The sequence below is a fragment of the Phodopus roborovskii genome, unplaced genomic scaffold (genome assembly GCF_943737965.1).
Source record: "Phodopus roborovskii unplaced genomic scaffold, PHOROB, whole genome shotgun sequence".
NCBI classification, from domain to species: Eukaryota; Metazoa; Chordata; class Mammalia; order Rodentia; family Cricetidae; genus Phodopus; species Phodopus roborovskii.
Window position 1 is genome coordinate 5,853,405 of NW_026126689.1, and position 141,612 is coordinate 5,995,016.

At 49.1% G+C, this 141,612-nt stretch overlaps 3 protein-coding genes, 1 non-coding gene and 1 pseudogene across 4 annotated transcripts; 4 read left to right on the forward strand and 1 right to left on the reverse strand.

The window, feature by feature from the left end:
- The first annotated feature begins 2,087 nt into the window (after positions 1–2,087).
- Dennd2a (DENN domain containing 2A) lies at positions 2,088–76,036 on the forward strand. Its single transcript, XM_051174631.1, has 20 exons — positions 2,088–2,244; positions 28,760–28,861; positions 31,546–32,625; positions 41,394–41,521; positions 43,208–43,329; positions 50,372–50,572; positions 51,466–51,559; positions 51,981–52,031; positions 52,956–53,143; positions 56,883–56,992; positions 57,623–57,692; positions 58,958–59,035; positions 59,736–59,876; positions 60,958–61,106; positions 70,447–70,624; positions 71,191–71,232; positions 71,725–71,842; positions 72,138–72,377; positions 73,602–73,688; positions 74,954–76,036. Exons 2-20 carry the CDS (start codon positions 28,788–28,790, stop codon positions 74,983–74,985), a joined length of 3,183 nt encoding a protein of 1,060 aa, XP_051030588.1. The 5' UTR covers positions 2,088–2,244; positions 28,760–28,787; the 3' UTR covers positions 74,986–76,036.
- A 2,365-nt stretch (positions 76,037–78,401) lies between these two features.
- LOC127214315 (phosphatidylinositol-glycan biosynthesis class X protein-like) lies at positions 78,402–82,616 on the forward strand (annotated as a pseudogene).
- Positions 82,617–100,075: 17,459 nt separating this feature from the next.
- On the forward strand, positions 100,076–100,200 carry LOC127214343 (small nucleolar RNA SNORA71). Its single transcript, XR_007833827.1, has one exon. It is a non-coding gene; the product is annotated as a small nucleolar RNA SNORA71 (small nucleolar RNA).
- Positions 100,201–102,256: 2,056 nt separating this feature from the next.
- Positions 102,257–123,619, forward strand: Mkrn1 (makorin ring finger protein 1). Its single transcript, XM_051174624.1, has 8 exons — positions 102,257–102,525; positions 110,229–110,357; positions 116,550–116,782; positions 117,597–117,820; positions 121,245–121,459; positions 122,175–122,285; positions 122,734–122,872; positions 123,177–123,619. The coding sequence occupies exons 1-8, from the start codon at positions 102,365–102,367 to the stop codon at positions 123,384–123,386; spliced, it is 1,422 nt and encodes a 473-aa protein (XP_051030581.1). The 5' UTR covers positions 102,257–102,364; the 3' UTR covers positions 123,387–123,619.
- A 9,144-nt stretch (positions 123,620–132,763) lies between these two features.
- Rab19 (RAB19, member RAS oncogene family) lies at positions 132,764–139,483 on the reverse strand. The gene is made up of 4 exons (XM_051174627.1): positions 139,387–139,483; positions 136,845–137,057; positions 135,718–135,901; positions 132,764–133,955 (listed from the first exon to the last, which is right to left on the reverse strand). Exons 2-4 carry the CDS (start codon positions 137,043–137,045, stop codon positions 133,687–133,689), a joined length of 654 nt encoding a protein of 217 aa, XP_051030584.1. The 5' UTR covers positions 137,046–137,057; positions 139,387–139,483; the 3' UTR covers positions 132,764–133,686.
- Positions 139,484–141,612: the final 2,129 nt, after the last annotated feature.

The following is a 141,612-nucleotide window of genomic DNA, read 5'->3' on the forward strand; positions in this document are numbered from 1 at the left end:
GCAGCCCCAGCCGAGCATCCTTGGAGCTAGATGCTCACCAGGGTTTGGGTGACTGCAAAAGTGCCATCAGCTGGGAAACCTGGGCACCAGCAGACACGAGTCCACACACAGGAAAAGGGGAGAGGACAGCGAGAGGATCTGGGTCATGGTGACAGAGCCACAGACCCTGCAATGGGAGCCACAGAAGTGGTCAGACTGGAATGGGAAGGCATTCCTCAAAATCTGACCCATGATAAAGTTGTGGCCAGGAGTGGTCAGAGGCCCGACTCATCAGCCCAGGCTTTGCCTTGTCCACCTAGGAAGTGACCAGCAATCCGGAAGCCACACACTCAAAGGCTCCTAGGCTCTTTTGTGCCTTGGGCTGGGGGAGGCAGCCAGCTGGGCTCTTGGCTCAGTTCCCGTTGAACTTTGCCAGTTTGCTGCTGCAGAGTACCCTGTGGCCCTGGAGTAATTAACCCTCAAGCAGCCAAGCCTTTGATCTTTATATTTAGAGAGTGAGAACTCAGAAGGATGCAAAAAAGCAATAATCTGAATACTAACGTTTAAAAACAAATGCCTGCGTTTGGCAATTGTCTATTCTGGAAGTCTACAGGGCTTCATTGCCACGGATCTGGCACGAGGAATTTAGGAAGGCCTCAACGATCTTATGCAATGAGCAAACCCCTCCGCCATGAAGGAGATGCAGCTTCTTTTCCTGTGACTTTAAGTAAGGCCCCGTTCTCTGGTATCCGACGTCCACCCCAGCCCCCAGTCTCCTGTGTTGGGGTTGTAGGGACGCCTGGCAGGGCCTTCCTCTTTATCTGGAGCACTATTTTTCTTCTAAGTATCCACTGTGTGGAGTTGTAAGAAGTCTGGGTCTGTAGCACCCCTCCCCCTTCCCACCCTCTCTCCCCCTACCCATACCCCACCTCAGCTTTAAGCCACTAGGCTCTCTCCAGAAACATAGGTCAACTCTTTTGGGCATCTCTAAGCTATTATAGACAAGAATGGTGTTTTTCCAGTGTAGAGATTGGCTGGCACCTACCCCGGCAGGACAAACTGCCACTGTCGGGCCTGAGGACTTATCTTTTGGCATTCCTCTGCTTGGACCCCATCGCCGCCTTCAGCATAATATTGAAATTCTGCCCCAGCCCTCTTGAATCCCTTTAGCCCTACACCTCCAACTTTACTTCCCCAAATACGGCGACGCGACTCCCCATAATCGTGCTCTTCCCTCCTCCCAGACTGCCTTCTCTGTCTCCTGTTTCCCACCTTTTACAACTGATTCAACTTCCAGGCCACCAAAGGCCCAGAGGACGTCACTGAGTGCCCCAGCCCGCGTTCCCGACTCCCTTGGAGCCCACGGCGTTTTCAAGCGAGCGGACTTCTTTCTAGAGATCCTACCGTGAAAGCCTCCTGCACGTGAGCTTGGATGGTGCCTTGGGTAAGCAGGACCAGTGGGCAGTAGAAAAGTCGCTTCTCGGGTCGCTTTTCCTGAGCAGCCTGCCTCCTGGCGGGCTTTGAACCCGTTCTGCACCCTTCTGTAGAGGGGCGGACCCGTGGATCCTTATGGCCCGCTCCTAAGGTGGCTGTGAGTTGCCTGGGGGGGATATGGACCCGTGGGTCCTGACAGCTTGTCTCATGACTGTCAGTTGCTTGGGGGCAAATGCGGAGCCCGATTTCGCCCGGGGCGCCCGGCAGCCTAGCAGCGCGCTGACCGACGAGAAACAAAGCTAAGGCGGGGAGCCTGGCTGCCGCTTCCGTGCGGTCCAAGCCCGCAGTTCGGCCCCTGGCTGAGCGCATCTCGAGAGTGGACGCCGGTCCGGGGAGAGGCGAACCCATGAGGCGATCTTCAGCACAGAAAAGGTTAAGCCTCCATCCCCCCACCCCCGAAAGGCTAGGGGGCGAGAGCGGCTCCCCTCGGCTGCGGGCCCTGGGAGAGTGGTTGCTGTGGCAACCGGCCGGGCGCCCGCCAGCTGCGGATTAGCTCACTGGAGCGGCGGGATGGGTCGGGAGGAGGGGGCGCGCGTCTCCGCAGACGGTCGCGGCGCAGCCCGAGGCGGAGGAAGGGGCCGCGCGCGCGGGCGGGCGGGCGGGCCGAGGCCGGAGGCGGCGGGGACCCCAGGGGCTCGCGGCGGCCGGGGGAGGCGGCGCGGACAAAGGCGCGCAGGGCTGCGGGCCACGGCGCCCCAGGCCCCCGCCGCCGCCGCCGCGGGCGTCCGCCAGATGCGCCCCGGAACGCGCGGAGCCGCCGCCTGCGGGGAGGTAGGACTGGGCGCCGGGGTGCGGGGCGAGCGGGCTCGGGCAAAGCCGGGGGGGTCCGCGCGGGGACGGCGATCCCGATCTCCCCCCGGGGCCCGGCTCACTTCAGGGCCGAAGAAAGTTGCTCCCGGCCGCCCGAGAGCCAGCGTGCGAGTGTGAGGGCGCGTCCGTGCGCCGGGGCGGGGGAGCGCGCGGCTGCATCGGGGTTTGCAGGGTCAGAAAGAGGGGGACGTGGAAGTTTACTTCCCCCCACCCCCACACACCTAAGGATGGAGTTAGGAGCCCGGGTGAGTCTCTAACGACGCAGGATTTAATCTTGGGTAGGAGATACGGAGTCAGACCCGGAGACGAGGCAGTGGTGAGGCTCCGGGACAGGAAGCTGGGGGAGGGGGTGTGCGCTCCTCGGCCCTGGTTTGAACTAGGGAAGTGCGGGGACCCTGACGTAACCAATTCGCGGAGGAAGAAGCAGACTGACTTGTGGCCCAGTGATCTTATGGCTTTGGGGGTTGTGACTTCAACTCCCCCAATGACAGGTAATTGCGGGGTGTGGTAATAGTGTAATAATACGCGTTTTACAGTAATTTGTTATGAAACACTTGCACGAGCTGTAGCCTTTCTTTCTCCTTCGGTATCAAACACGTGCAGAGTGGCACGGACTTGTTTAGAGGATGGCCCACGTAGGAGGGAAGTGGAGATTTTGAGAGGAAGCTGAGGGCAAACAGAATGTGACCCAGGCTGGCCTCAAACTTAGAATCCTCCCTCTTGCCTTACTTAGCTCTCTAAGCGCCGCTAGGCTCAGGGACTCTTTTTTTTTTTTTTTTTTTTTTTTTGAGATGGGGTCTGAGGTAGCTTAGACAGACCTTGAACTTGATTCTAAATTAATTTTTTAAAGATTTAATTTATTTTTGTGAGTGTTTGCCTGAATGTATATCTGTCTGCGCACATGGTGCCTTGGTCCCCATTCCCTGGGACTGGAGTTACAGGCCGTTGTGAGCTGCCATGTGAGTGCTGGGAGTCAAAGCCAGGTCCTCTGCAAGGACAGCCAGTGCTCTTAACGGCTGAGCCACGTCTCCAGCTCCTGAGTCTGCCTCCCAAACGCTGAAATTACAGGAGTATGGCACAAACCTTTGTGAGATGCTAGGGGTCAAATCTAGGGCTCCCAGCTCTCTGCCTGCTAAACTATGCCTCTGAGACAAACATGGCAAAATAATTAAAACCGTTCTTATTATATTTTTATGTATTGTGTATTGGTTGGAATAAGTTTTGCCATCTCACCTTGTGGGGCCCAGGGTGGAACCGAAGGACGTCAGGCTTGGCAGCAAACATCTTTACCTGCCCAGCCATCTTGCCATTCCTCAGAGACTCTGTGAGGTTAGGGTAATGAAGACACTGGCAGAGAGTCGTATGTCTGAATGCTCATTCTAGAAGATTTGCACCCTGCCTGGACACCAGAAACTACCATTCTGGTCTGACCTGGCTGTTCATGCTGCATGCTACAGAGTCAGGAGAATCCAGAGGGTCCCAGGTTCTGAGGGGATGCTTGTGGTGAGTCCTGGGAACCACTTCACCAAGGAAGAGCAGGGAAGATTGGGGCAGGGGGAGCATAGGAACAGTCATTGTGAGAGGAGAGAGGCAGGCATTGGGGAGAATCCAGCCTGGGTGCAGGATGGAGTCAGAAACCCCCCCCCCCCGCAACCGCGCGCGTGTGTGTGTGTGTGCGCGCGCGCTCGTGCGCGCGCCTGCCTGCCTGCCTGCCTGTCTGTCTGTCTGTCTGTCTCAGCAAGGCAGGGCAAAGTAAAATGTGGAATGAGGAGTTCCCTAAAGTAGGAGTGATGGGCCAGCTTTGTGTCTTAGAAAGCTCCTTCACTCTGACCTTGAGGACAGTAAGACCTAGGCTTTGCAGCCTGGGGGAGTGGTGAGGCTGGAGGGATGGGTGGAGTCTGCGGGTCAAGAGGTAGGAGCACAGGATGAGGTTTAAACTAAAACCAAACCCAGAGATGCTCATCAGGAGAACGCAAAAGGAAGAGAGGCATTTTGAACGGCCTGAATGGAGCAGATTACAACACTTGGACTATGAACTTGGCGTCCAGTTTTCTGGCAGCTTAGGGACAAACAAAAATGCACTAGATTGCATAGTTTTGGATGGGAGACAACAGAAAGCATACAAATGAACTTTCAGAACAAATTTTTTCCTGGAATTGAACTCAGCTGGGAGTTCATCGGGAGAACTTCACGAAAGGAGTAGGGAGTGACGGGGTGGGGGTGGGGATGTGGGGGAGGGGAAACAAAGTCTTCATTATGTAAATAGTGAGAAACAGTTAGGACCAGGGAGAGGGACAGAAGACGGGCTGTCCTCCTTCACTGCCCACCTCAGGTGCAGAGGAACAGTTTAGGTTTTGGTCAGCTGCAGGGTGAAGAGTCTTGGTTCAGTGCCACCAGAGGCAGGGGGCATCTGTAGGGACAAGACAGTGACGTCTTCGGAAGAAGTGGCATGTGCTTCTAGACTGTAGAGGACAGAGCGGCTGGCTGCCAGGCCACAAGCAGGAAGGTGGTACCTTAGCCTCTGTGTGTCGGTGTCTGGGCAGAGACCCTGGCCTAGAGAAGGTATCTCCGGCATCCAGAAATGCCATTCAGTGGCAAAACAGACTGAAGCCCGGGAGCAGCATTCCAGGCTTCCCTCCTGATTGTCACATCCCAGATCCCTCCACACCTGGGCCTTGATACTGAGTGCGAATCTAAAGGGGTGGGTGGTGGTCAGCAGACCTGAACTCTGCAGGGAGGTCTGAAGGGTGGGGGATTGTGTGCACAAGAAGTTCCAGAAAGAGTGAGCTGGGAAGGCCTCAGACTCCACCCAGGTTTCCCAGTGACCCTTCCCTCTCCTGCCTGCACAAGGCAGACACCCTACAGGAGGGATGGCTCGAGTTGCTGATGCACCCTGTAAACTTCATGGCAGGTCTCACCCACTGTAACTTAACACCGAGGAAGTGCGGGGCTCTGCCCTCCCTGTTAAGTCTCTCTCTCTCTCTTGTTTATCTTAAAATGCTATGTACGGTGTTTTGGCCGCTTGCGTGTCCATGTGTACCGGGTTAGTCACAGGCCAGAAGAGGGTTGGAGCTCCTGAAACTGGAGTTGCAGATGATTGTCGGTCACCACGTGGGAGCTGAGTCCTCTGGAGTAACAGTCAGTGCTTTTAACCCTTTCAACTGCTAAGCCGCCTTCCCATCTCCCTTATTTTTCTTTTATTATATATATTTTTAAGATTTATTTTACTGTATGTGTATGAGTGTTTTGCTTGTGTGTATGTGCGTATACTTTCTACACGTCCTATGCTCAGGGAGGGTCAGAAGGCTTCAGATTTCCTGGGACTGGAGTAAGGTGATTGGGAGTCAGAGTAGGTTCTGGGAATTGAACTTGGATCCTCTGTAAGAACAATAAGTGCTGGTAATAACTGGTGAACTCTCCAGTTTCTTTCTTTTAAAGGTGTGCGTGTATGTGTGAGTACAGGTACCTGTTGAGTCCAGAAGAGCCCATAGATCCCTGGAGTTGGAGTGATAGGAGATTGCGAGCTGCCTGACATCATGAGTGCTGGGAATGAGCCACTGCTAGCTCAGCACCTGCTCTTAGCTGCCCTAACATCTCTCCACCAGCCCCCCCCCCCCGAGTTTCTGTGCTTCTCTGATTGTGATTGTGAGACAGTTTTTCACCAGGTAGACTGGCCTTGCTCTTGTGATCCTCTACCTTAGCCTTTGGTGCTAGTGATTTTTCTATTGGCTGATAAAACACCATGACTAAGCCAGCTTATAGAAGAAAGACTCTAACCAAAGGGTTAGGGTCCATGATGGCAAAGCAGAGGTCACGGGCGGCTGGGGACAGCAGCTGTGGGTTGACATCTCAAACCGCAAGCAGGAGGCAGAAAGTGCTAACTCAAAATGGTGTGACACCTTTGACCCCTCAAGGCCCACCTCCAGTGACAAACTTACTACCTAAGGCAGGCAATACCTCCTAATCCTCCCCAAACCCAAACTGGGGACTGAGTATTCAAAGGCCTGAGACTTATGGGGATATCTCATTGAAACCACCACAGTCTTTCAAGGCCGAATTCCGGGTGCCTCAGATTTCTTAATATTTTAAACCTGTCTTGCATCTTGGAATGTAATTCTATTTAAAAGCCAGAGAGGGACATGGGGATTGTTATGTGATACTAGAGTCAAATACAGGGATTCATACATAGTAGGTAAGCACCCTGCCACTGAACTACGTTACTAAGCCTAGAGAGAGATTTTAAAAATAGTGGTTGTTCCCGTTCATCCTCTCACTAATTAAAAAACAAACAAACAAACAACAGTTCTGAGAATGACCCTGAGGAATATACGTGTGTGTGTGTGTGTGTGTGTGTGTGTGTGTAGGGGGGTTGCTGCTTGGTTTCGTTTGGGTTTTTTGGGGGGGTTGGGGAGGAAGTGGTCTCCAGATGATTTTTAAGGTTCAGGGTTGTAGTTTTCACCACCTTTGAGAGGGCTCCTTGCTGCAAAGCAGAGCAGATAAACCTTAGGTCCCCGAAAAGTCCCTGGGTGTATCACAGGTACCAAGTAGCCCAGGCTGACCCTGCTTGGGCCCATGAGTCCCACAGTCTCTGTGTAGCTCTTGATCTTGCTGCCTCCAGATCTTTCGTTTTTCACAGGGTCTCACTCTAGCTCTGGCTGTTCTAGAATTCACTCTGACCAGGTTGATCTCGAACTCATAGAGATCCGCCTGCCTCTGCCTCTGCCTCCCAAGTGCTGGGATTAAAGGTGTGCACCACCAACACCTGGCTTCTTTCTGCTCAAGATCTTTGCAGGTCCTTCTGTGTTGCTCTGATGGTTACCTTGCTCCGAACTAGGGTCAGGGTTCCTTTCCTGGTGCTCCCCTGTGCTGTGTTTCTTAGATGCTGGTGAAATGTTTCTCACAGGCTGACTGACGGCCACACACTTTCAGAACTGTGAGAGAGAGCTCACTGTTTCCTCAGCCTCCTCTCAGTCCCTCCGGGACACTAGAGACCCAGCCCTGGACCAGCCAAGAGCTTAGAGTGTTCGTGTGTGGGTGTTTTACCAGAACCTCTGGCCTCCTCACAATCCACAGGCTGCTCCAGGCTGTCTTGAAAGTCTTTCACAGGTCAGGAGCAGAGAGGCTGCTGGGCCTGTCTGCACTTTAGTAACAGGGGCAAGTGATCAGCTCAGCCCTTGTCTGTGATACACAGAAGCCAGCACTATCCGAGAAGCCACAATCGGCACACAGTCGGACAGACCTTTGTCCTGGTTTTCAAAGCAGAGGCTAATCGAGGCAAAAAGAGGGGAAAATCAGCTCAGTTTGCAGAGAACTTGGGCCCTGTATCACCTGGGTCAGAACCACTGCTTTGATGAGTTACAATCCTAACGGGAGAGACCTCCTTCTAACTGCTCAGTTTGGAAAAGCAAGCAATGGGTTTTTCCCTCCCCTCAGGACAGGATGGGGTGAATCATCCTTGCAGCAAGTTTAGGGAAGAGGCTTATTGCCCTTGGGGCTCCAAGACTTGGACAGGCGCCAAGCGGGGAGTAGGGTCAGGGTGGAGACTCATGACTGTGACTGTGACAACTCTTTCTGTGACTGCGGCTTACTTGGAAGACTCGACAGACCAGTTTAAGCACAGTGTCAGATTCATTTCCTTTAGTGTTCGCTTTCTTAGAATTTGTACTTTAATTTTTCACACACACACACACACACACACATGCTTTCATGTGAACTAAGAAAACTGTGCTTGGTATAAAACCTTTAAGCAATATATAAAAAGAATATGCAATATATAAAAAGTTTTCCTCAGAGAAGGTTGATGTTTGGTATAGAAACCAAATCCCCATAGATCCCTTTTTCTTTCTATACTGGAAATTGAAACTGAGGCCTTTGCATATATATATGGTAGGCATTCACTACACCACTGAGCTGTATCCAACTTTTTTTTTATTTTAATTTAAAAAAAATTTTTTTTAAAGCCATACCATAGTAGCACATGCCTTTAATCCCAGCACTCGGGAGGCAGAGGCAGGTAGATCTCTGAGTTCAAGGCTAGCTGGTCTACAGATGAGTTTGAGGACAGCCAGGGCTACACAGAGAAAACCTGTCTCCAAAACAAAACAGAGAGAGAGAAGAAAAAGATATACTTTATTTTTAGTTACATGCACGTGTGTCTGTCTCTGTATAGGTATGTAAGCGTAGGCACTAATGGAGGCCAGAGGCATTAGATCTCTCTAGAGCCGGAATTGCAGGTTGTTGTGAGCTGCCTGGCATGGATGTTAGGAACGGAACTCAGGTCCTCTGCAAAAGCGGTATATGCTCTAAATCCCTGAGCCATCTCTCCAGCTTCTATTTTAAGTTTTTATTGCATTTAGAGAACGTATTTGGGAATAATGTTTGTGCCCAGTACTGGCTCCTTGAAAATGAGGTTCTGATGATCTTTTTAAAATTATATATTACCTACTTTCCTACTCCACTTGTTCCCACACCAGCTCCGTGCTGAATTTATTATGTTTTTTTTTTTTTTTTTTATTAAAAATCAAAAGTTTGTGGTATGGCACATTCAGAGGCAATTTGTTATTGTGCAGTTAAGTATAAAAGGGCAGCATGTTAAAATTAAAGCTTCTAAGGAAAATGTAATGAATCGTTATATAACAAAGTATTTGAATTTTGTTTCTTGCTGTTGGTTTCACGTGAGTCAGTTCAGGATGGGTGTGGTAGTGTACCTCTAGATGCAGAGGCAGGAGGACTGTGAATTCCTTAAACCTGAGTTACATAGTAAGACCTCTGTAGAAAAACAGAAAACAAAACAAAAACCAAAAAAAATGAGTCACTAGGTATCCCTTTCTCTCCTTGTGCTTATTTGTTTATTATTGTTTTTACTTATTTTTATTTTGTTTATATTACTTTTGAAATAAGGTTTCATGTAGCCCAGGCTGGACTCTTAACTCACTATGTAGTTGAAGATTAGATTATAGAACGCTGTGCGTGCTGGCTTGTCAAACATTCCATCAACTGAGCTGCCCACTTCTCCCTCACCCCCTTCTTCTCAGAAGAGAAGATGCACTAAGTCGCGTTTGACTTAACAGGCATCCTCTGCAAATCCACTCTGGGGGACAGGTGGTGATGATATATAACCTAGACGGAGCTGGAGATGTGGCTCGGCTCCCGGGCACGGTTTGCCTAGCATGCCTAAGGTGTAATAGCTCACTAAAAGGGGCAGCCACACACCAGGGATGGATTGGAGGTAAGAATTGGGGGCCAAGCATGCCGGTGCACACCGTTAATGCCAGTCCTTGGGGGCCCAGAGGCAAGCAGATCTCAGGTGAACCGGGCTACTTAGTAAGACTTTTTTTCAGGGAAAAAGAAAGGTAGGCAGGTTAAAAGGAGGGTTTCTTCCTTTTTTAGGTTTTTGTTTTGTTTTGTTTTTCTTTTTGGTTTTTTCAGACAGGGTTTCTCTGTGTAGCTTTGTAGACCAGCTGCCTCACAGATCCGCCTGCCTCTGCCTCCCAAGTGCTGGGGTTAAAGGCGTGCGCCTCCAGCTCCTGCTATGTTGCCAAGGCTGGCCTCCAACTTGGGACCCTTCTGTCTCTAGCTCTTGAGTAGCTGAGACTGCTTGTGTAGAGTTTTCCATGGCGCAGGCAGAGCCTCGCCGGTTCTGTATACTGCACCTTATGGCTTTGCTGGCAAAGGCTGAAAGGCAGAAATGTGTCCCCCTGGCCTGGACAGGTGTGTTGGCTGAGCAGAATAATCTGGTATTATTCCCCTGCCTCCTGGACCTTCCTAGCCCTCTAGAGCAATGGCTCTTGACCTGTGGGGTAGCAACCCTTATGGCAAACCTCTATCTCCAAAAAACGTTTACATTATGATTCATAACAGTACCCAAATTGTAGTTATGAAGTAGCAACAGAAATAATTTTATGGCTGGGGGTCACCATAACTTGAGGAACTGTACGGGAGGGTCCCAGCATTAGGGGGTTGAGAACCACTCTGGTCTAGAGTTTCCCGGGAGAGAGGGCAGAGTGAATGACTTGCATTTTGCCTGTGAACTGGTTGTTCCTATCCAGTGAGTCAGAGGAGGTGGGTACTGTGCCTGCCCCTCCCCGTCCGCCGTGGGGAAGCAGGGCCTTATACGCCCCCCCCCCCAGGGAACTTGACCTTTCCGTCACCTTAGGTCCCCTCCTGTCCCTAGGAAAGGCAGGCAAATTTCTCCCAATGAGCCAAGCAGGAATGCCTGTGTGGGAGTGTGGTGCTAGCCAATGACAGCAACCTTCCTGGGACGGGTTGTTGACTTAGCTGGTGACAGGTGCTCTTGTGTAGTTCCTGGACAAGTGTGAGGTGGCAGCCTGAGACCCAGGACCTGCATCCCTTACAGAAGGAAGGCCGGCACTCTCTACACACGCTTGGTCAGAGATGGGGCATAAAGACAAGAGTCCAGAAGCAGCTGGTTGTCTGCTCTGGGCGTCGTTACCAGGGACTTTGTGTCTTGCTCTCTAGGGACAGAGCAATCCTCTACTTGTTTCTCTGGGCTAGAGGTGACATTTGCTCAGCCGGAAATGTAGTGGGTGAGCGTCTAACCAGAGAGACCCTTTGGCATCGTTTGGTGACCATCACCCTTTCCATCTGACCCATTTCATGGCCAGTGTTAGTGACAATCAGAAAACATTCACGAGCTCCCAGGACATCAAAGATATCTGTTTGCCTCCCAGCTGACCAAGGCATCCAGCATGATGGGAAAGTGGCAGAGAAGACAGAGCTGCTAAATGGCCCTCAAAACAACCAAGCTTCCACTCAAGCACTGCATGGGCAAAGCTCAGAGAGTCTCTTCTCCCAGGCCCCTGCCTCTAACCACAGGACCCCGTCTGTAACCACAGGACCCCGTCTCTAAACACAGGACCGCCGTCTCTAACCACAGGCCCCCGTCTCTAAACACAGGACCCCGTCTCTAACCACAGGACCCCTGCCTCTAACCACAGGACCCCCGTCTCTAAACACAGGACCCCCGTCTCTAACCACAGGCCCCCGTCTCTAAACACAGGACCCCGTCTCTAAACACAGGACCCCGTCTCTAAACACAGGACCCCGTCTCTAAACACAGGACCCCGTCTCTAACCACAGGCCCCCGTCTCTAACCACAGGCCCCCGTCTCTAACCACAGGACCCCGTCTATAACCATAGGACCCCCGTCTCTAAACACAGGACCCCGTCTCTAAACACAGGACCCCGTCTATAACCACAGGACCCCGTCTCTAACTACCAGGCCCCCGTCTGTAACCACAGGACCCCGTCTGTAACCATAGGACCCCCGTCTCTAAACACAGGCCCCCGTCTCTAAACACAGGACCCCGTCTCTAACCACAGGCCCCCGTCTCTAACCACAGGACCCCGTCTCTAACCACAGGACCCCGTCTCTAAACACAGGACCCCGTCTGTAACCACAGGACCCTGTCTGTAACCATAGGACCCCCGTCTCTGACCACAGGACAGCCAGCATGTGCGGCCTAGGACTGAACAAGAAGACTGAGGTCACCTCTAGCTACACAGGGAGCTTAGGGCCCAGGGTGCCAGTTCATTGGAGGGAAAGAGAAGCTGCTTTCTTCAAGATAGGGGAGGAAAGACCCTGCAAATGGAAGGGACACGCCCCCAAGATTCTCTCGCCAGAGCCCTGAACCTGGCTCTCACCCCTAACCATCTCTAAATACAGGGGCTAATTTCTCATTATCATGGTTGTTGATCCCTTCCTGGATCCTCACCCAGGAGGTTTCTGTGCACTTGACTGAGATACTGGTAATGCCTGTGTATGAATGAACAGTCACTCATCTAGAGCGACATGGGATGGCCAGCAAAGAAGGAAGTTTCCTTTAATGATTTACTTATTTTTATTTTATGTCCAGTTGTGAGCTGCCATGTGGGTGCTGGGAATTGAACCCGGGTCCTCTGGAAGATCAGCCAGTGCCCTTAACCGCTGAGCCATCTCTCCGGCCCCCAGAAAGCAGTTCTGATTGGCTGGTGCCCATTCCCCATCTTGGTCACATACTTTGAGCACTGCCTCCTCTCCTTGGATTCCATGCCCCCCTCACTGCAGTATTGTGCATGTATGATGGAGAGGGTCTTCCCTGTGCACAAGAGGTCAGAGAGCAGTTTTGTGGAGTTTTGTTTGCTTTTTTCCTTCGACCTTCTTGTAGATTCCAGGGATCAAACTGGGGTCTTCGGGCTTCCAGCACCTTACTTACTGAAATATCACCCTCTAATGAGCTTCTGAAAAGAAGGATCTTCGCTGATCACCCCCTCATTCAAAAAGTACGTATGTGTCCATCACAGTGGCCCAAGGCTGGCCTAGGAAACAGCAGCGACATAAAAACAAAGTTAAACAACCTCAGTCAGCAAGCTTGAGCCTGGAGTGAGTCCTAGCTTCTTGGGAGGCTAAGGCGGGAGAATCACACTCCCTAGCCTGGCGGCACAGGGACATGTTGCCTCAAAGTGGGGAGGGGTGGAGGGCTGCGGAGATGGCTGGTGAGTTAGGAGTGCTTGCTGCTCTCTCAGAGGACCTGCATTCAGTGCCCAGCCCCCACACCAAGGGCTCACAGCAGCCTTAGCTCTTCGCGGGGGACCCAAGCTCATGTTCACAGATAACACACAAGTTTACTCTTATTTTGGTTTTTGTTTTCCAAGACAGGGTTTCTCTGTAGCTTTGGTACCAGGGTGGCCTTGAACTGTCAGAGACCCCTCTACCTCTGCCTCCAGAGTGCTGGGATCAAAGGTCTGCGCCACAGTGGGCCTATACACACACTTTACAATAAAATATTTTATTTTAAAATATTTCTTTTTTAAAAAAAAAAAAAAAAGCCCAGCTGGGCAGTGGTGGTGCACGCCTTTAATCTAAGCACTCGGGAGGCAGAGACAGGAAGATCTCTGAGTTTGAGGCCAGCCTGGTCTAAAGAGTGAGTTTCAGGACAGCTGGAGCTACTCAGAGAAACCCTGTCTTGGGAAACAAAACAAAATAAAACCAGAGGCAGGCAGGCAGGCAGGCAGGCAGGCATGTCCAGCACCTAGATACAGCAGTGTGAGGAGCATCTGAGTTGAGGGAGAGGTTGTAAGAGCAGCCCCATGCTGATGACCTCGAAGACAGCTCATTCATGCCCTGGTCTCAGCTTGGGCCCTCCTTTCTGCCATGGCTCATTGCTGTACCTGCTCCGTATATTTCTCACTGATCAGCGTGTGCATAAGAGAACAGCTCTTCAAGTCTTGCTATCTCCAGATATTGGAGCCCATCTGTTATGGTTCCTTGTTTTGAGGCCAACTCTTGCTTTATTGCTAAGACTGGGCTCACACTCGGTTTCTGAGCGCTGGGATTACAGATATTTTCCATCGTGTCAGGCGGTAGTATGATTTCTATTGCTAATACACAGTACCATAGACCAAGCAAGTTATAAAGAAAGAGGTTTGTTTTGTCTTGGTTCTGGCCCAGGGTCGAAGGGCAATGTCTGTCAATGTCCTTTTTGTCAGAACCCTGCAGTGATAAAGACATCGATTAGGCCAGGCCAGGAGCAGGGGACACCTGGCCAAGCTGGCTTTAAGCTTACAGGCTGATAATAAGAGGTTTTTCATTTTGTGGTTCTGGGGTTTGAGCCCAAGGCCTCAAGCATGCTAGGTAGGCATTGTACCACGGCATCTCCGGTGGGACCCGGCTTTTGTAGTAGACCCACTTTCTAGACAGCTCGATGACCCAGCCTGTTAGTCATGTGAATAAATTTATTTGTTCATGAAACCAGAGGCCTGATCACCTGAGCCGTCCCTCATGGTCTAACCTATTAATCCCTCAGAATGGGGGCCAAACGTCACAGGCTTGGAGGGGAGCTATGTTGAGATCACACCGCGAACCTGGCTGTGGCGCTCACCCTACTCACGGCCCTCCTCTGAACTCCACTTTTGCTGGTATTCACCACTGTAACGATAAATTCAGCTCTTAACTAGACTCACTAGGACTTCTTGTTGCTGATGTTGTTGTTAACTGTATCTCTCACATTCCTGGGTCTGGCCTTTCGTTTGTTTTTTGGGACAAGGTTTCTCTGTGGCTGCCCTGGGACTGACTCCCTTGGTAGACCAGGCTGGTCTTGAACTCAGGGATCATTGCCTTTGCCTCTGCCTCCACAGAACTGGGATTAAAGGCGTGCGCCTCCAAAGCTTCCAGCTTGCCTTTTTTGTCTTGAATAAACAGTAACAGTTCTTTATTGCCTTGGTATTGTCTGCCATTAGGTCTCTTCTCTCTAGTTACAGAGTGAGTTCCAGACCATACCAATGCTGCGTTCTGACAGGTGTTTGAGTTTATTGGTCAGTTCCAAATCAGTTCATGCTGCCTCTGATTAGCTAAGAGAAATTGTAGGCAAAAGACCGTTTTCCGTATCTCAGAATGAAACTAGTGAAAATGAACATACTTGCAGGCAGCGTACCACTTTTGAGTACAGAACACCAGACAGAGATAGGAGACAGACAGAAAACAGACAAGGGCCTCAGCTCACAAGAAACTGGGAAGTAGCACTGGCTGGGGAGGTCAGGGCAGCAGACTCAGTGACCCAGGGTGACTTTAGGCTGAGACATCAGCAAGCCCTGGCTGTCTTGCTTCTACTACAGAAGGAAAGGACTCAGCCCTTGCAGTAACCCAAACTAACTTCCTTGGATTATGTTGTGGCTTCGGTCATTTGCTTCGGACATTTGGGAGTGTGGATGTGGGGGTCGGGGAGGGGTTTATGTAGTGCTGGGGATCGAACCCGGGGCCTTGTATATGCTAGGTAAGTGTTCATTGAACTACACCTCCCGCCCTGTCTGAGGGTACTGCAGAGTTTCGCAGCACTTGGGAACAACCCTCCCTCTCAATGAGTCGCCGGCCCAGTGCTTATCAGCCATCCGGGACCCTCTGCTTTTCCTGTTAGTATTACTTGTCTGGGTGAGGCTCGTTTTCATATCACAGCAGACATTTGTTGGCACTTTTCTCAGGATGTGCCCGGAACTGCGTGCTCTGCTCCACAGGTGCAGCCTCCCTCCCTCCCCAGGCCTCTCCAAGCAGCTGCTAACAACCAAGAGGGCGAGGCTTAGGGAACTAAGCCTGGATCCAGAACCATCCAAACCCTTTGCTTTAACCCTTGTGTTAGGCCACAGCTTCCACCCCTCCCTTCCCCAGAACCTTGGGAACAGCCAGGGGCGTGGCCTCGCCGGCTCTCTTGCGCTGGGCCTGTGGACAGCGTGGAAGATGACGTCTCTCTCTAAGATTGCTGCTGCCTTTTGTCCACATGTGCTGGCCGCGTGCCAAGCCTGGAAACTCTGCTCATGGAAAGAAGGAACAGAAGCCAGCAGAAAGGGTGGGAAGGAGGCCGAGGGGGAGGAAAGGAAGAGGGGGACAGGAAGGGGAGGGGGGAGGCAACAGCTGGAGCTGGGCGGCTGCCAGGAGGCAAGTGATGACCTCCAGGTGCATGCCACTCAAGCGGCTGCTCTGCTCTGCTCCATGGTGTGGCGCGAACATCCAGTCCTGGGAAGCACAGGCCCTGGGGCTCTCTGGGTGACCGCAGCCCGGGGCAGATGAACAGGGCGGCCCTTCCTGCTCTTTGTTACAGCTCAGTGAGGTCAGGAAAGCCTGGAGAGAGAAAGAAACCCCAACCAACAGTGGTGGCTGCCTCTGGGGAGTGTAGGAGGCTGCCCAGGCATGCGTCTGTCCCAGGGCATGGGCAGCGGGCAAGGCATTGCCTGCTGGCTGCCTTAGGAAGCCAGTTCCAAGCGAGTTAGCAAGCCCCTCTGCATCCAGGAGTGGAAGGCTCCAGCCCACCCCACCCCCAGACGTCTGGAATCATGAGTCTGACCACCTGTGTTCATGCAGGCTCGGCCGAAGTTCATGCCTCTGTAAAGGGGCAGTGGTAACGGGAGCCTGATGCGGTGGTGCACGCCTATAATCTCAGCACCTGAGGGGTAGAGAGAGGCAGGAGGTTCTAGAGCTCAGAGTCATCCAAGAGTTCAAGGTTGGCCTGGGTTCCACAGACCCCATCTCAAAACTGAGCAAGGGCCAGAGAGACAGCCATCACACCCCACTCACAAAGCTCACCGTCCATACTGCCTGGAAAGCAGTTAGTGCTCAAAGGGTGTGGTGGCTCACACCTGTAATCCTAGCACTCAGAAGGCAGAAGCAGGTGGATCTGTGAGTTCAAGGCCAGCCTGGTCTACATAAAGAGTTACAGGCCAGCCAAGGCTCCATAGTGAGACCCTATAGCCCTCCCCCACAAAAAAAAAACCCAAACAAATAGTAAGTTGTCAATCATTCTAGGTATCTGTTCATTATTGCAGCTTAGTTTGAGGTTAACATAAATATGGGGAGCCTTAGGTGTGTGTGTGTGTGTGTGTATATATATATGAAATATATAAATAAAACCAGTCATAAAAGAGCAAATATGAGGCATGTGTATTTAGTTGGTCAAGTGCACATAAGTTCGTAATCGCCATGAAAAGGAGGTGAAGGAGAAAGACTTTAGCTGCGGTTGACAAGAATGGGCTTTTTGGAAGCTGCCTTCCTGCCTGGCACCTTCTCTGGCGAGTTAGAGGATTTTTTTTTTATTTTATTTATGTTTCCCGTTTGTATTTTATGTATGAGTGCTCGGTCTGCATGTATGGATGGTTGTGAGCCACCATGTGGTTGCGGGGAATTGAACCCAGGTCCTCTGGAAGAGCTCCTTTCGTGCCTCTCTCTCCTGCTGGTGCCTACATTCTCTGCCTACATTCTCCATCCTTTTTCCTTTTTTTTCTTTTGAGACAGGGTTTCTCTGTGTAACCATTCTGGCTGTCCTGGAACTCGCTCTGTAGACCAGGCTGGCCTCCAACTCACAGAGATCCGCCTGCCTCTGCCTCCCGAGTGCTGGGACTAAAAGCCATGCGCCACCACCGTCTGGCTAATTCATTTCTTCTAACCTGCTAACACCAAGTCTCTTTTTTCCTTTCCAGTCAGAAAGTATAAATGCTCATTTTTATTTTGTACAAAATAAGGCAAAAAGCCAGGCGGTGGGGGCCATGCCGGGATTACAGGCTGCTCTGTCTGCCCGTCCGTCTGATTCAACGTCCTAATAACAAAGACCGTTGCTACTTTTTTAAATCAATTGCATTCTGTTTGTTTGCTCTGGGGTGTGAAGATCTGCCACAGCACACGTGTCAAGGTCAGAGGACAACCTGCAGGAGCTGATCTCTCTTTCCATCTCGAGGGTTCTGGATTTTTCCTTCCACCATGTGGGCCCTGGTGATCAAATTCAGGTGGTCAGGCTTGATGGGCAGGGCCTTCACTTGCTGAGCAGCTCCTTCAGATAAAATCCACGACCTTCAGAGCTTTCTGAAGAGGTAGAGCCTGTTTCTGGTAATGTGGAAAAAGAAAAACTGGAAACTAGAGCTTGGGGGAGAGGAAAGGCCCGGGGACATAGCTCAGTCAGCAGAGTGCTCGCCTACCACATGAGTGGCCCTAGATTTGATCCTTAGTACTACATAAAGTGCTCCTGGTGGTGGCAGCGGCCACCGTAGCGGTGCAGCTTGCCTGTAATACAAGCACTTGGAAGCCGAGTCGAGAAGATGAGAAGTTCAAGGTCATCCTTGGCCAAAAGTGAGTTCAGAGGCCAGGCTGTGGTACAGGAGACCTTGTCAGCAGAGGACAGATGGGCGTGTGTGTATGAGGGAGGGGGGGGGGAACAGAGAGAAGTGGGAGGGAGGGAGGGAGGGAGGGGCCGAGGGAGAGCGAGCTCCAACGAGAGCATACGATTCATGAGGAAACCCACAGCCCCTGAGCAGCTATTGAGTCATCTGGAGAAAGGGGTGGGGAGGAGGTGGGTGAGCGCGGATGAACTATGATAGTAGCTTTGGGTACTGCAGGGTCCCCAGCTCTGCCGTGCCGGCCAGGGAGACCCTGGGCTAGTGTTGTCTTTTCCAGACCTGACTTCCTGTCACCCCCCCCCCCCCGTGTGCGTGCTTGGGAGCGTCTCCCTGATGGCTTTTCCAGCTTGTTGTGTACCCACCCCCACCCCGTCCCTCTCTGAATTTCCTCACTAGACTGGGACTCTGTAGGAGCATAGTCATTTACAGGCTGGGTTCCCAGTGACCCTCGGGTCACGAGAGAGCTGCTGAAGCCAGCAGGAGGATGTGGCAGGCTGGGTCAGCCAGTGTGGGCGTACTCCCAGCAGGGTCCTGGGAGAAGGCTCGGCACTTCCTGGAGCCAAGTGACTCCATAAATAGAAGGATGGGAAAGGGGGGGAAGATGCGGGCACCCTCTCCCACCCGGCTGCTCTGTCTTCTTCGGGTCCTGACTCTAGCCTCTTGTGAGTGTTTTTCATTCATATGTGTCCCTGGGGGGTGGGGGTGGGGTGCAGTCTGCTGCCTCGTCATGTAGGCTCAAAAACAAGAGCTGGGGGAGTCAGGAGTGACTTTATTATCTGGTCATTTATCTGTGGTGGCCACTCAATAGACTCTCTTGGGATACACTCACTTTTTGGTTTGTTATTTTGGTTTGGTTTGTCTTGGCAGGGCGGGGTAGTGGGCTGCTGCTGGTGGTGGTGGTAGTGAGCCGGAATCTTCAGAAAGCCTTAGGTCTTTGCTACCTGGCCTACCAAGGCTACAGACATTCCCAGGACTCCAGTGTTGGGAGAAATCAACCTCACCGGGGGAAAGGGACTCCCTGAAAATGGTTTTCCTGAGTTAGTGCTGAAGGCAAGCAGGCCACAGCCAGTCTGCTCTGCAGCTTGGGTTTCTTTAGTAGCCTGTCTGCATCGAGAGCCATGTGAAGCAGGTTTCCCTTCAAGACTCCCCGCCTCTCCTTTTCACTTTGGAAAATAGGTTCCTCTCTTAGTACCCAATTAGCCCTGATGTGGCGTAGGGCAGGGGCAGTGAGTCTGTGGTCTAAATATTGCTGCCAGCAGCCTTGAGATCCATGGTTTAAGGCAGGGCGAGATCTAGAAGGTGATTGATTCCTTGCGAGGTAAGCTAGCGGTTCTTGTCCATGCTGTACCTACTACCTGTGAGTGGTTCCTCTAAGTGTAGCGGTTATGGTGCTTAACCATCGCGCTTCCTAGAATCCTAGTCCTAAAGTTCCCTCACTGAGTCCTTGCACATAAACAGTAAGGGAGGATTTGGGGGAGATACAGGTCTTCTAAGGCTTAGAGATGCTCTTCATCCTCTGAATGCCTCATCTGTGAACTAAAATCAACGTCCTGCTATGAGCAAGCAGTTCAGTGCTGGGCTTGGATTGAGGCTTGTTTTCTGACTTCCAGGCCAAAAACCAAAACAACAGCAACAACAACCACCCCCCCCCAAAAAAAAAAAAAAAAAAAAAAAAACGCTTTTCTGAGATGTAACTACCAAATAAAATAAATCCATCATTTAATAGATGTTCAATTTCATAGCTTTTTATTTGTTTGTATCCATTTGTTTCAACATCACAATTTGAGGACATTTTTTCACCCTGTAAATGAAACCTGTGTCCAGCACATCCCTTAGCCACCGAGCCTCCAGAAGCTCTAATCGACCTCTCGGCTGCTGCGTGTGAATGGACAGGCCTATACAACATGTGGGCTGTGAAAAAGACACGTTAAATTTTATTTTGTTTAATTGAATGGGTGTGTGTGTGTGTGTGCGCGCGCGCACGCGCCAGTGTGTAGGCAGTAAGGTTTTTCCTCCCGCCGCCGGTCTTGTCCCGCCACCACGCCAGCCCCAATTAACACACAGAGACTCTGTATTTGATATTATGCTGTTGGCCAGTTACTTGTTTCTTATAGGCTAGCTCTGTCTTAAGTATTAACCCATTTCTATGTATTTCCATGTGGTCTTACCAGCGAGAGGCGGCTGGTGGTTCTATTCTCTCCAGACTCTCCATCCTGACTCCTCCTTCCTACTTCCTCTTTCCTCCTTGTCTCCTAGTCCCTCCTATCTTCCTTTCCTATTGGCCAACAGTGCTTTATTCATTAACCGGTATTAGAAACATATTTACATAATGGCATCTCCCATCACCAGTGGGTACCTGTGGAGTCCAGACGTGCTGCATCACTCCAGGGCTAGAGGAGCAGGAGGTTGTGAGCCACCAAATGTGGGGGCTGGGAACCAATCTCCCATCCTTTTAAAGAGCAGTGCATGTCCTTAGCCATGACCCTGACCAGAGCCCACTCCAGACGCACACTTATTTTTATTTTATGTATTTGTGTCTGTGTGTGGGCATGTTCTTGTGGGTGCAGATACCCACACAAGCCAGAGACATTGATTCCCCTGGTGTTGGAGTTAGGTGGTTGTTAGCCACCCTACCTGGGTGCTGGAAACCAAATTCAGGGGATCCTCTGCAAGAACAGTATGCATTCTTAACTGCTGAACCCCAGTATGTAGAACTTTTGACCGAATTCAATTTAGTTAGCATGCTGTTTCTCAGGCTGTAGCGTGCATCTGAATGGCACTTCCTTTATGGCTGAGTAATATTCCATTATATGGATATACCACATTATTTAGCCATCCATTGGGTATTGGGTATTGTTTGTGTGATCTTTTTATTTATCTTTTGCTTTCTTGACGTTACACAGACTGCCATTCCGAACATTCCTATGGAATATATAAAGGCATAGGTTTTTATTTTTCAGTGCATGAGTTATTTATGTTATTAATTGTGTTTGTGCTTTGAGAAGTGCCTGTCAGGCTGTTAATTTACTCACCCTGATGGTCCCAGAAGGTCATGAATGGAAGCTATTTCCTGCTTGTTGCTCTTAGAAGCAGGTCAAGCTGCCTGAAGAGCCTGACCCCAGGGGTTCCTGTCACCAGGGGGTCCTGGCAGAGCCTGAGACTCTTGAATCTGGCCTTAAAGAGGTGATGACCCCATGTGGCTCTTGTTTTGGGTGTACATCGAGGCTTAAAGGGTGAAATGTGGAATGTGGACTGAGGAGAGCTGACAGGGTGCTCAGTCTTTTATTAAACATGGTGATTGATAATGGGCAACCTCTGACCCTTGACCTCATTTTTAAAGTGAGGCCAGTGGCTACGTCTCAAAGGGATGGATGCTTGGTCCGTCAGAGGCTACCATCAACCCCCAGGCTGTGTCTTTCTTGCCTGCTGCTGCTAGTTCCCTGGCTGAAAAAGACCTAAGTTATCCTCAGACGTTCCCCAGGGCTGAAGGAGCATCCAGTTCTGCAGAATTAAGCTTTTCTCTCCATCCTGGAGGTTGAAGCCAGGGCCTCATGAGTGCTAAGTGTGTGTGTGTTCTACCACCAACCCACAGCCCCAACCCCAGGGCGATTGCGATTGACCGCCGTTCAGTTGAGCTGCTCAAGTGCTCAGTAACACCTTAAAAAGTCTGCCTCGGTGTCGTCCCTGTTCAGGCAGCCACGCTGACTGACTAGGCTTCATGGGTGTGGCTTCTCCACGTGTAGGGGCTGAAATCTCACACACAGCAAACCTGTTCCTGTGACACCTCTCCTCTTTCCCTCTTCCACCCTGATGCCTGAGTCGTAGGTGCAGGGCTTGTGTTATAGATGGATCAGTTGGCACTGGGTTCTGCAGGTCACCCACAGGCATGGAGATCTCACTGGGCATCAGCCCTAGACAAGGAGACAGCTAAGCTAGTGCTCAACCCCAAGCCCCTCCTGTCTCTTTTGCTTTGTTTGTTTTTACTGTTTTCCTAGCTCTCCTTGCATTTGGGGTAATCTTTTTTTGGGGAGGGTGGGGGAGTTGAGACAGGGTTTTGGAGGCTGTCCTGGAACTAGCTCTTATAGACCAGGCTGGTCTGGAACTCACATAGATCCGCCTGCCTCTGCCTCCCTAATGCTGGGATTAAAGGCATTGAGCCACCACCACTCGGTGCATTTGGAGTAATCCTAACATGTTCAGTACCCACCTGGAAGGGCCTGATGGGAGGCAGCGGATATGATGGGGATGGAGTTGTTTCTAGATCTGGGTGTGCTGACTTCTGTAAAGTTGTGAACTTTTGTAAAGTTTTCTTTCACCATATTCATCATCACTGGGGCTTCTAGTGACTGGATAGCAACTGTGTTCTTGGAACCTCCAACAGAGCATTTCAACACACCTCTGTGTGTGTGTGTGTGTGTGTGTGTGTGTGTGTAAATATCATTATGTGAGTTCAGATGAGTGTTGGAGCCATAGGCTCAGATCCCTGGTAGAGCTGGAGTCACAGGTGGTTGTGAGCTGCCCATCATGGAAGCTGGGACCTGAACTTGAACTGAGCTGTTCTCTCCTGCCCCGCTCTCCTCCGCCCACGCCTCTGAGACAAGGCTTCATTGTGTAGCCCCAAACCCACAGAGGTCCTCCTGCCCCGACCTCCTGAGCACTGAGACTAAAGACTCCCAGCCCTTGTAATGAACAAGTGTTGCAAAGGAAGTATAAAGGATGAATGAGGTTAACAATAATAACTAGTAACATGGGGAAATAAAGTAGCAATGCAATAAAACAGGACAACATAGTAGTCATGGTAGTAATGACATGTGAACTCTCTCAAAATGCCTTGCTGTACCATACTGTGCCTTGTCATCACAAGAACAAGGGCTTGAACACAAGCTCTGTGATGTCATGACTGATGATATCTTGGCAGCCCATGTTCTACTCTACGACTCCGCAGGTACTGCCTGACCAAGGAATGATTCCTGTCTGGTGGGATGGTGGGACAGCGTGAGATTTCCTCACATACTCACAATACCACACATGTAGGATTTGCAGATCAGCTGTGTATGGTGGTGCTGGGAACCAAATCCAGGTCCTCCCGAAGAGCAACCAGTGCTCTTAACAGAGTCATCTCTGCAGCCCTGTATTTTGTGTGTGTGTGTGTGTGTGTGTGTGTGTGTGTGTGTGTGATTCATTTATTTATTTTATATGCACTGGTGTTTTGCTTGCATGTGTGTCTGTCTGTGTGAGGGTGTCAGATCCCCTGGAACTGGAGTTACAGACAGTTTTGAGCTTTCCCGTGGGTGCAGAGAATTGAACCTGGGTCCTCTGATAGAGCATCCGGTGCTCTTAACCACTGAGCCATCTCTCCAGCTCCCCTGTACTACTTTTTATTTAAAACAAAACAAAAAAGAAACAGAAGTTGGGGAGAGAGGAGAGAGCTCAGTGTGAGTCAGTTCCTGGCTACAATCCCCAGCACACACAAGGAGAAATCTGAATTAAGACTACGAAGTCGCCAGGGGAGGAGGTGCACGCCTTTAATCCCAGCACTCAGGAGACAGAGGCAGGAGGATCTCTGTGAGTTTGAGGCCAGCCTGGTCTACAGAACTAATTCGAGAACCATAGCTGTTACACAGAAAAACCCTGTTTCAAAAAACAAAAACAAAAAACAAACAAAACAAAGCACAAAGATTATGAAACCACATTTTAGCATATGGCATAGTTCATACTTTTTAAGTTCTGTTATTCACATGGAATCTTATGCAGCCCAGGTTAGCATCGAAGCCATCAGATAGCTGAGAAAATCCTGAACTTCCTGATTCTCCTACCTCTGCCTCACAAATTCTGGAATTGCCAGTGTCCAGTTCTGTAGCTTCTGCTTTAACTTTATGACCAACGGACACTGACTTCATCAGAGCCAACACTAGTAATTAGGGACATCACAACCCTTCCACACGCTGTAACTTGGTGCTGTTGTGCAAGGAGCCCGTGATGGCGGAGGCGATATCTGTGGAATGAAGCGTTTCCACGTCGCCAATGGAAGAGGAGAATGAAACGTGATTTCCAAATATTCTCACGAGAAAAATACCTTCCCATGTTCCTAAGGAGCCGCATCCGTCTCTCCCTAAGAGTGTTCTGCACATGTGAGCAAAACCCTCCCAGCACCGAGGAAACAGAACGTGTCATCTTGACCTGCCTTGTGGCTTCATCAGCCCAAATGTGGTCCAGTTTGCATTCCCAGGCTGAGCTAGTCACAGCTCCTAGGGGCTTTATCATGTGTCAGACCAACAGGTGTCCGTGAGTGAGCATTCATAGCCACGGGCAGTCTTGACGTGGCTCTGGTTGTACTCCTGACCTGAGAGGAGCCCTCAGTGTGGGGAACCGTGACCCTCCATTGCTGTAACAGGTACCTGAGAGAGTAAGTGTTTAAAGGGGAAAGGCTTGTTAATAAGATTTATTAAGAGGTTACAGTCCACAATCAGTGTCCTCTGATCTCTACATAAATGCTGTGCCACACACTCACACACACTAAGTAAATTTAATTTTTAAAACCATGTACATTTAATCCAGACAGATGTAGCTCTTTCTCCCCGAATATCTCCGAACCGTGGTTGTATTGGAAACTTTGATTTTTTTTTTTTTTTTTTTTTTTTTTTTTTTTTTTTGGAGACAGGTTTTCTCTGTGTAACAGCTCTGGCTGTCCTGGAACTCACTCATAGACCAGGCTGGCCTTGAACTCACAGAGATCCTCTTGCCTCGGTCTCCCCAGTGCTGGGGTTAATGGTGTGCACCACCACCACCCAGCTGTGCCCGGCCAGGAGGGAGCTGGGGTTGGGATTCCTCCATCTTTTTCCATATTTGAAAATATCGGATTGTAAGGAGACTTTTCTGTCCTGCCAGCCAGTTCCAAATATCCACACAGAGACTTCTTATTAAAAAAAATTGGCCAATAGCTTAGGCTTGCTTTGTAGCTAGCTCTTATAACTTAAACTAACCCATTTCTATTAATCCGTGTGCCACCCCAAGGCTCATTTACCTATCTGTGAACATCCCATGTCGCTTCTTCCAAGTCTGGCTTGCCACTCCTCCGACTCCGCCCTCCTTCCCAGCATTCTCTCTGCCCCGAAAATCCTGCCTAGCCATCAGCCAATCAACCAACTTTTTATTAACAGTGAAAGCACTGCACACATTTTCACAGTGTACAGAAGGATTATTCCACATATTGATAAATAATGAATATTAACACGTAATAGGTGTACTCTGCAAAGGTCTGGGAGTAACCACCAATCAAGTTACATAGATACTGTGCTGCAGAAATAATGTACCAGCTCAAGGCCAGGAGATGCACCTGCTTCCTACTGGATTCCCTTATTCCCACTTAACTAAGCACACGTTATTAATTATATTCTCAACTATCTTACCTTGTGAGTGTTTTACCTGCATGCATTTCTTTGCAACACCTTCATGCCTGACATCCGCAGAGGCCAGCAAGGTGTCAAGTCCCATGGAACTGGAGTTACAGATGGCCATAAGCCATTTTGTGGGTGTTGGGGATGCAAAGTGTGTCCCCTGGAAGAACAGCCAGGGTTCTTCTGCTGAGCCACAACTCCAGCTCCAGGTGGGACAGACAAATCTCACAACCACCTGTAATTCCACCCTCTGAAAACTGGATGCCTCCAGCATCCGAGGGCGTGCACACACACACACACACACACACACACACACACACACACACACAGTTTCAAAAAACAAAAATAGTAATAATGAAGTCCATCTGGTTAATAGGAAGTCCTGCCTTTATAGCAAACAGTTGGGGGAGGAAATGTGGTATTAATATTCTTTCATTATATTTCTTGGTCTGCAGTCTGAATGGCAAGACCAAATTGCCCATCGGGAAATGAGTCCTCAATTGTGTGAAAATCACCTAAATACTATTATTTACCATGTTATATTGGGAACCAGCCCACAGACAGTTGGTTTCGGTGCATCAGAGATGTGTCCCCAGGTTCACTGGAAGAGACTCCCAGTATACCATGGTTTGGGAAACAGGCTGTCTCCTAGACCTATAAAGTGGCAGTAAAGCTTATGTGTGCAAAGTACTCCCGAATAAGGCTAGGCTTGCCATTCATTAATTATTTTACTCTTTTAAGATTGATCTCTATAGCCGGGCTTTGGTGGCACACGCCTTTAGTCCCAGCACTCAGGAGGCAGAGGCAGGCGGATCTCTGTGAGTTCGAGGCCAGCCTGATCTACATAGTTAATTCCAGGACAGGCTCCAAAGCAATACAGAGAAACCCTATCTCAAAAAACAAAACAGCAAAAAAATAAAAACAAATAACGAACTATAGAAATGATCCCTGAAAGTATAGTCTTAAATAAAAACAAATAAAGGAAAGATTGATCTTTATGAGACCAGGAAGTGGTGATGCCCACCTTTTATCCCAGCACTCAGAAGGCAGAGACAGGAGGATCTCTGAGTTCAAGACCAGCCTGGGCTACAGAGTGAGTTCCAGGACAGCCAGAGAGAAACCCTGTCTTGTGGGGTGGGGGTGGGGGGGATTGATTGTTTTTATTTATGTGTTTGTGTGAGCACATGCCACTTGATTGCAGGTAACAGTGGAGGCCAGAGGCAGTGTCAGGCCCACAGAGCTGAAGTCACAGGTGGTTGTGAGCCTGCTGACATGGCTGTTTGGAGCTGCACTGGGTCACTAGGGGGATGATAAGTACTTTTAACCCCTGAGCCATCTCTCTAGCCTGAATTTAATTTTTTTTTCCTTTTTAATAATGTGTGTGGGTGTGTCACATGTGTCACAGCATGGCTGTAGAGGTCAGAGACAGGCTGTGTGAGTCACTTTCCTCTTACCATGTGTGTTCTGGCGATTGAACTAAAATTGTCAGGCTTGGCAGTGAGTACCTTTATCCACCGATACATCTAGCCAGCCTATTTTAATCATCAGGGGCCAGCAAAAACCAAATGAGAGCGGCATATTCCATACCCTGAACTGAGGCCCCGATGGATAGATGGGTGCTGCTGAATGTGGGTATCTTCTGTATCCGGTAACTCCCAGCCTCTGCTGCCCGTTCAAACTTACTCTTGGAATGTGGTGCCAGAATATGCCGCTAGCTGCTCCCTTGGAGCCTGGGATTTTAGTACAAGGAGTTACTACCTGATGGGAACTCAGTTCCCTTAGTGTGTTTGAGCATCCCCTAGAAGGGTGACGGTAGCTCTGCATCCTCAGGCGATGGGGAAGGCTCTCCTTTGAGTGGAGAGCTGCTGCAGGATGCTCCTCAAGGAAGGGGACAGAGCCTTACTCAACTTGGCGTCCCCTGGAGCATCCTGCACACAGCTTGGCACAAGCTGCCTGGCTCACATGGAAGAAGGTTGCATGGTGGGGGTGGGGGTTTGGTCTGTACAGAGCAGGGATGGCTGGGAGACGATTGGCTGCCCTCCCCTCCCCCAAGTCCATGAGGCCATCTGCCAGAAGAGGGCAGAAAGGCAGTGTCTGTGGGCCCAGCCACATGGAGAGGCTCCAAATGCTTCAGCTCTCACAGTGCTGTGAGAGGGACAATGAGTCCCTTCCTGTCCCTGAAAGGCCTTTGAGGGTCCCCTCCACCGTGGGATGGGTGGACCCAACTGCCTGGCTTCACTGGGGAACTGGGCCCAATTACACCACAGATTCACTCCATAAAGCACGGTGCTGGGTTGCTGTACAGTGTTAGCTAGGCTCTTGGGCAGCCAATGCTCCAGCCCTTCCCAAACACACCAAGTCTGAGGGCTCTGTATGTGCATGTATGTACATGTAGAGGTCAAAGGACAACTTTTAGGAGTTTGGTTTTTCCTTCTACCATGTGGGTTCTGGAGATTGAATTCAAGCACCTTTACCCCCTGAGCCATCTCACCTGACCATGCATGTCTTTCTCTTTATAATGTGTGGTCCATGGGTACTATATTTCACACAGTTTTTTTATGTTTTAATTAATTTATTTATTTATTGTCTTAGTCTATGTTCTAGTGCTGTAACACAGGGTTTCTTTCTTTCTTTCTTTCTTTCTTTTTTTTTTTTTTTTTTTTTTTTGGTTTCTCGATGTGGTGGGAGTTTCTCTGTGGCTTTGGAGCCTGTCCTGGAACTGGCTCTTGTAGACCAGGCTGGTCTCGAACTCACAGAGATCCTCCTGCCTCTGCCTCCCAAGTGCTGGGATTAAAGGGATGCACCACCACCACCTGGCTATGACCAACTCTTATAAAGGACAGCATTTGACTAGGGACTTGTTCACAGTTTCCGAGGCTTAGTTTGCAGTCATTATGGCGGCGGGGAGTAGTAGCTGAGGCCTTTACATCTGTATCCCCAGGCAGCAGCCTGAGAGACCCTGAGCCTGGCTTGGGCTTTTGAAACATTAGCCCACGCCCAGGGATACACCTCCTCCTACAAGGACCTGCCTCCTACTCCTTCCAAGCAGGTCACCAACTGGGAACTAAACCTATGAGCCTGCAGGGGTCATTCTCATTCAAAACACCACATTCATTCATGTCTTTGGCCCTTCCTTCCTGGTACCCAGTATATATACGCATGTCTTAAGAACGGAGCTTTCATTCTAAGACGTAGAATGCCCACACTGTTGCCCGGCAGGTTTATTAGAAAGGTTGGAACCTTGGAAGCCTGAGGAGAGCATAGGACGTCGTCCCCCTGGGGCGGGGCTTCTCAATGGGGTCTTCTTGCCACCTCCAGTTCTGGGCAGGGTCTCCTAAACAGAGTGGTGGAGTGGGGACCAGTTACCTGCTTCTTTCTGAGGCAAGTGGCCCATGTGACTTGCTGAGTATGTATCCCTGTCCCTCTAGGCCACCCGGAGCCTCCCTCGATGCTGACATGGTGGCCCTATGCAGGCAGGCCACAGGCAGCCACAGCTGGACTGGAACTCTGAGCTACGGATTGGCTGACAGGTAAGAGTCTCCCTTTGCATGCACCCTGAAAGTGTAGGGGACAAGCAACTTCTCAGTCCCCTTCCTTCCCCCCCAGTTCCCCAAGAATGTAGGAACTGAGGTCTCACCTCCTTGCTTACTCGAGGGGCTGTCACTTTCCGGAGCACCTCCTTGAACTGCCTTCATTTGAGACTCGAGGCGAAAGTGGCTGAGTGGGTCTGGATATTGCCGAATGAGCATTGTGAATCTCTCCGTTTTCACTGTCGTGGAGACAATTAAAATGTGTCACCATCTTTCACCCGTCTTGCTTGACCTCAGTGGAGTACAGCATGTTCTTCCGGAAAAACCAATCTCTCTTCCTCCGGTACTGTTCAGTCACTCCAGGTGTTTGGGATCTTAAATAAATACTGTGACGGTCACAGTTCCCATCAGTTGAGTGCCTTGAACTATATATATATTCATTTATTAAATGCATTATGTATTGACAACCTACCGTATTCCAGTAACAATAAACAAAGCCAATTTGACTTCTGTACTCAGAAAACTCCAGTCTAAAGAAGAGAGATAGTATTCCTTCTTTTAGAAGAGAAAAATAGAGGGCTGCGGATATAGCTCAGTGGTAGAGCCCACCCAGCGTGCTCAAATCCCTGGGTTCAGTCTCTACAGTGAGGGGAAAAAAGTAGTAAGGACTCAAGCCTCCGTCCTTCTGACTCCAAAGGCCATGCCTTTAATTTCCGTACTGCCCAGCGTTGTGTAGCGGCGTAGATGACTGAGTGGTTTGCACTCCCGTCCGTTATGAGAAGCGCATACTAATCAGGAAGGTCATGCCTCCACACCTCTGTCCATCTGTCCTCTGCGTCCATCTTGCCATGAGAAAAGAAACTAAGTTCTGTCTGTTCGGTTCCCAGGAAGATAGATAGCCATGGACTGTGATTCCTCCTAAAGTTCAAATTCATGCTACTGTCTTGAGGACAAGCAAAACCATGGTTTTTTTTTTTTTTTTTTTTTTTTTTCAGGGATGGAGAGGTAGCTCAGAGGTTGAGAGTTCTTAAGTCTCTTACAGAAGACTCGGGTTCAGCTCCTAGCACCCATATGGCAGCTCCCAACTGTCTGTAACAAGGGGCTGCTCCACTCTCTCCTGGCCTCTGTGGACACCAGGCATGCATGTGGTACACATACATACATGCAGGCAAGCACTCGTGCATAAAGTAAAAATGAAATAAATGCTATCTTTTCCCCTTTGTAAGCACTCTTGTGAACCCTAACTGTTGTTTTCAAAAGGCAGTTGTGCTTTGATAGCCATGGCAAGTGTGTTTGCGTTCTCACAAGTTTAAAATTTATACTCTGCAACCAGGAACAGCGGCATAATTTGTGAGCCAATGCCGTAACTAAGGTCTTTATATAAACAACTCTTAGTCTTGGAAGTGGAGAGTCATAGTCATTGGATAATGCAGCAGCTGACACTCATCCCTCGCTGTGACCTTAGCTGGAGTTTTTCAGTCGCTGTACACTCAGGGTTAGATCAGTTCAGAAGACGCATCCCTGCTAGCTTCAAGCCTACTTACTGAGCCCACCCACCTAACCACCATACCCAGCGTAATCTCTGCTGTGCAGGAACGGAAACACATATTCTCATTCAGTGTGCTTCACGTGTTTCCCTCCTAAAATCATATCTAGAGGCATGTAATCCCACACACAGCTATCTGCACTGGCAGAAAACCTTCCAGCCACCGAGGAGCCATTTGCCCCGTGGGTTGGTTTATAACTGCTTTAGCTGGCTTGGGGCAGCTGAGGGCCGGAGGTTTTCATTCCACTGGATTGAGTTCCAAAACCCCCGAGTGCCTGCTGGAGACTGAATTGGACAGTGCATTTCTAGGCCATGGATAAATCTAGATCTGTACGGGATTCACACATTCTCTCATGCAACAGGTACTTACTGCCTCCTGCTCTGCCAGGGTTGTTCTAGAAGCTGGGGAGCAGCGTAGACAGAACAACCCCTTTGTCACGGAGAGCCATTTCAATGGGGTTTGTGCTCCAGGGAGCACCTCAATTCTGGGCAGTTTGTTAAGCCCAGGGTTAGCAAAACTTTAAGGATTTGGCCGGGCCTTGGTGATACACAACTTCTTTAGTCCCAGTACTCCTGGGTGGACTTCTGAGGTTGAGGCCAGCCTGGTCTACAGAGCAGGAGATTGAGAGATAGCTGAATCAGTAAAGGACCTGCTGTGCAAGCCTAAGGCCCTGGGAACCAGTGTAAAAAGCTGGGCATAGCAGTTTATGACCCCAGCCCTGGGGGATAAAGAGAGAGGTGAATCCCAACGGCTCACTGACCAGGCAGTCCAGCCTAGTCAGTGTTCTAGGCCAGTAAGAAACCGTATCTCAAAAAGCACTTACTTATAAAAGTAAAATAAATCTTAAGAAAAAAAATAGCTTCAGAGGCCTGAGAGATGGCTCATCAGTTAAGAGTATCGGTTCCTCTTACAAAGGGCCTGGGCCAGTTCCCAGTACCCACATGGTGGGTCACAATCATCTATAACATACTTCTAAGAAATCTGATGCCCTCTTCTGACCTATGGGCACCAGGCACACATGGTTAACAGGCATACATTCAGGCAAACACCCATACACATAAAAACTCTAAATGATAAAATAAATGTGTTAAGACAGAAACATAAGGACCCCTCACCATGTATTTGTCTCTGGCACAGGGTCAAGGCAGAAGGTCCAAAGACTGGGCAAGCTCCTAGAAGGCAGCCACTTGGAAGGTCCATTTCTTTTCCAGAGACTAATCCAATACTGCCCGTGGGAAGGAGTCCCCCAAGGAGCCCCCATAACCTCATGCTCGAGGCAAGAGTGGACATGCTTGGCTCCAACATGACCATCAGTGGTCCAGCGGCAGACCTCGGTGCTAAAGAGGCCAGCAGGTCCTCAAAGAAGCAGCTCGGTAGTGTCCAGAACGCTGGACTATCTGCCCGAGCCCAGCCCCAGCCCCTCAGCATAAAGGACAAGATATCCAAGTGGGAAGGTAAGAAGGAGCCGCCTGCTCCTGAGCCCGCCAGACAAACAGATGGCCAAGAGAACTACTTGCCTCCCTGCGGGGTAGAGAGGAGGGGCAGCGAGGTCACCAGAACTAAGAACGGAATGAGGGTTGAAACAGAGAGCTTGGAAAATGCCGGCAGAAAGACAGCAAGATCTGTGTGTCAGGACACAGAACGGTGGCCAGGCCTGCGGCAGAATGATGGACAGCCAGAGCCTGGCCAGCACCGAGGTCTCGAGCTGAAATGCAGTGACCTGCGCTTTCAGGGCGACCATCTCTCCGTGCTGAAGCAGGTCAAGAGACTGGAGAAGGCCTTGAAGGATGGCTCTGCTGGCTTGGACCCCCAGTTGCCGGGGACTTGTTACTCCCCCCATTGTCTGCCCGAGAAACCAGAGGAGGACCAACCCACCCCCGCGAGCCATGGAGGTGGGGTCGCCTGGGCAGCTGGCCGGGGGTCCCACCACTTGGAGGGCAGCGAGCCAGGCCCCGAGGTTTCAGAGGAGTGGAAGGACCAGGAGAGTGTGTACAGGGGCTCCAGGAGGGGCCGCCCTAACCCTTCCGTCAACCCCCTTCCCAAGCCCCGCAGAACATTCAAACACGCTGCAGAAGGGGACATCCGCTTCAGAAAAGAGAGGAGAACCCTGCCGCCCCTGCCGGCGCCCCCGCCCCCGCCCCTGCCCTCCTCCCCTCCTCCCCCTGCTGTGAGTAGAAGACTGTGGACTGGGAGGCAGAGGCCCAGTGCCGACCACAGGTAGGTGCCCGCCACTCCGCTGTTGGCCTGTGTCCCTTTGCAACTGCCCCTTCCCAGCCCGGTGACAACGTCACGCTCACCCGAGGGCTCTCAGAGCCACTCAGATGTCCGTGATGTGAGGTGGCTGGCTGGTCCTCCAGGAGATGTGGTAACCTGAACGTTTTGCTTTTTGTTCTCACAAAAGAATGTTTACTTCTGATTATTTTCCTCTGGAGGCTGGCCCAGCGGGACAGGCCTGTAATTCCAACTCCTGGGAGTTAGAGGCAGGAGGCTCATAAATTCAGAGCCAGCCTGCGCAACAGCAAGTTCCAGGCTAGCTTGGGCAGCTTAGTGGGATCCTGTCTCACAACAAGGAAATTACCTTTCACGGTGTGATAAGGACTTGTCACCAAAGGTTAAGGGAAGACGTTTGGAAGTCAGCCGTTTCCTAGTTTACCTTTTTTTTTTTTTTTTCTTTCAGACTGTGTGCATGTCTGTCTGTCTGTCTGTCTGTCTGTCTGTCTGTCTGTCTGTCTATCAGAGTGGTGGAGGCCAGAGGCTGTATGTGTGTGTCTGTCTGTCTATCAGAGTGGTTGTGGAGATCAGAGCTCTGTGTGTGTGTGTGTGTGTGTGTGTGTGTGTGTGTGTGTGTGTCTGTGTCTGTCTGTCTGACTGTCCGTCTATCAGAGTGGTTGTGGAGGCCAAGGCTGACATCCATGTCTTCCTCGATTATTCTCCACTTTATTTATTGAGGCAGGCTGGAGAGATGGCTCAGCGGTTAGGAGCGCTGGCTGCTCTTCCAGAGGTCCTGGGTTCAATTCCCAGCACCCACTCAGTGGCTCACAATCATCCGTAATGAGATCCGGTGCCCTCTCCTTACTTACAGGGATGCAGGATGCAGGCAGAACACTGTATACAGAATAAATAAAATAAATACTTATTGAGGCAGGATATTTGCCTTTCACTGACCCAGCTTGGCTCAGGGTCCCCCAAGTCTGTGCTTCCAGAGAGCTGGAGCTACAGGAGGGCTACAGTGTCAACTGGCTTTTCTATAGGTTTTAGAGCAACAAATCCTCTCCCTGTCTCCCTCCCTTTCTTCCTCCCTCCCCTCCTCCATTTCCTTCTTTCTTATTCTTCCTTCCTCCCTCCCTCCTTCTCTGTCTCTTTGGAGACAGTATCTGTGTATATAGTCCTGGACCCCTCTCTGTAGAGCAGGCTGGCCTTGAACTCACAGATGCCTCTGCCTCCCAAATGCTGGGATCAAAGGCTCCACCACTCCCAGCTGTTTTTGTTGGTGGCGCTGAGACAAGGTCTTTGTAGGGGTCCCTGCAAGCTCTACAGCCAGCAGAGAAATGAACCTCAGAGGCAAGAAGGAAGTTCTGTTCAGCACGATGTAGCTGGTGTAGGTTCAAACTTCTAGAGTCTGATAGCAGGCCAGTTTATTTTAGACACATTTAGTAACAGTGCAGTTTGGGGAGGGGGATATAGTTCCTGGTAACAGTTATCTCAATCCCATGTACACAGTAAAGCTCAAGGCATGACTACATCAAAACTCTTTTGCGAAGTACGTGTAACCTCCACCATGAAGATGGTCCTGTGGCTTAAGAGCCCGGGATACGGTGTGGTCTCTGACCCACACAGCACAGAGGTCAGCAGGGGTGGGTTCTGTTGTCTGAGAAACGGTGCTCCAGATAAAGGTGTAGGGAGGGAGAGTCTGGGATGAACATTCCTGGGGATTTGGGTGAGGCCTGGCCCTAGAGATAACCAAGGACACCTGGTTATTAAGAGTGTCCAATCCCAGCCTCCTGGGTGGAAAACAGGTATACACATCCCTTGTGTTGGAGATACAAGCCCCAGAGCTTAACATTCCTGGTTTCCCTAGAGCTTGTCTGTGAGCACAATGACCGAGCCCTCTATGGGCTGTAGACCAAGCTGCCAAGGACTCACTCTGTAGCTCAGACTGACCTTGAACCTGCGGCAATCCTGCCTTAGCGTCCCAAGTGCTGAGATCACAGGTGTGAGCCACCATGTCTGACTTATTTTATCCCCACCCCACCCCCCCTTTTTTTTTTTTTTTTTTTTTTTTTTGCCTGCTAACTTTGCTTGGCATCTCCCACCTGGCCTTTGGCCACCCATCCTCAATCTACTGTTGCCCAAGGCCACCAGCAGCCTCCATCTTAGTAAATCCAATGGCCGATTTTCTCTGATTTTCTTAGACGACGTCTCTTGGTTGTTGTGTCACCCTATCTTGAAACATTCCTTCATTGGGCTTTGGGGCCAGGCACTTCCAGGTGAGGCCTCTTCTCCCGGCTGCTCTCAGATCTTTCCTTCTAGCATCCCAACCTGTTGTTGCTGTCCCGGCCAGGCTCAGACCCAGGGCTTCTGTCCTCTCCCTACCGTGTTCCCTGTTCCCTGATGGCCTCGTCCCTTCCTGTGCGTGTCACTCGAGAGTGTGTGGTTGAGCTTTCTCGGTCTCAGATACATGCGGCCATGCTCTGCCTGACCTCCATGTGGCTGTCACTCCAGCCACTGCTGTTTCCCCTCATAGCAACCCTGCGTTTTAAATGGCATCACCCTTTACTTAGCAGCTTAACCTCAAGAATTAGCCACTCTTTGATTTTCTGTGTTACATGCTCCTGGCTAACCCAGTGGCGAGTCCTTCCATCCATCGTGCTGTTAGAATTTGATCTGGAATCTGACCGTATTACCTTGGATACACCGCCCACCTCCCAGAATATTCCTCCTCCCTCAGTAACCAGAGGCAGTTTCCAGAAATTAAGTTGTGTCCTGTGCCCACTAAGTATCATTTCTCAGCTAGGGTGCTTTTGGTTCAGATAACTTAATTTTTTTTTTCTTTTCTCTTCCAAGAGGAAAACAGTTTGCATGTTCTAAAATGTGTGTATGTATTTGTGTGTGTGTGTGTGTGTTTTTTTTTAAGACAGGGTCTTTGTAATCCTGGCTGTTCTGGAGCTTACTATATAGACCAAACTCACAGAGATCCACCTGCTTCTGCCTCCCCCCAAGTACTAGGATTAAAGGTATGCACTACAGTGCTCAGACATATAATTATTCATATATGAAATTCTTGCATCTGTTTTTTAAATGTTCCCTCTATTTCTATATTTCACATACCCCAAATACATGTTTTAAATTAGGATTTTGTATATTTGTTTCTTCCTAAGTGACTTAATATTTTTGTTGCAATTTAAAAATTATTTTAATTCTGTGTGTGTGTAGATATGTGCATGGAAGTTGCCGTTGTCCTTGGGGGCCCGGGCATTGCACCCCCTGGAGCTGGAGTTACAGTCAGTTGTGAGCCATCCCGCATGGTTGGTTGTTAAGTAAACTCAGGTGCTCTGCAAGAATCTTTCTAGGCTGTTTTTGTTTACTTTTGGGTTTTGTTTATTTGTTTTTCTTTCCCCCAAAACATGGTCTCACTATGAATCTCTAGCTGTCCTAGAACTCCCTCTGTAGACCAGGCTGGCCTCGAACTCCCAGAGACCCCCCTGGCTCTGCCTCCCGAGTGCTGGGATTAAAGTTGCGTATGCATAATCTTTTTTTTCTGTCTTTTTGTTTTACATCCCGACGGCAGCCTCTCCCCATCACCCCCGGCCCTCCGTCTGTGTCTCAGCCTTAACTTTATTGGAGACACTTTCGGTCTAACCTGAGCTGTTCTTTCAGTATCCAGACAGCGTTTTACTATAGATAAAATTGTAAAGAGTTATGTATGTTTTTTAATGTTCACGAGTGTTTGCCTGCACGCACAGGTGCACCTCGCATATGCCTGTAGCCCACAGAGGCCAGAGGACGGTGTTGGATCCCCTGGAGCTGGAGTTACAGATGGCTGTGAACTGGGAACTGAACCCAGGTCATCTGGAAGAAGCAGCCACTGCTGCTGGACCATTTCTCCAGCTCCCTCATTCTTGATGGCTTGCTTTATTTATTTAAAGCAATTCTATATTTATTTAATATTATGTGTAGTGTTCTGTCTGCAGGCCAGAAGAGGGCACCCGGTCTCACCGTAGATGGTTGTGAGCCACACTGTGTTGCTGTTAGGTGGTTTGCTCACATTTATCTGCAGCGTATCTGTGTCTGCACAGATGTGCACAGGCATGGTACACACGTGCAAGTCAGAGGACAACTTGTAGGAAGGAGTTGCTTCCTTCCTTCCTTCCCTCCACCATGCAGATTCTGAGGCCCAGACCCCGGATGTTTAAAAAAAAAGCAGCAACAATCACCCATACCTGGGAGCCTGGCTTTTGGTTTTTTTCTGTTTTGGTTTGTTTTTTGTTTGTTTAGTCATGGTTTCCTTATATCCTGCACTGGAAACACTGGAAATGTTGACCATGCAGGGTCATCTCCTCCGTGGAGGAGGTGTGCATGTGTTTTCCACCCAGGAGGCTGGGATTGGACACTCTTAATAACCAGGTGTCCTTGGTTATCTCTAGGGCCAGGCCTCACCCAAATCCCCAGGAATGTTCATCCCAGACTCTCCCTCCCTACACCTTTATCTGGAGCACCGTTTCTCAGACAACAGAACCCACCCCTGCTGACCTCTGTGCTGTGTGGGTCAGAGACCACACCGTATCCCGGGCTCTTAAGCCACAGGACCATCTTCATGGTGGAGGTTACACGTACTTCACAAAAGAGTTTTGATGTAGTCATGCCTTGAGCTTTACTGTGTACATGGGATTGAGATAACTGTTACCAGGAAAAATTTCCCCCCAAAATTGTGCTGTACTTAAATATATCTATATAAACTGGCCCAGTGTCTTACTCTGCAAGTTTGAATCAGCACCAGCTCTGTCGTGCTGAACCAAGTTTCTTCTTGGATCAGTGTTCTGCTTGTAGGAACCCCACAATGTAGTCCTGGCTGTCCTGGAGCTCCCTGTATAGACAGACAGGGCTAATTTCAGACTGGGATCCTATGAGCCATTTGCCAGCCCCCTGTATTTGTTCTGTTGTTAATTTGTTTGTTTACATTCTTGTAATTTAAAATATATATGTATGGGCTGGAGAGATGGCTCAGCAGTTAAGAGCACTGGGTCCAAAGGACCCAGATTCAATTCCCAGCACCCACATGGCAGCTCACAACTGTCTACAACTCCATTTCCAGGGGATCCTACACCCTCACACAGATATACATGCAGGCCAAACACCAATGCACATAAAAATAAATTTTAAAAATTTGTGCATGGGTGTTTGCCTGCACGAATGTGTCTGTACCACATGCATGCCCAGTGCCCACAGAATTCAGAGAGGGGTTCAGATCCCCCGGGACTGGAGATACACAGGATTGTAACCTACCATGGCGGTGTTGGGAATTGAACTCAGGTCCTGTGGAAGGACCAGCCAGTGCTTCTAACCTGAGCCATCTCTCCAGCCTGGTTTTGTTAAGCCTGATGAGGGTGGCTGTGATAGAACTTGGGTCCTCCACAAGAGCAAGAGCTCTGAATTGCTGAGCTACCTACCTCAGCCTCCATCTCAATTCTAAGTCCTTTCCAACCCAGTGCCAAAGCCTGGCTGCCTTAATTACAGCCTCGTGGCGTCTCTGAGCCACACCCCTCCCTCGCCCCTCCCTGGGACAGGTTGGTTGTGGAAACAGGAATCTTCCGTCTATGTCATGGCTGGACAGACAGGTCAGCCTGATTTCCCTTTCTCCTTGCTACAGTCTGCTGTGTTCAGCCTCCTGGCACATTTTCTTTTCTTTTCTTTTATAAGCAGCTAAAATTACTTTGTTTCAGCCCAAAAGTGAAATGTTTCTTGGCTAGTTCAAATATGATCACATCAGCTGCGTTTTAACAATTCTGACTTCGGGGCTCTCCTTTTGTTTAAAATACTGCAATGGAGGTGATTAGGGCAAGACGTTCATTTTTTTTACAGTAGATAAGGAAAAATGGCTCACCCCTGCGTTTGGCAGACGTCCTGCCTTCTGAGCCAGGAGAGCGGAGCCAAGGCCGGAGAGAGAAATGAGGAGGGGGAGGGTTTGGGACAGTCGGGGGGCTGTAAAGGCTGCCTTTTCATTTTGTCAGTCATCAGCACACCCCAGCCAAGCCACACGGGGATGCTGATTCTTTCTCTTTTTTCCTTCCAGCTGCCTTTTTCTTGCGCCTCCTTCCTTACCTGCCTCCTTTGTTGCTCTAAAATCCCAAGAAATTAACTGCAAAGAGTCGGGCCCTGAGGAAATTCCAGAGATAAGCATCCTAGGTCACATGCGCTTGGCTAGGTGTGTTTTATGGCGTACACTTAATAACCTGGCAGGAATGCCTACAGGCTGCCCTGAAACAAAAGTGTTTCTTGTTTTAATGTAAGCATCTCGAATTCTCACAGATGCATGCTTCAAATATTTTAACTTGAATTTAGATTTCTACATTCGAGTTGCATGTGGTCATTCAGCAGTTTTTAAACCTTTATATAAAAAACAAATCATCCACGCACCGCTAAGTGATACGGGCTGATGCCCTCCTCACCACGCTGGGGCGGCCAGTTCCCCAGACAGTCTGACTGGGCAGGACCCTGGGCTATCATCCATTGTCATTTAAAGTTAACTCTGTAGCCTTGCTGCCCTGTGATGACAGCGTGGGTGCCGGCCTCTGAGGTAACTGAGTTACCATGTATAAGACATGAATTAGGTTAGGGACTTTGGGGGAGGGCTGGAGGGCTGGCTCAGTGGTTAAGAGCTCTGGCTGCTCTTCCAGGGGATCCAAGTTCAGTTCCCAGCACCCCTATCAGGGATTCACAACCACCTGTATCTCCAGCTCCAGGACGTTTACCAACTCTCCTGGCCTCCGCAGGCACCTGCACACACATAAAAGTAATCAAAGTAAATCTTTAAAAGTACTGTGTGAGTGTTAGGCCTGCGTGAATGTATGTGTATCCGGTGTGCCTGGTGCCCATGGATATCAGAAAGGGGCTTTGGAGCTCCCGGAACTGGATTTCACATGCTGTGACTACCATGAGAATGCTGGAGACCAAACCCAAGTCCTCTCCAAGAGCAACACAAGCCCCAGATAAATCTCTTAAAAAGAATGTCAAGCCGGGCTGGGTGGCACGTGCGTATAACCCCAGCACTTGGGAGGAAGAAACAGGTGGACCTCTCTGAGTTCAAGACCAGCCTGGTCTCCATCCTGTATTCCGGGACAGCCAGGACTATATAATGAGACCCCTTTCAAAAAGGGATGTCAGAGGAATGAATTAATTTGAGGTTCAGAGCAAAACTGCTTTGAGAAACGGGGCTTAACAGAGTGCCGTTCACGTCGCCAGTAGCTATGTTGGAAAACAACCTTGGTCCCATATTCTGAGACCCTTCGTTGTGTCTTACTGTCATTGGGAGGTGACAATTGGATCGCTTCTGCCTCTAGCAATTTAAGAGTTTCCGGTCTTATGTTTAAATCAGATGGATTTTTCTGCACGTAAGAGAGGCAGATACTCGATTTCCCTTGCGCCGTTTGTTTCCTACTTTGTTTGCTTGTTGTGATTTTCTATGACGTTTACTTCTCTGTGGGTGTGTGTGATGAGGGGTGGTCGGGTACCGTGATTCACGAATGGAGGGCAACTTGTAGGACTTCCTTCTCTTCTGCCTCATGGGTCTGGCAGATTGAACTCGGCTCGTCACGCTTGGTGGCAAGCGCCTCTCCCTGCTAAGCCATCTCGTGGGCTCTGATTTTTGTTTGTTTTTGTTTGTTGTTATTTGATTGTGGGGTTTTTGTTGTTTCTTTTGAGGCAGGATCTACAGCCCAGACTGGTCTGAAACTCACTGTAGCCTGAGTGGCCTTAGGACCATTGACAGAGTTCTCCTACCTCCAGAGTTCTAGATTATAAACATTAATCACCATGCCCAGCTTTTGTTTGCATTATTATTATTGTGTTGTACTTCTGTTTTGTTTTGTTTGTGCCTCTGGCTGGCCTGGAATTCACTATGAAGATCAGGCTGGCCTAGAACTCACCGAGATCTGCCTGCTTCTGTCTCTGGAATGCTTCGATTAAAGATGTGCACCACAATACTCAACTCCTAGCTTTGTCTCATTATGTGGACCAGGCTGATCTATAACTTGATATCATATCCTCTACCTTAGCCTCCCAAGGGCTGGCATTGCAGAAAGTTCATAACCTTAAAATGTAGTCTTTCTAAATGCTGTTTAGACTATCAGACCCTTTTATGTGTCAGGCTTCGAATGCAAAGCGTGCCTCGTGTGTTAGCATCTTGTTCCCATAATGTGGGGGAAAAAAAATCACAGCAGAGTTAAGGTGGGTCTTAAAGTGTGGGTGTCCAGCATAGCCGTTTGGATAATGCTTAACCCCATCCCAGCAAACCCCTAGATCATTCAAACTAGCACGGAAAAGAAGAGAGCTAGCCCCTGGGACTCGTGCCCTGAGGTACACAAACACCTTTAGTTGTTAGGACTCTGCACTGCAAATCACACCTCCACCCCATCACCTACCCTCAGAATGAGTGACAGCCTGGACTGGAAGTGGCACGTATTACCATCCCAGAGAAAGCAGCTAAGGCCTGAGTCCCAGACCAGACCCCATCTGCCGGAGCTCAGAGACTTGGTCCCTCTGTCCTGCCTGCCTGTGCCTCAACGGGCGGGCGGGCGCAGAAGAGGCTCACGGCTCCTCCTTTGGGGACGGGTCTCTGCTGCAGGCATTTGCCCTGGCTTACAGCTCTGCAGCTCTGGCCTGAGAGCTTCGGCCTGGCCCCTCAGCACTCTGACCTCTTCTGTGTTCAGAACCAGCCTTAACTGATTCAAGGTTGCCTTTTGTTTCCTTCCCCCCGGGGCGCAACCCAGAAAGTCCTACGAGTTTGAAGACTTGCTGCAGCCGTCTTCTGATAGCAGCAGGGCGGACTGGCACGCACAGACCAAGCTGGGACTCACGCGCACTTTATCGGAGGAGAACATCTACGAAGACATTCTGGGTAAGAGGCCAACATCTGCGTGGAGGGCTGCAAGTGAGTGTGACCCTGCCTGGGATGAAGAGAGTTGAAACACACAGGCGCGCACTTGGAGACAGATAGATATGCAGTTAATGTATGAGAAGGCAGGGGGTAGGCAGGCTGGGAGAGCTAGCTGAAGGACAGAGGAGCAGCTGGCGAGGAACAGCCGAGCCAGCAGCAGGGTGATCCAGCCAAGAAGCATGAAGCCTGCACCTCACGATCCAGGACAGAATCTTGGCCCTGCTAGTCGATAGTTTTGTGACTTTAGCTCGAGGCATAAGGGCTCGGGACTTGAGTTCTCTGTCTATGTAATGAGGACGATGGCTCTCTTGCAAGTTGCTTGAGGATAGGTGAGATTGTAGAAGACCGGTGCTGGAGTACTTGGAGAAGTCAGGGTGCTGGGGATGCTGACAAATGCGTGGTCGTCTCATATGAAGACCCAAGGGATACACATGTACCCTGGATCTTTAAGGGCCACTTAGGAGCTGCTTTACCTAGAAAACCCAGAGCTAGAGCTGCTTTGCCCAGAACTGGCGGGAATGAAAGAGAAATACCAGGCGGTTGTAGAGGGAAATACCACAAAAACACGAAAGCAAAACTTGCTTGGTATGGGCCGCCTCAGGAGAAGTGTGCCGAACAGGTGTCCTCTCAGCTGAAAAGCACTGACAACTGCTTTTGCATTTCGGGAATAGCGTGTACAGTATGTAAAGTCTCACACAGGCGGTATAAAACTGTGACATGCTAAATTCACTCATCACACTTCAACTGTTGTAAACACATAAACTTAGGATCATGAATGAAAAAGGTCAGGGTAACCTTAAAAGACAGAAAAGGAGCTGGTGAGCGTGAGGAGCCCACGTGAGGGGCAGACAGAAATGGTCCTGAAAGGAGGAAGCCCCAGTTAGAGCTCTGAGAGCCACAGAGCCAGGCTGGGCTCCCGCCCTTGTAAGGAGATAACCGGTGCTTTGGGGACTCTAACCCCACAGCTGACTTCTCCTTTCTTCTCCCAGGTGTCTTTGTTCTCGGCAAGGGTTTCCCGCTGACCCCTGCCGGCTGCCTCCAGCTCCCTGGGACCTGTGGCTTTCCTTGTAGAACCAGAGCCTGGGACCCGCAAGTCCCAGCAAAAATCCTGCTTATGTCCCATTTTTCATTTTCAGAGCCAGAAGTGACATCCAGTGGTTGCCTTAGGCCCGGGCTGTCCGCTCTCCTGCACTCACCTCTGAGGCAGGGCTCAGGCGCCCCAGAGCAGCAAGCCCTGAATCTGGGAAGGGAGTTTGTTTGAGCAGCTCTGAGGAGTTACCACCTAGTGAAAAGGCAGGGTCTGCTGCCATGAGGAAGGGGTGGCCAGTTGAACGACACACATCCAACAAACACTCACATGCAGGAGGCCAAGGTGGTGGCCCTAGCGTTCCCATAAGAAAAAGGTCAGGGCTAGACGACAAAGAGCACTGGCTGCTGTTGCCAAGGACCCTGGCTCAGTTCCCAGCTCCCACGCGGAGGCTCACAACCATGTGTAGCTCCTACTTGACACCCTCTTCTGGCCTTCTCATGCCAGGCATGGATAAAATGTGGAGGCAAAACACCATTCACATAAAATGGCTTTTTTAAAGAGAGAGAAGAAGAAGAAAACCCAAAGTGCTAACATTCCTGTTTTGCCATTGATCACAGATCCACCTATGAAGGAAAATCCTTATGAGGACATTGAGTTACACAGCCGCTGCCTAGGCAAGAAATGTGTCTTGACTTTCCCTGGACCGCCCACCTCTCCCATCCCGGACACTTCCACCAAGGTACCTGGGGCACTTTGGAGCTCCCCCCCCCCCCCGCCCTCCCGCGCATCCCTCTCTCTTGCTCAGCAGCCTGACTGGTCTCCTGCAACCAGCCCTCTCCGCAGAGCTCCCTACAGTACCTTTGGGTCTCTAGCTCGGGACCCTCTCCTAAGCTGGTCACTAAAGAGCAATGCCTTCAAACTGTCCAGAGCCAGGTGTAGTGGACCACACCTGCAGTCCCAACACCTGGGGGCCAGAGGCAGGAGGATTGCTGTTCAAAGTTCAGCCTGACTGACATAGTAAGTGCCAGAGTAGTCTGACTAAGAAATGGCAACCATAAACAAACAAACAGGTAAATAATGGCATCCTGATGAGATGTAAGACAAAAAGGCAGAGTGTTTATATAGGGTAATACCATCTGTGTACGCTTTTTTAAAGGTTTCTTTATTTGCTAGATGTGGTGGTATCAGGTTCATACTTTTATTTCCAGCCCTCAGGAGGCAGGTGAACCTTTGTAAATTTGAGGACAGCCTGATCTACGTAGTAAATTCCAGGCATCCAGAGCTACAATGAGACCCTTCTTTAAAAAACAAAAGAGCCCTTGGCGGCCACAAGAGGCCATCAGATCCCTGGAACTGGAGTGATGGGTGGTTGTGAGCCTCCGTGTGGGTGCTGAGAACTGAACCCACATACCCTGTGATAGCTCCTAATCACTGAGCGCTCTCTCCAGGCCCTGTGACTGTTTCTTAACTTAATATTTGTTTGTGCGTGTACAGAATATTTCTGTGAGGGAGCGAAAAATGAATAAGCGGATACCTCAGTGGTGATATTTCAGTATCTGAGTTCTCAGAGATTCTGGACTCCAAGATTTAATCCCCTTCGCAGATCCTTTGCAACCCTTCAGGGGGTCTAAAGGAAGACCAAATTTGAACTGCAGATGCCACTCAAATTCCATCGTCAGGCTTTGTTTCCAACAGAGAAACGCAGCTGTCTTCCTGTAGTCCTCCTGGCAGGGTCAGCATTTGCTGGAAGGTGGGGTAGGTCTTCACAGGGCATGCTTTCTACGCCTGAAATCAGACAGGACACACTGCCAGCCACAGATCTAGAAGGATCGGGGACATAGCCTGTTGTTAAGGGTGTGGCTTGTAGGCCCAGGTGAGCTGTCTCAGTATCTGCCTGAACTATCTTTCACGTGGAGGAGCCTGTTGTCATGAGGAACGCACGACAGCCAATAGTTAGCGGTTTCTACTTGCCTTGGACGCGTGTTTTGCGTTCTCGTTGGAATATGGATGTGTCCAGCATTTAGACGCTCCCTTCCCTAGAGTGAGTAGACTGTCTTAGAAAAACAAAATAACGGCTAGGGACACATATCAGTGGCGGAATGCACACAAGGCCCTGGTTCAGTCCCCATTACTGGAGAAGAAACTAGGCTCACACGTGTAACCCCAGCATTTGGGAGGCTGAGGCAAGAAGACCAGAGGTTCAAGGTCATCTTCACCTATATGATGAGTTGGAGGCTGTTCTAGAATATGTGGGACCCTGTGTCTCAAAAAGAGAGGTACACAGGGGGGAGGGGAAGCTCAGTCTATAAAATGTTTGTCATGCAAGAAAGAGGACTGAGTTCAACCCCTGGGACCCGTGTACAAAAGCAGGGAGTAGAGGGATGTGTTTATAATCCCAGCCGTGGAGAAGCCGCCTGATCTAGAGAGTTCTAGGCCAGTGAAAAACCCTGTCTCAAGAAGGAAGGAGGGAAGAAGGAAAAGAGGATGTCTAAGGAACAGCACCAGAAGTTGGCCTCTGGCCTGCACGCACATGTCTGAACACATGTGCGTGTGAACCCCCCAGGCACATACATAAAAAAGAAGGAGTCTACCTGGCTCTCCACTTCATGCAGGGAGTCACAGTCTTAGAAACAGTGGAAAGCATCTGCCCTGGACAGCTGTGCTCTGAGCAACCAGCTCCTCCCTTGTACCAGAAAATGAAGGCTGAGTAGCCGGACATGTCCCCTGCTAAGCTGGGCAGACCCGGAGCCTGTGCCGCGCCGCCGCAGCCAAACCAGGGTGGTAGTGATGCCGGTCGAGATTTTTGTCTGTGTGTGGTTGTCCTGGAGGGCACCGTGCACTGGCCAGTGCCCCTGACATTACAGGCTGTTGGGGCTCATGCAGCTTAACTGGGGCTCTGTGTCTTATGTTCCGAACTGTTCTCTCACATCTGGGTGTCTGGCCTGTGCCCCTGCTCTGAGGGACAGCTGCAGACCGACCGCCACCTCCTCCGGTTAGCTCATCAGCTATTCACTGAGCATCTTGCCGCATCTGGGCCGCATCTGCGGAATCAGAAGTAGCTGAGGCAGCCCCTCTGTGTCGAATTCCCCCGCTAGCCTCAGAAAGCTCCACGCCATCTTTGGGATGTTCATCTAATTAACTCCTGTCTGGTCCCAGTGGAAAGGGAGGGCAGTTGGACAAAGTCTCCTTTGAAAAGAACAGATGGGCAGCTGGAACAGATGCTGTGGTCTGTGAACCCAAAGTGATTGTGTGTGTGTGTGTGTGTGTGTGTGTGTGTGTGTGTGTGTGTGTGTGTGTGTGTTATAACCATACCTACTACTGCATGAGGAGTATGGCAGCAACTCAAGATCAATTGTGCATGGGTGTACTACATATGAGCACTGCACATGTGCACGGAAAGGTCTAAGACCGGCTGTGGGTGCGGGTGACTTCTCCACCTTAGTTAGTGAGTGAGAGTCTCCCTGAGTCTGGAGCTCTGCCGCCTGTTTGTGTGAGTGCTGGGATCCGAACTCCAGTCCTCACCCCTGCACAGCAAGCATTTTACCCACAGGGCCATCTCCCAGCCTCTGACGTTTGAGATGAGAGGTCTCACTCTGTAGCCCTGGCGGGCCTCAAACTGTAATTCTCCTGCACTGGCTTCCTGAATGCTGGGATCATACAGATGTGTGCTACTACAACCGTCAAGGACTGTTTGTGTCAGAGGAGGCTGTGCTAATCGGGGGCGGTCCTTTTCACCCAAGGGGGCTAATGATTTTGGCTTCAGGCCATGTTATCTCGGGGCTTCCTGCCACCTCCTTCCCATCAAGATGTCACACACCAGGACCCATCAGAGCCTCCTGCAACAACCGGTGAGACTTCGGACCAAGATCGCCCTTGTCTACTTCTCAGCCGCTACAGGTTTCCCTCAGTGCCCAGTGACTCCAGCGCCCCTGGGAGTAGAGGCTCTGCTGTGCTGACACAGCTTCTGGAAGGCGTCGTGGCACTGTGAGGCGCTACCGTCAACAGAAGAATCTGCTAGACAAGAGCCTAAAAACAATACCGCCTTTAAGGCCTGACAGAGGCTTCCCTTTCCTGCTGCAGTTAGGGTTTGGCAGCCTACCGCCAGTTGCTGGTCTTTATGAATGAAGTTGTATGAGATTTTTATGGACAAAGCTGTATGGCCCTGCCCAGTCCTTAGTACATGGTTGCGAAGCTGCGTCTGAGAGCTTCACTGCTCTTAGACTGCTGTACTGACCATCTGCCTTAGAAGATAAACACCACTAAGCCTGAGACCCTTGCTTTCAGAGCCCCAGCCAACAGACATCTTTACTGTGGTACCATTTCTCCCAGTAGCCTTGGGAGAAGGTGCCTGGGTAAAGGTGCCTGGTCAGGAGTTTGCTTCTTCCTACCGAGCCTCAGACTGCGCCGAACGCTTGAGAGGCTCGCCCCCCATGTCTACTGGCTTCCCTCTTGTCAAAGCCCGCTCCTCCCTGAAGCTCCCTGGACTGTTAGGTATGTGGGTGCTGGAGGACACAGCCAGCTGCCCTCTCCCGGATGCAGCCTGCACGCAGCTCCTGCCAGGTTCCTTGGGGTGCTATCTAGACTTGAGTACCCTACTTTGGTTACTTCCCTTCTCAGATGTAAGCAAACAATGGCCCGGTGTAAGTCTTGAATGAAAACAGATGCCTGCTGGTTGCCACCCATTATGTAGATCCGTGCCGAGAGCATTGGGGCAGTTTCCTTGGACTTCGCTGCAGGTGGAATTAGGCTAAGAAGCCTGTTTCTGTGCCAAGGCGATAAAGGTACCTACACTGTTCTCCGCCTGTTAGCTGTGCACTGTGGGAAGCTTCCCGTGCTGAGCAACTCCTTGTTCCTCGTAGAATTGTGATGAAAGGGATAACCGACCTCAGGGCAGATAGGAACCTCTCTGTTCCTGGGAATTTTGAAAAAGAAAAGGCTCTGAAATTGTAAATACATCCTAGTTGGAACTAAGGGCAACTGGGAAATTCAGTGGGACAAACTAGGCCTACTCTGTGAGTGTTTAAGATATGATAGATGTAGCTTTGTAAATTGACTGAGAAAGAAAGGCTCATTCATTAAATGGAATAGGGATAAGTGAGCTTGGAGGGAAACAATTTAGATTAGCATACTGTGAAATGAATTACTGATGGATTAATGAATAAGCTATGCTCAAAAACAAACCAAGGAAATCCAGACGAAAATAGAATACTATTTATTAAACATCTAACGAAGACACACACACATGCACACACACACACACACATGCACACACACACACATGCACACACACGCACGCACGCACACACACACACCATTTCTCCCAGTAGCCTGTGGAAGTCAGAACAGCCTGCATGAGTTGATTCTCTTCTTCTACCATGACTCAGGTCCTCAGACTTGTCAGTGAGTGTCTGCCACCTGCTGAGCCACCTCACCTCCCATCAGTTGTGCAAGCATCATATTCCCTAAGATCAAGGGGTGAATGCAGACGAGCTGCTGGGCAAAGCACACTTAAAGAAAGCTGATATGAGTGGTTAATGGTTCTGTCAACATGCCATGCCTCACCTTTTTTTTTTAATTTATGTACTATGTATACGGTGTTCTGCCTGCATGTATGTCTGCACACCAGCAGAGGGCAGAAGATCGCATTACAGATGGTTGTGAGCCACCATGTGGGTGCTGGGAACTGAACTCAGGACCTCTGGAAGAGCAGCCAATGCTCTTACCTCCAGCCCCTATGACTTGCTTTTCATGCATGGGCCAGCAGGATAGCTCAGTGAGTCCAAACACTTGCTGCACAAACCTGTCAAGCTGAGTTGGGTCCTCAGACCCCAGGAAAAGCTGTAGAGCTTGGAGGGAAGGAACTGATGTTTTCATGTGTGCAACAGCACACACGTCTGCGTACACATCATGCGCTCGCACACGTGAGAGTAAATAAGTAGGTGATTCCAAAATGCCAGATATGGCGGTGAGCATCTGTGTCCCAGCCCTGTTGTGGCTAGATGAGAGGCAGCGAGTCATCAGGAATTCCGCATATACAATACAAGAGAGGCCCAGCCTCAGAAACAAGGAGGGAGCTGAGTACTGAAAAACTGGCCTCTGGCCTCCGCATTCTTAAGTGACGTGCATTTACAATAAATAAATAATTGTTAAAAGTTGAAATATGAGAGAGAGGAAGATAGCTCAGCAGATACCAGCACTGGCTGCTCTTTCAGAGGACCTGGGTTCAATTCCCGCACCCACATGGCAGCTCACAGCTGTCCGTAACACCGGCTCCAAGGGACCCTACACCCTCTTCTGGCTTCTTGCACAAACATATACTCATAAAAATGGAAAGGGTCGGTATCGGCTCAGAACCCCAAGGCCAGGTTCTCAGCACAAAGGAGATTTATTTGCCACAGAGGGCAGGGATAAGGGGAAAAGATGAGATGGAGGGCCAGGGAGGAGGGGAAGGGGTATTCGTCCCTGAGTGGGACAGAGGACGGACGTCCTCTGGATAGGAGACAGATGTGGCGCATAGGCAAATGGCAGTTTATAAAGGTACAGGGGGAGCCCATGTTAGGAGGGGGTGTTTAATCCTAGCTGGGCATGTTAATTAGGTGACCCGAAGGGGGTTTGGATTGCTGGACTTCAATATACTTTGATGGCTGGACCGTGGTAGTCAGCCTCAGGGGGAGGAAGTGTTCAAATAAAGGAATAGTCCTTGATGGCTAGCTTTAGGGATGTCATCTAACAGTCCTTATAGCAAGGCGGAGGGAGTGGGGGTGAAGGGCAGGGCCTGCCAGAGCCGTGCTTGCCGTCAAAAATAAATAAATTAAAAAAAATAATAATAACAACATGTACCCGAAAGAACCATTCTACCAGCGCACTAACTTCTGTCCCTACAGCTGCACACGCTACTCCACTGTCTGGGCACTTCATAACTTACTTGCAGTGTTCTGCGATTATATGCCACGTCACAATATATGGCATTCACTGCAGAGTGTGACTTTCCATGTACAATATAATGTTAGCCAAGCATGTGTGTCTCAGCGAGGGGAATGCCCAGGCTGGACGCAGGGTCAGAGGGCGCGCGCGTTGCCGGTTTGTTACGGTTTGTCTTTATCACCTCATAATTTTTATTCTGGGGGGTACTGGAGATCAAACTTGGCATCTTGCATTGCTGGGCAAGTGCTCTAAGCTACATCCCCTGCAGACTGGTAAACTTTTAAGTAAGTTCTCTATTCACCTTATGATTTGGAAGAGGCTTGTTTAGAAATGAAATCCTGGATTAGGACTCTAGCCTGTCTGTGGAAGGCCCTAGACTCAAATGCCAATACTACAAATAAAAAAAGATACTGATGCGCAGAGGGATGAAACCTTCTGTAGAGCAGGCGCTTGGAAAGCCAGCCCCCCAGGGTCGCGGCCAGTTTAGTCCTGTAATTTACAAGGACGTGTGTCTTTTACCATCCAGCCTCATCTGTAAAGCCCGGTGGAGGCAGGTGGCTTCCTACCTGTGTGAGAGACATTGGATTAGATTTACATCCTCTGTCACATAAATTTCCCACAACTGGATGGTAGCACAGCATAGTTAATGTAGCAAACCCCAGGTACCCTGGGAGCCCAGCCCAGCCTGCCAGGCTCCCTGTCTCCCAGCCCAGCCTGCCAGGCTCCCTGTCTCCCAGCCTGCTCGCTTCCCTGTCTCCCAGCCTGCTCGCTTCCCGCTTCCCTGTCTGTCTCCGCACTGAGCTCTCCCACCTTTATGCTGTTATTTGGGCTTACGCCCTCTCTCCTTTCTCACACAGCAATCCTTGCCCAAGTCCGCGTTTTTCCGGCAAAATTCAGAGAGAAGAAACTTCAAACTGCTGGACACTAGGAAGCTGAGTCGAGATGGAACTGGGTCCCCAGTGAGGGCCAGCCCTCCTTCTACACCCAGCAGCCCGGATGACACTTTCTTTAACCTTGGAGACCTACAGAATGGCAGGAAGAAGAGAAAGATCCCCAGGGTAAAACATACTTCAGGGTTTGAGGTCTGGGAACTTCTCTGTAGAGGACGCTGAGGATAGTATGAAGTCCTCTGCTTCCTGTGTCACCGTGGGACAACGGCCACAGTGAAGCCAGTAGACTAGGACATGTGGGTCCATCATCTGTTATTATTGCAGTCCTGTGTCCTCCCCTTAGTTATTCCTCTCCCTGCCTCCTTAACTAACCTTTGATTCCAGTCTTTTCCTGCCTGTGTGTGCGTGTATGAGAGAGAGAGAGTGTGTGTGTGTGAGAGAGAGAGGCTGGGCACGAGTTTCACATCGGCCAGGAAAGCACTCCACCACTGAGATAGATCCCCAACTCTTCTTGAGACAGGGTCTTGCTAGGTTGCTCAGAGAAGTCATGTGGGTTGGGTGGTCGTAAGCCCTGCGACGTGGCCCATCCCAGAGCACTCAGGGGACCATGAGGCTCCATTACCAAGCCCCCTCTGCATAGTCCGTCCGCGCTATTCCCACCAGCTGGGGGCCGTTCAGACACCCTTCGGATGGTTCCCAGCAACGTGGCCCTGCCTGGGAATTATGTCTTCTGTCTTTTCCTTCTCTTGATTTGTTTTGCGAGTAAACAGCTCTCTCCTAAGCCACAGCACTGGAGTGAGAGCTGAATGACACTGAGAGCCAGGAAATTGTCCCCGAGCCTCCCAAGTGTCTCAGCCGGGTGCAGGACTCTTTAGACCCTAGCTGCTCCTGGGGCCAGCCAGCCGTGAGGACGGCCTCCTTCTGTGTGGTCAGAGGACAGGCGATGCAGCAGCGGGAAGTGTGTCCCCTGCCCGTTTCCCTGGACTTTGTCAGGCTAGGAGAGACGGGCCAGCCTGGGCAGCAGGGAGGGAGCTAACGCTGTCTTTTCTGCTGTCTGGCAGCTGGTGTTGAGGATCAATGCCATTTATGAGGCCCGCAGAGGAAAGAAGCGGATGAAGAGGCTCTCCCAGTCCACAGAGAGCAACTCAGGAAAAGGTCGGTACCTCTGTGCCCCACGACACTCTGAAGGCATCACCCTTCCCCCAGGGCACGTCTCGTCTTCTGTTTCTTGGTTCTCGGAGGAGGAAGCAAGTGGCTGCTTCTTGTGTGCCCTCGCTCTGGGGCGGTGGCACAAGCTCCAGCTTCCTCCCTCCGACTTGCCACTTCCATCAGCCAAGTCAGCTGAGGGCTGCACGCAGCTGGCTCTGGCAGCAGCCTTCCTGGCTCTTCTGGTGTGATCCGATAGAGGAATCCTTACCCAGAGTCAAAGTGGCTTGCTGACACATGGAGAGGAGCAGAATTTGACCGGCATATTTACACAGTTAACAAAACACCCCCTCTGGCCTGGAAATTTCGGGTCTGATTGCCCGCATTGGAGCTCACATCTGCCTCTCCCTTCCTTGTTCTTTTGCCCCAGTGACAGACGAGAACAGCGAGTCGGACAGTGATACTGAGGAGAAGCTGAAAGGTGAGGAGAGAAGGGTCCAGGGGGAAGCCATAGCCCTGGCGCCTCCCTGCTGTGGAGGGACGGACTTTGCCCTGCTCAGGCTTGCTTGGCAAGGCATGCACGTCTGGGAGGGCCACAGGGCCTAAAGTGTGAGCAGGGGTGGGCCAGCTGGGGATGGACAGTAGTGTGGCGGCTTGTTCGCGCGCCTCTGAGGATGCCAGGCGCCACACTTGAGAATGGCTGTGAGTTTCGAGTGATCGCCTTAAGATCTCCGAGCCTCCGGCTCCTCGATTGCCAGATGAAATAAGTGAAACAATTGGTCCCTGGAGATCTATCCAGTGGTCCAGGTCCAAGCCTTAGTGAGTTTTCTGAGACCTCTCAGACCCCGCTGGCCAACAGAGAGGGCAGCCCTGGGTTCTGATCCAGGTGACTGGTCCTCTTAGCGTCCCCCACCTAAATTACCGCTGACACCCTCTTACGACCTGGACCACCCCCAGAGTAAACAAGTCCACTCCCGCTGCAGAGAAGTGGCTGGGCCAGAAGTGGGAGTGAGTTCTTGAGGTAGCCAGGTTTCTGCCAGCATGTCACATGGGGTGTTTACAAAGCTCCGTGGTCTGGATTTTGTCACATCGCACAAACCGAAAGACGATGGAAGTGCGTGAGGGGAAATGTGCAAGTCCCCACCCTGAAGACAGATGGAGGGGAAGCCTTGTGGAGCTTCCGACTTGAGGCTTAATGGCGAAGCCCCAGCCGGTCCTGAGCCCTGCGAGTGACACATGCCCCTTCCTTGAGTTTGGTGAGAGGCCCAAAGAAAGGGTTTCCTACTAGTTTTCTAGACGTGGAAAGACTCCGGGGACCACGCTAGGAATTACATAATGTGCGAGCACCGAGCAGCCCCACGTTGGCAAATGAGTCATGTCAGGCCTGTGGCTTCTTCCCCCACAGCTCACAGCCGGCGCCTGGTCAATGTGAAGTCTCGCCTCAAGCAGGCCCCTCGGTACTCATCGCTTGACCGGGACCTCATTGAGTACCAGGAGAGGCAGCTCTTCGAGTACTTTGTGGTCGTGTCTCTGCACAAGAAGCAGGCAGGGGCTGCCTATGTGCCAGAACTCACCCAGCAGTTTCCTCTGAAGGTAGGGGGGGACTGGTCCCCACGGGTTGCCTGGGGACCAGCACATCCTGGCTATCAGCTTGGATTCAGGGAGGTGAGACAGTCTGGGAAAGACTTTGGTCTAGAACCTTCTAAGTGAGCCCTAAGGAGTATCTGCCACATTGGGAAATTAAAAAAAAAAAAAAAAAGGCAAAAATACTCGAAGGTATGGTGGCATAGTCTTTAAGCCCAGCACTCGAGCACTCGAGAGGTAGACACAGAGGCAGGTGGATCTGTGTGTTGGAGGCCAATCTGGTCTACGTAGTGAGACCCTGTCTTAAAGCAAAACAAAAAGGAAAAAACAAACTTCTTCCAGGGCTGTGGACATAGCTTAGCCGGTAGAGCTCTAGACTCGCATGGAGCCCTGAGTTTGGTCCCTGATCCCACGTGCATTACAGGGTTAGTGCACACCTGTGATCTCAGCACTTGAGAGGTAGAGAAAAAGGGTCAGAAGTTCAAGGTCATCTTCAAGGGCACACAGTGAGTTCAAGTCAGGCCTGGGACACAGGATACCCTATCTCAAAACAACAACAACAAAAACCCTTTCAGAGACTAGAGAGATGCTGTGGCAGTTAAAAACACTGGCTGCTCTTCCAAAGGCCCTGAATTCAATTCCCAGCAACCACATGGCAGGCTCACAACCATCCATAATGAGATCTGGAGCCCTCTGCTGGCCTGCAGGAGTACATGCAGGCAGAACACTATACACAAGGGACCTAAAATAAAGGGCTGTTAATAAAGCCTGCTGTGGCGTGGCCGGTGACACTGAAGTTACTCTTAGGCTTTGAAATATGTACTAAATAGTCTACTGTATTCGAATTCAGTCCAAACAGAATTTACATTCAGTCATTCAAGTTATTTCTGCTTGGCCCCAAGTGATTATAAGATAAATAGAATGGGTTTCCTGTCCTTTAGGAAGGCATACCAGGAGTGTGCTAAACGAGTTTTTACATGCACAAAGGCTGTCAGGAAGTAGGCTCTGACAGCCATACACACCAGGGTCCCAGAAAAAGGGGGGCTCATCTTGACTCATGCTGGGCTCCTGTGGCAACCACCCCGTGCAGGACCCTTCCAAGGCCTGTCTGCCTGTGTCCTTTCCCAGCCAGCCTTCTTTAACCATAGTGGGCTAACACAGTGGCCCGGTGCTAACACAGGCACACACGCTCCCCCCCCCCCCAGGCACCTCCTCCTCCGCCTTCGATTGCCATGCCGGTAAGAAAGAGACACTCTCTTGAAAACCCCCACTGCATGGGGTCTGGATGTCTGGATTTGGGGGTCTTTCCTGGTCGAGGGCCCAGTAGGCACCAAGGCCTGAAGGACTGGCTGTCTTGTCATTCCTCGCTGCCCTCAGTGCCTGGCACATGGGTGTGCACACTGTAACACTTAAGTGGCGTTCCGGGAACAAAGGTGTTAAATCATGAAGTCATCAGAAGTGATGAATGCTGCTTGCCATCTCCAACCAGGGGGCCTTTGGGCTCAGATGCCTTTTCCTAGGAGAGAGTTAGAAGTCACCATAGAAAATGGAGCTAACTCAGAAAGATCTAAACAAAGCAAAGCCACCCATGATCTCCGCAGCTAGCATGCCGTTGTTTTGGCCCTCCAGTCTTTACTCATACTGGATTTCCCTGTGTCTCTGTACTACAGCCGTTGTGATGGATTTGTGTCGTGGCCCATGCACAGCCTTGTAAGCATGTTATCTTAAAACAGATTTAATACAAATTCTGAAGTATCTTTTATGAAGTTCTCTGATGCCCCAGTATGCGGGGAATCCTTCTCTGCTTATGTGATCCCTCTGGTGGAAATGTATATTGCCACTGACATTTCTTATGTATATTGGTTTTATTTTGTTCATTCTGGACCTTCTTTTGTTCTGAGATAGGGTTTTATATATAGCCACAACTTGGCCTTATTTATTTAGATTTTTGATAATTTTGTTTTGTTTTCTGAATGTGTGCTTGCATGAACACACGTTTTGAAACAGGGACTCCCCATTTTGTCCTGGCTGATCTGGAACTCACTGTGTAGACCAGGCTGGCCTCAAAGTCACAGAAATCCTCCTGCCTCTGCCTGTCCAGTGCTGGGATTAAAGGCATATACCACTGTGCCCAGGCTTTTTATAAGCTTTTAAATAATGGGGTTTTGTTGTTTGTTTTTTGTTTTGTTTTTTAAGATTTATTTATTTATTTATTATGTATACAGTGTTCTGTCTGCATGTATCCCCCAGAAGAAGGCTCCAGATCTCATTACATATGGTTGTGAGCCACCATATGGTTGCTGGGAATTGAACTCAGGACCTCTGGAAGAGCAGCTAGTGTTCTTAACCTCTGAGCCATCTCTCCAGCCCTAAATAATAGGTTTAATCTCACATTCCAATGATTACTGTATTCAAGGTTGGCAGACCACATTTCACACTAATAATATCCCATTATTAGTGTTGCTCACACCTGTAATTCTAGCACTTATGACTGAGGCAGGAGAATCTTTGCAAACCTGAAGCCAGCTTGAACTACATAGACCCTGTCTCAAAAAAGTAAAACAAGAAAAAAAACTTAAAAAACAAAACAAAAACAAAAACAAAACAAAAAAAAAAAAACCAAGGATCTGAATGGTTAAAAGCACTTGCTGCTCTTCTAGAGGACCTTCATTCAGTCCTTGCCACCCACATCAGGTGGCTCCCAGCCAGTGCGCTCTGGCCTCCCAGGGCACCTTTACAAGCATAGCACACATAAACTCACCCAGGTTCACACACATAATACATAATAATAATAAATAATAAGAATAAAAACAAGCCGGGTGTCGGTGTTGTATGCCTTCAGTCCCAACACTCGGGAGGCAGAAGCAGGCGGATCTCTGTGAGTTCAAGTCCAGCTTGGTCTACAGCGCTAGTTTCAGGACAGGCTCCAAAGCTACACAGAGAAAACCTTGTCTCAATAAACAAACAAACAAACAAACAAATAGAACACAAAAAAAATCTATAAAATGAGCAAACTCATTAAATTTTGTTTCAGTTTATTTTGACATAGAGTCTCACAGAGCCAGGTCAGCCTTGAACTCGCTATGTAGCAAAGCGGCTGACATTCTGTGTATGCACGACCACACCCAGTCTTTGTGACGCTAAATATAATCTCTAAATCAGAGTTTAATTCATCCTCTTCCTGCCCGTCTGTACTTCCTGAGTCCTATCCTGATCACTGGAGACAGAGAGACCAACTTCTAAACTCACTGTGTGAGCAGGACCAATCCCTTACTGCCACAGGGCATGCTTCCTACTGTCTGAAATGAGAGGGCGAGCCTCCTTGTGTCCAGTCCCTTCCAGTTCCACATCCAGTGACCCCAGGAGCTAGTTGGTTTCCCTGTATAATGTGGCCGCGCTATCTGTAGTCGCTATGAGAATTAGCACCCTTGGAGGTCAGAAGAGCTGGCGTGCAGCGCTGCCCCCCATTTCCATGAGCCCCTTTGGCAGGGGCTGCCATGGAGACTCTTCCTTACTGACCTGAGTGCTGTATCCCAGAGTATTAATGTCTCTCTGAAGGTGCTTGCTGACTGCCCTCTCAGACTGCAGTTGCATTGTCTTGGGGGAAACAGCCCACAGACGAGCTCCAAACCCTTCCCCGGGAAGCTGCTGAGCCGGTAGTCATGGCCAGAGAAGGGACAAGGGGAACTTTACCTCCCTCCCCCTTATTGGGGCTTAGTCTGTAAGCCCTCCCCATCTTTCTTTGCAGCTGGAAAAGTCCTTCAAGTTCATGAGAGAGGCTGAGGACCAACTGAAGGCTATCCCTCAGTTCTGCTTCCCTGATGCCAAGGACTGGGCTCCCGTCCAGGAGTTCACCAGGTAGGAGCTCTCGACGCCCCTCTCCCCACACCCAAACTCAGAGAGTTGGATCGGGAGGTGAGGAGGTCGTAGATGGCAGAGCCCGCAATTTGGGAGTTAAGCTACCCTGAGGGGCACCAGCCTAGTTTTCCCGTGTATTTTTAACGTTTCCCTGAGACAAGGGACACCTTCCAAGTGGGCATTTATGAAGCCTCCACACAGTCTAGAGGCCCGTGTGTTTCAGAAGCCTCCCGAGTATAATCCTAATCTGGGAAAAATTAGGGAACCGGCCCACCGCCCATTGCCCACACGGGCTCGGGAAGCACCCCAGTGGCCTGGGTAGCTGCCACTCCTATTGGGGTCTGTTCACACTTCCGCTTTAGCGCATGCATGGTGTTAGCTGTCGGCATTTGGCTCAGCTCAGTAGGCTCATACATGCTGAGTGTGTGAGGGTTGCTGTGTCTCGTGAAGTTGGCCTGCAGTTGCCTCAAAGCATCTGTGTAAGAGCATTTCTGTTAGAGAGCCACGCCATGGCCAGTCGTGTCCCCTCCTGAGCCACACCCTCACCACCCACTTGGAACAGCCCCTTGCCTCCCCACGCCTACGGCCACTTCCCCGCTTTGTAACTTGTTTGTGTTTTCACAACCACAGTGAAACGTTCTCCTTTGTCTTAACTGGAGAAGACGGGAGCAGACGGTTCGGATACTGCCGAAGACTGCTGGTCAGTACTCTCTGCCTTTCTCCCAGCCAGAGCTTCCTAGGGCTTGAGACTCAGGTCTCGCCTACCCTGCTGGAGGAGCAGGTGCAGGTGGTGTGTGCGCGCGGCTGGGGGGGTTGAAGACTCACTAAGTTTTCTTAGCAGGTAGAGGTGATGCCTCTGTTTCCATCAGTAAGAAAATGCTTCATTCTCTGCTTGGTGGCGTACACCTTTGATCTTTTTGTTGTTGTTGTTTTGTTTTTTGTTTTTTTTTTTTGTTGTTGTTGTTTTGTTTTTGAGGCAGGGTTTCTCTGTATTGTTTTGGAACCTGGCCTGCCTGGAACTCACTCTGTAGACCAGGCTGGCCTCAAGCTCACAGAGATCCTCCTGCCTCTGCCTCCCGAGCGCTGGGACTAAAGGCGTGCGCCACCAATGCCTGGCTCACCTTTGATCTTACCATTTGGGAGGCAGAGGCAGGAAGATTTCTATGAGTTCAAGGCTAGCCTGAAACTCAAACAGAGTGAGTTAGTTCCAGGACAGCCAGAGCTGTTGTTACACAGAGAAACCCTGTCTCGAAAAACCAAGAACGAAGAAACGAAGAGAGGAAGAGAGGGAGGAAGGGAAGGAAATGCCTCTTTCATTTTTTCCCCCACCAAATTAAAGACCTTTCTCTCCTTAAGCCAATTTTCCTTTGTAATGAAACATTGCTAAACAGACTCTGATGGCTGAGTGAGGACATTCAGAATAGGTGCTAACAAGAGAAGGTTCAGGGCTGGAGAGATGGCTCAGTGGTTAAGCACCCTGGCCACCCTTCCAAAGGACCTGGGTTCAATTCCCAGCACCCACACCACAGCTCACAACTGTCTATCACTCTGGTTGCAGCAGAACTGGCATCTGCTACAGGCAACACTCGAATATACATTTAAAAACAAAAAAGTTCTTAAACTGGGCCTGCAGAGCTGGCTCGGGGCCTTACAGCACGTGTTGCTTTTGCGAAGAACCTGGATTTGGCTCACAGCCATCCATAACTCCAGCTGCAGGGTGTGACTGGATCTTAGAAAAGGGAGCTGAGCTGTAGGTGGCCCCTGACTCTCACAAGTACGCCGTGGCTCCCACGCCCACACAAATGAACAGGTTTTTAAAGCAAAGCTGTACGGAGGATTCTGACAGACTTCTGAAGTAAAGCCGGGTGACGGTGAGTACCCGCCTCACATGACAGCTCCAGGACACTGCGTTCTCTCTCCCTGATGGTGACACTCATGATGTCCTTATGTTTCCCTCCCCAAAAGCCTGGAGGCAAAGGGAAGCGGCTTCCTGAAGTTTATTGCATTGTGAGCCGCCTGGGATGCTTCAGCCTCTTTTCCAAGGTGAGAACGTGCCCAGAGAGAAGTGGGGGGGGGGGGGGACAGCGCTGCCTCTGCTGCTGCTGCTGCTCTCCGTCTTGTTACTTTGCCTGTCGTTTCTTTGCCCTCCCCCACTCCTCATCAGTCTCTCTCATCATTAGTTCGAGAGATAAGGGTGTGGCCATGGTGGCCCACTCCTATAATCCCAGCTCTGGAGATGCTGAGGCAGGAGGATTGCTAGTTCAAGGTCATCCAGGACGATAGCAAGAGAAACCCTGTCAAGAAAGAGGATTTTAAGAACTGTCCTGAAGGAGAGACAGAGGCTGTCTTCGTTAGGGTTTCTCTTGCTGTGAAGAGCCACCATGACCACGGCAACTCTTACAAAGGAAAACATTTCATTGAGGGTGTCTCGTTTACAGTTTCAGTCAGCCCTTGCCTGATCCCAAGGCCAGGGATAGAAAATGTGCTTGGAGTAGCCCAGTAAGTCACGTGCCAAAGAGAAAGAAGAAACCATGGGTCCCCTATTAATAAGTAGTATGGACTACAAAGTCACACGACAAAGGGACACAGAGGAGAGAAAGAATTGGGTCCGGTATTGGATAGACTCAGGAGCAAATGGCACCTCATGAGCTGGAGTCTCTGTGGCAGGCCTGTGGTGGCAGGACTGAGCACACCTTGGCCCCCTGACTTCAGAGCGGCTGAGCTGCTTTTCTGACTCTCACAGATCTTGGACGAGGTGGAAAAAAGAAGAGGTCTCTCTCCCGCTCTGGTGCAGCCCCTGATGAGGAGTGTCATGGAAGCCCCTTTCCCAGCCCTGGGCAAAACCATCGCTGTCAAGAACTTCCTGCCAGGCTCGGGGACGGAGGTAAGCTGTCAGACCTGACTCTTCTGTCACAACAGGTGGTCCAGCCAGCCAAGTCCCTGTGGCTGGAGAGGCCATGTCTTCCAGCAGGGCATCCAGCCCAGCGGTTTCCTTGATCACTCCTCAGTCTATCCAGCCCAGGCATGGTTCCAGGGAGCTACCCACAAGAGCCATGCCGTACAGCATACGGTTTTCCTGGAGACATGCACGGTGTGTCAGTGGCTTCTTTTCCAAGTCCATAGTCAGTGATCAGCCTTCTCTGTTCACATTCGAGTAAGACGAAAAACGCAGCAGGCTTAAAACTAGGAACACACACAGAAGTGATTGGCATGGGCTAGGCACAGTGATGCACACCTGTAATTCCACCTCTGCAAGGTGGAGGCAAGAGGGTCAAGAGTTCAGAGCCCTGGGGTTGGAGAGATGGCTCAGTGGTTAAGAGCGCTGGTAGCTCTTCCAGAGGACCCGGGTTCGATTCCCGGCACCCAGATGGTAACTGATAGCCATCTGTGTGTAACTCCAGCTCCAGAGGATCTGATGGCCTCTGTGGGTTCTGCACTGCGTGTATAGTGCACATATATGCAGACAAAAATGCCCATGCACATAAGACGCATTTTTTTTCTTTTAAGCACTAGCTCCTCAAGCCAGTGACTTGAGTTTGATCTCGGGAACCGACTGGGAAAAGAGAACTGACTCCTGAAAAATCGTCCTCTGGTCTCCACACATGTATGTGCCTTGGCCCGTGTGCACCTGAGCTCATGCACACTCATCTCACACAGACACTTTTATACATACATACATGCACAATAAATAAATAAGTAGTTCAGGACCGGCCTAAGCTACGTAGAAAGTTTGAAGCCGACCTGGGCTACATGCATAGGCCTGGGATTTTCTTCCAGCAGTGACAGGCCTTCAGAAGACAGGGTTTCTTTCCCCCAGAACTTTGAGGCTGGGTCAGTTTTCAACATAAACGATTCCAGGCACATCCTGGCATGCTCTTCCAGGAGGAACCTCCTTATAAGGCCGAGGGCCACAGGGAGGCCTGCTGTGTAAGTCCACCTTCATAGCCGCTACCATTCCCTGGCAGGTGATTGAGCTGTGTCGCCCACTGGACTCCCGGCTAGAGCACGTGGATTTTGAGTCTCTGTTCTCCTCCCTCAGCGTCCGACACTTGGTCAGTGTTTTTGCCTCCCTGCTTCTGGAAAGGAGGGTCATCTTCATTGCAGACAAACTCAGGTACCAACCTCTGCTACGTCGTCTGCTAGTGCGTGTAAATGATGCTCAGTCTTACACCCTCGGTGGTGTAGAGATGGGGTTCCTGCGGGCCTGTGAGGCACAGCCCCGGTATAAAAGGGGTGGCGCTGCATGGCATGTATGCCTGTCTGGTATTTGGCCTGCTTCCCGTGTAGCACACTGAGCTCGGCACTCTTGCATGTGATGGAAAGCCAGGTGAAAGCTACGCGGTCCTGCCCTCCAGAGTTCTCGTTCAGTGGGGGACCAGGAAGTGAGCCATCTACAGAGGAGCGTGTGTGGAGGACCGTGTGGGGAGGAGCCTGTGGGGAGGACCGTGTGGGGGAGGAGCCTGGGGAGGAGCCTGTGGGGAAGACCTTGTGGGGGAGGAGCCTGGGGAGGAGCTTGTTAGAAGCAGTGAGTTGAGTTCACGTAGCAAAGGGTGGGACAGATTCCGACTTAGTGCTAATAAGACCAAGAGCATGTTGCAGGCAGAAGAGCTGTCTGTACGAAAGCGAGCAATCAGGAGAGGCTGGACATGTCTTCAAGAGCGGTGAGGCTGCTCACTGACTGGAGTGGAGGAAAGGTTGGATGAGTAGGCAGAGAGGACAAGGGACAGCTCAGGGAGAGACCACGAGACTAGTCGCGCAGACTCAACCAGGGCACCCTTCCCTGTTTGCTGTTAAGCTAAACCATACAAACCACGCATGCGCACATACACCCGTGCCCCACAGGATGTCTGTGAATCAAAAAGGCCACGTCATAAGTCGCAGCAGATCCAGAAGGAAATAAGCGTTCGGATTGAGCCTGAACTTCCAGCAAAGGGGAAATTCCTTGCGTTTTCATCATTTGAGGCCTTTATCCCAGCACTCTGGTGCAGAGGCAGGTAGCTCTCTGCGAATTCCGGGCGGCACGGACCACATAGTAGGACCTTATTTAAAAAAGCAAAGCAAATAAAATCACTGACTTGGGCTCAGCAGATAAAGGAGCCTGCCTCCAAGCTAGCCAACCTGAGGTCAACCCCCAGAACCCACATAGTGGTAGGAGAGAATCCACGTTTGCAAGCTGTTCTCTGACTTCTGTGAATGCGTGTGTACATGCTCGCACACACAATAAATATATGTAAGAACAATTTTTTTTTTTTTTGCCAAAACATTGGCTTTCTTCAAACTGAGAGAATGGGAACATATGTGGGCCAAGGTTGGGGTCACCAACTGTCTGAAATAGTGGGGGCCACCTGGGAGGGCTCATTTGGGAGGAAGACATGCCTGAAACTGACAAGCAGCACGCCTGTGGTCTGCAGAGGAAATGCGACCCTGAGCTGTGGAGAGCAGAAACGGGAAAGGAGAAAGGGGGCTGAACAATGAAACGTGGGACCCATTGGGGGCCGAGCGAGCGCAGCACCCTCCCTGCCCTCCCCTAGCCATCTGGTCACCCCTATGAGGATGCTCTTTGGACAGCTGCCATTTGGCTACTCCCCGACGGGCCCCTGTCTCACGTCTGAGCTCTCTATTCACTTTTAAATGTCGCCATTATTGTGTTCCCTGTGGCTTCTGTCAGCTCAGGAAGCTGGGCTGTCTTCAGCCTGCAGCTGGTGCTGGGAGCTGGGCCGCTCTCCAGGCTCCTGGGCCCTGGGGAACTCAAACAGAGAGTTCTCAGTGTTGGGGGATGAGTAATAACCCTTTACTGACCGGGCTCTATGGGAACGGTCTCCGTGTTCTGGGAGGTTCCCTGCTCCCAGCTCCCTAACACCTCCCATTCCCTTAGACTCTCAAGGCTTGGATTTGGGGAAGGGGAGAAAAAGATGAATTTCAGAAAGGTCTTGGCAAGAAGTGGAGACCAGCTAAATTAACCCGGCACCCTCCAGGAATGGAGTTGGGGGACACAGACTCTAGGGGACCAACTTGCGGGATGAAGATGTTGGACCAAGGGAGACTAAGATGGAGAAAATGCCCAAGATCGTGAGTTGGTGGAGCTGAGCAGGCCAGCCAAGTATGTATTTTCGGGTTGGTACAGTGAAAAAGAATAAGGTAGGAACAGCAGCATGGGCTCCTCGTGTTAGAAAACCCGGGGAAACAGTCAGTGTCTAGAAAAGAGTTCAGCGCCCCTGCCTATCCTTAGACGGCCTTCTGAGTGGGCAGTTTGGACACCAGCCAGCCCCCTTGAACAGACAGATCCCCTTGCTCCTGAGTGGGCTGTGCTCTGGGACCTCAGCTAGTTCCCCAGGAGGGCCTTTGAAGTTTTTCCCCTCACCTCACCTTCCACGGAGTCTGCCAGCCCTGCTCTTGGAGATACAATAACCGTGGTCAGCATATGGCAGGGAAGGGCCACTTAAATAGTCCCTGGTGGCTTCTGTTGGCTGCCACAAAGGGCGATTCTTGTACAGGAGAAGGCAGCAGGAATATGGCTAATTTTTATGCCCTCTTTGGGGCCCGAAGCTGGCTTTATAGTAATTAGTATGCATATATGCCTGAGGGCAAAAACTGTCTTAATTGCACTCTTATTGGTTATTTATTTTTGAGTCAAGTCACTGTCTCGTGTATCCTAGGCTGGCCTCAGATACTCTATATAGCTGAGGGTGACCTTGAACTTGTGATCCTTCAGCCTCTACCTCGCAGCTGCTGGAATTACTAGCTTACACCGCCAAACCCAGTTCATGTGGAATGGAGACCAGGGCTTCTCCAAGGCTAACAAGCAAGTTAACTATCAACTCAGCTACGTCCCATCTTAAGTTCATTTTAGTCTCTGTACAGCTTCCACACATGTGCAGCCCCCTCAAATCACCTGGGGAAGGGACCCTGAGCACTCAGCCCTTAACCCTGGGTCTCCACGCTTGCAGGGCATTGGGGTTGACTGAGCCCTGGAGAATCTGACTTTCAGTCAGTGTCTTGTTTTCCTTGTAGGCAGACACTTTTTCTGTTAAACATGGCTCTCTCTCTCTCTCTCTCTCTCTCTCTCTCTCTCTCTCTCTGCCTCCCCCCTCCCAATAAATTAATTGTCCATATTATACTAATCCCATGCAGATTTAAGTGGGTGATATAAATAGTGGCTTACAGAACTCTGTGATAGGAAGAGAAGAAAACCTAACTGGAGTGATGATCACAGGGATGGGGGTGTAGCTCAGCTGCCAGAGAGTTTGCCTAGCATGCTCAAAGCCCTGGTTTCAGTCCCCAGCCCTGTGGCTGCTGCAGCGGCTGGCTGCGGTGGCGACACGCCCCTGTAGTCACTGCGGGGAGGAGGTGTGGCCCGAGAATCGGAAGCTGCATCTGAGGCTAACCTGGGCTACATAGGAGCCTGTTTCAGAAGCAGCAGAGAAAGGAGGAGTAATGGGCACAGGCTGGAGAGATGGCTCAGTGGTTCAGAGCACTTGCTCTTGCAGAGATCCACTCCCAGCGCCCACTTAGAGGCTCACAACCATCTGCCACCCCAGTTGCAGGGAACCCGGGCTTCTGACTGCTTGAAGCCCTGCAGGTGGCGCCCTCTTCTGGCCTCCACAGGCATTAGGCACACATAAGATGCACAGACATGTAGGCAGGCAAAGTGCCACATAATATTTTTAGTTGAACCTAGGTGTGGTGGCTCTCACCTCTGATCCCGCACTCCAGAGGCAGAGGCAGGTGCATCTCTGAGTCTGAGACCCGTCTGATCCACAGAGCTAGTTCCACGACGGCCAGGACTATCCAGAGAAACCCTGTCTTTAAATAAATAAAGATAACTTAGGGACTGAGGACTAAGTGTGCAGCCTTCACTCACCTGTCCGCTGCCTTATCACACAGATTCTGGGTGGGGGACCCTGAAAGGAGCCAACCGGCTCACTTTGCTGAAGGAAGCCAGGTGCAGGAAGGCTGCCTATGGAGGGAGCAAACATCTGGGGAGCTAGGAGCCACTGATCACTGATCCGTTTGAGAGTATGCTCACACGTGCTGCCTATAATCCTGGTCTGAGGAGGCTGAGGGAGAGTAGTTTCAAGTTTCAGGCTAGTCTTGTCCACAGAGCGACAGCCTGTCTTGAAAAAGTATAAGATTCTTTTTTGTTTTGTTCTTTTTTTTTTTTTTTTTTTCTCAAGACAGGGTTTCTCTGTGGCTTTGGAGCCTGTCCTAGAACTAGCTCTTGTAGACCAGCCTGGCCTTGAACTCACAGAGACCCACCTGCCTCTGCCTCCCGAGTGACCTATAAGATTTTTTTTTTCCTTTCTTTGTGGCTAGGGACGTTAAGTGTTTTTCTCTGGAACCTTCCTTCCTTCTCTCGGTGGCCTTCCAACAAGAGCCCCAGGGGGTAGGTGTAAGGGAGAGTCCTCCAGCTCTCTCTCAGATCTGAAATGATCAGACTCTGTGGGCCAGAACCTCCAAGCCTCCTGGCTCTCTGATTCATAGGCCTGGTGGAAGGATCTACTCCGTTCTGTTTGATTTGTGGGATAGCAGCCATAGGGAACTAAAGGTTCTCTGTCCAGACCTTAACAAACAAGGGCCGGGGAACAGGCTGGCTGCAAGTTTTTTGAGCTGAGAGATTCCAAGAAGAAAACCATTGGCATCCCAGCTGCTGACTTCGCCTGAGACACTGAACACCGGTGGACTCAGGGTGGAAGGGAGCCTCTTCTGTGCCCAGGGTCAGCGAGGCCACAGCAGAGCATGGGAACAGGATGTGTCGCAAACCCAGGCAGTGGCCCGTGACATCCCTGGTAGGCCCTAGCTGCCCTCAGGGCTCTCCCCCAACACAGTGATTTACTTATCTTTGCTGTGGAGTCTGGACACTTCACACTTGGAGAGAAGCTCGATGGGAGTCAGTGGCAAACACTCAAGAGTTACAGAAGGGTTTTAAGCTGAGCCAAAAACCTATCAAATTTAAAACAACAGTTTTGCTTTGTTTCATCTTTAGGGTAGACGCTGAGTGTTTCTAAAGGCTGACATGCTCAAGCTTGAGATGGAGAGCAAAGAATGCTGTTATGATGGCTTGTTCTGTTGCCATAACAACCCAGATAAATATTTCCCCATACACGTCTTCATTTCCTTTATGATAAACATTTTGTTTTTTATTTACTAATTTCAGATCTAAAAAGCTTCAGCCAAACCTATATACCAGGGTGGCCTGTAGCCAGGGTTGCACATAAGCAAGTTCATATAAACATTTTAGATGGCAAAGTGTTTAATATTCAGTAGTCTGTCTTTTTATAGTACAGAAGGGTCATAAGCCGAGGGTTCACCCAATATTGAGGAGGATGAGATGACCAGTAGTTTTTGAATCTTGGGTTTCGCACATGGGTAACTGCACAAGTAAGTTCCTGTTCAGCTGTGTATGTTCATTCTTTGTCGTTTTTTTACTGAGTTTCCGTAAGCTTCGGAGAGGCCTTGTATGTCTTCTAGAGCCAGCTACACTGTTTGCCATCTCAGGGCCTGTCTGCAAACAGTCCTACCCAAAATACTCCACTTTGGGGAGACTTGAGAGGTGGCTCAGCAGTTGAGAGCACTGGCTGCTGCTCCCGAGGACCTGAGTTCAATTCCCAGCACCTGCATTGTGGTTCACAACCATTTAAATGGGATCTGGTGCCCTCTTCTGGCGTGCAGGCAGAACAATGTATACATAAATAATAAATAAATAAATCTTTAGGGGGAAAAAAATGACACTTTGAGGATCCGGTCTTTGAGGATCCGGTAGGTGCTCAGGGTGGTTGGTTGACAAGAGTCTAAAATAAATACATCTGATTTAGCAAAGCTCTATGGAAAGAAAATATTTTAAAGCACGCTACCACAACTGCAAAGCCACAGGTGAGAACACAGCACACTGGTGGAGTGCGTGCCTAACAACTGTGAGGTTTGGTTCACTCCCCAGCACTGAAAAACAGTCACTAAGTGTCATTAGCCGGAGATGAGCCTTGGTTGGCTGGCCTAGCATGCGCTGAACCCTAGGTTCCAATCCCTAGCATCTAATAAAACCAAGCATGGTGGTCCACACCTATAATCCCAATACTAGGGAGCAGGAGGCTGTGAAATTCAAAATCATTCTCGGTGCATAGTTCGAGGCCACCCTGGGATGTGTGAGACAGGGCTAGGGTACACTCTGACTAACACAAATCCCCTTGGTTTGTAATATGAACAACAGGAAGAAGACAGCCTTTGGAGCAAAAGGTAGAGGTTACGAAAGCCATACATAAATGCTGTTGTCCTCTAACCCATCACTAAATGCCCTTGGCTGGGACACATTCCAGCTCTTTCCTTGGAGTCAGTGTCCACCCGGCTCACGCTTCCTCTGTCTGGCCTCCCCTTCAGGACTTCCTTAAGTAGATCAGACCCTCCAGATACCAGAGTCATCTCAGTTCCTCAGAGCACATCATTCCTGGATCCAGGCATGCTAACAAGCCTTGCTGTGACTTAGCTTGTGGCCTCAGGAGAAAGTTCCCGTTTCTAGCCCCTGCGTGTGCCATCTCGTACAGATCTGTTTTTTGTGGATGCTAAAGCTGGAAGGGGACATCAGGGCTCTTGTAGGCTAGCTCACGTCTTTCATGGGGGATGAGTGTGCTGCCTGGAGTAGTGAAGGGCTCGTGCTGGAGTCACCCAAAAAACAGAGCTTGCCAGCCTGTGTGCCTTCTAAATTCAGTGATATGTGCAGGCAGGGAAACTTGGCAGTCCTGCTTGGCAGGCGATACACGCTCCCTGGGAGCGTGTCATGAGCAGGACAACCTGAGATTTGCCTTTGGCTCCTATCCTCGGAAGTGCTGTGTAGCTGGACAGACGCATTGTTCTGGAGGCCTGGGGGTACTCACTGAATCACCATCTGACCAGTCCCTGGGTGTCTAATTCAGGGACCCAAGCACCCAGACCTGAAACACCTTCTCCAGATGTTAACACTCAACAGACACATCCTGATTTTCCAGAACAATGCTTCAACCCATAGGAAGCACCTCCCAGTGCTAAGCGTCCTGAGCCCTGGCCCCTCTCACCTGCGTCCATCACTGAGCCCTCTGGCCCAGCCACCTTTCCACTGGGACATTCTCTTCCCTTCCTGACACTGCACAATTGGTCCCAGCTGTAGGAGCTTGGAGGTCACACACACTCACACACACCACACACTCACACACACCTCACACACTCACTCATACACTCACACTCACTCACACGTGCGCACATGTGCGAACACACGAGCAAACACGTGTGAACACACTCACACACACTCACTCACTTACACGCGTGCACTCACACACTCATGCGCAAACACGTGCGAACACTCACACACTCACACACACCACACACTCGCACACTCACACGCGCGCACACTCACACACACACACTAATGGGAGCCAGCTGTGCAAGGCTTCCCCTTGGCCTCCTGCAACAGCTCATGAGTCGCTCAGCCTCTGCCCCGGGCTTCCTCCCCTTCGCCTCTGTTTCTCTTTTTCCTTTCAGCCCTCACCCCCTGCCCCACCCCTGCTCATGAAATTCCAGCAGCATTTCCTGAGCACACAAGCTGTGCTTCAGGAGTCCTTCGTGTCAGAGAAAGGGCGGTCACCACCCACCGCGGCTTTTACAGAACCCACCCTCTCCTTTCCACACGGCCCAGGGCGGAATGATTTTAAGGTAGTGGACTGGGCTGGAGCAGGAGGGCTGAGGTCCCCACAGCTGCCGGCCCGCCCTGCCGCCTGAGAGCCCCTCCCTCCCGTCCTCCTAACCAGCTGTTGATAACCAGGTGCGGGAATGTTTGCCCCAGAAGGGCAGGGCAAGGATAAGGGACAAAGGCAGGAGATAGAGGACAAGGGAGAAGGGGAAGGAAACAGGAAAGGTAGCTGGGGCTTTGTCCCAAGTAGGACAGAGGACGGCCTCTGGATAGAGAGGGGACAGGTGCAGCACCCAGGAAAATGGCAGTTTACAAAGTTACGAGGGGAAACCCGTTAGGATGGGGTGTTTAACTTTAATTGGGATTTTAATTAGGTGAGCTACCAGGGCTTGTGATTGCTGGATTTCAGTACTTTGATAGCTGGACCTTGGTAGTCAGTGTCAGGGAGAGGAAGGGCCCAAATAAGGTACTAGACCGTGAGGGCTAGCTTCAGGAGTGTCATCTAGCAGTCTTCAGCAAGGCAGAGGGGCTGGGGGAGAAGGGCAAGGCCTGCCCGAGCATGCGACTCCAGTGGGCAACGTCACCAGCTCGACGTTAGCAGAGAGCACCCTGAACACTCCTTCAAGGGATGGTTGCGAGTGGCTGTCCTTGCCTACGCGGCCAGCAGGCTACCCAGCTGGATCCTCATCAGAACTGATACAGGGTTGGGGTATAGCATGGGATGATAGGCCAGGCGGTGGTGGCGGCATTAATCCCAGCACTCAGGAGTCACAGGCAGGAGGATCTCTGTGAGTTCAAAGAACGAGGCCAGCCTGGTCTACAAAGCTACTCAGAGAAACTCTCCAAACAAACAAACAAAAAGGACCGTTGGTCTTTTTCTGATTTGAGGAAAAGGACACGTAGCTTTCTTTTTCTGTGGCAATGACGGGAAGCTCACAGGCCACCCGCCCTCCCCTGTGCCTGCCTCTCCCAGTCTCCTCCTCCCTCCCTCCCCGGCTTCTGGGGCTCATAACCCCCAACTGCCCTGGAATTTACATTAAACTTCTTAGGACTCAGTGCCTGTAGCTACAAGATTGCAAAGCAGGGAGACCCCAAGCCAGGTGTGTCACCCTAGAACTCTGGAAGGTGATACCGGGGATCTCCGGTTTATGGCCAGCCTAAACTGCACAGCAGGGCCCGGTTCCTAAAAATGCTTGTGAGTGCTGTCTGGGATCGCTTCTAAAACTTCCCTGCGGTCAGAGTGTTTGGCAGGCTGGATGGGAGTAAGTGCCTCCAGTCCCAACCCTCCGCCAGTCCAGCCCCAGGTTCAAGCCTTTGTACTGGTGGGTTAATGAAGGAAACCGTCACCTGGAAACCGTCTTGACATGCATGGGCTGTGGATGTGTTTGGTCGCTAGAGTGCTTGCCTAGGATTCACAAGGCCCTGCACCTCATCGGTGGGTTGTGGGGTGTACACACACACTATAATCCCAGCTCTCAGACGGTGGTAGTTCAGGGTCGTGGTTATAGATCACGAAGGTCCGCCTGCCTCTGCCTCCCAAGCGCTGGGATTAAAGGCGTGGGCCACCGCCTCCCAGCTCAGGTGGGCAAATGCTTTTGCCATTGGAATCTCGGTGTGGTTTTGGTTTACATTTCCCTGAAGGCTTCTTTGTAGATGTGTTGGCTGTGTCTGTGTGAGCGCTGTCTATCCTACTACGCTTTGAAGGCTGGAGAGAAGGACCAGTCCCAGCCCCTGCTGTGGAAGCCCCGCCCTCGCCCACGCTGACCTGGCCTTTCCTCTCCTCTCTCTGTCCCTTCCGCAGCACACTGTCCAAGTGCTGCCACGCCATGGTGGCACTGATATACCCCTTCAGCTGGCAGCACACCTACATCCCGGTGTTACCGCCCTCCATGATTGACATAGTGTGCTCACCCACTCCGTTCCTCATCGGGCTGCTCTCCAGCTCCCTGCCACTGCTCAGGGAGCTGCCACTGGAAGAGGTGAGCCCCCATCCCTGCACCCTCCTTCCCCGGGGCACTCGAAGAGGAGGGTGGTGGCCAGGGTCTGCTCTGGGACAGGTCCTTCCCAGGGTCTCCCGTCCGTCAAGCCCCTGGTGACCGCTGTCCCTCTAAAGGAAATGGCCTGTATAAAGCAGCCATTTAGAAGTCCTGATGTCGGGCATAGCCACCTGCCCCATCCTCCTGTCTCCCTACACTGAGCAGAGGAAGCAGTATCTGGACCATGTGCTTGAACTGATGACCGAGTAGGCGAGGACTTAGTCATGGCATTAGGAAAGCAACCACAGGGTGTGGCTGGCAAGGTGGCTCATTGCCAAGCTTGGTGACTGAGTTTTTAGGCACCTCAGAGGTACACAGGCTCACCTACCAACCTGTGGCCACACCCAAATGGGTGTGGTCAGTGCCACAGGTGCAGCTTGGTGGATTTCTCATTGCAATCTCACACACAGAGAGAGAGGGAGAGAGAGCGCTCCACGAGAGTGCTCCACGCCCGTCTTTCTCCCCGAAGCGCTGGTCACAATACTCATCCCCTTTCCTCTGCCCTGTAGGTTCTTGTAGTCGATCTCATCAATGATCGGTTCCTCAGACAGGTGAGTGGAACGCCAGCTCAGCCAGCTTCTCCTATGCTATGCCTTCAAGTCCAGGGGTCTGACTCCAGCTCCAGAAGAGCTCTTTAGCAAGCCGGGACTGACCAGCTCAGCTGGACAGTGGGGCCACCCCAGGCCAAGGCCAGCCAGGGACGAGGTGACAGAAAGAGGAAGGCTCAACAAAGACCGGTTTTCACCTGCACAGACACAAAAGGCTTCAGCGACAAAAGAAATAAGTAGAAAGAAAATTGTATGTCTGCACATCTTTAAAATATTGACAGGAAGCCGGGCGGTGGTAGCACATACCTTTAACCTCAGCAGGTGGGGAGGCAGAAGCCGGAGGTTAACCCAGTCTGCACACACACACACACACACATACACACACACACACACACACACACGTTTAAACTACGAGCTGCCTGCCCTGCCCAGAGATGTGGCTGGCACATGGCTAGCCAGATGTAGCTGTGCCCACCTACGTCTCCTGCCTTACAGATGGAGGATGAGGATTCCATTCTGCCCCGGAAGCTTCAGGTAGCCCTGGAACACATTCTGGAGCAGAGGAATGACCTGGCCTGTGACCCGGATGGAGGCCCGCTGGGCTATGGTCATGGTAACTGCCAGGACTGTGGAACAGCTGGGTGGCTGAGGGAACGTACGGGCATGAGGGTTAAAAGGGGGGTTGGACCCTTCACCGCCGAGGTTTCAGTCCAACCATAACGGTAAGGGTCTCCCCACTTAGGTTCTACAATACCTCTAAAAGGGGGGGAGAACTTCAAGTCCCCTTTCCCTTGGACGGTCACAGGTGGCTGTGGAGGGAGGCGGCTGTTGCTGACCACCAGTAACTGACTGCCCTGGGCTCTGGCCCGTCAACCACCCTTACTATTATGGTCTTGTGCCCCCCTCAGGCCCTGAGTCCAGCCCCCTGAATGAGGTGGTGTCGGAAGCCTTTGTCCGATTCTTTGTGGAGATTGTGGGCCACTACTCCTTGTTCCTGACTTCGGGCGAGGAGAGGAGCCTGCAGCGAGAGGCCTTCAGGAAAGCCGTCTCCTCTAAGAGCCTGCGATGTTTCCTGGAAGTCTTCATGGAGACGCAGACTTTCCGTGGTTTCATCCAGGAGCGGGAACTGCGCCGGCAGGATGCCAAAGGTCAGGACGCCGCAAACCTTGCCGGGCAAACCTTGCCGGCCAGAGGGTGCAGCCGCCTAGGCTCTAAGTGGCGGGAAAGGTGGAGGAGGGTCTCAGGCAAGGACAGTCTTCTGGCCTCCACGGGAGCCGCCATCAGGCCACACCCAAACAGGGAATGCCTACCTGCTCCTCCCGGGTCCCTCTGCCCCTCTGCTGCTCTGCAGCTCCTTCTCCCCTCTCCCACACCCCCCTGCTCTTCCCATTTGCTCTTCTTCCTGGCCCTGCCCCGGACTGTGGAGGGGATGAAGATTCAGGAGACCACGGCCTGGTTCCTGCTGCCTTGGGCTAGCACTGCGTAATCTGGGCGCCCTGCTCCGGTCATCATCCGCCCCAGCCCCTCCCTCTCTCTGAATTCTCTCTGACTTCTCCCTGTCCCTGTCCGCATAGGCTCCATCGTGCTTCTAGGGAGAAAGGGAGCAAGGAGCATGAAATGACGGAGGCACCATTTTGTCCTTTGTCTTGGCCGTTCTGGGAACCTAAAATCTAGGAATGCTGGTTGGTAAAGGCGGCTTTGATGGGAGCTGAACCTGGGAATGGAAGGCACTGGCCTCTGCAGCATGGCTACCCAGAGGCCAGAAGGTTCCAGAAGGGCCGCTGGCCCCACCCCTGGTCCCCAGTGCTGTGAACTTAGCTCAAAACCCTGTGCTCTCCCAGCCGCTTGCACAGGAGAGATAGGCAGCCACACTCTGACAAGGATTTCCACAGGACAAGAGAAATTTAACTACAGGGTGTGAAAGAACAGGCCTGCTCCAGGCTTTCCCTCAGAAGAGCTGCCAGGGACATTTTAACCAGGTTTACAAGTTGCAATTGGTAAGAAAGAGAGCAGGAGCCAGGGTGGTAAAAAAAAGCCTTTAGTTCCAGAACTTGAGAGAGAGGCAGAGGCAGATGGATCTCTGTGAGTTCGAGGCCAGCCTGGTCAACAGTTCGAGCACCAGGACAGCCAGGGCTACTCACAGAGAAAGCCTGTCTGATGGGGGAAGGGTAGCAGGAATGAAATGGGATCGCATGTGTGAGCGGGCTTCCACTACACGAGGTGGGTCAGTTGTAGGGATAGTAAAACTCCTTACAAGCCTCAGGCTTGAACAGCTGCCTCAGAAGCAAGGCTTCCCTTTCCCGTTCTAGAGAGGAAGGTGGTTTCTGTAGAAGTGCAAAGGCTCTGACGTGCCCCGTGTCTCTTGTCCCCAGGTCTGTTTGAGGTCCGTGCCCAGGAATATCTGGAGACCTTGCCCAGCGGAGAGCACAGTGGAGTCAACAAGTTCCTCAAGGGTCTGGGTAAGGCCTGGGCCCCGGTCCCCACCTCACCTGTGGGCCGACTCCCCTGTGCCCAGAGGCAGGAGCCCTCAGTGATGCAGGAGGCTGACGCTAGCTGACTGCCTCTCTTAATCTGTCCCTGGGTCCTCAGTGGCCTCGATGCTACAATCTCCTCCACGGCTAAGTCTCCCGGGAACCCAATGGAGGATGCAGGCCTGGGGCCAGACAAGGAGAGAGAGAGGCGGATTCCACCCAGCCTCCCAGTGCCCCGGAGTAGGAAAGTAAGAAGAAACGCGTCAGGACTACAGTTCAGTCAGCAAGAAAGTCCCTGCAAGAAAGAGAGAGCCTGGGGTTGACAGTAGTGTAGTGCATCACACACACACACTCACACACACACAGACTCACACTCACACAGAGACACACACTCATACACACAGACACACACACACTCACACACACTCACACCCACCCACACACACACAGAAAGACACACACTCATACACAGACACTCACACACACTCTCACACACACTCACACCCACACACACACTCACACACACCCACACAGACAGACACACACTCACACACATACACAGACACACACTCATACACACTCTCACACTCACACACACTCACACACACACTCTCACACAGACACACACTCACACAGAGACACACACACACAGAGACACACACTCTCACACACACATACACACAGACACTCACACACACTCACACACACTCACACTCACACACACACACAGACACTCACATACACTCACACTCACACAGACACACACTCACACACACAGACACACACTCAACACATACACAGACACACACTCACACCCACACAGACAAACACACACACACACACTCTCACACTCTCTCACATACACACACTCATACACACATACACAGACACTCACACTCACACACACACACACACTCACACAGAGACACACATACACACACAGACACTCACACACACTCTTACACTCACACACTCTCACAGACACACACTCTCAGACACACACTCATACACACATACACAGACACTCACACACACTCTCACACTCACACACACTCACACACACACACACACACACTCTCACACACACATGAGGTAAGAGCAGGAAAATCAGGGATTCAGTCACGGAGCCGGGGAGATGGCTCAGCAGGTAAAGACCCTTACCTCACAAGCCTGAGGAGAGAGTTGACCGCACACTTGTGCCCTTCCCTTCCTCCCTCTCCCCCCCCTAAGGTGTTCACACTTTTTATTTTTAGGCAACAAAATGAAGTTTCTCCACAAAAAATAACCCTCATCTCGGCTCAAGGACAACCTCTTCCACTGGGACCATTCATTCCTGACAGAGTTCTGACAGGCTGTGGGCCGTCCCCAACTCCCCCAGGATGGGGCCTGTGAGCTGGGCAGGTGGCAGATGCTCAGGACAGCCCCGGAAGGGGCCTGCCAGCATGCAGCTGTGGTTACTGTGGTTGGTTCTGGCATCTCTATATCTTAGATATTAAAAGACATGAAGAAAGGCATTTGGGGTCTTCATTCTGTCTTGCCAGGGCTGAGGAAAGTCTCTCCTGCCCCCTCTCATCTTTTCTGGGTCAACCTGTTGAGAGCTGTGGGCCCGGGAGGAGGCAGGGGGGAGGAAATTGGCTGCCACCCGAGTTATCTGGAGACCTGGATGCCAGCCACCCCTGTACTTCCCAACTGCTCTATGATGCCACCTGGTGGCAGAAACTGGACTTCGCTGGTCTTGACTGGGTTTGTTTTGTTTTGTTTTTGTTTTGCGTTTTCCAAGGAAGTCACATAGAACTGTTCTAGCCTGTGGCGTTTAGGGACACATAAAAAGAGGAAACCTTGCTAATTGTTAATAAAATGTTCTTAGGGTCCTGAAATGTATATTTCCTGCGGCCTAACCCCTCTGCTGCGAACCTACTCCTCGCAGTGAAGGGAGGGGGGCCTCTGTAGCTGCTCTCTTACTGAGCGGGAGGGGTCACAGGCAGCTGACCTGTGGGGGACAGTGCTCCGCAAGCACGGGAAGGTTCTCAGGCCGGCCTCCGGCTACCACGCCTCCACTGGCACTGGGCCCGCAATGCCTGCCACTTCTGGACCCCTGGCCTGGAGTGGGGCAGAATTGGTAGGGGAGTGTGGCTGAGGGCTGGGGGAACCCTGAGTAAGAATGTGAGCTGGGGCTCACACAATAGTTAACTTTACTGACTGCAGTATTCTGTGTATTTTTATATTGCCCCTAAGTGATCACTTTCAGTATTTTGAAATATACATTCTTTTCTAACTTATTTTCTATTATACTGTTTTACTACAAGTGAATGAATAAATAAATATCTTTATCAACATTCCTAGTGAGTGTATAACATTCTATTTTATGAATTTTTTTTTTTTGTATTTGATGTAAGCAAAAACAAATAAATTTGGGGAAATGTGCTAGACCGTGTGCATAAAGAGGCTCTTTTCAATGTTCTTTGTATCGAAAGGGGAAGCATGCCACGTGTGTGTGTGAAGAATAAAGAATCAGGCCAGGGAGGCGGCTCCTCAGGTGAAGGCTCTGCAGCCTGGCTGCCTGAGGTCAGTCTCTACCAGACACATCCAGGGGAAGTAGGTACCCAACCGACAAAGCTGGCCTTACACATGCACATCTGTGCTGTGCTGTACAGACTCCTGTACACACCCTATACACACACCCCGTACACACCCTATACACACACCCTGTACACGCCCTGTACACACCCTATACACACACCCTGTACACACCCTGTACACGCCCCGTACACACACCCTATACACACCCTGTACACGCCCCGTACACACACCCTGTACACACACCCTGTACACACACCCCGTACACACACCCTGTACACAGACACATCACGTACGTTTTGTTTTTGTGAGACAGGGTTTCTCTCTGTAGCTTTGGAACCTGTCCTGGAACTCGCTCTGTAGACCAGGCTGGCCTGGAATGCACAGAGATCTGCCTTCCTCTACCTCCAGAGTGCTGGGATTAAAGGTGTGCACCACCACTGCCGGGCACACGCTATTTTTTAATGCCTTAAAGGATTGGTGGGTTGACTGATCTACAGAATGAGTTCAGGACAAGCTCCAAAGCTACAGAGAAGCCCAGTCTTGAAATCCCAACACTGGAGAAATGGAGACAAGCAGATTCCTCTGCCTCCAGTGGACACCCAACCACGTGAAGAATTACAGGGGTTTGGGGAGGGTGAAGTCAGAGCAAAGGGGGTGCAGAGGCTGAGGGACGGGGCGTATTATTGTGCCCTTTTGTCATTGTGTCCCTGAGCCCCAGGCCGGTACACGACAAGTCTGCACACTCCTGCAGCCTTGGCAATCTCCATTCTTACCTCCTGACTTGGTTTCAATGAAAGTCACAGAACAAAAAAATAAGCCAATTTTTAAAAAGATTTATTTGTTATGTAGTGTTCTGTCTGCATGTATGCTTACGGTCCAGAAGAGGGCGCCAGATCTCGTTCTATAAGGTTGTGAGCCATCGTGTGGTTGCTGGGGTTTTAAATCTGGAAGAGCAGCCAGTGCTCTTAACCTCTGAGCCATCTCTCCAAGCCCCCAAATTAGCCATTTTTAAAGTAAACAATTCACATTCTCTCAAGTCCATCCTTTCCAACTTGGGCCTGGCTGAATGGCTCCCACAAAGAAGGTTGGCAAGGAGGGCCCGCCATCAACGAGGTGGTAACCAGGAGTACACCATCAGCATTTGCAAGCGCATCCGTGGTGTGAGCTTCAAAAAAGCATGCTCTCAGGCGGTGGTGGCGCACGCCTTTGATCCCAGCACTCCGGAGGGAGAGGCAGGTGGATCTCTGTGAGTTCGAGGCCAGCCTGGTCTACAAGAGTGAGTTCCAAAGTCACAGAGAAGCCCTGTCTGGGGAAAAAGAAAAATAAGTAAACAATTCAGAGGTATGCCGTACATTCTTGCTGTGCAATTACAACCTCTCATGTATTCCCAAATGTTTTCCTTCCCCAAAACAGAACGCATATTCATTTTGCAGCGGTCCCTGCTAGGTAGACTGGGTGGGTGGGTGGGGCCACTCCAGGCCTGACTAGAGAGGCAAGAGCAGGAAAAGGCAAAGCTAAGCAGGCCATTATTGCCCACACCTGTCAAAGCCAATTAGTTGTGTTCCACGAGCTCCAGTGACCACACCTTGGCCTCACCCGAGCCCTGAATGGACTTCGGCTGCTAACTTCTGGTGCCAGCTCCCCTGTGTGCCTTACCTACTCAGTCTTTCTCTCCCTTTCCTAAGGGACCGGACCCCAGCACAAATTCTGTGACAACAGCACTGGATTCTATGACCAAACCTCACAGCCAGCTCATGGCCCTTTCCCAGCAGGGATAATTCCCCTACTACCTGGGCAGAGCCTGGGCTAGCTGGTTCTTCTGGAGGAAAACACAGATTCACTGCAAATTCACGCAGAACTAACCCACGCTTCAGCAAGGGACTGTGGGTGCAGCAGGAACATGCTCACACACTGGCTAAAAGATCAGCCGAGGGGTAGGAATTGACCATCATGTATGTAACCAGGATGTGGCCGCTGCCCACCAGCTCCTCAAGTTCCCCTTGGAGCTGTGGAGCTGGGAGCTCTTGATTGAGGCCACCCTCCTCTCTACCTCTCTGCCTCGTCAGCCTACGGGAAAACTCCAAGCTGGACCAGAGATGGCATAACTGCCCTACAGGCAAGATGAGGGCAGCATTTGGGAGACTCGTGGTACAGCTGGTGAGTTTCCTGGTGATGTTGAAAATAGGGTAGTAAGTTCAAGAGGCTAGAAACAATGAGGCAGGTTTGTTGTTGCTTGATTTTCTGTGGATTTTTATTTCCTTTTGTTTTGAGATAGACCCTCACTATGAATCCCTAACCCTAACCGGCCTGGAACTCACCGGCAATCAGTCTGGTCCTAGAACTGCCCCAACTGTCCCTCCGGAGTGCTGCGATTAAAGGTATGTGCCATGCCCACCTGGAAACAGCTTTGCAGAAAGGGATGCCAGTGTACAGAAAAGGCAAAAATGGTTGGAGTCGTGATTTGACAGAAGACACTGTCTTAAGTCCTCCGATGGGGAGAGATTCGTCTTCTCCTACAGGCTGGGACTTCCACATCTCAAACGCTCCATCTCCTTGGCCTAGGGAGCAAAGCCTCGTCCAATGAACAACTTGGGACTTGAGACTTCCCCCGAAGAACCATCCTACCTCCAAGGTTTAGAAGCAACCTTGTAGTATAGACAAACTAGGTCCATTCGTGTTATTAGGCTCTGTTTCTCCAGGATTGAGCTAGGCCCCACCTGTAACCTTAACTGCAAATGGTTCTGTACTTCCTGTCCCAAGGATGGTAATCATGTTTTTGTTTCAAAAAAGTTGTTCATAACTGTCTTGCAACCCTACCTTTGTTTCAAAAGGTTATATATATGTAACCAATCTTTCTCTGTACAACAAGCTCCCAAATAGTGACACAGAGACTTGCTAATTGGGAAAGCTTGGCCTTAGCTTAGGCTTGTTCTACTAGCTCTTATAGCTTAAACTAACACATTTATTTTAATCTGTGTTCTGTGGCGTGGCTCCTAACCTCATCTCCTTACTGTTCATGCTGCTTCCTCTGCATCTGGCTGCCGATCCAGCCACTTCTTCCCAAAGTTCGCTCTCTGCCCCCAGAAGTCCCGCCTGACTTCTTTCTGCTTAGCTATTGGCCACTCAGCTCCTTATTAAACCACTCACACAGTGTACAGGAATACTCTGCAACAGTTATATGACCACCTACGACTACCATGTCATGACTATGACTACCTTGCGACCATGTCTTTGTCTCAAAAGGTCTTTAGGACTAACTTGTTTGTCCTGCTCCTATAACCCTGCCTATTTTGCCTGAGAAGTCCCCCATTTGGAAACCCCTACCCCTGAGCTAGAAAAGCCTTGTCTTCCTCACATCCTACACTGACTTCTCTTCTTGAACCCCACTTGGAGGGGAGGCAATCCCTGAACACAAATTAAAATGCTTTAATCAATTGCTTGCTTCAGTTAATTTGGCTATGATAATTTGGGCAGAGGCAGATAGATCTAGCCTGTCTGCAGAGCAAGTTTCAGGACAGCATGGGCTACACAGAGAAACCTTGTCTTGGGGAAAAAAAAAAAGAAGGAAGGAAGGCCGTGATAGGTTACCATGGTGGCGATAGGGGGAAATTCCTACTGTCTGGATGCACTTGTGAATTAAGGCAATTCCTTTTGTTGTTTTTCTTTTGGAGCTAGAGAGATGATAGCTCCTGGTTACAGGTTCATACTGCTCTTGGGCTGAACCCAAATTCAGTTCCCAGTACTCATATATCAGGCATCTTACAACTGCCTGTAACTCCAGCTGCAGGGAAACCTACCATCTCTGGACTGTGGGTAACAACATTCATTCATACACAACTCTATTTTTTAAAAGATGTATTTATTTATTATGTATACAGTGCTCTATCTGCATGAATGCCTGCAGGCCAGAAGAGGACACCAGATCTCATTATAGATGGCTGTGAGCCAGCTTGTGGTTTCTGGGAATTGAACTCAAGACCTCCGGAAGAGCATCTAGAGCTCTTAATCTCTGAGCCATCTCTCCAGCCCCACACATAACTCATAACACACACACTTTTTACAAAAATCTTTACAAAGTAAGTAAGTATTTGGTTTTGATTTATGCGTGTGCCAATGCCACATACATGCAGGTTCCCACAGATACCAGCAGGGGACATCGGATCCTCGGGAGCTGCAGTCACAGGCAGCTATGAGCTGCTCCACGTGGGTGCTAGGAACTGAACTAGGATCCTCTACAAGAACAGCAAGTGCTTTTGCCGACTAAGCCATTTCTCCGGCTGCCGTAACCCTTTCCTTACATCTTACTTTAAGGCAGGGGACAGGGGAACTTTGGGGCCACTCCCAGCAAGACCCTGGCAGTCTAGCTGCAGACACTCTGAGGGTCAAAGCTCTCTGTTTGCAGGACTGTGTGGACCAAAGTCTCCCTGCTTGATGGCCTTCAGATAACTCTATCGGTTTACGACTGCCTTGCAGTGCCAGGCAGGAACCAGTCGCCTTGTGTACCAGGAAGAAGTCGCCCTTTCCACTTCACCTCACTACTGTTTTCTTTGTTGTGTGACAATTTAAAAGCTCACAATACTTGCCAACCTGGAACTCGCTCTGCAGACCAGGCTGGCCTCGAACTCACAGAGAGCCACCTGCCTCTGCCTCCCGAGTGCTGGGATTAAAGCCGTGTGCCACCCCTGCCCCGTTGATTATATAAACATGCTTGTTCAGTGCGCTAGTGTATGGATTTCCTTCCTCATCTACAGAACTATTATAATTGGTGTGTCATAGTCTATGTCTGTTCTAACTGAGCTGACGGAGGCTGAAATACGATGGCTGAAGAAACAGTCCTCTCCAGGACTCCAATGAGAGGAGATGCCTGGTTATTTTTTAAGATGCATTTTACTTTATTTATATATGTGTTGGGAGGGGTACAGAGGCCAGAAGTGGGATGTCAGAGCTCTTGGGGCTGGAGTTTCAGACTTGTGAATCGGCCAGTGTAGAAGCTACGACCTGAATTCCAGTTCCCTCAAGAGCAGAGTCTTTTTAACTGCTGAACCATCACCCTTAGGCCCTAGTAAGTGGGATCTTAGAGGAGGTTTCGGAGAGGCTTTGCCTTCTCAATATGGTCTCCCAGACAATCATATCAGAACATAGCCCATTCCTGGGATGAGAGCTCCAGCAGCTTGTCCCAAAGATGCACACGTAAAGGGTTGGTCTGCACTTCACCTACAAGGATTTTGAGACGCATTTTCTTTCCAAACAGACTGTAGGAAGAAATAAAATTGTATTTTTTTTAATAGTCAAGAGTAAGGGGCAAGGACACAGAGGAGCTTCCTCCTTCCGCCCCGCCCCTCTCTGCCAGCCTGGCTGCTCCTCTGGGTTTTGTGAAAGACAGAGTTACATTTTAAAATTTCATCACCATGCCTTAGAGGTCCACGAAACAGAAATGCCTCTGATCTATAAGCCCCTTGCCCAAGGACAGATAGTTCCTGAAGTGCTGGGGTTACTGTTAATGGGAGACAGCAAGCCACGTGTTTTTCAGTCTCCTAGAGGAGTTTGTTTGACCCCTCTGCACCAGACGCGGGCGGGAGGTTCAGGGCAGGAAACACCTCAGGACACACTCTTGCCCCTGATTGGATGCAGGCTTGGAGGTATATCAGTATGTATTGGACTGGATGGGCAATGCAATGAATCACGTTCCTTCTTAAGTCGATGCTAACCATGACTCGGGGCCATTTCCCAGAAGCCTGGGTGTAGACGTGGTCAGAACCCATCTACCCTACCTGGCCAGTATTTAGTTAACGTGTGTTTCAGATTGGACTTTAAACTGTGGTGGCGGTCTTATTCTTCATCTGTGGGGTCTGTTGGCAGGCTAGCCGCAGACTTCAGTGACACCCCTTCAGCATTAGCACAATGGCTTTTGCTCTGGGATTATTTTGAGGCAAGAATATTTGAAAGATGGTTTTTACAGAGACCTTTTCATACAAGTGAAATTTGGAGAAAGCCTCGAGGACTTAGAGACCTGCTCTCTCCTGGTTAAACGTCACACCCCAGCGGGACATCTTGTGGGCCCATCTGGTTTGGCTTCATCACGAGAGAGAAACATGGGAGGCAGGGACGGTATTAGAAAGTGTTCATACAGAGACCTCCAACTATTTGTCCAAAGACTCTGAAGTCTTTTATGCCCAACAAGGTGCCTGACAGTGTGTTGATGTCCCCAAGCCTTCCTGCTTGTGTACAATTGATGTCACAGGCCACATAGGCAACACGCCGCCTGTGCTCAACAACCCAGATTTGTCAGTGTGCTGTGACCAAGGGTTTGCAATTTTGAAGCCCTGTGTGCTTTGAAGAGTGAGTCTGCCAGTGGGACAAGCATAAGTCAGTACTTAGGAATCTGACAAGTTCCGACGGGGCTTGAATTATGGACAGCGCTTCAGTGAATTCTGTGACTCTGATCATTACTTTGATCCTTATGTTTTCTTTTTTTTTTTAATTTATTTGTTTATTGTGTATACAGTGTCTGCCTCCATGTGTGCCAGCAGAGGGCGCCGGATCTCATTACGGATGGTTGTGAGCCACCATATGGTTGCTGGGAATTGAACTCAGGACCTCTGGAAGAGCAGCCAGTGCTCTTAACCTTTGAGCCATGTCTCCAGCCCAATCCTTATGTTTTCAAGCATGGCCATTTTCCCTATAAATTTTATATAGTTGGCCGGTCTTTGGTGGTGCATGTCTTTAATCCCAGCACTCAAGAGGCAGAGGCAAGTGGATCTCTGTGAGTTCCAGGACAGCCAGGGCTACACAGAGAAACCAGTCTCAAAAAACAAATAAATAAAATAAGAAAATAAATTACACATTTAATGCTTTAAAATCTAATTAAAAAAAAAAAAACACCTATTGTTTATTCCCAGCATTTGGGAAGCAGAAGCAATGGCTCTCTGTGAGTTCAAGGCCAGCCTGGTCTACATAGTGAGCTTCAGGGCAGCCAGACAACAAAGGGCCCAGACACAGGATGCATGCCTTTGAACCCGGCCCCAGGAGACAGAGTCAGGCATCTCCTGAGTCTGAGGCCAGACAGAGATACGTGAGACTATCTCAAAAAGACAGAGCACCCAAGCAAGCTGGGCATGGTAGTACACATCTGTGATCCCATCGCTGGAGACAGGAAGATCAAAAACTTGAGGTCATCCCCTGCTACTCTGCTATGTGTGGAGTAAGAACCAAGCCTAGTCTCAAAGATAAATAAATAAATGCAGTAAATAGGCCTGCTTTGGCCTGAGTTGAGATAAGAAGGAGGAGGTGGAGGAGGAGAAGGAGAAAAAGGAGAAGAAGGAGGAGAAGAAGACAGGGTTTCTCTGTGTGGCTTTAGAGGCTGTCCTGGCACTCGCTCTGTAGACCAGACTGGCCTCAAACTCACAGAGATCCGCCTGCCTCTGCCTCCCGAGTGGGAAAAGGCTCTTGAGATAATTGTGCTCCCAGAGGCTCAGCCAACAAAGGGCCCAGCCACTCCATTCTTGCCCCTGGCTCACCAGGGAAAGTGCCTGTGCTCTAGCTCTGTTCTGCCCACCCCATCCTCTCCATCCACCTCTGACTGTCCAGCAGCCGTTCCTCTCTGCAGGAGTCTGGAGCATGGTTGATTACACTCTGTTCTCAAAGTTATCTAGGAGGAGCCACAAACTTTCTACTTTCCGGAACTAGGTGGAGACTCCTTGTTAAAGGCCATTCTTATGGACCAGGCATGGCGGAAATAAAGATAGTCTTTTTTTTTTTTTTTTTTAATCTGAAACAGTTTCTCTGTGTTGCCCTGGCTGTCCCGGAACTTGCTTTGCAGAGAGGGCTGGCCTAGAACTCAGAGATCCATCTGCATATGCCACCACCTGCAAATGAAGATATTCTATTAGATTATTGAAACAGTGGATCCCAAAGAAATGGAATTTCCCCAGGAATCTCATGCTGGGAGAGGGGAAAGGCACCAGCATGGGGGGGAGCTTGTCTCCCAGAGAGATTGCTCCTAGCTGCAAACCCTCCAGCCACCTCACAGGATGATTTGACAGGAAATGTGCATATCCTTCCTCTCAACTTCAACTTTGATCTCACTAAACATGGACTTGGGCGGTTCCCTGAACTTCACAATTTTCACTGACCAGTTGGAGCTGAGTAAACCCCATTTTAATGTTTTTACTTGCTTGGTTTTTCGTTTGTTTTGTTTGTTTGTTTTCGACAGGGTCTCATGGTGAAGGCCCTGGCTAGTCTAGAACTCACTATGTAGATCAGGCTGGCCTCAAACGAAAGAGCTCCATCCACCTCTGCCTTGTAGTGCTATATTTAGATATTAAAGGCATGCACCACACCTGGTCCCTAATTTGTTTTAGAATGTGGCTGGTTTGTGAACTGCCCTTGTCTCTTCCCGCAAACAACCCACAGCTCCCGCCGGGATACCGGGCTGGCTGGCCCGTCACCTAAAGTTCCCAGTTTGGGGAACTCGGGGAGCTGCACCTGCATATACCAGCTCCCAGGCTGAGTAAACCGCTGGGACTATCTTTAGTGTGTGTGTTTCGAGACAGGGTTTCTCTGTGTAGCTTTGGAGCCTGTCAGAACTAGCTCTTGTAGAACAGGCTGGTCTTGAACTCAGCGATCCGCCTGCCTCTGACTCCAGAGTGTTGGGATTAAAAGCGTGCATCACCACCCAGCTTTTAGCTTCTTTTTAAAAATTAATTGAGTTAATTTAAAAAATTAATTGTTTTTATGCTCATTGATGATGGGTTCCTGGAACTGGAGTTACAGACAGCTGTGAGCTGCCATGTGGGAGCTGGGAATTGAACCTGGGTCCTCTGAAAGAGCAGTTAATCAATTAAGTTAACCAAGTTAAGTGCTCTTAACTAATTTCTCCAGCCCTGTCTTCAGCTTCTGACCAGCCATTCATTGCCTCACTCTGTGTTTGCCCTGATACACATCCCATGACTATGATATTCATCTGTGCTGATAGGTTGGGAGGCACACAGGTCACTTAACTATCAGTCAGGCCAGTTACATGCTGGACCTACTACTGGAATTATGACTGTTTAGACCCATGCCCAGCTTTAGGCTGTGTTGGTAATCAAATATCTGAGTTTGTGCATTTTAGACAAGGACTCTACTCACTGGGATAATTACCCAACACTCATAGTTTTTGCTTTGTTTGAGTTATGGGCTGGGTTTCTATTAAAGAATACGTTTGTGTCTTTGATATACTCCTCTTTCACTGTATTTTTCTAACAGTTCACTCCCCCCCACACACACACACAGCTGTTAATCTATTACCTCTCTGCCATAAAAGGGACCTGAGAAGGTCAGAAGGGGCTGCTTCCTAAAATCTTGGTTTAGGGTGAGGCAGCCAGCTAGCTTGCTCCAGTTAGGCAATTGTGGAACTGGTTTTTCTGCTCCAATTTTTGGGGTTTAACACCCGTACCCACACTGCGGCTCACAACCGTCCACAATTCCAGTTTCAGGACGTCCAACGCCCCTTCTGACAAAAAGTGCACACACATAAAATAAATACATCTTCTAGAAAATACCGACCGCAGCTACCTTGTTTATTTGTGTGTATGTGTGTGGGTGCAAGCATTCCAGTCACCAGGGGTCTGTGGGTCAGGTGTTAGACCACACACAGACACACACACCACACAGCCAGGCGCGCACTTCCTTTTCCTGTGGACTGAGGCAGAACCTGTTGTCAGAGAAGAAAGGCCCTCATCTGCATTTTCCCCTTTCCTTCGGTAGATGTAAATGTTTCTCTACTGATGCTTTCAGAGCCTGATGCTTTCAGAGCCGTTCCTACCTCAGTCTGACGCTTTGGCTAACCCTTTCCATTCAAACTATGTAAGAGAAGCAAATCAGTGTGCAATGTCTGTGCCACAGAGACAATCATCCCGCACTCAACCATCCCGAGCTATAGATGCAAAAATGTTATGCAATTTATATTCCCCACAATGGAACCCTGTGGTGGATCATATAGCCTTTTTTTTTTTTTTTTTTTAAAAACATTATTTTGTTTGGTTTTTTGAGACAGGGTTTCTCTATGTAGCTTTGGAGCCTGCCTGTCCTGGAACTTTCTTTGTAAGTCAGGCAGGCCTGGAACTCACAGAGATCCCCCTGCCTCTGCCTCCGGGTTGCTGAGCTAAAGGTGTGCGCCACCAATGCCACTTCTAGCTACACTGGTTTATTTGTGTGTATGTGCTCAGAGTCAGAGGACAGGTTGGGGGTGGGTAGTTCTCTTTGATAACACCACATGGGGCCTGGGGATTGAAGGCAGGTCATCAGGCTTCATGGCTAGGGTGTTTAATCTTCTAGCTGTCTCACCCAGCCCATGTTAACATTCTTGTTCTACAGTTAGGGTCAGAGTCTGGGCCCCGGCAGTCCTAACATGCTAGGTCCAGATGCCCTTCAGCTATTGGCCAACTAAAGAAGCTGACCGCTGAAGGGCAAAGAAAGGAGACTTGATCAGTATGGACACCCGAGAGAGTAAAAATGACACTCGGTGGCTATCCCCCCCACAAGGGATCAGGACATCAAAGGGTTAAGGGTTAAGTAAAGGGCAAGAGGTAGCATAACCAACCTGTCCCTGTCCAGGTGTGGTCCATATATTGCCTCAGCTTGTCTGTCTGAAGATGTTCTCACCAACTGTCAAGTCCTGTGAAATCTCCTTCCGATTGGCTGGCTGGATTCAGCCTGTTCCTTCTCCCAGCCTAGATTTCTGTAGCAGTTCCTGTTTCTTGAGGTTCATGTGCCAATAGTCTGGTAGCCAAAGGGAGGCCATAAGCATCTGAAAGACAAAAAAGTAAAGTTAGAAAAAACTCTCACTTGAAATGAAGGACTAACCTGGAAACCAATATCTGTTCCTTGAATTTGCTAGCTTCCTCTCACCAGGCCCTGAGATGACAAGAATTCACGCTGCCCCTCCTTTCTGCCCCTCCTTTCCAGTGAGTCAACAGGTGGTAAATAGGGTCCCTAGGAAACAAAGAGATAGCTGCAACTCTGGTTTGCCCAGACAAGATTAATTAGCACACCCTGAGGCCCTAAGGTCTGCTGACCCTAATAGCAGACCATCCTGCCTCCAAGGGTCACGTACTCAATGGACAGAGGGTCCCACCCCCTCCCTAAGCTAGTGGATTTGCCTTTAAAAACACCTGGGCCCGGGGGAAGGGGGCTTCTCTCTAGCCTGCGTGCTGGAGGAGCCCGTTTGTGCAAACGTTTCCTGTTCATTAAAGCCTCTTGCGTGCTGCAGCAACTGGACTGGACACTGAGTTCTTGGGGGTATCGACCGAACCTGGGAGACTCCTCATTCTGAGGGTCTTACACATCTATTTAGAATAAATCCATTCTAGCCAGGCTGAGTATACTCTGTGCAATGATCTGAACCTTGAATATTGAATATTGAATATTGAATATTAACTTTTTATTTTATATGTATGAAAGCTTTGCCTACACATATGTCTGTGCATCACACACAGAAGTCAGAAGAGAACATCAGATCCCCTGGAACTGAAGTTACAGATGGTTGTGAGCCACCATGCTGGGATTTGAACCTGGGCCCTCTGGGAGAGTAGCTAGTGCTCAGATAACTGCTGAGCCATCTCTCAGCCCCCTGAACCTTAGTCTTATATTCCTCCACATATGTGTTTCTGCAGGACACATGGCAACTTCTTCCTCTCTTAGTTTCAAGGGCTAGGCCTGGAAATGGGACCTGGGAGGTACAGGAATGACAAATGCATGTTTGAGCCCTTGTAAGTACATGCACAGACACACATACATACACATAACTTAAAAATAACTCTTTTAAAAAATAAGTAAGCCAGGTGGAGGTGGTGGTGCGCACCTTTATTCCCAGCCCTAGGGAGGCAGAGGCAGGTGGATCTCTGTGAGTTTGAGGACAGCCTGGTCTACAGAGTGAGTTCCAGGACAGGCTCCAAAGCCACAGAGAAACCCTGTTTCGAAAAACCAAACATAAAAGTGCCCACCAGGCAGTGTTTTCCCTCTTTGTCTCTTCTGTCCTTCAAAGGCTGCCTCTGCACCTCCCCCTATAAACTTCCCACGTGAGCTCTGTTGCGTAGTGTGACTATGTGGTACCCTGACTCCAACCCACCAAGGTCGCCTTCTCACTAAACTATTACATATGGCACACCCTTAAAAGCACAGATGCTCAAGATTGACTTCTGGCCTCTACATGTGCAGGCACAGAGAAGCATACAACCCCTTCACGTGCACACTCACAGGCTGGCCTTGAACTCAGAGAGCTGCCTGCCTCTGCCTCCCGAGAGCTATGATTAAAGGTGTGTGCCACCAACTCCAGGCATTAATAAATCTTTTAAGAAATAACAATAAAATACTCTTAACAGACACTAATTTGTACCCATCCAGAAGCTTAGCTTGTCACTGAAAAAGTTTCTATACATGATAAACCTCTCTGCCTACGCAGCAATCCAAATCAGACCAAATCAAACCTAATTAGAAAGAGGCCATGTTTTAATGGATACAAGGCTCCCAGGTGTCCTTCCAGGCCCCCAGAGAGGGGACAGGAAAGGGAGACCAGTCTGTCCTCTGGGGGACAGTCAGTCTGTCCTCTGGGGGACAGTTTAAGTACCCTGTGGTCTTGAGCATCTCTGGGATAGGGGCCATCATTTGGAGGTCTTTCTGAGAAGCAGCAGGGTTCAGATGGAGATGGGGGAGGGGGATTGGGTGGAACCTCCACCGCAACATCCCAGACTCTTTGGGTGATGGATGCCAGGGGCTGGGGTGAAGCCTCCACCAGAACAGATACCAGCTAGGGTCTGAGACCTGTGGCAGTTTTCCTCATTTTGCTGTAGCTGTGTGTCCTCGACCAATATATTTGGTAAACAACTTAATTTATGGCCTTCTTTATTTTGCAACCAGTACAATGTCTTTTGTGTAGTCACTTTCACAGAGCAAACAAGGCATTTAAGGTAATGTCAATCTGTGTTCCAGCCAGAGTCATTGGTATTTGCCCTTAATCCCAGCAGATCTCTGTGAGTTCCAGGCCAGCCTGGTCTACAGAGTGAAAATTTGGGGATTACATAGAGAAACCCTGTCTCAAAACAAAACAAAAGAAAAGGCAGGTCTGGTCCTCTCTGCCTTCCATTACAATCTCAGCACTTGCGGAAGGCAAATCTCTGTGAGTTTAGGTCCCTGTCTCAAAAATTAAACAAAGAAAAGAAGTATTATTATGTTTGTTTATCTATTTGGGAGAAGAAGGGCACATGCCACACAGTATGTGTGAAAGTTAGTTGACAACATCCAGGGTCAGTTTTCCCTTTCAACTATGTGGGTCCTAGAAATTGGAACCCTCAGAAAGCAAGCGCCTTCACTGGCTGAGCCAGTCAGATGTGTGGCCAGTCTGCCTTGGGTACTGACGGGAGCTATAGGACTAAATAGAGGTATGCATGACAGACAGAGCAGTCCCTTCAAAGCACGCCCCTCTGGTTGATCACAGTCTCAGAGACATTCTGGTTCTACGGGTTGGCTAGAATAAGAAGTCCTTACTGCAAGAGAGAACAGGCTTTTTCCCTGGAGATGCTCCTTCTTGCCCCAGGGCACAGCCTCAGGAAGCAGAGATAATTGCTTTTGAGGGATTGGTCAGTTCTTCTGTTCCTGAAATCCAAGGTAATTTTAAATTTAGGGGGCTGAATCTGTGTGGTCAGCTTCGAAGGTTTTTAGCTAGACACTCCTTAAATGACTAACATACCCACAACAAGTCAAGCAGGCATCTAAGCTCCAAGTAAAGATGTCAGGGGTAAGGGGGCAGGGATGTAGCCTGGGGAGTTCCCTTCATTTTTAGGAGCCTTCACTGAAATCAAAACCAAGATTCATGGCAGAGATGCAGGAAAGACTTTTAGGACTAGACAGTATGAACCAGAGTTGGGGTTTTATTTATTTGTTTGTTTGTTTGTTTGTTTTTTCAAGATAGGGCTTCTCTGTAGTGCTTTGGAGCCTGTCCTGGAACTAGCAAGTTGGGGTTTTATTAAAAATGGAGAAGTTTGCACCTGGCATGGTATCCCAGACTTGGGTTGGCAGAGGCAGGCTAATTTTTGTGTTCAAGGCCAGCCTGGCTTCATAGGGAGTTTCCAAAAGCCAGGGCTATGGAGAAAGACTCTGTGTGTGTGTGTGTGTGTGTGTGTGTGAGAGAGAGAGAGAGAGAGAGAGAGAGAGGGGGGGGGGGCAACAAAACATACTCAAGCACAAGCACAGGCTTGTCCAGGAAGCCTGAGAGCTTAGGAGAACCTTCCAGGGAAGAAAGAGACATACTTAAGTAGGACTATGAATTTCTCAAGAGATTCCCAACTAAGGGTCTCGGCATCAGCTTTGTGTTGCAGTTTCATTTCTGTTGCTATGATAAAAAGAACTTAACAAAAAGCAACAAGGGTTAGGAATCGTGTGGCAGGTGACATTAATTCCTGCACTCAGGAGGCAGGGTCAGTTGGGTCTCTGTGAGTTCAAGGGCAGCCTGGTCTACACAGAGAGTTCTCAGGTCTGCTGGGGCTACAGATTGAGACTCGGTCTCTAAAACCGAAAAGAAACAACAACAACAAGGAAAACAAGTAGTGCAGACAAAAACCAAGCAAGTATGGAAAGGAAGGGGGCTTGCTTTGACTTAAAATTCCAATTACAATTCACCATTGTGGGACAATCAGGGCAACAACCAGCCGCTCCATCACATACATCCGTAATTGAGAGCAGAGAGAAGCATACGAACATACACACTCATGCTCAGCTCAAGTTTTCCACCCTTAAATACTTCGGGGCCCTGAGCCTAGGGAATGTTGCTGCCCTCAGTAGAATGTGTCTGCGCACATTGATTAATTTAAAGACAACCCCCACAAATATGCCCAAGGTCAACCCAAGGTAGACAGTCGTCCTTCACGGAGACTTCTTCCTAGGTGATTCCAGGTTGTGTCAAGTTGACAATTAAAGATGATCGTTACCATGCATGTGTATCATTTTGATGCCTTTCAAGCTGTATCTCAAAAGATAGGAAGCTTCCCCCTTCTTCCTTTCTGCTGGAGACTTTTGGTAAATGGGATTATAGAATGAGACGTGACTGTTGGTTCATGAGGTAGAACCAGGAGCCCTTATCCTCAGACAAAGAGATTCTGGTGAATTCCTAGAGAGCTGCGGGTTTATAGCTGGGAAGGGCTGAGGGCTTTTAAGCAGCTGTCAACTTTGCTGGAACCCTGTGGGGATTGGCCTGCCACCGCATCAAATAACTTGCCAGTGTTCCTTCACCTGTAACTCTCTCACAGTTGATAGAGACCCTCTCCTTTGAAAGACATCTTTTCACTACAGCGGCTGAGCGGCTGTCAGCATCCTGCCGAGTCCCTGTACCCAACTACAGAGTGGTTTCGATGTGTTCTGCTCACATGAATGCCGGCAGCATCTCTCCGACACACAATGGAATTTATTGCCACACTTGGGAGGGCAGATGGTGCCTTCACACAAAAGTCTAGGGTCACACCACAGCCCCGACAGTTCAAAGAAGATTGAGAAGCAGGAACGCTTTTGTTTTTTTTATAATCCATACCCATCCTCACTCCCGTGTGGTGTCTACATAAAGTACCAACTCCCTTTAAGGAAATAAGAAAATAGTTTATTCTAGCGAGACACAGTGATGCAGTTTCATAGGATTCCCAGCCGTGGACCATAGAAACAGAATTGATGGCAGCAGGACCATGCAGCCAGATCCTATCACAGTGGCAACAGAGATGGCCAGGTCACAACCAGGGCTGGCTTATAACCTCCAACAGTATATCCCCAATGCCTTTCTTCACTAGCTAGGCCTTACCTCTTATTGATTCTAGAAACTCCTGGGAACCAAATGACCAAACACATGAGACATTTCACACACCCAAACCTTAATAGCAAGGAAACCTGTGTCGTTACCACCTAGTTTAGCTTTCCTCTTGGTGGAGGTAGGGTGTGTCAAGTTCCCGAGAGTTGTATCTAAGAGTCAAAGGATAGTAAATGAACATTTATAGGGAGAGAGCCCAAGATAATTTTGGTTGTGCAATCTAGAGCATTCCATCTGTCTACAACCTAAATGATCTGCTTAGCCAAGGTCAAGCAGTGCACCAGGTCTAAAGATGGTGGCTTCTGCAGAGACTTGCCATCACCAGAAACCTGGGAAGCACCCTTTGCTCTGTTCTAGAAGTGGAGGCCGGCCTGGGACTCCAGACCGGAGGGACAGGGAAAGACATGCAGAGCCAAGGGGCTGAGGACACAGAACTTGAGATAGAAACACATGCTGAGCGGTATGGGCGTGTGTTCTAGTGATGACCCAAGACCTCTCCCATGGTATGCAAAGAATGTGCCGTTGAGCTGCACCCAGATGTGGCTCCCCAAACTCACATGACACTACTGTAGTGAGGGGGGACTAGGAGGTAGATAGATTTCCTGATAGACAAGCAGAAAGGGACCATGATAGGTAATAAAGGTGTTGAGTTTCCAAAATGTCAGGCTTCTTTACCCTCCTGACTTGAGACAACCTAGCAACCTGTCAGACAGGGGTGGCTCACACCTTTAATCCCAGCAGATCAGAGAGGCAGAGGCAGGCGGATCTCTGTGAGTTAGAGGCCAGCCAGGGGATCTTCAAAGTCTGTCATATCATTTGGAGCAGGGCCTAGGCCCTAAAAATGTAAGGTATCTTATGTGTGTGTGTGTTTTTCCTCTATGTCTGCATAGCGCATGTGTACCTAGTGCCCACTAAGACCATAAGAGCACATCGGATCTTCTAAAAAATGATGTCACCACACGGGTGCTGGAAAAAGAACTTGGATCCTCGACAAGAGCAGCCAGTTCTCTTAACCGTGGAGCCATCTCTCCAGTCCACAAAACAAAATTTAAAAAAAGCAAATAACTAGAAAGAAAACAGATGGATGGGGGCCAGCCAGTGGGGCAAGTTGGATTCCTGGGGCTCATGTAAAACCCAGAAGTGATAAGAAATGAGGACATTAAGTTCATGCCGACTCACGCTTCTGCCTTCCCTGTTGTGGTGATAAGCCTGCCCTCCGCCTTCTTGCCAGTCATGAGATGCCTCTAATTGGATAACGAGCCACTGCGGCTGTTGATTCTCAGCCTGCTCACTTCCCTTTATGCTGTGGGCATTAGGGCCAGGAGGATGGCGCAGTGGGTTAAAGCACTCGCCACCAAGCCCTGGCATGCGCGCACACACACACAGATAAAATAAAAAATGAGCTGTGGGCGTTGTTGGTGTTTACCCGTTGTGTGTGTGAGAGGGTGTTCACGTGGGTGGGTACATGTGTGTGTGTGTTCAGATGCGCATACACGCGTGTGTGCTCTATGTGGAGGTCAGAGGTCAACTGCTAGCTAGCAACTCAGGTGCCTTCTGCCTCCGAGTGTGTGTGTCTGCATGAGTGAGTCTGAGCTCTCTGGATGAGTTTGACATGTAATGTGTGAGTATGTTGTGCGCATGTTCCATACAGACAGGTGCATTACAGAGCACTCGGCACACGTCTGGTCATTGGGCATCCCCATACGGGCGCTGGCTTCCCCACCTTGTTTTAGAACCTTGTTTTGGACTGAGACTCTTCAGTTGTGTAAAACCCTGCTGCTTGGCCTGGGAGTTTCATGGATCCATCTGTCTCTGAATTTCCTAATCAGGCTTTTATGTAGGTTCTGGGGATCCAAACTCAGTTATTCAGGTTTGCATGGCGAGTGGTTTGCACAGACTGAACCATCTACCCAGACCACCTTTGCAATGGCCTGGATCTTGCCAACTAGGCTAGGCTGTCTGTCCAGCAAGCCCCTTGGGCAGGCATTCCACCCTCTCCATCCTCTGCTTTTTTTTAATGTTGCTTCTGAGCCTCAAACTTCAGCTCTCTTGCTTGTGCAGTGAGCACTTTACCAATGGACCCATCAGCTCAGCCCTGGGCATTGGTTTACACACACACACACACACACACATACACACACACACACACACACTGAGTTTAAATTTATCCCTTCTGTGTGTTCTATGCCAGCCCAGCCCAGAAGATTGGAGTCTATTTTGGTTCAGCCAGGGCAGGTTTTTTCCAGCCTTTACTTAACTACCTATTCCCATGGAGACCAGGGCAGCAAGGGTAGTGAGTATAGGAGACAAAGGCCTGCACATCCCAGCCCATCTCTGTCAACTGGTTGCTATGGTGCTTGACATGACCCCTTCCCTTCCAACCTTCTGTTTCTCCATCTGTGCAGCAGGAAAAGTGATTCCTTCTGACCTCAGTTTTTTCTGAGGTTTGTTTGTTTTATAGTTTTGTTTTTTCAGACAGTGGTTCTCTGTGAAACAGCCTTGGCCGTCCTGGTACTCACTCTGAATACCAGGCTGGTTTTGAACTCACAGAGATCCACCTGCCTCCACCTCCTGAGTGCTGGGACTAAGGCGAGCCCCACCTGAGCTTGGTTTATTCTGAGTTTTGACACCCAGAGACAGTGGTCCAGGCTCAGCTCCCAAGATCTTCCAAGTCATAGGAAACCATGACTATGACATCGGGCAGATTAGGAGTCCTTTGTAAGATAGATTGGATGAAAGAGAAGAGAACAGATTGGGGGAGTTACTGTCTGTCTCGTGTAGCCCTGGCTGCCCTGGAACTCACTCAGAAGACTAGGCTGGCCTTGAACTCACAGAGATCCACCTGCCTCTGCCTCCTGAGTGCTGGGATTAAAGGCATGCACCCCTATAACTGGCTAAGTCTGTCTGTCTCTCTCTAAAGTCTGTGTCTCTTAAGGGATGTCTATAACCCTGGCCTTGCTTATCTGGGGACTCCCTAGCAGTACTGCACCTGTGGTGTCATCCTTCCGGAAAGGCCGCCCTGGTTCCCCACGGAGCTACGTCTCCCACTGGCTTTATGCCAAAAAAGTGTTTTGTCACTTGCGAATGCTATTTACTTATTTAATGCTGTGGGTGTTTTGTTTTCTGAGATAGTGTGTCTGGTGGCACAGGCTAGCCTTGAACTTGCTGTGCAGCCAAGGGTAGCCTTGATCTCCTGATGGTACTGCCTCCACCTGAGCTCACCTTCTGTCCTACTTAAAACTACTTCAGAGACAGCTCGTCAGTCAAGCATGGGCTATGGGGGATGGGACAGCAATCTGCCTAACATGCAGATTTGAGATTCTACTTGGACTTTCTACTCACCACCTCAGCCCCACACCCACGACAGCCAGGCCATGGTTCTCAAGCTATTAGTCATCCATTCAGTTCAACATCTGTCCCAGTATGTAATCTCACCATAGGTGAAGGCAAAGAGATCAGGAGTTCAAGGCCAGTTCAGCTACACACCAAGTTTAAGGTCAGCCTGGGCTACATGAGAGAGGAGAGAGAGCCTGTCTGGAAAGAACAAAGAACACACACACCACACACACATGCACGCACACCACACACACATGCACACACACGTATGTCACTGCCACAGGATAATGCCTAGAAGACAAACATATGGCTTTCAGGGTGTGGCTGGCACTCACCTTTAACCCTTCAAACACTGCAGGCAGAAGCAGGCTGATAATGAAGGGTTGAGATCAACCGGGTCTACACAGCGAGCCCACAGCCAGCCAGATCTACATATTTCCAACTTTGTCTCAAAAAAGCAAAAAGAGAAACAACAGCCAATCTTTTTCAAATTAATTTTTATTTAAATGACAAGCAATCTTATTTTACACACCAATCCCAGGTCCCTCTCCCTCTCATCTTCCCATCCCCCCCCCCCATCCACTCCTCAGGGAGGGTGAGGCCTTCCGTGAGGGATCATCAAAGTCTGTCACATCATTCCGGGCAGGGCCTAGTCTCTCCCCCTCTGTGTCTAGGCTGAGAGGGTGTCCCTCCACAGGGAATGGGATCCCAAAGTCCATTCATGCACTAGGGATAAATACTGGTTCCCAGAGGCCCTATAGACTGCCCAAGCCCTCCCCCACCCAGCTGACACCCATATTCAGGATGTCTGGTTCAGTCTTATCCTGGTTCCCCAATGTCAGACTAGGCTCCCTGAGCTCCCACTTGGTTAGGTCAGCAAAAGAGCAAATCGTAATTGGCAATGAAAGATTGGAGATGTGCATCAGTGGCAAAGGACTTGCCTGGTACATGTGAGATCCTGGACTCAAGTCCCAGTGCTGAACAAACAATTGTAAAATGAGCCGCATGAGGTAGAGCCCTCCTGTTACCCCAGCATTAAAGAAGCTAAGGTTGGGGGACCATGAGATCGAGGCTTATCAGGGCTGCAATAAACACGTTGTGATAAAATATGCAAAATTTATATTGTGCCGTCTAACCTTACCTACCTCCTGCCCTGCCTCTCTCTTCAGTGCCAACTATCAAAACCAAGGCCTCAAGCAAGCCGGTTGAGAAAGCATGAGTGAACACCCTCAGCCTGAGGAGCTGCATTTATGTGGAAAAAAAGAATGCTCTCCTGGGTGGTGGGAGGCAGAGGCAGGCGACCTCTGTGAGTTCAAGACCAGCCTTGTCTACAGAGCAAGTTCCCAGACAGCCTAGGTTACACAGAGAAGCCCTAACCCCCATCTCACCCCCAGAAAAAGGGGATGACTGGTAGTGTCCTGGCCTAGCTTGAGTGAGGTCCTGCCAAAGGGCAAAATATTGAAACGGCATGGTGGTTTATACCAATAATCCCAGCATTTGGGAGGCCGAGGCAGACTTGACTTTAGGCCTGCCTGGATTAGGAAGTGAGACCATGTCTCAAAACAACAATAAAAAGTTTGGTTATCTCATGTGCTTTATTACTTCATTGAAACGAATATCTCTCCTGCCTCTGCCTCCCGAGTGCTGGGATTAAAGGCTTGCACCACCACCGCCTAGCTAAGATTTATTTTTTAATGTGTGTGTGGGGGTGTGTGGGGGTGGGGGTGTACCTGTGGTAGCCAGGAAGGGGCATCAGATCCCCTGGAGCTGGACATTGTTGGTGATTGTGAGCAGCCAGATGTGGGTAGGTGCTGGGAACTGAGCTCCTCTTCTCAGGAAGAGCTACAAGTTCTCTTAACCACTGAGTCATCTCTCTTTCTTTAATTTATTTATTTTTTTTACTTTTTAAGATTTATTTATTTATTTATTATGTGTACACTATTCTGCCAGCATATATGCCTGCAGGCCAGAGGAGGACACCAGATCTCATTACAGATGGCTGTGAGCCACTATGTGGTTACTGGGAATTGAACTCAGGACCTCTGGAAGAGCAGCCAGTGCTCTTAACCTCTGAGCCATCTCCCCAGCCCTGAGTCATCTCTTGAATCCCTGAACTGACCAATTTTATATTGAAAGTGTCTAAGGCTGCACTAACACAGCGTAGGACTTCATGACCCAGAATAACTGTGTGACAAACGATGCCTGTTTGTGTTGCAGGCTGAGAAGTGCGTAGAATAATAATGATGGAGTTGGGGATTCAGTAGTCAACATTACTCAGCGTCTGAAGGCCTGTGTTTATGAACACTGGAGAGAGAAAAGCAGAAACCAAGGGAGGGGCTGGAGAGATGACTCAGGGGTTAAGAGTACTTGCTCTTATAGAGGATCTAGGCTTGGTTCCCAGCACCCATGTGGTGACTTATACCATCTGTAACTTCCTGTGACCTCCATGGATACCAGACATGCATATGCTGCACAGATATACACGCAGGCAAAATGCCCACACACGTAAAATTAAATAAATCTAAAAAGGCAGGAAGAAAACAGAAAAGCGCAACAAAGATTAGAGCATGGGAATGTGGAGGTCATGTGACCCACATGTGGCCTTTAAAGATACCGAACCTTTGATACCAATTGAAGCAGGTGCCAAACTGATAAATGGATGGTCAGAACGTGGTGATTTCACTAAGGGTTGATTTATTTTCAGAAGGGTTTGAGTGTGGAAACCTTGCGTTGCACCTGGAAACATCCCAGTTAAGAGGCAGGGCGGACAGAACTGGGCTGTTGTGCTCAGGCTCTGCCTGACCAAGTCCACTGGGCTGCTGGCTGCATGCAGCCTGCTACTCCTAGCAGAGGACTTTCTGTTTTGAGGAACAGAGCTGTCTCTAGTTCCCTCCCACACTCTCCTGACCCTACATTGTCTGTACACCTGCTGCCGGTGGCAAGGGCCCACGCCACCACCTCCAGCTTATTGAAAAGTCAGTTTGTAATTGTGCCTGTGCTGTGCTGGCACCCTCACCCCCAACCAGTCCAGGCTGCTGCTGCTCTGTGAACTCCAAGCAGCACCCAGCAGCTGTCTCTCAGGCTGCTTTGCTGGCAGAGACAGTTCCCCTATCCAGCTCTCAGCTTCTCAGTTGGCAGGCTGGTTTATTTCTCAGAACAAATCAATACAGGAAGATGGTTTTGCCATCTCTGCACTCCATGTCTGTTCATTTGCTCACTAGACACTTGAGTGAAGGGAAATGAAGAGCTGGCCACTATCTTAGTCTGCATTCAGTGTGTGCCTTGTATAGTGTCATCCATACATTCTGTCTCTCTACACATATACAATGTGCAGTTAGTAGAGCTGCAACACTAAATAGAAATAGATTGGGGGTAGTGGAGAGATGGCTCAAGGGTTGAGAGCACTTGCTCCTCTTGGAGAGGACCGGGTTCTGTTCCTAGAACCCACACGGTGGCTTCCAGCCATCTGTAACTCCATTCCCAGGATCTGATGCCCTTCTTCTGACTTCAACAAATGCAAAAACTACCATCACTAACTACCAAAGCTTTAAACAGCCAATCAGGAAAAACAGTTTATTAAAAAAAATAAAAGGGGGGGGTGTTGTGGCATATGTCTATCACCCCAGCCCTTAAGAGACTGAGGAGCCTATGTTTTTTAAATACTGACAGAAATACTTCTGGCACACATTACCTTCTTCTAAACAGACTGTGGCAGTTTAAGCAGACATTGAGCAAGAGTCAGAACCATGGTCATAAAATGGCTCCAGATGCGCTGCATGATCCCACCTAGCCTTCAGAATTCTAGGGAAGGCAAAGCTTGTAGGATTGAAACACTTAGTAACAGTGTTGCCTCGAAGAACAGGAAAGAATCCCAGCAAAGGGTACAAAGTTACTATAGTTAAATAGCACAAATAAGTTTAGAGATCTAACCTACTAAATGTATATAATAAATAACATAGTATTTATTAGAAATTTTCTAAAAGATTTTCTAAAAGAGTTTAGCTTATCATACACCAAAAAAACGCTTTTCAGATAATTGATTTATTGTTAATAATAATCCCTTTATTATATATTTGAATTATGGTATACACCTTAAATAGTCTTTTTCTTTTTAAAGAACACATACAGAATTTAAAAAAATTAAGGAGGTAACTTCCTGTCAGTCCTCTCCTGCTCCTTTGCCGCCCACTACTCTCAAGTGTCAGAGTGTAGCATTCTACCCACACTGGCATTAATGTGGGTTCCTCAGGGCCCCTTCCCAGCAAAGCAGTATGGGCTTGGGTAGGGGAGATCTACAGTTAGGCAGAGAAAAAAAAATGTCTGTTGGGACTGGAGGATGTGATGATTCTACACGAACTATTCTCTAGGGCCCAAAGTTGGCTGGAGTTCATCACTTCTGTATTTATATTGTACATTTGGGACAAGTACACTGTGTTCCGCTACATCCATCTGTCTTCTGAAGAAAGAAAAAATACAACATATCTTAGACCAAAAGTATAGTGATTTTCTGTTCAACTGTAATATTTTACTAGGAATTTAACAATAATTGACTTTGAGATACCATTTTTTGTTTTTCCCCCTATTTCTAATAAAATTTAAATTGATTTAAAAAATAAGATAAAATAAAGGCGGTCCCTGTATTCAAAAGTGAGTGTGGGCTTTCCACGCCCTGGTCATTTGTAGTGCAGGGAGAGGAAAAGCCTCTCCCATGTTTGGAAGGTTGCTATTGTCCTTGCCAAGCTTTGATGCTTTTGAACACATACATCTTCCTTCTCACAGCTTCTTGGTCTCCTGACTGCTGACACCAGGTTCCCTGGGAGGCCTCTATCCTGGGAAGTGTCCTCAGGGAGGTATGGGAGAGAGGTAGGAGCCGAGCTCTGCCTTGAGGGTTTTTATGCTGGTCTAGTTTTGCAAATATCCCATGAACCCCAGTGTTGTTCTCCTGTGGAGCAGCCTTTCTTGCCTTCTGTGGCTGCTGAAAAAAGAGAGGCCTGTGTGGTAGAAAGCTACCTGACTCCTCCTCCGTGCTGCCCAGGTGTTTGTGGGTAGCAGTGGACCAGAGAGTGGACAAGACCACCACAGGAAGTGGGCCTGGGAACACTGCCTATTCAGAGCATCATGAAACAGCTTTTTACAATGCTTGGTAATGGGCTCAGGTGTGGGAAATTCCAGCACGCAGTTTTGGGGCCAATACCCCAGAGAGCTATGCCCTGTCCGTGTCCATTTGCTAGTGCCTAGAATGGCAAGAACTTTTCTATTGAAGTTGTTGCCAACTTTTCTGCTACCTCCTCAACAACTGGGCAGTGTTGAAGGCTTTTAATATCAGTATTTGGGAGGTGGATCTCTATTCATTCAAGTCCAGCCTGGTCTACATATTAAGGGGAGAGAGAGTAAGAGAGGACTGGAGAGGAGAGGGAAGGGAGAGAGAGGAGAGAATGGAGAGAAGAGAGAGGAGAGAGAGGGAGAGAGAGGAGAGAGAGAGGAGAGGGGAAAGAGGGGAGGAGAGAGAGAGAGGAAAGAGGGGGAGAGGGTAATAGAGAGGAGAAAGATGGGAGAGAAGGGAGAGAGAGAGGGAGAGGGAGAGAATTCCTTTGGATCTAAAATGCTCCTCAAAAAAGAGTTTGTGTGATGTATGTACTCTTGGTCTCCTTGGTCAGAGCTGTCATGACAGTTGTAGAGAAATGGTTGTGGGTTAATCCATTGGTGAATTCTTTACTCGATGGGCTTTTGGAGAGTGGTGGAAGGTTTGGGAGGTTGGGCTTGGTGGGGGAACCAGTCCTTGGGAACATGGCCTGAAGGCTGTATGTTTATCGACAGATTCTTGCAGAGTATCTCAGGTTAGCCTCAGACCTGTGATCCTTTTCGCTTAGCTTCCCAGACTGTGGTGTTATAAACAGGGGGTACATAACCATTTCACACTTTACTTAATTACGTTATGAACATCATTATTTTGATGGGTCTATGGAGCCCGGGTTAGCTTCGAATTTGCAGGGGGTTTTGATGCCTAAGTCTTCAGAGTGCAGGGATTACAGATGTCTGCCACCAAGCCTGGCTGCCTGGCACTTCCAATAACAGATTCTGACAGTCTCTGGGAGACAGGGACTACCGTCCTCCGGGCAGAGAAGGAACCGGATTGCAACACAATAGGAATCCAGTTCCCACTGGGGAAAGAGCACGCACGCACACACGCACCCATGCACACACCCACACGCATATGCACACACGCAGGCAACATACTCGCGCACACACATGCACACACACACCCACAACGCACGCACACACAAGGCACACACGCACGCCCATACACACACGGACACTCACACATGCACACACACACTCACGCGCGCACACATACACGCGCGCACACTCACACGAACGCACAACGCACACAGGCACACGCGCACACACAGACTCACACGAACGCACACACGCGCGCACACACCCAGGCCGTCCGCGCAGCTCCCTCGCTTCGCCATCCTCTCTGCTCTGGGCTCCTCCTGCCCGTGGTCCTTCCTTGGATGGCGAGCATCTGCGGCAGCATCCCTGCACACCTGGCCCGGGCCGGCGGCCACGCCCCCTCAAGGGCGGACCCGAGCTGTGACCAATCAGCGCCGGCGGGGGCGGGGCCCGGCGGGGGCGGGGCCCGGCGGGGGCGGGGCCCGGCGGGGGCGGGGCCCGCAGTGGCCGGGGCCGGAGCGCAGTGGGGACGCGGGGCCGGCGCGGGGCTGCGCGGGGCGCTCGGGGCGCTCGGGCTGCGCGGCCTCCCTCCCTCCTCCCCGCCCGCCCGCCCTCCCCGCCCGCCCGCCCGCCCGCCCGTCCCCGCCCGGCCCGTCCCTCCCCTCGCCGCGTCCTCCGTCCCAGGCGGACCGGAACTATGTGATCCCGGAAGTTCCGGGGCCACTGCTGTGTGGGATAAACAGTGATGGCGGAGGCTGCGGCTCCCGGAACAACAGCCACAACATCAGGAGCAGCGGCGGCGGCGGCGGCGGCGGCCTCCCTCACGCCCGTCCCCGCAGTCGCTGCCCCGTGTCCGGGGGCGGGCGGCGGCGGCGGGGGCGGCTGGACGAAACAGGTCACCTGCAGGTAGGACGAGGCGGGGGCGAGGGGCGCCCCCCGCGTCAGTCCCCGTCCCCGTCCCCGTCCCGCCCCGGCGTCTGCCCATCGCCTCGGCCGCCACAGGTTCGGGGCTGCGGCGCGAGCTCGCCGCGGCCAGGAGTGCGCTCCGTGCACGCTGAGGCGCCCCGGCGAGCTCGGCCATCCGTTTGTAACGTCTTTCCCTCCGTGCCGCCGGCGCCGCCCGCCCCGCCCGCCCCGCCCCGCCGGCAGCAGCCGCTTTTGTGTTCCTTTGTACGGGGTCGGCGGTTCCGAGCTTTGTCTCGGAACCGAGCGTTCGGAGCCGGCGTTAGCCTCCCCCCCCCCCTTATCCGTCCACCCCGGACTTGGTGAACCGCCGCCGCCGCCGCTATTATTCCCGTCCCTTTGAGCGAGCGCCGTCCTCTAGGCGAGGAAGGACACCCCCCACTCCCCCATGACAGAGAGGTTTGGTTCTGGTTTGGTAAGCGAGACGGAATTATTGGGGGGGGGAATGATCGATCAGGTGGCGGTTATACAGTACGCAATTAAAAAAAAATGTTTTTCCCCAGCTATAAATATTGGAGGGTATTCGTTGTGTTAGCGATTGAGGAGAGGGTGTTTTATTGAGACAGCCTTGCTGTGTAGCCCATATATATATATATATATATATATATATATATATATATATCACACACACATATATATATAATTGTAATTATTATTATATATACCTCTGCCCTAGAATTTTCGGCAATCCTTTTGCCTCGTCCTCTCCCTCGGGCGGGGATTGCAGGTGTGTGATGATACCACACCCGCCTATATTTTATTTTGATTTAGCCATCAGGAGAGCCGGTAAGCTTTTCTACCGGTTAAAAAAATCCAAAGGAAAAACCAATTTTCACCCGACAAGGACAGTTTATTCGCAAGTGCCATCCGTTCAGTCTCTCCTGTGACACATTTCATATCGCCAGGTTAAAGCTTACCCCCCTCGGTCTTTATATTTTGAGACGAGTTCCAGCGTTGCAGCCCCGTTTGTAAATAGAACTGCAGTGTAGATCAGGCTGGTCTTGAACTTCCATTTTTCCACCCTCTGGTCTCCCAGTACTGGTGTAGCAAGTCTTTACCACCTGGGTTGATAATGAAATTTAAATACCTTGATCATCACCTAATCTAGTTTTGAATACCCATTGCCAAATAACATTTCATTACTGATTTCTTTATCATCCTGTCAAACGACTGCAAATAGGCCCAGCTTTACATTTCTATGCAAAGTTCTGTTTCAGCATTTTCCTTTAAAAATAATTAGCATGTGTATGATGTTTGTGGGTGGCTTCCCCTGGGGCCACAGAGCATCTGTGGAGGTCAGAGGGGACATCCTGTGGATTCCAGCAATCTAACTCATCGGGCACTTTTATCAGCAAGGAAGTCTTGCCACCACCTCACTTTGATTCTTTTCAGGAGTGTGTGGGGTGTGTGATGCAGAAGCTAATGTGTCCCGGAAAGGCTTGGGACTCCTTAATCCTACCGTTTGTCTTTCCCAGCCTGATGCCCTTGTACTTTCCCTCCCTTTTCTAGTTCTCAGCAGTCTGTCTCTTACCTACATTTAGGGTCTTCCTACAATTTGTAGAGTTTTTAAATTTTATTTTTTTATTTTTGTTTTTCTAGACAGGGTTTCTCTGTAACCCTGACTGCCCTGGAACTTAGGCTGCCTCTGTCTCCCTGGTGCTGAGAGTAAAGGCTTGCACCTTTTAGGGTCTTTTTACAGAAGGTGGGTCTTCCTTAGCATAGGATGACTTTGATTGGGGGGGGGGTGTTTGTTTTTGGAGACAGTTATTTTCTGTGAAATAGTCCTGGCTGTTTTGGAACTCACTCTGTAGGTCAGGTTGGCCTTGAACTCAAGAGATCTGCCTGCTTCTGCCACCCCAGTGCTGGGATTGAAGGTGTGCATCACCACTGCCTGGCAATTTCTGTTTTGAGATAGGGCTTCTCTGTCTATCCCTGGCTGTCCTGGAAACAGGCTGGTCTCAAACTGAGATCCGCCGTCTTTGCCTCTGCAGTGCTAGGATTAAAGGCATGTGGCACCTGTACCAGGCAATGACCTTGATTTCAAGTGCTGGATTACAAGCACGGGCCAAATCCAGCTCCCTGAGGCTCATTGAATTAATGGAGTTTTCTGGGCATTCTTGGAGCAGTTGCTTGTGAACACTCCATTTATGTTTAAAGACATCTTTGGAGGCTCAGAAAGTAAAGACCTTCTGCTGAAGTATGAGGCTCTGAACTCTGATCTCCCCCCCCCCCCATCAAAGCCCCTAATGTGAGCTTCAGGTGCAGTGAAAGACCCCTCTAAAAGAATCAGGAGGAAAACATCTGGCCCCTCCCTTGTCATATTGCACACAAACAAACATTTTTTTCTTTGAGTGTCCTGGCTTGGGGAGGCTAAGACAGAAGAATCTTGAATTCTAGACTAGCTTAGGAAATGTAGCAATTGATGTTCCAGCCCTAAATAACACAGGCATGTTGAGTCTCAAAAAATTATATGGATGAATTTTACTTCATGATAGTTTCTCTGTATCCTGGCTGTCCTGGAACTCACTCTGTACATCAGCCTGGCCTTAGACTCACAGATCTGCCTGCCTGCACCACCACCATCACCACCCAGCTGAGGTTTACTTTTTGAGGAAAGGATATGAAAAGCTTAAAGGATACAGGTTTAGGATCAGGAAAGACGGCTTAGGTTAGGTAGCAAGAGTGTTTATTGTGATTCCCAAGAAGCCGTAAGATGGAAGAAAACATGTTACAACCTCTACACATGCATGCATTGTGGCACATGTGCCAACATGTATGTACATACAATAAAAACAAAAACAAGAAGCAAGCTTACAGTTTCACATGCTGGCCCACACCTGTAACTGTTTCAGAAGTGCAGGTAAAACATTAAGAATTCAAGGTCTTACCGCATGGCATAGGCTGGCTTTGAAATCATATAGATCCTCTTGCTTCTGTTTTCTGAGGACTAGTGTCAAATGTCTTCTCCATAGTTTTTACTTAGACTAGTTATCTACACATTTGTGGTCTTTTATGGTGGATATAGAACCCTTGGTGGTTGCGCACATCAGTTCTCAGGGCTAGTCAGTAGGCTGATGCAGGATTACTATGTCTTGTCCAGACCAGCCTAGTTGAAATCAGGTTATTGGATATGCTTTAGGCTTAAATGCTTGACATTGTTTTCTGTTCTTGTTGCCAACATGATGTCTTTCTGCTTGAACAGAGGAGGAACAACAATCTTTGTTCTAAACTTTGAGCTTTGAGAGAAGCAGAGTTGGGTTTTATCACACCTGCAGGGTGTTTCCTCAGTGCCCTGCATAACTAGTAAATGCTCCCAATTGTACAGTGACACGAAAGCTCCTTTGTATGATTAAAGTGGTTTACCTTGATGAGAGAGAGAGAGAGAGAGAGAGAGCGCGCGAGAGCGCGAGCGAGCGAGCGGAGGCTGGAGACGGCTCAGTGGTTAAGAGCACATCCTACATCCTTGCTCTCACAGCGTCCAGGTCTGCTTTTCAGCACCCACAGGGTGGTTAGCAACTGCCTGTAACTCCAGTTCCAGAGGATCTCTCGCCCTCTTCTGGTCCCGGTGGGTAAGGCTGGCATACGATGCAGATACAGATACACATGCAGGCAAAACACCCACACACATAAATACAAATAATTTTAAGATTATTTATTATGTACATAGTGTTCTGCCTGCATGTATCCTTACATTACAGAAGATCTCATTACAGATGGCTGTGAGCCACCATGTGGTTGCTGGGAATTGAACTCAGGACCTCTGGAAGAACAGCCAGTGCTCTTACCCTCTGAGCCATTTCTCCAGCCCATAAAATCTTAAAAATGTGGAAATGTCTACCTACAAGCACTCTGAGGAACATTATTTTCTATGCCTAGGCATATTCCTCATTAAAGTTACTTGCTTAGATAAGGATGTTATTTCTGGTTTTGTTGTTGTTGTTGTTTTTAAAGATTTATATGGCAGACAGATCTCTGAGTTCGAGGCCAGTCTGGTTCTGGTCTACAGATAAGAGTTCCAGGACAGGCTCCAAAAGCTACACAGAGAAATCCTGTCTCAAAACAAAAACAAAAGGGAGAGGGTTATTTATGTTCTTTACATATGGGGATGTTTTGTCTGCACATACATCTGCATGCTGATAGGGGGCCTCGGATCCCATTGGGCTGTATTCTAGAGTGGTTGTGATCCGCCATGTAAGTGCTAAAAATTGAACTTGGAGCCTCTGGAAGAACAGCTAGTACTTTTAACCCATGAACCATCTCTCCAGCCCGTTTTAATTTTTAAAAGGATAATTTACTTTTAATGTGTGAGTGTGTCCCTGAAATGTGTATCTGTACAGTGTGCATGCCTGGCAGCAGCCACTGACACCAGACCACTGGGTCCATTGGAACTGGTTGTAAACCATCGTGGGTGCTGGCAGTCGAATCTGGGCCCTCTGCAAAAGGGGCAAGTCCCCTCAACCCCTGAGCCAACTCTCCAGCCCAGGGGTAGTCTCTTTGTTCTGAGACAGGGATCTTACTGTGAGCTCTGGCTGGCCTGGAACTCTCCCCCTATTTAGTCCAGGTTTGCCTCTGATTCACCATCTGCCTGCCTCTGACTCCCAGTCAGTGTTGGGATTAAAGGCCGGGTTCACTTTTAATTGCTCAATCTCACTCTCTCATTAGCTCCTGAAATTCTCCTTGTGTTTTGTTTGTGCTGCCTAAGAAACAAATACCTTTGCTGAGAAACTGAGTTATGCTGCCACCAACAGGCTGGCTTTGTTCTCTCATTGGAGAGATGCTGCTAAATAAATTGGCCCTTGCTGCTAGCTGCCTTGGGTGTGGGATGAAGACAGCTGATGTGTATTTATTGACTTTTTGAAACAGTCCCACTATGTAGCTTTGGCTGGCCTGTTTTGTGTACGTCCTTGTCCTTTGTCCCTGTGATTGTGGTGACCCACGGAGTCCTTAGGCATTAGTCCCCTTGGAGCTGGAGTTTGTAGGCAGCTAGCTGTATACCACCTGGGTGTGGGAGCTGTAAATCAAAACCAAGTCCTTTGCAGGAGCTGTACAGTTCTTAACCATGGAGCCATCTCTTTAGCCTCTAAGCTGTAAGTTATTTTTATTACTTCATGTGTTTAGCCTGAATGTATGTCTGTGTCACCCGTGTGCCCAGTCACCCCAGAAACTGGAAGAGGTCAGAACAGTTGTGAGCCACCATGTAGGTGCTTGAAATCAAACCTGAGGCCCCTGGGAAGTGGGGCCATCGCTCTTCCCCAGCTCCCAAACTAATTTTTAACCTAGATGCTTATAAAACAATAGATAAGTCTTCTGGCAGTTGAAATAACACAAAAATTCTAAGTGCTTTCTTGTCCATCAAATGCTTGTTTATTTATTTTTGAGGCAAAGACTTTAAATGTAGCTAGCCTCAGATCCCCCTGTCTTACTGCTCTCCCAAATACTGGGTTAAGGTGCTACTTTGTTCTTTCGTTTTTTCTTTTTCCTTTTTTTTTTTTTTTTTTGAGCCAAGGTTTCCTCTGTGTGATGCTGGCTGTTCTGGGACTCTCTGTAGATTAAGAAGATGTTTGTTTGAGGCTGGCCTTGAACTCCAGATCCTGGGAGCTGATTTTTTTTTTGTTTGTTTGTTTGTTTTAATTTTTGAGACAGCCTTGGCTGTTCTGGAATTCACTCTGTAGTCCAGGCTGGCCTTGAACTCAGAGCGATCCACCTGCCTCTGCCTCCTGGATGGAGGGGTTGAAGGCGTGCGCCTTTTTCTTTATGATCTTTCTGCCTCTATCACCTGAGAAGTGGAACCACAGGCACCGTCATGCCTGTTTGATGGATCCTGGGGATTGGGTCCAGAGCTGCTTGTGTGCTAGGCAAGCATTCTACTCAGGTGAGCTGTGACTCAGCCATCTTCTTGCTTTAGCCTCATGGGATTACAGTAAGAGCCACCACATCCAGCTTTGTCTTTAACATCATTATAGATGATTTTAATTAATAGGTTTTTAAAAAGAGGTTCTAGGCTGGAGAGATGGCTCAGAGATTCAGAGCACTGGCTGCTCTTCCAGAGGTTCTGAGTTCAATTCTCAGCAACCACATGGTGGCTCACAACTATATATACACACACACACAAAATCAGGTCTGCTGCCCTTTTCTGGCATGCAGATATGCATAGAGGCAGAATGTTATATACATAATAAATTTAAAAAAAAAAAAGGTCCTATAGAGTTCAGGCCCTTCAGAGCTTGCAGAAAATAGCACTGTAGTTGCCTAAGGTTGCACCTTAGTTAGATCAGGTTAGACCCAATACAGTTGAAATGAGGCCAGTACTGTGCATAATTTTACTTCTTGCTGAGTTCTTTTTTGTTTGTTTGTTTTTCAAGAGAATTTCTCTGTCCCTGGCTGCCCTGAAACTCTCTGTAGACCAGGCTGGCTTTGAACTCATAGATCCATCTGCTTTTGCCTCCCAAGTGCTTGGATTAAAGATGTGAGCCACCACTGCCTGGCCTTACTGAGTTCTTATGCTTTGATAGAGCTTGCAATCCCAGGGTGGAGGTTCTTGGTAATTGGAATAGTTTCCAAGAAGGTGTGGGATGCTTTTCCTCTGTTGTCCTCTGCATCTGTAGGTGATGTGCAGAGACTTGGACACGCTTGAATCCTAGGCAGCCTTTTCTTTGTTTTGTTGTGGGATCACAAGCCTTATATGCTGAGTTCACTCACACTCTCCTGGGCTACACCCCGTCTGTAATCCATACAGCAGACAGTTCAGTGGAACTTGCAATGTGTTGAGCTGTCTATATTGCTGTTCTCCCAATGCTCCCCACATGGCTGTGGCTCAAGGGTAGACCAGAGGAGACCTCTTAGGTCAACCACATTTACACCCAGAAGCAGGTTTCATTGCCCTGCTCAGAGATGAAGGAATAGGAAAATGGATTCTGGCAGAGGTAATATTCAGATGAAGGGAGTGTCTACAAATAGCCCTTCCCATTTCTTCATCTACAGTGCAATTTAGAGTTGCACCCAGGTGCTAGGGAGGTTGGTAAGATCTTAGTTCACAAGTCTAGCAAATGCTCAGGAGATGGTGCTTTTGTTTGTTGGTGTCTAGAAACTGCTAACCATGCCTACCTGTAGTCCCTTAAAGTGGCTGGCCTAGTTTAGCTTGTTTTCATACATGGTTTTTAAAGAATTAAAATGTTTCCTTGACAAAGTCAAATACAAACAGTAGCCTGACACTTTCTAGTCTATGTGGTTTCTTTATCTTTGATGTGCTTTGCAGATAATCATGGCTACAAGCTGAAGTTAGTGGAAAATACAAAGCTACCCCTCTAGGACTGTAAAATGAGGACAGAGGGTCAAAGTTGACCTTCAGCGAACAAGATAAATGTTTAAAATCTTTACGTTGGGGGAGCTGGGGAGACACATCAGTTCATGAGATAAAGTGTTTGTGTGTATGAGGCCCTAGTTCAACCCCCACCCCCTGGGGGGGCCCTGCATAAGCATGTGGCTTTCGGGCAGGATTCTTGGTCCCGATGCTGGCCACCTGGCCTAGACTGACTTGATGTGTTTGCTTGATAGTTGTGAATATGCCAGCAGAATGTGTTGGTACTGAATTCTTTTACGGTTGGCTTTAGTTTTCTAATCTAGTTTTTTGGTTCTTTGTCTTACAGATATTTTATGCATGGGGTTTGTAAGGAAGGAGATAACTGTCGATACTCGCACGACCTCTCTGACAGTCCATATGGTGTAGTGTGCAAGTATTTTCAAAGAGGGTACTGTGTTTATGGAGACCGCTGCAGGTAAGGATTTGTTTATAAACTGGCTTTTGTTCAACAGTGGGTTGAAGAAGAAATAGAAATAAAATGTATAATTGTAGTAGCATTATACATAGTGCTCTAAACATGTTTATGCTTTGAAAAGTACTCGCTGGGCCAGCTGTGATGGCGCATGCCTGTAAACGCCTGCCTGAGACTGGAGTTGGAAGATAGCAGGGTTGAGGGTTACTGAGCTATAGAGTCCACCCGAGAGGAGCGGACTGAGGCTACCGTTTAGTGCTGGTGTACTTGCCTGGCTTAGGAAGCTCTGGGCTCACTCTCCAGGTACTGCTGAAGAAGAGAGATAGTACTTCCCAGGAATGTTATTACACTACCAGAAATCTGTCCCATGCGTGTGTCCCTGGCTACCAGGACTGAATAGTGAGTGAGACCCTGTTTCAGGAAATTGGAGGAGAACAAGGCAGAGATTGGTGTGGAGTTTGCACTGACTGGGTTAGGTTTTGGGCTTTTGTTTATTTGTTTAAGATTTATTGTGTACACAGTGTCCTGCCTGCGTGTATGCTTGCAGGCCAGAAGAGGGCACCAGACCTCATTACAGATGGCCGTGAGCCACCATGTGATTGCTGGGAATTGAACTCAGGACCTTTTAACAGCTGAGCCATCCCTCCAGCCCTGACTGGGTTAGTTTTATGTAGGTGTCCTCTCTTAGCGTGAATTATGAGTGAGATGGGTCTTGGGCCCTTACAGTGGTCCCTGACCCATTCCTTTTAACCTCTGGGGATGAAACCCAGGGCCTCACTCATTTGTCTAAAACCATTTAACAGCCTAAGCTCAAGAAACAACGTAAGAGCAAGGCGGAGTACTCTAGGGAAAATGCTTCCCGGAATACCTCTCAAGTAATTGCATACCAACAGAGATTTGTTACTAAGCAGTTTCTGCCATTAGATATGGTATTGCTGTCATAATCCTGGCGCCTGATCTTTTTGCGTTAGTGGGTTCTATGTTGAAGTTGAATAAAGCAGATCTTCCCAGGTCAGAAGGTGTCTGTGTGTACTGTTCTTTTCCTGCTGTTAAATTAATAACTCAAGTGTAGCAGAATAAGACATCGAGCATTTATCCTCATTCTGGAGGCCTGCAGTCGAGTGGTTCTAGTATGGAGACTTGAGGGGCTGGCAGGGCTTTGGCCAGGGTGGCTGTCGTCTACTGGAGAATCATTTGTGATGTGGCTCCTGGCAGAGACGTTGGTTCCATGCTAGCGGACCTTTCTGAAGGGCTGCCTTTGTGTCCTTAGAGCTTGGCAGTCAAAGCTACAGTACCTTTTATGTCCTAGTCTCTGGAGTCACGCACGCACGCTGTCACTTCCACAAAAGTCTGGACAAAGTAAGTCCAGCCATGTTAAAGAGAAGAGGTTCTATGTCTTGGGAAAAGTCTTGGATATGCTTGAAACTACCACACTAGGTAAGACTGGTAGCCAGTGCCACAGCCACATACGGATGGATGGATGGATGGATGGATGGATGGATGGATGGATGGGAGGGAGGGAAGGAAGGTACATACATACATACATACATACATACATACATCCACGTACAGATGAATGGATGGATGGAAAGGAAGATAATAGATACATACATACATACATACATACATCCACGTGCGGATGGATGGATGGAAGGAAAGGAAGGAAGATAGATAGGTACATACATACATACATACATGCATACAGCCACGTACAGATGGATGGGTGGGTGGGTGGATGGATGGATGGACAGAAAGACAGATACTGTGGTGATGTCTGTCTAACACTTGTAGCCAGTATCACAGCCACATGGATGGGTAGGTGGGTGGGTGGGTGGGTGGGTAGGTAGAAAGAAACTACTATACTGGGTAAGACTTGTCAGTGTCACAGCCCCAGATAGAGAGACAGACAGACAGATAGATACATACACACAATAGACGTAGTTAGCTATTAGATTCAAATGCTGAGATGTCATCCTTACCTGTATTTATTTGTAAGGATTGGGTAAAAAGTAAGCCCCCCAATAACTAACTTTAAGTGGTCAGAAATAGATCCCTTGATGTCTGAGCCTAATGGTTTGTCTTTTGTTACAGTGTAAAGGGAGGAGGTCTTGTCAGGAGATCGTCCTCTGGGATGAAAGCAGTTTTGTAAGACAGTTTCTTTGGATGTTATAGACCAGGCTCACGTGGGAAGCTAGTTCCAGTCAGTTGAGAGTTAGGGTCCACAGTGACCTGGGGAAGGGCATGGAATCTGGGGACAGTAGAGAGCTGTGGAGAGGAGGCCATGGCACGGACTGAGTGGATGGTGTGGATAAGTGAAGTACGAGGTCAGAGGACAGCTTAGGAACTTCTTCCTTCACATGCGTGGGTCCCAGGGATTGAACTCAGGTCATCAGGCTTGGTGGCAGACCCCTTTATCCACTGAGCTGTCTTGCCAGTCCTCATTGAAAGAAAGCTTGACACTTTGCTGTTTTCTCAGTATTTTGTCACTTAATACACTAAAAGAATCATGTGACATCCTATTATAATTTAGTAGCTGTAATAACAGTCTCTTGTTGGTGGCCCATGATTCTAGTAGACATGAGACTCTGACTCTTCATAGGCTGGATTGGCATACTTTCTCTACAGGGTGGGAGGGTACCGTTTTTTGGTGACTCGAGGTTTCTTATGCAGTACCAATCATAGATGAGAACTTAATTTTATGCAGCTTACTGTTGTGTTAAGTGATATGTGTGTCTTCAGCTGGGTGTAGTGGCACACACCTTTAATCTTAGCACGCCGCAGGAAGAGCCATGTGAATACATCTCTTGAATTCTAGGCAAGCCTTACATATAAAGCAAATCCAGGACACATTGAGCTATACAGAAAAACCCTGTTTTGAAAAACCAAAACAAGCTGGGTGGTGGTGGCACACGCCTGTAATCCCAGCACTCTGGAGGCAGAGCCAGGTACATCTCTGTGACTTTGAGACCAGCCTGGTCTCTAAGAGCTAGTGCCAGGACAGACTCCAAAGCCACAGAGAAACCCTGTCTTGAGAAACCAAAAAGAAAAAAACAAACAAACCAAAGAAAAAAGGAAGGAGAGGAAAGAAAATGATGTGTCTTTTAAAGCCATTTGAAATGTCAAAGCCAGCTGGACACAGTGACACACATGACTACAGTTTTAATTTTATACACATATCATATTAAGTGTCTGGAGCTGGGCAGTGGTGCACACTTTAATCTTAGCACGCCGCGGGCAGAGGCAGGAGAATACATCTCTTCAAGTTTGAAGCTAGCCTGGTCTACCCAGTGAGTTCCAGAGCTATAATGAGATGCTGAAAAAAATAAATCCAAACAAAATAAAATGTGAAAACTGCCAGGCATGATGGTTCACATCTTTAATCCCAGCACTCAGGAGGCAGAGATGGGCAGATCCCTGTGAGTTCAAGGCCAGCCTGGTCTACAGAGTGAATTTCAGAACAGCTAGTTAGGTTACCTTTTTTTGTTGTTGTTGTTTTTTCCGGAGCTGAGGACTGAACCTAGAGCCTTGCGCTCTACAACTGAGCTAAACCCCAAACCCCAGAACTGCTAGAAGTACAAAGAGAAAGCCTGTTTTGGAACACACCCTCCCCCCCCAAAAAAAAGTCAAAGATAATTTTACTTGGATTTTGTTTTGTTTTGTTGTTTGTTGTTTGTTTTTTCTTTTGTTTTTCACGACAGGGCTTCTCTGGTTTTGGAGGCTGTGTACAGTGTGCTTGTCTGCATGTCTTTGTACCATTTGTGTACCTGGTCTTTCTTTCCTTGCTCTTTTTATTTATCATTCCTGCTATATACTGGTTTTTACTCCAGAAGCGTATTCTACAAAGATCTATGTGGTCATATTTTGTTGACGATCTAACAAAGCTTGCCTGAGGATCAGCGTGTAGAGTGAGTCACACTAGTTAGCCAGTAGAGACCAGGAGTCGTGGCACACACCTTTAATCCCAGTGCTGTGGAGGCTGGTGGAGCTCTGTGAGTTCAAGGCCTCCCTGGGCTACATGAGAGAGAGTCTGTGTAGAAATGGGAGAGCTCGCACCTTTGATCCCAGCATTTGGGATGACATGCCTTTAGATATGCCTTTGATCCCAGCGCTAGGGGGTGGAGACAGGAGCGCCAGGGGGCGGAGACAGGAGCGCCAGGGGGCGGAGACAGGAGCGCTAGGGGGTGGACAGGAGCGCCAGGGGGTGGAGACAGGAGCGCCAGGGGGTGGAGACAGGAGCGCTAGGGGGTGGACAGGAGCGCCAGGGGGCGGAGACAGGAGCGCCAGGGGGTGGAGACAGGAGCGGTGGCTGGGCTGACGGGACTATATAAGGTGGAGGGTCTAGGAGACGGAGTCTAAGGGTTGGTGGAGAGCAGTGCGTGCAGTCTGACGACAGGACGGTCTGAGCATTGGTAGAGGTGAGAACTCTGTAGTGGCTGGCTGCTTCACTACTCTGATCTTCAGGCAAGCTTTATTTGTTAGATCATAAAATAATCACTACAGCTCTGTAATTGTCTCATTAGGTAGATTTGATAATGTTGGCCTTTTGTTATTAGAGACAGATTGAACTCAGATCTGCCTACCTTTGCTTTCCAATGCTGGGATTACTGGTGTGCATCACTACACTGAGCCTGCCTTTTTTTTTCTTTTTTTTTTTTTTTCTGAGACAGGGTTTCTCAGTGATTTTGGAGCCTGTCCTGGAACTCAGCTCTGTAGACCAGGCTGAACTCAAACTCACAGAGATAGATCCATCTGTCTCTGCCTCCCAAGTGCTGGGATTAAAGGTGTGCGTCCGTCTTTTACATGTATTCATGCTCATTCTATTTATTCTTGAATATAATCTCATAACAATGATTTTTATTTTAACATATTTGGATTTTCTTTTTTTCTTTTTTCTTTTTTTTTTTTGAGACCTCAAAGTGGTGGCAGACGCACTTTCTTCTAATACTCTACTCAACTGGCATCCATCTCAAAACAGTCTCCTTTTTTATAGAGACCGTAACTTCATTCATGCTGATTTGAGAGTAGATGACAGTTTTTAGTACTTGGTAGATGTTTACTATCAGGTAGTGAGAAAACAGGTTAATTGCTTGGACATGTTTCCTTTTTTGGGGTGAGGGCATCATAGGAGGTGGAATTCAATTTGTAGTCCAAGTTGGCTTCAGAATTGCAATATACTCATACCCCTTATTAAATTTTGTTTGAGGGCTGGAGAGATGACTCAGCGGTTAAGAGCACTGGCTGTTCTTGCAGAGGCCCTGAGTTCCAAGTTCTAGCACTCACATGGCAGCTCACAACTGAGTCCAGTTCCAGAGACCCGGCACCTTCACATAGACGACATATGCAGGCAAAACAGCAATACACAAGGATAAAAATAAGTCATTTAGGAAATTTGTTTTGAGCCAGGAGGTGGTGGCATACACCTTTAATCCCACAATTGGTGAGGTAGAGATGGGTGGAATTTTGAGTTTGAGACCAGTCTGGCTCGAGGCCTATAGGACAGGCTCCAAAGCTACACAGAGAAACCCTGTCTCAGGAAACAAATGTTTAGTGTCTCAGCAAGTTTCATGGGCTGACATTGCAGGTATGTGCCATCTCCAGTTGAACTTAACCTTGTAAAGTCTGCTAAGTCCTGGTCTCATGCCTTGATGGGCAGTATGACATCACAGTGAGGCTTTCTAGACACACCATCCTGGGCTCCATCCACCCCTGGCTTAAGTTAGACATCCGGCCGGAGCTTGCTCAGTGCTGGCCTAGGTGCAGAAGGCCATGTTTCAATCTGCAGCACTACAGGGCCAGGTATGTTGATACACTTGTAGTCCTAGCGCTTGAGAAGTGTGGCAGGAGGATCCATGCATTCAGGACCACATGAGATACATAATGATCATGAGGCTAGCCTGGGTTATTTAACCAAACCGTCTCTGGAAGTTATCTAGGACTGGAAAGATGGCTCACAGTTAAGGGCGCGCTGGTTCTTGGAGATCTGCATTTGGATCCCAGCGCCCACATCAGACAACTCACAACTGCCGTTAACTCTGACCTAGGGAGCTAAGTGCATCTTGTAGTCTCCCTGGACACCCACACCCACCACACAGACACACATAAACAAGTCATGTTTGTATTCACATTGACGATTAAAGAGTGCAGGGACTCTGTGTAGCTGGACAGTAACCGCTTACTTTTGTATGTGTGTGTCAGATATGAACACAGCAAGCCACTGAAACAGGAAGAAGTGACTGCTACAGATCCGAGTGCAAAACCATCCCTTGCTGCTTCCTCAAGTCTCTCTTCGGGGGTTGGATCACTTGCGGAAATGAATCCAGGCGAAGAATCCAGGCCAAGAACCACAAACTTTGCAGCTGTGGGAGCGGGTTCAGAGGACTGGGTGAATGCCATTGAGTTTGTACCTGGGCAGCCCTACTGTGGCCGTAGTAAGTATTGTGAGGACCCTGTGAAATGCAATCAGAGGGCTAAGTGACAGGCCACAGGGAACTCTGTCAGTTTTCCTGTTCCTAGTGTTTGAGTTTAACCTGCTGTCAGTACTTTAGACCTGGTTATCTAAGACTTAGAGATGAAGTAAAAGAAATATTTTGAACTCCAATAAAATGAATTCATGTTTAAAAACTGAAGTGTCTCCGAATGCTGTCCCCGCCTGCTCCTGGTGATGCTGGGGTCAAACTCTGGGCTTTGCACATGCTAGGCAAATGCATTACCAGTAAGCTAACACTCAGCCCACCACCAGTCCTGTTCTGGTTTGATTTTTTGAAACAGGGTGTCTGATGGTTGAGCTTCCGTAAGTAGTGAAGGATGACCTTGAACTCCTGATTCTCCTGTGGATCTGCTCCACTAACTAATGTTAGATTTCACTTAAGAAATTCACATGCAGAACTGGACTTGGTATCACACACCAGTAATAGTTCTGGAAAAGCTTGAGGTGGGAGGATTGCAGAGTTCAAGGCCAGCCTGAGTTATTCAGATCTTACCAAAAGCAGCCGGAGAATGGGGGTGTAATCCCATCACCGGAAAATCTGAGGTAGGCAGGCAGACGGCGTGTTCTAAGCCAGCCTGGACTGTCTCAAAAAACTAAGGGGAAAAGAAAGTGAAAATGTATTTAGTAGGCTGACTTTAGGTTTCATTGAAGTGTTTTGATTTTGTTTTGTTTTTTTAAATTGCTCTCTGTTACCTTATAGTTCATATTCGTGCCTTATGTGTTTGGACCTTTACTACCATCTTAAACATTTTCAGCTGCCCCTCCCTGCACTGAAGTACCCCCGCAGGGCTCAGTGACCAAGGAAGCGTCAGACAAGGAGCCAACTGCGGAGCCCAAGAAGCAGCTTTGCCCTTACGCTGCAGTAGGAGAGTGTCGCTATGGGGAAAACTGTGTGTATCTCCACGGAGACTCCTGTGACATGTGTGGCCTGCAGGTCCTGCACCCGATGGATGCTGCCCAGAGGTCACAGCACATAAAAGTAAGTGCTCAGTGAGGCTTCCGCTGAGTGGTGATGCGCTTCCCCCAGGGTTTTACAGAGTTCTGTTTTGTTACTTCTTTATCCTTTAACAGTCTTCCTGAGGTTAATATTTTTATAATTGCTTTGAAATGCATATTTCACTGCTTTTTAAAATATTCATAGCATTCTCCAGTCATTTTCACCCCCAAAGAAACACGGCCCACTTAGTAGTCCGTCCGTTGTCTGTTGTCCTTGAGCTCCCTGGCAACGATGGGTCTACTTTGTTTCTCTATGTGCTTTACCAATGCTAGATGGTTTATCAGGCCAAATCTCTCAGTATATTTGACCTTCGGTGACTGGTCCTTCTCATTTAGCGTGATATTTTCAAGGGTTTCCCTGTTGGGAAATGCTGGTTGTGTGGCTGTTACACATTTGTTGTATGTAGTATGTTTACACTTGGGTATATTTCCATGAAGGTAGAGGTTAAACTTTGGATGTCTTTTTTCCTATTGTTCTTTACCTTAACATTTTAGTTTTTTCTTTTCTTTTTGTTTTTTGGTTGTTTTTGTTAATGTTTTGAGACAGGGTTTCTCTGTATTACTTACTTTGGAGGCTGTCCTGGAACTCTCTGCAGATCAAGCTGGCCTCGAACTCATGGAGATCCATCTGCCTCTGCCTCCATGTGCTGGAATTAAAGGCGTGTGCCACCACCACCTGGCTGTATTCTACCTTAACCTTTGAGGTGAGGCAAGGTCTCTCACTCATTCTAGAGTTTACCAATCGGATTGCCTGCCTATCTGTACCCATGTCTCAGTGCTGGGATTACAAATGCTCATTGCTGTGCCTGGGCTTTCGAATCAAGCTGAGAGTCCAGACCTAGGGGCTTATGTGCTTATATGTATGATGAGCAGTTTGCTAGCTCCCCAATACTGTGTTTTTCTACTAATTACTTGATGGATATTTGGATTATTTGCCTCTTGTAGTGCAAATATTTTTTTCTTTATTTCTTAGTGGGTGTGACTACTGTGATCCTTTGAACACTTTTTTTTTTTTAAGATTTTATTTACTTATTATTTGTGCAGTGTTCTGCCTGTAGGCCACAAGAGGGCACCAGATCGCATTACAGATGGTTGTGAGCCACCATGTGGTTGCTGGGAATTGAACTCAGGACCTCTGGAGGAGCAGCCAATGCTCTTAACCTCTGAGCCATCTCTCCAGCCGTGAACATGTCTTTATCTTAAATATTTAAAATTTGTTTTTATGTTTCCTCGGTGTGAGGAGGGTTGTATGTCACAGCACACATGTGTAGAGGTCAAAGGTCAGCTTGGGTGATGGTTTCTTCCACCATGTGGGACCCAGGGGTTGAGCTCAACTTGTCAGCCTGACAGTAGATGCTGACCTATAAGCCATATATATCAGGCTGGCCAGCCTGGTAGCCTTTGGAAGTATAGTGATCACTGGTCAGCTAATAATTCCACTTACTCCCCATTGAATACCTCTCTGGCGTTGTGTGGTGCTGCCCTGTTTACATTGCCAGTGGTAATACATGGAAATTTATCCATGGCTTTATGTATGTGGGTGCTTTGTATGTCTATTCATCACATGCATGCAGTGTCATCAGAGGCCGGAAGAAGGTGTCAGATCCCCTGGAGCAGGAGTGAAGGAGCTCAGCTGCCTTGTGGTTTTTTGGAATTGAACCAGGTCCTTTGAAAGGAGCACCCAGTACTCTTAAAAGTGAAGCCATCTGTCCAGCCCAGTACTCAGCTTTCTTTCATGAATGCTCACACCTGGCACAGCCCTTTGTAAAAGTCAGGACAGTTCTGAGGAGATAGGCTGTGTGGTCAGGAACCTTTGGTAATCATCATTCAGGCAGTCTCAGAGTAGGTGGAAATGGGTAGAGAAAATAGGTTCTGAGAACTCAGGCTGTTACTCTAAGCAGTAAACAGGTAAGCTTGAAGGAAAATACTGTAAAGTCAGTCAGGCTGGTCTCTAAGCCACAGAATTGTCTGACCACAGAATAATAGCTGCCCACATACGATAACTGTTAGGAATATGGGGTTATGAAGAATAATTAATGAGCACATTCTGTTAGTAACAGGTGCCTTAGCTTTCTTGAAGGCATCTGAGTTAATTCCTAGCACCCACATCTGGTGACTCACAGTTATCTGTAATTCCAGTCCAGGGACATCCAAATCCTGACTTCTGTTGGCACCAGCACATACGCTCACACACACACACAGATGTCACACACACACACAGATGTCACATACACACACAGATGTCACATACACACACAGATGTCACATACACACACAGATGTCACATACACACACAGATGTCACACACACACACACATGTCACACACACACACAGATGTCACACACACACAGATATCACACACACACACAGATGTCACACACACACAGATGTCACACACACACACAGATGTCACACACACACAGATGTCACACACACACAGATGTCACATACACACACAGATGTCACATACACACATGTCACACACACACATGTCACACACACACACACTACAAAAAAAACAAACCTTTAATATTAAATGTTAATTGTACTGCTGAAGGTGCTAGAAATCAGTTAACTGCATATGCTAAGGGTGAAGTGTGTGGTGTGTGGATTTTAAGCAGTGTCTCGTGGTATTGCCCTTGTTGACTGGTTTGTTGGCCTGGATGAAACTCATTGCATAGATGAGGGTGGCTGCACCTCAGGTTTGTGGGATTCTTCCTGCTTCGCCTCTTGAATGTTGGAATTACAAGCGTGCACCACTGAAACCATCCTCCTCCAAAGGGATATGGAAATAATGTCCCTGTGTAGTCGTTACCTAGTACATGTTCAGATTTACTTTAGTACTGTCCATCTAATTTGTTCTTGTCTGCTTTTGTTTTGAGTCAGGGTCCTTCTACATAGCCCTGGCCGTCCTGGAGCCTGCGATGTAGACCAGGCTGTTGTCAAACTCTGATCTGCCTGCCTCTGCTTCATAGCAAACAGAGTAAAGGTGTGCGCCACCACACCTGACTAGCTTTTATTTTTCTTTCGAGACAAGGTCTCGTGTAGCATGTGGTTCGCCTATGGGGCTCTTGCCGCTTCTGCCCCCACCTCCCAAGTGTTCAGGATCTTGACCGGTTTGAAATGAAGGCTTTAATCCTTGTTTTTCTATTACCCATCTAGAAACTGAAACATTAACAAAGTGGTAGGGTCTTTGATGGGGAGAATTGTGCTTTAGAGCTCTACAGGTCTAGAATACAGGGAAGTGGATAACTTCTTCAGATCCTGGAAGTTGAGCCCCCCAGTAACTATGGTGAGGTGAGGCAGCTACAGAGGCAAAGCCTTCTTCCAGGTCAGACTGGACATGCGTGGAGGGGGTCTCAGGACTGCCGCAGCCTGACCAGAGCCTCTTGTCTCTCCCTTCCAGTCTTGCATTGAGGCCCATGAGAAGGACATGGAGCTCTCGTTTGCTGTACAGCGCAGCAAGGACATGGTATGTGGGATCTGCATGGAGGTGGTCTATGAGAAAGCCAACCCCAGCGAGCGCCGCTTTGGGATCCTGTCCAACTGCAACCACACCTACTGTCTCAAGTGCATCCGCAGGTGGAGAAGCGCTAAGCAGTTTGAGAGCAAGATCATAAAGTGAGGCCCCCCCCTCTCCCCAGTCTTCCTTGTGCTTTCTGTTTTCGGGAAGAATTTAGTGTCTTGTGCCAACTTCTGCCAGAAGGGCCACATTTAAATGCATGTATTTTATCATGAACCTGGGTGTTCTGATTGGGATTTCTTCTTTGTACTTCAGCTAGCTGCTAGGTTAGTTTGTCTGTCTTATTTTATTGGAATGAGGAAACCGTATGTATCAGTTAGTAAGACTTGTGCTTTTTGAGGAGATTGTGTTTAATGGATTAGACAGTTTAGGCTTCATGAACAAACGTATCTAGCTCTGATATGTATGTTTCCTGGCATTTTACATTTTCTACCATCCTAGTCCATCCATTAAGCTAGCCAATAATCCAGCATCCTTTAAAAACTGTTCTCATAACTGAACAAAAGCCACACAATCCAAACAGAGCAAAGTTATAAGAAATAAATTTATTTAAAAGAAAGGAGTCTGTGTGAAATGTTTTGTTTTGAACTCCAGTTTTGTTTCTGTGTTTTGCACTGGCTAGCCATTGAGTTGATTTATGAAGGAGTTTGTCTTCCCTCCAAAGAAAGGGTCAGTTGTGCTCTTGTGGAACCCCTTTCTGAAATGCCCACATGCTTGTCGGTTAATCTAAGTCTGGAGGTGACTCACCAGGGTGTGCTGTGAGTGCGGGCCTGGAGAGGGACTGTGCATTGTAGCCTGTTCATTGTTTCCCAGGTCCTGCCCCGAATGCCGGATCACATCTAACTTTGTCATTCCAAGTGAGTACTGGGTGGAGGAGAAGGAGGAGAAGCAGAGACTCATTCAGAAATACAAGGAGGCCATGAGGTATGAGCAGCCCGGCTCGCTCGGACAGAACCAGCAGGGTGCGCCGTGTCCCACCCTCTTCCCACCCTCCCTTTACTTCCCAGGACGGCTTTTGTCACCCTATTCCTGCTTGCCCAGTGTGCCTCTCGCTTCGAACCTGAACAGTCCTTGGGTGTCAGCCAAGGACTGTTAGAAGGAAGTAGCCGAAGCCCGTGGAGGGATTCTAGTCCTGTGTATTGGGATTCTGAAAGATTAGCACTTGGGTGTTTGTTAGTGCTGGCAAACCATGTGCATTTAAGCAGAGATGCCTCTAGTCAGAGCAGGCACGTTTCCAATGACACATCTTTGGGGCTCTTTGGGGCTGAGCGCAGACTTCTCGGGTGACCCTGTTTAGAGAAAAACCCTGCTGCTAAGCCAGTACAGGCCTGAAGTCCACCCTGAATAAGGCTTGTGCTGTTTTCCTTTCCAGCAACAAGGCGTGCAGGTATTTTGATGAAGGCCGTGGGAGCTGCCCTTTTGGAGGGAACTGTTTTTACAAGCATGCGTACCCTGATGGCCGTAGAGAGGAGCCACAGAGACAGAAAGTGGGAACATCAAGCAGATACCGGGTAACTCTTGCTTTTTTTAAAGGAGGGGAATAGCCCACTGTCGGTGGACCCTGCACATGCCGGAGTAGGGGGGACACTCAGGTCCGGGAGGGAGGCTAGAGGAAAGGAGTCACCCCCAGCGAACCGGGAGGGCTAGCAAAGGAAACTGCTCGGAGCCCTCGCCTAAGACGCTGGCTGCAAACAGCCAGAGGGGAGGCGTTGGTTGGTGAGGTGGGCTGAGGGAGAAGTCTGGTTGCCTTGTGAGCATCAGGGCAGAAGGCACTGCTCGACGGTGCCATCCCTACCACGGCCTTGTTTCTTACAGGCCCAACGAAGGAGCCACTTCTGGGAGCTCATTGAGGAGAGAGAGAACAACCCCTTTGACACCGATGAAGAGGAGGTTGTCACCTTTGAGCTGGGCGAGATGTTGCTTATGCTTTTGGCTGCAGGTGGGGACGACGAGCCGACAGACTCTGAGGACGAGTGGGACTTGTTTCACGATGAGCTGGAGGACTTTTATGACTTGGATCTATAGCAGCTTGCGTGGCGTGTGAACTGGCCTGCGGAGGCTCAGCCAGTAGCTGTCCCCTGTGCTGTGTGGCAGTCAGTGCGTGTGGCTCTCCTAGGCAGGTCTCAAACTCCAGGTGCTGTCGTGATCACTACCCAGGGTCTGCTCCTTTACCCCTCACTTTCCCCAAGAGTGTGTTGTTTTCTCTGTTTCAAAAAGTTACAAAATAAATCTTCAAGTTAGTTTTTTTGTAACATGAATTTAACTGTCAGACAGTTAGTGTAGGTTTGTTGCGCCGTCTGTTTCCAGCCAGGTTGTGTTCATGGATTTGCACACTCATTTTGAGACCCCGAATTGAAAGGAAAGCACTGAGTGTGCTTTGGGGTTCAAGGGTTCAAGGATAGGGGTAATTGGGAAAGAAGGGACAAAAAAGTTGTAAGTCGCTCTCTGCCCTAGATGTAGAAGGGCTCCTTGAGGTTTCTGTGAGATCTGCACCTTTGTGGTTTATATCTGTTCCCTACCCTGTAATCCCCACCACACGTGTTTATCCTGTGGTCTGGGCTCTTGTTTAATTGCACACAAGGAATACTACTGAGTAACCAGAACCAGGTGCAGATGTGTTGAGGTTAACGTGAGAAAATGTAAGAACATAAAGGATGTGGTGTCCATTCAGAGTTGTCAGGCAACTCCTGGGACCCATGGACTTGGCGGTGAGCGTGAGCGAGCATGTGAGCAGCTTCCCATTTGGCATAGGTGCAGTATTCTTAGCCTTTGTGGGCAGACACGGGTTAGTGGCTTCAATCTCGTGGCAGGTAGGTCATAAAGGACCAAGCGGTGTGTCTGTAGTTATTAACATAGCAGTGCTAGTAGCTCTGTCTGTCTGTCTGCTAGAGAATGGGATCAGCCATAGAGGTTAAATGACCAGCTTGTCCCCTGTCTGTACAAGCGGGGTCTTGGACACACCATGTATTGAATGTTTTATGGTCTTAGCCTTTTCAGTTGAGGCACCTTTTGGAAAAACCTTTGTCCTCGTTTGAGGGGACCTATTAGGAGGTTCTGTTTGTTTTGTGGGTATCTGCCTCATTCCATCCCTGAGCTTTGAAAGTAGACAGGTGGATTCCAAACTGAAGTGTTGATTGTGCTAGAGGAGTCATTTGCAGTAGTAATGGACCCCTTTCCCACTGAAGAAAGGGGAAGGCATGGCTACCCGCAAGACAAGCCAAAGTTAAGTTGCTGCGATTCCTTGATAGGAATTTCACCTTTGCGTTTTTGTTGCTCTGTTTCCGGAAATAACTTGATGCTCGGGTTTACCCTCTGCCTTGCTTCCCTGGAGCCCGCCCATTCCTTCACTTAAGAAAAGCAAGTCATCGTTGCAGAGGTCTCTGTATTTTGCAGCTGCCCTTTTGTAAGAAGCACTTTTCCCAAATAAAACAATTAAAAAAAAAACAAAACAAAACAAAACTGGCTTCCTTGTTTGTATCAGGACCTGTTTCCAAAAACCACAGCCACGAGAGCTGTCGCTTACTCACTCCATTCTCAGTCTCGTAGATAGGCTGGGAAAAAAGTGGGTCTCTGCCAAGACATCTAGCCTCTGGAGAACTTGAAGGCAACTGCCACAGGGTTCTGTCACTGTTCTGCTGACCGGTGGCCCAAAGGGTGGAGTTGTTATTGGAGGGTGCGGGACCCAAATAAGAAGCCGCAGCAGGGCCAAGTATGGTCTCTTGGAAGGCAGCACAGCTGGCAGTGAGTCCTGGGAGCACTCAAGGCTGGCGGGAGCACTCAAGGCTGGCGGCTTGGTTTGGTTCCCCCATTCCCTTGGGTACAAGGAGGCTAAAGTGGCAGGAAGGCAGCCGTGTAGCGGCTTCCTGCTTGTGAGTGTTGTGTGCTGATTTCATTGTTAATAAACTGACTTGACGCCATTAGCATGAGTCTTTACCTGGTGCCCAACATGGGTCCCGAACCCATGAGCCTGAGATTAAAAGTCTCATGCTCTACCAACTGAGCAAACCTGTCATATACCCTCCAATTTAAAAAAAAAAAAAAAAAAAAAAAAAACATACTCCACCCTTTGGGCCAAGTGATCCTCAGCAGTTGGTCTGCGGAGCAGTTACAGAATTCCCCGAGCAGGCATCTGTGGGCTGGCTGCCGCCCCACAGCTGTTCTCCAAGATCTACAAGACTGTCTAGGTTGCTTTCATATACAAATTGGCCATCTCTCTCCTGGTACCATGTGCTTGTTATAGTTGAGGCCTGGTTCGGGTTCCTAAGTAAGATAGGTGTAGATAGACCATAAGTAGGATTGGGAATTTGAAAGAGTAATTCCTTGGGTTTTTTTTTTTTTTTTTTTTTTTTTGTTTTTGTTTTTGTTTTTGTTTTTGTTTTTTAAACTTTGAAACAGGATTGCTCTGGTTATCCTGGAACTCACTTTGTAAGACCAGGCTGTCCTTGAACTCAACAGATATCCGCCTGCCTCTTGAGTGCCATCAAAGATGAGTGCCGCCATTGCCTGCCTGTGTGGGTGTTGGGTGTTTTGCCTGCATATATTTACATGTTACCACATGTAGAGAAACTCCCCTTGGAACTGGAGTTGCAGGCAGCGTGACCCAGTGTTGGTGCTAGGATTAGCACCCAGGGCCTCTGGAAGAGCAGCCTTTAGGCCTTATGACTTACTAAGGACAGTTTTGAACTCTCTGATTTTTAGTGCAGCCGTCTTTAAGGGCCCCAACATTAGACCATGAATGTTGGGGGGACATTTGGTCACACTGAACCCAGTTGCATTTGTGTTGATTAAGTTAACCTTGGGTCAGGAGGCTGACTAGTTTACAGGAAGTAATTGTAGAGCACCAGAGGGCATCCGAAAGAGACATCAGGAGAGTAGGGAGGGATTTGGAGCGGCGTGGCCTCTTGTTTGTTTTGGCTGAACAGAAGGATGCTGTCTGGGAGATGCCAGCTAGGAGAAGTTAGCTAGTTGCTACTCTGAGCTTTCAGGTTTGAATCTTGAGTTTATTTAAACTACCTGCAGGAACAAGATTCCCACCAGGGTGCACCCACCCCTGAGCAGCTGAACCGCTGCCTGGTAACTGGAGTCACAGTCACAGGCTGAAGCAGCAGTAGATTAAGGCACAGCACTGTGCCGAGGTTAAAACAACAACGTTAACAGAAACCATTCACACACAGATATGCAAACCCAGTCAGATAAGGCCCTTCTGTGACTTAATGTTGCCCTTTCCCATGGCAGTACCCTTTGTGAAAAGTGGCTGTGCCACCAGCCTCACCATGAAGAGAATGCTCAGTTGAGGGACATGGGACTCGGGGAGATAAGCTGCTGAGTGTCTTTCTCACACTGTGAGCTATGACTTGCTTTGAATTTACCAGTTTAACGAAGTGCACTGAGGGTGGTGGCTCACGCCTATAATCCCGGCAGTCAGAAGCAGAGGCAGGCTGATCTCTGAGTTCGAAGCCAGCCTGGCCTACAGAGCTAGTTCCGGGACAGGTTGCAAACCTGGTATCTTAAAAAAAAAAGAAAAAAAGTTAATTGTCACAGGAAAAGGGGGACTTATTTGTTGGAGACAGGGTGTATCCCTGGATGTCCTGGAACTCACAGATCCACCTGCCTCTGTCTTCCCAGTGCTGGGATTAAAATTGATACCACCATGTATTTAAGATAGTTATGGGAGCTGGGAAGATGTCTTAAATAAGGAACCGAGGTCTCTGTCATCTCTCTGTTGTTATCTCTGTCTCTCTCTGATCCCTCTCTGTCTCTGTCCCTCTTATCCCTCTGTGTCTCCTCTCTCGCTCTCCCTTTCTCCGCTGTAACAGATTTGCCTGCCTCTGCTTCCCGAGTGCTAGGATTAGGCGTGCACCACCACACCTGGCTAACCATGTGACCCAGCTCAGCTGCAGTGTGACGGCGTCTTCAGCCTTATGATTGGCACCTTCCATTGCAAACCACAGACTGGGTATTTCTGGGATTGAAGGCAATTTCTCCTTTTAATTGAGTCTCTACACGGACTGGAGAGATGGCTCAGTGATTGGGAGCACTGGCTGTTCTTCCAGAGGACCTGGGTTCAATTCCCAGCACCCACATGACAACTCACAACTACCTGGGACACCAGTCACAGGGGATCTGACATCCTCACACAGACATACATGCAGGAAAAGCAACAAAGCTAGAAAAAAATAATTTATGAAAAATAAACCCCACAAGATATTCCTCCATACAATCAAATGCTGACTTTCTTTAAAGACTAAATTTTTATTAAGTTTGTGTGTGTGCGTGCACAAGTGTGTGCTTGTGCAAGGGCGTCTATACTCTCCTTCCACCAAGTAGGTCCTGGGTGTTAGCACTCAGGCGTCTGTACCGGCCTGTCCTTGGGGTCCTGACAGGACACGCCCTCAGCTGCAGCCAGTAGCTGCATCCTGTGCACATCCACTGTGCTCCCTTTTAAAAGGGCCCTGCCCACCTCCCATCCTTCTCCCTCTCCCTCTCTCCCCTTCTTTCCTCTCTCCCGCTGCTCCAGTCTCCAGAGGCCAGTCTCCCTCCTCCCCTTTCCCCATTTTACGATCCCTTTCCCTAATAAGAAAAACCCTTGTGTTTGAACCCTGTTTCACGCACGGCCTCTTTCTCTCATGCGGTGTTTAAGTTGTCAACACTGGGGACTGAACTTGGGTCGTCAGGCGTGGTGGGTGAGCCATTTCATGCGTTCCGATGTTGACTCTTGAAGCTGTTTGGTGTCCAGCTCCGTGATGCAGGGCTAGATGAACACTCTCAGTCATGAGGACGCGCGTTCTTCACTGTTACCCTTGCAGACAGATCACACGGCATAGCTTCACTGGCCCGTCGAGCCCTGTTGATGGTATGCCGACAGGCTACTCACCACTGTCAAAGCCAAGGTTGGCTACTGTGGTAGATGCCCCTCCCTCTCACAGGTTCTGCCCGTGCCACGCCACAGCCTCCTCGGAGACAATTTATAAGCTATGAAATATTAACTTCCTCGTGCAAATAAATACTGAATGAAATGTTTTATGTCTTTTTCAAAACATCCCTTTGGGATCTCGACTCCATATAACTCCCAGGTTGCTTAGCTCTACAATATTGGGGATGTGTGAAAATGGCCATAATTTTATTCTGCCTAGCCTGTCCAGGGCTGAGTCTGAGGCCAAGTCCACTGGGAATGGTTTTACAGGGCAGTCAGAAGCCTAACTAGCTCTGAGGACCCTGCCTCACTCTTTAGAGCAGACAAGACTTTTGTGCACATAACCCACAAAGGCCTCCAGTCTGTGTCTCCAGGGTGCCTCTCCAGAGCGTGCTTGAGAATTGCAACAGTAGCCTGGACTGGTTAACGAGGTTGTCGTTGCCGGTATTCAGGTGGGTTCTTCTCACACATGTAACCTGTAGGGAGGGCTCTTTGAATCCAGATCCCCCCCCCCACAAGTGTGTAATCATAGAAGATGAGAATTTCAGAGCGTTGGTGGGAACTGTAGCTCAACGAAGAATTAGTTTCCCCCCACAGGGCGGTATCCAGTCACCTGGTGACGTGTACTTCCTTTCAGAGTGCAAACTATTATTGTTTTATGTTTTGTTTTTGTTTTTTGTCTTTTTCTGAAAGGAGGGCTCACTAAGTAGTGATGGCTGGCTGGCTGGCTACACAGTAAGTTTACTGTATAGATCAGTTGGCCTGGAACTCACAGAGAGAGAGATCCACCTGCCTCTGCCTTCAGTGCTGGGATTCAGTGCTACTGGGCATGGTATCCCATGCCGGTAAGCCCAGCATGCCAGAGGTGGGTCTCTGAATTTAAGTTCATTCTGGTCTTGTTTAATGAGTTCCAGGCCAGAGAAGGGTACGCAGTGAGACCTGGTCTCAGACTGGGTAACAAGTTAAGCAAGTGCTGGCAGGTGCCTGTCTCCTGCAGTTTGGTTCCTCTCTGTAATTCGAACTGCCCTTGAATTTGTGGTCCTTTTACCCCAGATACCCATGTGTAAGTGCTGGAATTAGAAATGTGTGCCACACAGACCTGAACAAGGGGAGCTCATGCACCCGGTCTGAGCGCTGCGAAACCAGCATAGGATTGACCCAGACCCCCTGAATGTGGTGTTAGTTAGGAGGCCTGGGCAGTCTATGGGGCCTCTGGTAGTGGATCAGTATTTATCCCTAGTATACGAGTGGACTTTGGGAGCCCATTCCACATAGAGGGATACTCCCTCAGCCTAGACACATGGGGGAGGGCCTAGGCCCTGCTCCAAATGATATGACAGACTTTGAAGATCACCCATGGAAGGCCTCACCCTCCCTGGGGAGCAGAAAGGGGATGGGTCGGGGTTTGGTGGGGGACTTGGGAGGAGAGGGAACTGGGATTGACATGTAAAACAACTTTGTTTCAAATTTAAATTAAAAAAGGGGGAAAAAAAAAGAAAAGAAAGGAAAGGAAAAAGAAATGTGTGCCTCATAGCCATGTGGTGGTGCACACGCCTTTAATCAGAGCACTCAGGAGGCAGAGGCAGAGGCAGGCAGACCTCTGTGAGTTCAAGGCCAGCCTGGTCTCAAAGCAAGTTCCAGGACAGCCTGGGAAACAGAGAAACCATGTCTCAAAAATAAATAATAATAATAATAATAAAAAAAGAAATGTCTGCCAAAAGAGTAGCTTTGTTTTTTTTAACAGTTTGATTGATACAGGGTCTCTTGTATCCCAGGCTGTCCCTCTGACTTGCTGTGTAGCTGAGGGTGACCCTGTGCTTCTATTTTCCAAGTGCCAGGATGATAGGTGTGTACTAAAACACTTGGCACTGGTGTTTGTGCAAATTAGGCAAGCACTCTGTCAACTAAACCATGTCTCCAGCCCTCGGGGATGCATTGCAAGTGTATGTGCATGCCATTGTGTGTGTGTGTGTGTGTGTATGAACATGCCATTGTGTGCATGCTTGTGTGAATGGACATGCCAGTGTATGCACCCCTGTGTGTGTGTGTGAGTGTGTGCATGCGTGTGTGTGCATGTGCAGGAGTTGCTTCTCTCTCCTGTGTGAGTCCTGTGGATTAAGCACAGGTTGTTGGTCTTAGCTGTCAGCATCTCCAGCACTCTGAGCCATCCTTCTTGTCTATGATTATTTTCACCACATGCTTTAGTCTTCCTCAGATTGCTGAGTGGCCTGAAGTTCTCTGTGAGGAGTTTGTGACCTCTCCTGTCCCCCTGTGGGCAGTGAGCCTTAAGGCCTCCCTTTTCTCAGCTGAACAGGCCATGTAGTTATCTCTTCATTTTTAACCCCACCCGAAGATTGCTGCTATTCTTGTGAATTTGGCTATGAAGTTCCAGTTATAAGTACATATCTAAACTAGTCACAACAGAGTGTGTCTGCAGTTCCTGCTACTGAGGATGGTGAGGTAGGAGCAGTCCTTGCACTCATTGGTGTTTTTGTGAGACAGGTCTCTCTGTGTAGCTCTGGCTGTCCTGGAATTCGCTGTGTAGACCAAGCTGGCCTGGAATGCACAGAGATCCGCCTGCCTCTGCTTCCCAAGTGCCTGGATTAAAGGCGTGCACCACCACCATCCAGCCTCTGCACCTGACTTAGCAGACTGCTTTAGTAATCCATCTACGTTACTACAATACAATGCCTGAGGCTTGGTAGCTCACAAAGAAAAGTGGTTTACTTAACTCGGGTGAAAAGCCCCAGTGTCGGCCCTGGTGAGAGGCCTGTTTGCTATACAGCATCAGGGGCATGGCGTCACAATGGCAGAGCTTTGTTTGAGTGGCCATGTGGTGGTCAGAGTGTCAGACCTCTGTCCATTGCTGTTCTTGTCCTGTCTGTTGGCTAAGGTCAAGTTCTCACTCTTACCTACTGTCCTTAGGAGAGACAGGAGGGTGATCGATCAGGAAGGACAGATATGGCCTGAAGAACTGGCTTCCCACACAGGATGTGAGTGCTTTTGGAGAGTTTGTCACTCCCCGGCAATCCCCATACACACACACACACACACACACACACACACACACACACACACAGCGCCTCCTTCCAGGCCTTGATACAGCCTGGGTCCTAGAAAGAGCAGGGAAAGAGGGGACCAAGCCACAGTGGCTGGGTGAGAGGATGTGGGGAGGCCACAGGTGGCTTCGGCTGGCGGCACTGGAGTGGTAAACGAGGGTTTCACCCAATTTCTGTCCGTCACGGGATCAGCTGACTGCCTGCTGCCTTCTGGGGCTCAGACTCCTGAAGCTGGGTGTGATCCTAATAGTACCCCTCCTTGTCTCCTGTACATTTCAGTAGGTTTTTGTTTTGTTTTGTTTTCTGGGATTGAACCCAGAGCCTGGAACATGTTAGGACAAGCACTCTATCACCATATATCCTCAGCCCTTTGTTTTGGCTTCAAAAATTGCTCAGGCTGGCCTTGAACTTGCTCTGTAGTCAAGGCAGGTCTTGAGGTTTATTTTTAGATTTAGGTGTGTGTGTGTGTGTGTGTGTGTGTGTGTGTGTGTGTGTGTGTTACTATGCACATGTGAGTGCAGGCTCTTGTGAGGAGCAAGAGTTACAGGCTGTTGCAAGCTGCCCAACACAGGTGCCAGGAACCCAAACTCAGATCCTTGGCAAGAGCAGTACCAGCTAATTACTGAGTTATTTCTTCATCACTGGTCTCGAACTTTTGACCCTCCTGCCTCAGTATCTTGAGTCAATAAGACCACAGGCCTGAATGAACAAACTCTGCTCAATAATGTAACATTGTAAGATGGTCTCAGACAGACCTAGGCTGGCCTCACATTCAGTCATGTAGCCAGGATGACCTTCAACTTCTCCCTGTCATGGCCATAAAGATGGCTCTGTTTCATCTTGGCTCAAGGTCAGAGGTTCAAAACTGTCCTTAGTAACTCATAAGACCTAAAGGTCTAAGGCCTGGCCACTGTAGGATGCTTTGATCTTGGTAGCGGATGTCTTATCTAAATTTCAACAGACTTGGTCTGAGGTGTGGTTACTCTTAACCCTCAAGGCCGGATAACGGGAAATTGAGTCTAAGGCGTGATTACCAAATGTTTGGAGAATTAGGGGAAGAAAGTCTGTTTGTTTGATAAAGAAGTCTGCCATGTTCCCCTTTTGGTTGGAGTACTTAAGAATGGTGAAGAATAACTTGGGGCATTCATATTCACTGGATTGCCCTCCCGAGTCTATCCTGTGTCTGTCTTTGCTTAGCATCTTTACTGCCATTTCTTAGTCACACCACCCCCTCAGGTGCAAGCCAGGCATCCGGCTGGATCTGACCGAAGCCACACAAAGACTCAAAGACACATTACATCCCTGCCTCCCGCATCCCTACTTCCCAGGAGCTGGCGTTGCGGTCTCAAGGCCGCCATGCCTAGCCCTCCTGTATGTTTGGGTCAATTAATTACTGTTTTTTTTTTTCTTCCATTTATTTATTTGTTGTCTGTTTTTGCAGTGTCGGGGATTGAAGCTAGGACATTATACTGGCTCACCAAGTGCTCTAACACTGCGCTACACCCGAACCCTCTGATTGTAGTTCTGAAACTGAGGGCTACTCCACCACATAGTATGGGAGGCAACACAACGCTTGTTTACAACTCATCTATAGAACAATTAGAAAAACTTTTGTGTTGGCTTTTTGAGACAGGGTTTCCCTGTGTAGCCCTGGCTGTCCTGGAACTCGCTCTATAGACCAGGCTGGCCTCAAACTCACAGAGATCCACCTGCCTCTGTCTCCTGAGTGTTGTAATTAAAGGTGTGCACCACCACTGCTCAGCAACAATTTAATCCCAATTGAGAAGTGACTTCTGTGTAGTCGGTAATTTGGTGCTTTAGGAGTTCATGGTAAGCATCTCTTCCACCTCCATGCTCAAACAGATGGACAGGGAAGGGGCCAGTTCCATCTGCCTCCTGGTTCCTGACCAATTGGCAAGATGGCATTTCTGGCTTTTAGCCAACAGCTCTTGCTCCGTGGGAAGAAGACATTTGACTATCAGGAAGCAGTCTGGCTTTTCATTACAGACCTTCCCCTACCCGGTCCTGGGCTGTTTCCAAATCTAGAATGTTCTAATATCCTTTCGGCATATTCCTGTTCTTCCTGTCACTACTGTCTTTGAACAACAGAGAAGCAAACTCCACTACAAAACAATTGGGGAGACAGAGACCAGGATGGGGAAAATTCATCCTAACCCTCCTCCCCCAAGGCCTGAGGTCCTCATTTCATTAGCAGTCCTTGAGGACAGTGGCATCCCCTTTCCTCAGAGTCTGTGCTGCCCATCCAGGCCAGGAATAAGGCTCTGCCTGCAAAGCTACCTGGAGACACTGGTACCCGGACACCCTGGCGTTTGTGCTGGCCTTCCGCACGTGTTCAGCAAGTACAGCGGGCATTCTCCCTGGGGCCCTGGGCCACAAGAATTGGGCTGGAATCCTGGGAGAAGCCATGCTGGATGCTCTCCCCGTACAGGTGCAGACTGTTTCGGGCAATTAACTCCTTCGCCATGAGCACGAAGACTTCATCTATGTTCCTGGACTCCTTGGCGGAGGTCTCCAAGACAGCCAGGAGGCCATACTTCTCAGCCAGCGTGCAGGCGTCCTCAAACAGGACACACCGATTCTCCCACAGGTCCGATTTGTTTCCTGCAGGCGGACGATGTGTAAATATAACATAGCTCAGTAACAACCTGTCTTTATTGAAAATGAACTTTCCCCTTCCCTTGTTTTCCCACTGTCTGTCTGTCTGTCTGTCTTTCTTTTTTTGTTTTTGGATTTTCAAGATGGCTTCTTTGTAACTTTAGAGCCTGTCCCAGATCTTGCTCTGAACACCAGGCTGACCTTGAACTCACAGAGATCCTGTGCCTCTGTCTCCTGAGTGGAGGGATTAAAGACATGCACCACCACCACCAAGCCTGTCTTTGTATTTTTAAATTTTTTTAAAAAATGTATAGCCAGGCAGGCCTTTAATCCCACTACTTGGGAGGCAGAGGCAGGAGAATCTTTGAGTTCAAGTCTAGTCTGGTCTATAGTGTGAGTTCCAGGATGGCCAGGACTACACAGAGAAGCCCTGTTTCAAAAACTGACAAACAAACAAACAAACAAACAAACAAAAATTACACTGATTTCTTGTGTTGGGAGTGTAGGGCACCCACACAGCACAGCACACGTGGGGGTCAGGAGACAACTTTCAAGTTTTTTCTCTTGGGGACTGAACTCAGGCCTTAAGGCTTGGTGGCAAGTGCCTTCATCCCTTAGCTGTCTTCCTCGCCCCTCTGTGTTCTTGGAGACGGGGTCTCATGTAGCCCAGGCTAGCCTGGTTTCACAGTCACAGTCATAGGTGGTGGCCGAGGCCCTGCTGACGTTCCTATAGAATACCAAATGTACCAGAAATCTAACGAATCCTGAACTCTGAAATATTGGTTCTTAACTACGGTGCCCAGTCCTTTGATGGATGGCTTAAGAAAAGAAATTCCATGTGCCATATGCCTAAGGACCATCTGAGGCAGCCATCAGTGTAAGCTACCACAGGAAGTTGCCTCCTGATCGCTTTCCTTTTTTGAGATATGGCCTCCGTGAGCCTTGGCCTCACTGGCTCAGATAGACTGGCCGGCTGATGAACTCGGTGGGTCTCCCTGGGATCACAGATGTGTGTGTCCCACAGCACCTGCCTTTGACCTGGGAGCTGGGGATTTGAACTCATGACCTCATGCTTTTACAGCAAGCACTTCACTGACTGGGACATCTCCCCAGGATCCTCCTGAACTCTCAATTTACCCGCCTCATCACCCAGAGAACTGGGATCACATGATCAACTTCCATGAATGTTTATGTTGTTTTTTTAAAAGTTTTGCCTAGGAATTTATACACCTGTAAGTAGTCATTCCTTGGGCACTGACATTCATCTAAGTGGCTCCCTGGGGATTTGGGGCCTTTTTGCTTGTTTGTTTTCTAGACAGGGTTTCTCTGTGTAGCCCTGGCTGTCCTAGAACTCACTCTGTAGACCAGGCTGACCTCAAACTCACAGAGATCCGCCTGCCTCTACCTGCCAAGTGCTGGGATTAAAGGCTTGCGCCACCACTGCCCAGTCCATAACCTTTATTTAGCTTACTTTATGCTTTATTGTGCACATGGAATTGAGTTAGTTATCAGCAGGAAAGTTTCGTCAAATTGTGCTGTGTTTAAATATGCCTAAAATAAACTACTTGGGGCCAGACTCCTGAAGTTTGAACCGATACCAGCTACTTAGTCCTGTTGACCTTTTTGCCTCCTGAGGATGGTTGTTGTTCTGGCTGTGATGGCTCCGCACTTAAGACTTTCAGGGTTTCCTAGTCTACTATGAAGGAAAGCAAGCTGAGAGTGGGCAGAGGCTGGTCAAGAAAAGTTAGCTGCTTGGAAAACGCCCTACCTATCAGCATGATGACCAGGTTAGCGGCTCCGTATTTTTCTATCTCATGAATCCAGTGAGGGACAGACTCAAATGTGGACCGGCGTGTGAGGTCATAGGCGATGATGGCTGCGTGGGCGCTTCGGTAGTAGCTTTGGGTGATGGTGCGGAAGCGCTCCTGACCCGCGGTGTCCCACACCTGCATCTGCAGGGCAGAAGAGATAACAGGACAGCAACATAGACACCCCTTCATTTAAGTCAACTTACAGACAGTTCCCTCAAACTCTGGTTGTTGTTGTTGTTGTCGTGAGACTGTTTATGTAGCCCTGGATGTCCTGGAACATGCTCTGTAGACCAGGCTGACCTCGAACTCAGAGATCCACCTGCCTCTGCCTCCGGTGTGCTGGGATTAAAGAATTTAGGCATTTTAGGACAGCAAAGGCTACAAAGAGAAACCCTGTCTTGTAAAACTAAAGGGGGGAGGGAGTCACTTAGGCTGCTGTATAAAATACAAGTGACATCACTCCTAGAGGATGGGTTTAATAGACTTAGAGGCAATATTCAAGATTTAAGGGGAAAGTTCTGGGATAAACAAAATATAAATTCTAGGGGTAAAGCCTGGCTCTATCGATAGCAAAGGGTCACCAGTTTGCAAACTACATCTTCTCCTAGGAGGAAGTGATATCCCTGGAGAGATAAGCCTTTGAGTTGAACTTTCCCTGGATTCTTCAGTGCTTATCTGAGTGCAGGAGGGCCTCTTACCCTCCACAGGTGTGTCGGACAGGGCAGAGTCTCCTAGTAGGGCCCAGGGAAGGAAATCAGATCAGGCTTGGTGGCCAGCTATCATGCTGGGGCTGACTTTGTTCTTTTTTTTTTTTTTTTTTTTTTTTTATTATTATTATTATTATTTTATTTCCTGAGACAGGGTTTCTCTGTGTAACTGCTCTGGCTGTCCAGGGGCTAGCTCTGAAGGCCAGGCTGGCCTTGAATTTACTTAGATCCTCCTGCCAGGATTAAAGGTGTGGGCCGCCACCACCTGGCAGCAATATCCTCTTTATGGCTTCTTATACCTTCCTTAAAGTGTATATACCCCACTTAAAATGGGGGCTCTGGCTGAAACAACGGAACTACCCTGGTGCCCCTCTGACCTTCACTTTCTTGCCGTCTATCTCGAGGGAGCGTACTGTGAAGTCTACGCCAATGGTGTTCTGCTGTGACTCGCTGTAGACCCCGGATTTGAAATGCTGTACCACGCACGTTTTCCCCACATTGGAGTCTCCGATAAGGATGACCTTGAACAAGTAGTCCACGTTCTCATCTGCTGCTCTGGCTGAGCTGGAGAACTGCATGGCTCCGGCTTCCTAGAACATAGAACAGACCCAGGGAGGAGACACAGCGTTCGGTTTTTCTCCAGTGAGTGCCTACCAGGCTCCTGCACCGAGGATCCAGAGAAGGCAAGCTGGGGCAGTCATGGCTTTCAAGGGACAAACATGTTCATGGGTGAAGGGTGTCATGACTGTTCAGGTGGAGGCAATTGTCCCATAAGCCCCAGGCATATGTGGACACAGCTTCAGGAAAGCTGTCACACTGTAAGGCCATTCTTTGATGGGAACAGAGTCTAGTCAACTTGACTAAATTAGAGACGTGGGAAAATCCCAGTCTTGAAGATGAGGTGCCCAAAGAGCAGGACAGTGAAGGTAATGCCTACAGCAGTAACTCCCTGGCTGTCAGTCAGGGGGAAGACATGCCCCGTCGGCTCATGACAAGTGACAAGAATTGACTGAGAAGCCGGTTTAAGGACTCACAGGTCTGTGACTGCACATGAGTACAGCGCCTGAAGAGGCCAGAGGTATTGGCTGCCCTGGAACTGGAGTGACAGGCAGTGGTGAGCTCAAAGTGGATGCTGGGGATGGAACTCAGGTACTTTAAACCTTGGAACCATCTTGCCAGCACCCACGTGACCTTTTTTATTCTGGGCAGCAATCCATTTTTCTCAGGCAGGACATTAGAGTTTTGAGGATATTCACATTAAAAGTTTAGTTACAGGGAGAACTCTGTGGGAAATTCTAGCATGGAAGAGAGAATAGATTAAAGGTTTCTGGTGTTGGTATTTGCCAAACTTACTGATTATCAGAATTAGCTGGAGGCAATAATTAAAAATATATATTCTTAGAACTTACTACATCTATTCATCCATACACACACACACACACACACACACACACACACACACACACGTAAAATTTATGGGGCTAGAGAGATGACTCGGTAGTTAAGAGCACTGGCTGTTCTTTCAGAGGATCCAGGTTGCGTTCTTAGCACCCACAGGATGCCTCACAACCATCTGAAACTGCAGTTTCAGGAGATCCAATACTGTTCTGTGGCCTCTACGGGCACTGCATGCATTCAGAACATGGATATATAGATATATATGCAAACAAATCATACATATACATAAGATAAAAATAAAACATTTGAAAAATATTTATTCTTATTTTACATGTGTTTATATTAAAAAAGAAAAAGAAAGAAAGCCAGACATGGTGGCATGTGCTTGTATCTCTGTCTCTGGGATGGGTGGGTACGAAAGGATCTCTGGGGCTCACTGGTCAGCCAGCCTAGCCACCCAGTGGCGAATGGTGCTGAGGATGACAGGTGAAGTAGACCTCCGGCTGCCACATGATGTGTACATACATGAACACACACAAATAAAAATTAAAACAGTAACAGATGCATACGTATGTTCCCCAATTGAGTCTAATGAGATTTGAGAAGCAACAGTCAATGCATCAATCATCTGGAACTACATTCCCTCCCTCATTCAGCATCTCTGCTTTACTATCCACCTGTGCTTAGATCTCTTCAATGTCAAGGAGCTCGCAAGGAGCTCGCTTTCTCCCGAAAGCCGTTCACTGTCACCAGGGCTGTCCTTCATTCCATGGCTGAACCCTGTCTCCCGGGGTCCCTGGCTCAGAGCTCCCCTTGCTTTGTAACAACATGTTGAATTCCTAGTCCACATGACAACTGGGCAGATGTTCGAAGTAGCAAGCATATTCCCCAGGGGGCAGGTACTTGCATTTAAGCCATCGCTCACACATTTAGCTAGATCCCCTTACCAAATACCCATGAGGCCAAAACACCCCAAATACTCCGATGATTGGATTTGAGGTTCACTAAACTGCGCCTGTCATAAGTCACCCTCATTTCTTTCTCCTTGATTTATTCTCTGGTTTTCTCAGGTGCCATAGAAAAGCCCATGCCTGTATCGACAGACCAATTAAAATGCACACAAATGCTCCTGTCTATTTTCGCACACAAATACCTACTCTACAGTTTGGTAGAAACCAAAGGCTTTAAAGAGGCAAGGGGCCGGCTAGGACCTCTGGGTGTCCCTGAGATCACATAAGGAGAAACGATCCAGTAGAGAAGAGATACAATCAAACCACATTTTTACTCTTTTGCTTCTTTTCAACTAAAGAAAGCCATTCCACTTCCGGCATCTGATCACTGTAACTTGAGCTGAAACCTTGTTTCCAAGTCCCCATTCTCTTCCTTCCCCTCAAAGAGCCCGGAATTCCACAAAAGCCCCCTTGAAGCTAGCACACAAGCCCAGCAAGCAGAAAGCGGCAGAATGCTCCCAGACAACCTTCCCCATGCCCGCAGCCTTTACCTGGGTCACCTGTTGCTTACCTGTCCCCTCCCTCACCTTGCTGGCTGGCGAGCAGATACTGTTTGCCTTTTCTCCTGGTTTCCTTTGCAGCCCTCGGTGCTCTTCTTCCTCCTGCCTTGCAGCAGTGGGTGGGAACTGTAGTTCCGGCCCCTGACGTGGGGTTTGGTGGCCTGAGAAAGCGAAAGGGAAACAAGGGCAATCCCTCCTACCTGCAAGGAGCCTGAAGCCCTAGGTGAGGTGCTGGCTAGTACCGGGCTTAGCACACACAGCTAGCTTTCCTGCCAGACTTCATCGGATCAGGAGAAAGCCCAGAGAGGAAACGCCTTTTACTCAACTGACACCTGTTAAGCTGCCCCCCCTCCCTCTCTCTTTGCATCCTTCATCCTACACCCTGCCTGACACGTTTGCTTATTTGGCTGCACTGGGAGGCTGTTAACGGAGATGAAGATGACATCGACTTAAAGGACGATACTGATCTGGGTCTTGAGTGACTTGTTTTGAGAAAGAAAGGTGCTCAGGTAACTTAAAAAAAGTAAAACAAAGGGAGAACACTGTGTAAATAAAAATAAGTAAATCTTAAAAACAAACAAAACAACCTCTCCCCTCAAAAACCAAAAATAGTACAACAAAAAAAAACCCAAACCAAAGAAACGAAAACTCTCAGAATTAAAAGAATTTAGAGAAGTTTGGGGATTTAGGTTAATGGTAGGATACTTGGATACTTGCCTAGTAATTGTAAGGCCTTGGGTTCTGTTCTTAGGACTAAAATAAAATAATAAATAAAATAAAGATGCTTTACTACATATGGGAAGTGTGTGTGAAAAAAGTCTCAGTTAAAAGTTATACCACAGGCCTGTAATCCCAGCACTTGGGATTACAGCACAAGGAGGTGGATCTCTGTGAGTTCCAGACCAGCCTGGTCTACAACAGCTAGTGTCAGGACAGGCTCCAAAGGCACACAGGGAAACCTTGTCAAGAAAAACCAATAAGAAAATTAATAAAAACAAACAGGAAAAAAAAAAAAAACCCAAAAAACTTTACTACATAGCAGAGGCTTTTTTTTTTTTTTTTTTTTTTTTTTTTTTGAGACAGGGTTTCTCTGTAGCTTTGGAGCCTGTCCTGGAATTCTCTCTGTAGACCAGGTTGGCCTTGAACTCACAGATACCTACCTACCTTAGCCTCCCAAGTGCTGAGACTAAAGGTGTGTACCACCACTGCCTGGTACAGAGGCTAATTAATTTTTAACCTAGAGTTGATTAGTCCTTGATGCTGCCAGTAGGAGCGAAGATCTGAGATGATTTTTCTTTCTATTTCCACCCAAAGAGTCTATCAGTTCTAGGCTACGTTAACTAAGCTCTTCTCAGAGCCTATCGTAAGATTTCCAAGCAGAAGGGAAGGTTCAGTGGATAAGAATGCTTGCAGCTCTTTCAGATAAATGGAGTTCAGTTCCCAGCATTCATATCACAAATATGAAATAAGAGACAATTGTCCCCTACTCAAGAACACTGTGTCTCTGAGGCCTTCAAATAACCTTTAAGTTGTGATTCATCTGGTCTCAAATTTCACCCACTCAAGGATTTTCAGGAATATCTCCTTTAAGCAAGCTAACTCAAAGTTCACTCCGTTTAGGCTGAGAAAAAACAAGGCTTTGTCTGCTGCTGTTGCTGCTGCTTGTGCTTTTGAGAACTGCTTCACTTGGGAAACTTAGAACTGGACATAGGCCAAGCCAGCCACAAATGTGAGGGCTGGGGCAGGAAATAAGGTCCTGTAATGTCAATGTCATTGAGGGGTGCTGTAAATGTTTTCTTTCTTTCTTTCTTTTGGTAATGATTATACAAAACAAAAAAGTCAGTTGATTCGGACCCAGATCTCATTGCACACTGAGAGAGCACCTGGAGGTAGAAATCCAGTGTTAAAACAGTCTTTTAACCCCAGCACTTGGGAGGCTAAGGTAAGCAGATCTCTGTGGGTTCCAGGCCAGCCTGGTCTACAGAGTGAGTGCCAGGACAGCTAGGGCTGTTGAACAGAAAAACCCTGTCTCAAAAAAACAAAAAACAAACAAACAAACAAATAGCCTGATGGATGCCTTTGTACCTCGTTTAGTTTTCAATTAATTTTAATTTTTATTTTTGTAAATGAATGCCTCTGTGTGTGTGCTCACACACCACATATTCAGATCCTTGAGGAGACCAGAAAAAAACGCATAGGATCCCTTGGGATTAGAGTTATAGCAGGCTGTGAGCTGC

Bases quoted from the DNA above. Each gene is read 5' to 3' on its own strand.
- Dennd2a (XM_051174631.1), top strand. From the start codon at position 28,788: ATGGTGGCCCTATGCAGGCAGGCCACAGGCAGCCACAGCTGGACTGGA. The intron at 43,330-50,371 runs GTACCTGGGGCA...TTTCTCACACAG, and splicing joins TCCCGGACACTTCCACCAAG to CAATCCTTGCCCAAGTCCGC. The intron at 71,843-72,137 runs GTAACTGCCAGG...TGCCCCCCTCAG, and splicing joins CCCGCTGGGCTATGGTCATG to GCCCTGAGTCCAGCCCCCTG.
- Mkrn1 (XM_051174624.1), top strand. From the start codon at position 102,365: ATGGCGGAGGCTGCGGCTCCCGGAACAACAGCCACAACATCAGGAGCA. The intron at 116,783-117,596 runs GTAAGTATTGTG...AAACATTTTCAG, and splicing joins GCAGCCCTACTGTGGCCGTA to CTGCCCCTCCCTGCACTGAA. The intron at 117,821-121,244 runs GTAAGTGCTCAG...TCTCCCTTCCAG, and splicing joins AGAGGTCACAGCACATAAAA to TCTTGCATTGAGGCCCATGA.
- Rab19 (XM_051174627.1), bottom strand. From the start codon at position 137,045: ATGCAGTTCTCCAGCTCAGCCAGAGCAGCAGATGAGAACGTGGACTAC. The intron at 135,902-136,844 runs GTCAGAGGGGCA...TCTGCCCTGCAG, and splicing joins TAGACGGCAAGAAAGTGAAG to ATGCAGGTGTGGGACACCGC. The intron at 133,956-135,717 runs GTAGGGCGTTTT...GTCCGCCTGCAG, and splicing joins CCTGGTCATCATGCTGATAG to GAAACAAATCGGACCTGTGG.